Here is a 144,179-nt window from a genome sequence, read left to right as displayed (position 1 = left end):
GGCCCTGGCGCTGTTCTATCTAACATAATGTATGTGACCCAATCATGTCCCTTTCCTGCTTCTGTAGTTCCCCCTGTAACTGTGATGTTACTCTGCCACCAATCATGACTTTCTGACAGTTTACATTGGTCCATGCCTTATTATTTTTCCCAACAGTTTTATTGTCACGTGATTTACATATCATACAATGTAATAGCTCCATAATTCAATCATATCAAGGAGAATTGTACAATAATTACCACATCAATTTTAGAAAGACCCCCTTCTCCCCACTTCCCCCAAGGTCCATGCCTTATTTAGCTAGCTTCCGGACTTGGATCATCAGATGCCATTCTGACCTCATGCTAATGGCCTCCCTTATCTGGATAATAAATGGCTTTGACTCTTTTAAGACTTAATAAAAGTTCTCCTTAAATTATATTTCATATTGGGGTTTCTTTAGGTCCCTAAAACACCATCAATTGCTCTTCTGTAAGTTCGTGTTGCAGTTGAAGAAAAGTAAAACAAGTCCACAAAAGCCAAAATAAACCTTCAGTCTAACCCAGCAGAATTCTGAGAACATACCAAGAACAGACTTGACACACTGAACACTGACAGAAGACCTGATGAGCTGTGGGAGGACATCAAGAATATTGCATGTGAAGAAAGCAAAAGGTCATTAAAAACACAAGAAAGATACTCCCTCAATACAAGAATACTTTGTTCTATTAAACTGTCATTCCATAAAAAAAAACTGTCATTCCATGATGTTTACCTTCCCAACACGATCACTGAAGACAAAGCATAAACTTAAGCAAATGTGGTGAAGAAAGCTGATGGAGCCTGGCTATCAAAATATATAGCGTCTGAGGTCTTAAAAGCTTGAAGATAAACAAGCGGCCATCTAGCTCAGAAGCAACAAAGCCCACATGGAAAAAGCACACCAGCCTGTGTGATCACGAGGTGTTAAAGGGATTAGGTGTCAGAAAACAACAACAAAAAAATCCTATTATTGTGAATGAGGGAGAGTGGAGACCCAAAACCCACCTGTTGGCAACTGGACATCCACTTATGGAAGGGTTGTGAGGAAATGAGTTAGTCAGGGTGCAGTGTAGCAACAATGGAACATACAACTTTCCTCTAGTTCCTAAATGCTTCCTCCTCCTCCACTATCATGATCCCAATTCTACCGTAAAAATCTGGCTAGACCAGAGGATGTACACTGGTACAGATAGGACCTGAGAACACAGGGAATCCAGGATGGCTGATCCCTTCAGGACCAGTGGTGAGAGTGGCGATATGGGGAGGGTAGAGGGAGGGTACGGTAGAAAGGGGGAACTGATTACAGGGATCTTCATATAACCTCCCCCCTGGGGGACAGACAACAGAAAAGTGGGTGAAGGGAGATATTGGACAGTGTAAAATATGACAAAATAATAATTTATAAATTATCAGGTGTTCATGAGGGAGGGGGGAAGGAGGAGGAAAGGGAAAAATGAGGAGCTGATACCATGGGCTTAAGTGGAGAGCAAATGTTTTGAAAATGATGAGGGCAACAAATGTGCTTTATACAATTGATGTATGTATGGATTGTGATAAGGCTTGTATGAGCCTCTAATAAAATGATTTTTTAAAGAAATAGATTAATTTATAAAAGTTTGGGCAGAGTGTTAGGGTAATCTTGTACATGGTACCACTTGTATCCTTGTACCTGGTACCACTACTATCTCTAGACTGGGGAAAGGTGTTTAATAATAAATGCCCTCATGTGTCTGCACTGTGAAGTGAGAGTCCTGAGGAAAGGATTGGAGGGTAGAAACGATGGGTTTTTTTGGAAAAGGAGCTGACCTAGTGCACACCAGTTCTTTAGGGAAGGAGTTAAGGAAAACTCAGTTCCCCAAAACTCCTCCCTATTGTCCCCAACTTGCCGATTTTCCAGCAAGTGCACTCAATTCGCAGCATCTACCCAAGGCCATAGAGCAGTCACCCATTGTCGCAATGCATTTGGATATGATCCCAGGTATAAAACGTTTAAAGAGCAGACCTAGGGAGTGATCGGAAGGCATCCAGCATGATACGACATTTAAAAGGTTAAAATTGGAATAATCAGCGTGAGTATTATTTCTCATTACACAATATGGTGGAAATTATCTTGTATATGTACTAACAAAAATATATATTCTGGAACTTAGGTTATTGTATCAATCTTGGAAAAAATATATTCTATACTAGAGCATCTTGTTATAAAAGAAATGTGACACAGGTGGTAAAAGCTAATGCAGAAACACAAGCTCCTACTATGTAATCTAGTTATTTCCATTCTCGAGCGGTTTCCTCTTAATGATAAATCCAAACAAACAAAACCAAACCCCCTAAAGCTATAATAAAATAAACCCCAAACTCTGCAGTTTATGAAGTATACTTTTCATAAGTACTCAATAGGAATAATGTGTGAATAAATCTTTAATAACCTCGGAACAAACAAAGATTGCCAGGGGGGAAAAAAAGAAAATTTCAAAGGGCCGCTCTAGAAAAAGTAAACCATTATAATAAAATGTGCAAAGACCTGGAGTTAGAAAGCCAGAAGGAAACAGACACTCAGTGTATCTCAAGTTGAAAGAGCTGAGGGAAAACATTCAAGGCTAGAGTTGAAGTATTGAAGTATTTTATGGACAAAATAGCCAGCGATGCTGGAAGCTTCAAAACACAATGGAGGCCTATGTGAGCACCATATCACACCACCTACTGGTCCTTCCAGCAGTCTAGCCCCAGAACCTTCTGTTCAGGGCCCTGGGCTCTTTACTGTTGCCACAGGTTCCTTCACGGCAGTGCATTTTTTGCTCCCAGTCCTCTCTGAGGTGGAGAATCTCAACATGGAAAAATTCAACGGTGAAAATGAAGCAAAGCCCCCAAACCAACCCAGGAAAAGCCAGAAGCCACTGGCACTTCAGGAGATAAGGAAAAGTTAGGAAATGAGGGAAAGAGAGAAAAGAAGGAACAGGCAGATGAGGAAATGCCGAAGGATAAGGGAAAGGCTGGGGGTGAGGGAAAGCCCAACGAAGAAAAGTCAACAAGTGAAACCAGGGCTGCAGCCAAGCGCCCAGCTCAGGAAGACACACACAGCAAAGCAAAAAGGCAAACCCACAAAGGTCTGGTTGAGCCCCACAAGAAGTTTGAGGAGGCCATCCAGGAGACTCATTTGAGCAATGTGGATCTGATAAGTTTCCTGAGATGGCCAGGGTGGACGATGAGGCTAAAACAACTCAAACAGTAATGGGGGGGGCTTTCTGTGGATACAAAGAAGCTTGTAGAACCCCTTCTACCTCAGGGGTCCAAAGGAACTCAGGGGTGGCTGTAGGACCCAACAGAGAGGCTTTGAAGACATTCCTTATGTGTAGTACCTTTGAACTTCACTTACTGTTGTGTCTGCTTAGAACACAATCCACCATGCTCGCTTCTTCCTTGCATTTCCCTGACAGACATTTGCGAGGCTCAGTGCTTTAACCTTATGCTGACACTTGGCTTTAGGCATCCCTCTAGGTACCAATAGCCTTTTGACCCAACTACAGCACTCTGTGTTTCATTAGGGGATTTTCACCCATCGCCTGAATTTTTTTTTAAATGCATATCGTGCATCCTCAAATTAAAGTTTGCAGAAACACACAGACACAAACACAAATAAAAAAACCACAATGGAAAAAACAAAACAAAAAACAATGGAAGGAAGAGACAGGCATTGTACCCAAAAAGAACTGGTTGGTGCCGGGCCATTTCCAGAGTCAGTATGTGATCAAGCTTCAATGCTGTTGAAGCTAGAAGTCCAGGCTTCACTGAAGGCCTTCGCAATAATGGGCTGAGACATAATAATTGCGAAGGGGAGGCAGGATTGGGCAAGGTTTCATACTGGTGTCCACAGGGTTTCTATGAATTGGAACCAACTTGACTTGTCAGCACAAAACAGCAATGTTTACTAATTATTGTCCACAATGACAAGACTGATTGATGATTTTTAAACAATTGATTTTACTTGGAAACCAAAAAATATGCTGCCAAAAACGTATGTTTGTCCAAGTTATTAATTTGTATCAATTTAGCATTATTATCCTTGGGTTCAAAGAGGTATCGTACGATTTGAAAAGCAATTCTAGATTTATTAATTTAAAGAAAAACCTCAGACTTTTATAGCATTACAGTCAATTTACACCATGCTGTCTAGTATAGTTGTTATGGGATCAAAAAAATAATAGCCACTATACTGTCTTGAAACTTAGAAGAGTCGATGGCTCCAGAAGGACACGGAGTAGGGGGGGGGGGGAGGAAAGGGGATGTCAACAAACCCAGGGACAAGGGAACAATGAGTGATCTAAAAATCAATTGCGAGGATGGCATAGGATGCTTATTGGGGTTTAATCAATGGCAATGTAGCTAAGAGGAATTACTAAAACTTGAATGAAGGCCGAACATGATAGTGGACATGAGAAAAGTAAACAGAGGAAAGAACTAGGAGGCAAAGGACATTTATAGAGGTCTAAATACAGGCATGTGCATATGTAAATATATTTTATATAACGATAGAGAAATAGATCTATGTGCATATACTTATATGTTAAGTATATGCAGCAGAGAGACATTGGGCCTTTACTCAAGTACTCCCTCAACACAAGATCACTTTGTTCTAATAACCTGGCATTCCGTGACGCTCACCTTCCTGACATGATCGCTGAAGACAAAATGGGTGCATAAGCAAATGTGGTGAAGAAAGCTGATGGTGCCCAGCTTTCAAATGATATAGCATGTGGGATTTTAAAGGCTTGAACATAAACAAGCAGCCATCTAGCAGAGAAGCAACAAAGCCCACATGGAAGAAGCACACCAGCCTGTGTGATCATGAGGTGTCAATAGGATCAGTTATCAGGCATCAAAGAACCAGAACAAAGAATCCTATCATTGTGAATGAGGGGAAAGGCAGAGTGGAGACCCAAAGCCCACCTGTAGACCTGTAGACAATTGGACACGCCCTCACAGAAGGGTTATAAGGAAGAGACGAGCCAGTCATCAGGGTGCAGTATAGCACCAAAGTCGTCAGGGTGCAGTATAGCACCAATGAAGCGTAAACTTTCCTCTAGTTCATTAATGCTTCCTCTCCCCACCCCCTCTCAACTATCATGACCTCAATTCTACTTTACAAATCAGACTAAACCAGAACAGGTACACTGCTACAGATACGAACCACAAGGACTCCGGATAGACAAACCCCTAAGGACCAATAATGAGAATAGAGATACCAGGAGAATAAGGGGAAGGTGGGGTAGCAAAGGGGAATCAATCACAAGAATCAACCTATACCCTCCTCCCAGGGGGACAAACAACAGAAAAGTGGGTGAAGGGAGACAACGGACGATGTAAGATATGAAAATAATAATAATTTATCAAGGGTTCATGAGGGAAGAAGGGTGGGGCAGGGAGGGATGGAAGGGAAAAATGAGGAGCTCATACCAAGAGCTCAAGTAGAAAGAAAACATTTTGAAAATGATGATGGCAACACATGTACAAAAGTATTTGACACAATGTACATATGGATTGTGATAAGACCTATAAGAGACCAAATACAATGAATTTTTATAGGGTATAAGGCATCATGCAAAAAACAAGATATGAGTGTGTGTATGTATGTGTATATGTATGTATATGTATATATGTATATGTATATATGTATATATATACCACATTAAATGAAGGGGGAAGTGCAGAGTGGAGACCCAAGGCCCAAGTGTCGGCCAATGGAGATCCCCTCATAGAGGGGTTTAGGAGAGGAGATGGGTTAAGTAGGGTGTGAGGTAGTACCAATGAAGAACACAGCTTTCCCCCAGATCCTGGATGCTTCCTCCCCCCAACTACCATGATCCGAATTTTACCTTGCAGGGCTGGATAGGACAGAGGCTGTAACTGGTACATATGAGGGCAGGAGGTACAGGGAATCCAGGGTGGATGATACCTTCAGGACCAAGGGTGTGAGGGGCGATGCTGGGAGAGTGTAGGGTGAGTGGGTTGGAAAGGGGGAACTGATTACAGGGATCCACATGTGACCTCTTCCCTGGGAGAGGGACAGCAGAGAAGGGGGGAAGGGAGACTCCGGATAGGGCAAGATATGACAAAATAACGATGTATAAATTACCAAGGGCATATGAGGGAGGGGGGAGAGGGGAGGGAGGGGGAAAAAAAGAGGACCTGATGCAAGGGGCTTAAGTGGAGAGAAAATGCCTTGAGAATGATTGGGGCAGGGAATGTATGGATGTGCTTTATACAATTGATGTATGTATATGTATGGATTGTGATAAGAGTTGTATGAGTCCCTAATAAAATGTAAAAAAAAAAAGAAGAAATCTAGAAGAGTCTTTTATTCGGTTATAACCAGACTGCTAGAATCTAAAAGTGATTCTTCTGATTGCAGTTCCGAGTGGAAATTGCAGTGAGTTTATAAAGGCAAAAACTGATCATTTATCAGGGACTTTCCTATAGAGCAAGCACATAGGACAAAAGTAGGCAGCATACCGTTAGCATTCTTGAGAGTTGGTGTTACAGAGTACAGGATTGATCAGAACATCCTGGTTACAACATTAAAAGGAATAGTATTTAGGACACCAAGATTAATTACCACGTTCTTATTTCGGGTACACATGGGTACATTTTGAAATTAATCCCCGATGGGGCTTTCCAAGATGGGAGGGGGAAGGAGGCAGGTCATTCAGCAGTCAACAAAATGGCGTCACTTTGGTCAGTTTGCCTCAGTAGTTAAAAGCTTCTGCATATTGATTCATGTTAGAAAAATGTAGAAAATATATTTTACTGACTTACATTAAGAAAAATCTCCATCCCAACAAGAATGCCATTAATATTTTTTTGAAAATCAGAAAACAATGAATGCTGGTAAGTTTGTAGGGAGACTGGAAAGCTTTTCTTTTTTTGCTTTTCTTTTTAAAAATAATTTTATTGGAGGACTCTTATAAATCTTTTTTTACAACAATGAGGTACCACCTGACACCCTCAAAGGTAGCCCAATTCAAAAAATCAGAAAGCAACAAGTGTTGGAGGGGCTGTGGGGAGACAGGAACTCTCATCCACTGCTGGTGGGACTGTAAGTACGTACAGCCACTATGGAAATCAATCTGGCGATACCTAAAACAGATGGAAATAGAGTTACCATATGACCCAGCAATCCCCCTACTGGGCATATACCCAGAAGAGGCAAGAAACAAACCAAGACCAGACATCTGTGCTCCAATGTTCATTGCGGCACAGTTCACAATTGCAAGGAGTTGGAAGCAACCCAAATTTCCATCAACTGATGATTGGATTAAAAAAACTGTGGTATATACATACAATGGAATACTACACATCACTAAAAAGCAGTGATGAACGTATGAGGCACATAGCGGCATGGGAAGAACTGGAGGAAATCATGCTAAGCGAAGTAAGTCAGGCACAAAAGGACAAGTACAACATGAGTCCGCTGAGGTAAGAATTTAAAAAAAATTTTTTTAAAAAAAAGCAAAAGTGGCATAGGGAAAAAAGCTACTGTATACAAACATTTTAGGGGTGAAGACGGTGTAGTATGGAAGAGACCAGACCAAAACCAGGGATGTACATGGTAGACAATGGTGGAGGATGTGGGGAAAGGAAAACAAAAGGATGAATACAAGGAAGAAAAGGGTAGTGGGGTCATGGGGCATTAATCCACCCAAGGGGAGGGTATTGTTTATATCTCCACAGGGAAAGTGGGACCAGACTTCAACCCAGTGTCGCAAGGTGTGAATGCAATATCCCGGCGTGGAGGAGGGAACCGGTGGAGAGGTCTGGGAGGCTGGCCCCAGCACCATAAATTAAGTGGATTCCTGCACCTCCCCCGAAAAGAATTTGTTCCAAAGGACGACATTGACTCTGCAGCTCTGGGAGATGGACATATTTAATCAGAGCACATGGGAGCAGATGAAGGGGCAGGAGGAGAGAGTGGAGCACAGCCTGGCCCACCAGGCCGTGATGATGATGTTCCTGAGTAGAGCAGCCAGTCCACAGAGAGAACAACATGGCTGGCCCCACTATGAGACATGATGCCCCTCAGTGACTAAGGGCGATACAGGGGACAGCACCGGAGACACAGTGTGGGAATTGCACCTGACCTGATCCCACCACACCGAGGCAAATCACTGGGGGAGTGCAGCGGAACAGCAAGGGAATGGAGTGGCAAGGTCCCCAGGGAATGCTGAAAGTGGACTTTGGGGCCAGGGCGTGGTGCCCCAACAGACTGGACTGGAAAACGCTCCTAAGGGCCAGCAAACGATCCCTGAACTAACTACAAGCTTTTCTCTTGTGAACTGTTTTGTTCTGTTCTTTGTCAGTGGTTTGTTTTTGTTGTTTTGTTGTCTGGTTGTATACTGTTGCTTTGTTTTCCTCTGTCTAGTTTTCGTGCATGTTAGTGACTCCACAGGTCTGTCTGAATAGGACAGGCTGGATGAACTATCTGGAGGAAAAACAATGGGACCGACAGTTCTGGGGGGACTTGGGGTGGGGGGGTAGGGGGGGTAAGGAAGTGGTGTTAACAAACCCAGGGACAAGGGAAAAACATGGGACTCCAAATGGTAGAGAAGGGGCAGTGGCTGACCTGGTGGGAAATGATCAAGGGTAAGGGTGCTTAGAGAAGAGGTATACTGTAGCCCAGGTGGCGATGAAGCATGGTAGTAGGGCAGGAGGAAAGTCAAGGGAGATGGAGGAAAGAGCTAGGAGTCAAAGGGCATTCATGGAGGTGTAGACAAAGACATGTACATGCACATATATATAGGAGGATGGGGAAATAGATCTATGTGTCTATATTTATAGGTCAAGTATTAAGGTGGCGGAAGGACCTTGGGCCTCTACTCAAACACTCCCTCAATGCATGAATACCTTCTTTTATTAAATTGGAACTCTATGATGCTCACTCTCCCGACACAACGGCTGGAGTCAAAGTGGGTGAACAAGTAAATGTGGTGAAGAAAGCTGATGGTGCCCGGCTATCAAAAGAGATAGTGACTGGGGTCTTAAAGGCTTGAAGATAAACAAGCGGCCATCTAGCTCAGAAGCAACAAAGTCCACATGGAAGAACACACCAGCCTGTGTGATCGAGTGGTCCCAAAGGGATCAGTTACCAGGCATCAAAGAACAAAAAATCATATAATTAACTGCATACCTCCATGATAGGATCGCTGACGACAAATGGGTGCATAAGCAAATGTGGTGAAGAAAGTTGATGGTGCCCGGCTATCAAAAGAGATAGCGTCTGGGGTCTTAAAGGTTTGAAGGTGAACAAGCGGCCATCTAGCTCAGAAGCAAATAAGCCCACATGGAAGAAGCACACCGGCCATAGCGATCACGAGGTGCCCAAGGGACCAGGTATAAGGCATCATGCAAAAAAAAAAAAAGATATAAGTGTGTGTATGTATGTGTATATATGTGTATATGTATATATATCATATTAAATGAAGGGGGAAGTGCAGAGTGGAGACCCAAGGCCCAAGTGTCGACCAATGGAGATCCCCTCATAGAGGGGGTTAGGAGAGGAGATGGGTTAATTAGGGTGTGAGGTAGTATCGATGAAGAACACAGCTTTCCCCCAGATCCTGGATGCTTCCTCCCCCCCAACTACCATGATCCGAATTCTACCTTGCAGGGCTGGATAGGACAGAGGCTGTACACTGGTGCATACGAGGGTTGGAGGTACAGTGAATCCAGGGTGGATGATACCTTCAGGACCAAGGGTGTGAGGGGCGATGCTGGGAGAGTGGAGGGTGAGTGGGTTGGAAAGGGGGAACTGATTACAAGGATCCACATGTGACCTCTTCCTTGGGAGAGGGACAGCAGAGAAGGGGGGAAGGGAGACTCCGGATAGGGCAAGATATGACAAAATAACGATGTATAAATTACCAAGGGCATATGAGGGAGGGGGGAAAGGGGAGGGGGGGGGAAGAGGACCTGATGCAAGGGGCTTAAGTGGAGAGCAAATGCCTTCAGAATGATTGGGGCAGGGAAGGTATGGATGTGCTTTATACAATTGATGTATGTATATGTATGGATTGTGGTAAGATTTGTATGAGTCCCTAATAAAATATAAAAGAAGAAAAAAAATCTTTTTTTAAAAATCATTTTATTGGGGTAGACTGCAACTCTTATCTGCTGGCAGGTCAGTAAAATGGTACAGCCACTATGGAGAATGTTATAGTGTTTCTTCAAAGCACTGCAAATAATAAGGGGGCTTCAAAGAGTTTGTGGAAAACAGGAATTAAAAGAGAATGTTGTTTTTGCGTGGACATTTTGAAGCTCCCTAGTAGAAAGACCATGTGCTCCAGCCATCGGAGTGTTAGACATCAATCCTGAAGAACTATGAACAGTGATGACTAGATGTGAAAGAGTTCCATAGAACTAGGAGCTTGGCAGGAGAGGTTGCAGCCAAAGAAACATGCCACACAGCCCTCTGCTCTCGCTCTTCCCCCACCACCCCCAACCTCCTGTTTATTGCCTAATATGAGCTGACCTGCAGGTCCCCTTTCTTGTTTAATATCCTCCCAGGAAGAGCACTCACTCAGGCTAGCCCTGGAAATAGCCATAGATTAAGGTGCTAAATGACTCCAATGTTCTGATTAGCAAAATGATGTTTCAGGCATCTCCCTATTTATTGCCTTGTGTCTGTTCAAGCATGTTTTTGGTGATGTCAACTAATCAGAATTTTTTCTTCTTCTAAGTTCCCAGATGTTCTGTACTTAAGCTTTGTGGAAATGTCCTTCCTTTAACTTAATGAAAGCTCTAATTTGCTCTTTGACAAGACGCCTGCACACCCATATTCACTGAAGTATTATTCACAATAGGAAAAAGAGAGAAACCACCTAAAGGCCCAGCAATGGATGAATAGCTAAACAAATCGATTTAAAAATACTTATCACACCAGAGCACATAGGGTGCACAATTAGGGAAACTTCTTAGACATATCAAAACACTTCTTGGGACCGAGTTACTGAGCTGGAAGGCTAAGGACCTTAGCTTGGGAGAATACTGAGATCAAATGACAAAGTAATTCACTTAAAAAACATGTTGTAGCATATCCCATGGACAAGCAGATGGTTTCTGGGCTCCTACTTAACTCTAGCCCCAATTCAAGAACAGTTAGCTCAGATGACATGGCCCTGCTTGATTCTTACCTTAATGAAATGATCACTGAAGATAAGGGTGCTACAGCAAAGGGTAGTGAAGAAAGCAGATGGTGTCCGGCTATCAATCAAAATAGTGTCTGGGGTCTTAAAGGCCTATATTCAAACAAGCAGCCATCTCAGTGAGGAGTCAACTAAGTCTACATGGAAGAAGCACACCAGCTTATACGATACAATGATGACAATGACAGAATTCAAATATGATGAAGAAACAGTATCAGAGCTAAAATTATGAATATCTAATTGGTAGAAGGCAATGGAGGACTTTGGGAGCCCCAAACCTATCTACAGAGTAACTAGTTAGATTAAGGCACTGGCAGACCCCCACTAGCCACAGGCAAGAGTCAAACAGCCTTACTATCAGACAGAGATCATTGTAATCTTAATGATGCCAGATCAAACTTGATATTTGGTCAGCTGACCTCCCTATTGACCCAACCTGAATTTGTTCTATGTGCAAGGATTTCTTGCGTGCTCCATGACAAAAATTTCTTTCCTGGCTTTTTCAATCTTGAGGGTGGGCTTTTATTTTTTACTTATTATTTGTATCTTTATCTTACTGTTATTTTATCCTTACTACTTTATATTGATTTTGTTTATTGTTTCTATAGGGTTTTCCAGTTTGTGAAGCACAGAAGCAGTGGATGCTCAGAGATAATAACTGATGCAAGGGTTTATAGGGGATGTAGGGGTAAGGAGGGGAAACAGGGAGGGTGAGGAGATTTGGGGAGTAAATAATGAAGGTGGAGGGAGAGTCAGCTATAGAACTGATTGTGATTACACAACTCATTTTAAAGGTGATTTAAACATGGGGCAGGGTGGGGGATGTTCTAAAACTGATTGTGGTAATGATTGTGCAATTATTGATATGATTGAAGGACTGAGCTACTGGATTGTATGATATGTGGATTAGGTGCCAATAAAAATGTAAAAAAGTTCTAGTGGGGGAGGGGCATTGGGGAGCAATCAATGAATGTGGGAGGGGGAAGAGCATAAGAACTGATTGTGGCAGCAGAGGCTGTACACTGGTGCATATGGGAGCTGGAGGCACAGGGAATCCAGGGTGGACGATCCCTTCAGGACCAGGGGTGTGAGGGGCGATGCTGGGACAGTGGAGGGTGAGTGGGTTGGAAAGGGGGAACTGATTACGAGGATCCACATGTGACCTCCTCCCTGGAGATGGACGGCAGAGAAGGGGGGAAGGGAGACTCCGGATAGGGCAAGATATGACAAAATAACAATCTGTGGATTATCGAGGGCTCATGAGGGAGGGGGGAGGGGAAAAAAAGAGCACCCGATGCAAAGGGCTTAAGTAGAGAGCAAATGCTTTGAAAATGATTAGGGCAAAGAATGTATGGATGTGCTTTATACAATTGATGTATGTACATGTATGGATTGTGATGAGTCGTATGAGCCCCTAATAAAATGTAAAAAAAAACTGATTGTGATGATGTATATATCTCTATTTATTTAATATAACTCTTTTTAAAAAGCGATTTAACAGCATTTGTACAATTATACTTGTATTAATATCTGTAAGAGTTCAAATACCAAGAGGCTTAGGGGAAGGCAGTGGAGAAAGGAGGAACAGATCACAATGATCCACATATGACCCCTTCCTAAAGGAATGGACAACAGAAAAACGGGTGAAGGGAGACTTCGGTCAGTGTAAGACATGGGGGAAATTTTAAAAAATAAATTATCAAGGGTTCATGTGGTAGGGAGAGGGGAAATGAGCAGCTGATATCAAGGGCTCAAGTAGAAAGAAATTTTTTTTTGAAAATGATGATGGCAACATATATACAAATATGATTGATAAAATGGATGTACGTATGGATTGTGATAAGAGCTGTGAGAGGCCCCAATAAAATGATTTTTAAAGGCATTCCTAATAAAATGTTAAAAATAAATAAACAGAAGCTATTTTAACTATGAAGAAGAAAGTTCTACATTTCAACTTGGTGAGGAGTATTTGGGGTCTTTTAAAACATTGTAAAAGAAAAAGAAGACTCAAGGAAGAAAATCTAAAAGACTAATGAATGGCCTGCATGAGCCACATTCCCCTCTAGCCCAGTGGTTCTCAACCTTCCTAATGCCTTGACCCCTTTAATACAGTCCTTCATGTTATGGTGACCCCCAACCATAAAATTATTTCATTGCTACTTCATAACTGTAATTTTGCTATTTTTATGAATTGTCATGTAAATATCTGATATGCAGGATGAATTTTCATTGTTGCAAATTGAACATAATTAACTATAATTAAAGCATAGTGATAAATCACAAAACAATATGTACTTATATATTGTGAAATATTTATGTGTTTTCCAATGGTCTTAGTCGACCCCTGTGAAAGGGTCATTCGACCCCCCAAAGGACTCGAGATCCACAGGTTGAGAACCGCTGCTCTAGCCCGAGACCAAAAGAATTAGATGGTGCTCAGCCAATCCTGCAAACTGCTGTACTCATGGACAAAACAGAAGTTCCTGGTAAGAATGAGAGAAAAGTGTAGAACAAAACTTGAATCCCTAAAAAATGACCAGACTTACTGATACATACAATAAAGACTAAAGGAACCCCTCAACTATGACCCTAAGATATCCTTTGAACCTGGAATGGAAGCTACTCCTGAAGGACATTCTTCAAATAGACTGGCTTATAAAATAAACATCACCAGGGAGGAATGTGCTCCTTAGAACAAACTACCAACCCAGACCAAGTAGGCCACATTTGCCTGAAAGGAAAGAATTCAAGTAATCTAGAGATAGACAGGGACCTGACCACTGTTGTCAGGTTGATTCCAACTCTTAGTGACCTATAGGACAGAGTAAACTGGCCCAACAGAGTTCCGAAGCTCTCGATCTGTGGACTCAGACTACCAAAGCTTTCTTCTGAAATGAATAGCTGATGCATTTGAACCTCTAACCTTTTGGTTAGCAGCCCAATGCTTAATCCACTGGGGCACCAGGGCTCCTTTAAAGACAGGATGGTAGGATGCAGAAGGGGAGAGTAGACTGACTGACACCTGGAGGGGGAGGGGACAGCAACCAACACCAAGGAATAATTTGCATATGAATTGAATGGGAAACCACCTGGCTGTGTACATTTCCCCCCACAGCACAATGAAGTGATTAGAACAAACAAAAAAACCAGAAAAAGAAAACAGACCAGTTTGCATTTCAACAAATTCCTGGACCTGTCTAGCAAAGTCACAAATAAGCTCCTTTCCTTAGAGCTTCGCGGGACCCCCAGGAGAAAACGCACAAACACAATGCCATTGCTTCTCTTTGCTTACTGATTTTGGGCAAGCATTCCCTTTATTTCAAGAAAATCTGGAAGTGGAGTCAACAGCACAGGAAATCTTTGTAAAACGGTTAGGGGCTCAACCAAAGCGTGCTGGCAAAGAACAGGGCAGCATTCAATGCATGGGGGCTTCCCTTTCTTTCAGCGCTTCCATGAGCTGATGCGTCACAGCACTGGCCTGGATGTGCTGACCATTTTACCACGCGTGTCCACGACTCTTTCCATTGCGCCTGTTTCCCAGGATGGAGCAGAGATGTTTGCAGGACGCACCCCACGGTAACATGGCTCAGCTACAGAAGCATCAGTCGCATATTTTTAAAAGTCCCCTTACATCTTCAGCATTGTTGATCCTGAGAGAAAGAAATAAATTTTTTCACATCTCGCTGAATTTCTTTCCGCAGATGTAAGCAATTAAAAAAATCTCTCTGCCACAAGTGGCTGATGTTTGGAATGGACACTCCATCGTACATTTGGAGACAAAGGATGCCCATAGCAGTAACTATGCTGACCCATCATAGGAATCATCTGAAAGTATTGGCCAATTTTGAATAAACCCATCTTTGGTATGCTTAGAAAGATGTTGCAATTGGTTTGCGATTGAACTGGAGATCGGCCAACATTTATAAAATACCTTTTATGATTGCCCCCCCCCTTTCGAACACTTGAACAGAATTTCCATGACTGGTATAATCATTTTGTCTTACCATCAACAATCTAAAAATGGTGCAGGATCCCAAGTCACGAGAAAGCTGACCAAAGTAACAAGCTCTGAACTTGTCAACCTTTTTCAGCCCACTTTCATGGTGCGTTCCAGTTTGAATTCAGGTAGCCAACTTGGTTGGTTCTTTTGGGATGATTCAATCTCTATTTGATGACTATGTCTCTTAATATTGCCCGTGCTATTATCTTTGAACAATTTGGACACAGCAAACACTATTTGTTTGATGTCATGGCATATAGATGAACTTAACCTTCTTCCAGTCTGTTACCACCCCCGCCCCCCCGTGTCTTATGTGTTCCTGCATTTCCACTCAATTCTGTATCTTTAGCATGCCATTGATAGTTATCATTCTGTCCGCATCTATTTATAACAAGAAAATGAATCGACTTTTTAAAGGATAATTGTTTCAATTAAATGGCCAGTTACACTTCACATACAAACTTCAGTAAAGATGTGCTGCTGCTAAGGCCCCCTTCATACATGTATGAGTTTATTGCAAACAAAGGTTTCAACATGGCTCTGCGATGAGTGATGACTACAGCTCTCCCAGTTATCCACGTAGCATGCCTTCAGGGAAAACATCCCATCTAAACAGTGGCTTCCAAGGGGATCTGCTGGGCCAGTTACATTCAAGGCAGTGAGGTTAGCTCAGAATGCCATAGTGATTGATTTGGGGGGTCATTTTGATGGGATTTTCACGAAGGAGGGACAATCTCTAGGGCTTATTAGGAAGACGTTTTAAGAAAACGGAAAACTGCATGAGTAAGAAAAAGTTGCGCCATGGGAGATTGCTCAAGGATTTTTTTTCCCCATCACAGCAATACACCTACCTGTTCATTCTCCAAGGATAAAAAAAGGCTGTTCCTGTGAGAATTTTAATGGGAAAACGTGCCCTGTCCACTCTGCAGCCCTAATCGTGTTCCTTTAGACTTCTTTCAGTTCCCCAAACCCATAGGAGACTAAAAAAGAACACGATTTGAATGCCTGGGAGATACCAAAAGTGCCGGGTTGACAGGGTGTGAATTGAAGAGTGAAGAATTCTTTTGGGAAGGGTTAGAGAGCTGCAAACAATGCCTTCAGAAGGGTCTAGGTCGCGATCAGCGTTTCCAAAAGTGGGCGCTGGCGCCCCCTGGAGGTTGTGGAATGATAGGGGGTGCTTTGCAAAAGTAAATACCTACACCTTTTCTTGGATTATGGACTAACGTTTTTCATTTCTAGGAGGGCATTGAGTAATTCTTTTTCCTCTGAAAAGGTCAAATAAGTTTCAGAACCTATGGCCAAGATGGAGGATGTGTTGAAAGCAAGAGCTTCGTATTTTGATATTTGTTTTCATCTTAAGCATTTTATTAAATTTGAATGAAAATGAAATGTTTTATTAAATATATAAGGGGTTCTTTAAAGTATACATAACTTTAAAATCTCATAACTTACACGGACAACCATAAAAATTTTAATAAGTAACACCTGGTTACTAATATCTACGTTTGGGGGCCCATTGAAGTACATAAAGAGTAGAATAATACATCAATTATAGAATTTATCCATTATTTTACTTATTATACAAATATTTATTTGATTTAACCCATTCCACTGCCATTGAGCCTAATATGAATCCAAGATTTAAGGATACCTTTAATACCGTAGAGGCAGTAAACTGGTACTTAAAATATTGATGTTTGTTTAATAAAGACTTCTCTGCTTTTATAGCAATATTTGTTAACTTTCTCTCCCACATCACTATAAATTGTTCTGTATGTCTAAGATATTCAAATACACATATTTCTTTTTTTAATTAATTAAAAAACATTTTATTGGGGTTTCATACAACTCTTATGACAATCCATACATACATCCATTGTGTCAAGCACATTTGTACATTTGTTGCCCTCATCAATAAACACATTTGAAGGTAGTTCCTGTTGCTGAGCCCATTGGTGAGGATAGTGCTCGACTTTATCAAGCCAGATGTCCTTCTCCAGGGACTGGTCTCTTCTGACAATAAGTGCAAAATCTGTAAGGCAACGGCTCATCATCCTTGCCTCTAGGGAACACTCTGGCCGTACTTCTTTCAAGACAGATTTGTTGGTCTTTTCAGCAGTCTATGGTACTTTCAATATTCTTCAGCCCCACAATTCAAATGCATTAATTCTTCTTCAGTCTTCTTCTTTTTTCTTCTTGGTATTCTTTATTCAATTTCTATCTTTCCCATGCATATGAAGCCATTGAAAATACCATGGACCAGCAACACTGTAGTCCTCAAAGTGACATCCTTGCTTTTCAATATAGAGATCTTGTGCAGTAGATATGAGTGAAGTTCGATAACATTTAAAATTTGGTTCCATTAAAAAAAAAATTTTGGTTCCTCAGTTGTACTAGCCTGTTAGGGGCCAGTAACCACATGTGATTACTCTACCAGGTAGTGCAATTCTAGGGAAATGTAGCTTCAGGGCCCAGAACCTGTAAACATACAAGTTTACATGTTAACTCAGAAAGGAGGGATAAGGTTGTAAGAAATGTGTGTGTGGGTCCAGCAGAAATTATGTCTACTTAGTAAAAATAATAATATGCATGGTTACATTTTATTGATTTTATTTTTTTGCAAGTTAAAATAAATGATTTATTTTATTTGAAAAATTATCAGTTTGGACTTAATACATATATCATTCCAAATTTCATTCATGTCAAGTAGAATGTACAATTGCTAACACAATCAGTTTCCAAATATTCTTTTTCCACATGGACTCCTTGACATCGCCTCCCTTTTACCCCACCGCTACTACTGAACCCTGATTTTTTTAATTTATTGTTGGTTTTGTCTTCATTTTTCCTCATTTGCAACATTATTGAGGTTGCTTGAAAAATATTGTTAGTTTAACAATACACAATAGTCATTGTGTGAACTCTGACTCGTGACGACTCACATGTGTTAGAGAAGAATTGTGCTCCAGAAGGTATTCTTTCTTCTCTTGAATCATTCTATTGGGGGCCCGTGCAGTTCTTATCACAATCCATACATCCATCCATTGTGTCCAGCACATTTGCACATATGTTACCATTATCAATTTCAAAACATTTTCCTTCTACTTGAGCCCTTGGTATCAGCTTCTCATTTTTCCCTCCCTCCCTCACGAACCCTCAATTATTTATAAATCATTATTATTCTTCCATGTGTTACACTGACTGATGTTTCCCTTCACCCACTTTTCTGTTGTTCATCCCCCTGAGAGGGGGGGTCATATGGTAGATCATTGTGATTGATTCCACCTTTCTTCCCCTACCTTTTTACCTTTCTGGTATCGTTACTCACATTATTGGTCCTCAGGGGTTTATCTCTCCTGGGTTCCCGGTGTACATGCTCTCATCTATCCAGATTTGTAAGGTAGAATTGGGGTCATGATGGTGTTGGGGAGGAAGCATTAAGGAACTAGTGGAAAGTTGCATGTTTCATTGGTGCTATACTGTACTCTGGCTTGTCTCTTCCTTGTGACCCTTCTGTAAGGGGATATCCATATCCAATTATCTACAGATGGGCTTTGGGTCTCCACTCTCCACTCCCTCTCATTCACATTGATATGATTCTTTGTTCTGGTTCTTTGATGTCTGATACCTGATCCCCTCCACACCTCCTGATGACAGAGGTTGGTGTGCTTCTTCCATGTGGGCTTTGTTGCTTCTCTGCTAGATGGCCGCTTGTTTATCTTCAAACCTTTAAGACCCCAGATGCTGTATCATTTGAAAGCTGGGCACCAACAGCTTTCTTCACCACATTTGCTTATGCACCCATTTTGTCTTCAGCGATCCTGTTGGGAAGGTGAGCATCACAGAATGCCAAGCTATTTGAACAAAGTGTTCTTGTGTTGAGGGAGTACTTGAGTAAAGGCCCAATATCTGTCTGCTATCTTAATACTTTAACATATAAATATATGTACATAGATCTATTTCTCTATCGCTATATATAAATGTATTTACACATGTACATGCCTGTATTTAGACCACTATAAATGTCATTTCCTCCTAGTTCTTTCCTCTTTTACTTTCCTCTTGTTGCACTATCATGTTCGGCCTTCATTCAGGTTTCAGTAATTCCTCTCGGTTACATTGCCCTTGATTAAGCCCCACCAGGCATCCAACACCCTCCTAGCCATTGATTTTAGATAACTGTTCCCTTGTCCCTGAGTCACTTGTCACCCCCCCTCCTTTACCTCGCCTCCTTCTCTCCCCTGTCCACCCGGAACCATCTGTCCTGTTGTTTTCCCCTCTGGATTCTTTATCCTGCCTATCTTATCTAGATAGACATGCAGAGACAGTAATAAGCACAAAAACAAGACAGATAAACAAAGCAACAGAAGAAAATAAAACAACAATAAGATCAACTACAAAAAAAGAAAAGTCTACATATAGTTCCAGGTGTGTTTGTTGACCCTTAGAAGTGTTTTCTGGTCGAGTCTGATAGGGTGCCATGCCCTAGCCCCAAAGTCTATTTTTGGTAGTCCCCAGGGACTTCATTGTTTTGTTCCTCTTGCTGCTCTGTTGCACGCATGTAGCATTTTGCCCTGGTGTGGTGATGTCAGATAGGGCACAATTCTTGCACTGTGTCTCCAGTCTTGTCCCTCCTAGTGATATGGGTCAGTGAGGGTTGTCGTTTCTCATAGTGGGGCCATAAATTATCAAGGGTTCATGAGGGAGGGGGGAGCAGGGAGGGAGGGGGAAAATGAGGAGCTGATAGCAAGGGCTCAAGTAGAAAGCAAATGTTTTGAGAATGATGAGGGCAACGAAAGTACAAATGTGCTTGACACAATGGATATATGTATGGATTGTGATCTCTTATGGATATCATAATAATCCATCATTCAATTAGATCAAGAAAAATGGTACAATTGCCAGCACCAGGCTCAAAACATTTGCTTTCTTCTTTAACTCTTTGATATCAGCTCCCTATTCAACAATTTATACACATAGTATTTCAATTCATGCATTGCAATCCCTTCAATGGATCATCACCTATCCCACTTCCTCCCTGTGTTTCTGGTTTCCATTCTTCCTCCTTTTCTAACCCTCTGAACTTTGTCCTTGGGTAAATGTTGCCCTCTGATCATGATTATTCTAACACAGAGGTGAAATCAGTTCCAGATCTGAAGGGCAACTAAGGATATAGTCTTGGGTGTCCCACTAATCGTTTTGTGACCAGTATATCTGGTTTCTTTCAGGATTTTGAGTTTGTTACACATTTTCCTCCTATTCTATCCAAGACCTTCTAATGGACTCCTTCTCAGAGCAGTTGGTAGCAGTAGCTGGGCACCATCTAGTTCTTCTGATCTCATGGTTGCATTCGTATCTCACATTGCATCATACCACCATTCTTTTGTTTACTATAGTTTTGTCCTTCGATTTCATATTGTAGAATACTGGTTGACAGAAAGATATTTGCAAAATAGTGCTAAGTGACCACAAGAGGGAATACATCAATTGGACATATTCTCATACTATTTTAAGTGTGTATGCTCTAGAAAAATCGAAGGATATAAACAATGATGTCTCCCATGACCCAAGATTTTTGTTACATATGATTTTAAAACAATTTTCCTTTTTTGAGTATCCCTATTTTTAAAATGATGGTGTGCTAGGAAACATCTCATAGTAATATAATATAATAATAAAACATCTCATAGTATATAACTCAGGTACCTCCTCCTTCAGGAGGCCTTTTCCACCTCTGCAGATGAGATCTATTTCCCTCTTCTAATACGCTGCACTCACTGGGTTTGTACCTGCCCCCCACCCACAGTTTTCACAAGTCATTGTTTATGTTTCTCTTTTTCTTTTTTGCCTGTGAGTCCTTGAAAGCAGGGGCGGTGTTTTATTAACCACTGTGGCTCAAGGTCTAGGATAAGAGGAGAGTTGGCATGCAATGAGTTTGTGAAGAATGAGTAAAAGCTGGGGAATCCTCATGCCTTTAATGATCCATGTGTGTGCACATTCATCTTAGGCACTGGGGATATAGTCCAAACACACTGCCATCAATATAGCCGAGGACAGTTATATGTTTGGAATATGAGAGGGTCAAGATTTAATAGCTTGGATATGACCAAATAATATATTTCAAAGCAGAAATGAAAAGATATGGAGTCATGATAGCAATATAGGCCCAATTGGTTTGATCTAACTAGGAAACAATTGCATTACTGTTAAAGTGAAAAGCAGTAGTCTTGATAGACATCTTTCTCAGCAGGCCCCAATCTTAACTCCACATGAAATGCTTAAAACAAAAGAACTGCTCTTTCCTGCCTCCCAATCTTGTGACTCAGGATGAGAACCACAAATTGGCAAACGTACACAGAGTGTGTAGCTAGTGTTCTATGTTAAACACAGGCTCTGTTGAGCCACAAATAGAATCAAGTGTTTTCATCACAGCTGGATTTCCACCTTCTGTGCCAGCTGTGGAGCCCACCCGCCGAGTACTCCATCAGTAGGTGCTCTTTCTCTTTCTTTTCCTGTGGCATTAAAGCAGCATTTCCACAGAGGGAGAAAGAAAATGTCCCTTTGAAGAAAATCCCCAGGATCATGGGGCTTAAGGTGGTCTTAAGTTATTATAGGCAGGCTTACGAAGAAAATAAAATGAGATTACTTGCTCATTATAGGCGAGAGCTCTGATAGACAAGACCTTCACCAAATGATCCAACTTCCATCACCAATAACAGGACCCACAAACATCGTATGCCTCCTGATGGGATGTAGCTATGTCTGGGTCATCTGTAGCTTGGTCACCTAACCAACAACCTCAGATTTTAGTGGTTTAACATGTAATTTAGAGGCGGGGATGGGGGTGGGAGGTGAATGACCTTAAAATGGAATGCAAACAAAAATAAATGAACCAAAGTGTCTTCCAAATAAATCAAATAACCACACCGGGGTAACTTTTCTATGAGTATTTAGACGACAGGGCTATTCAGTAGTGCAAGTGGTTAATGCACAAAAGATTAAAGATTTGAGTCTGCGCGTACTACTTCTGAAAAACCAACCATAGAGCCAGGTTCTCCTTTGACATGCATGGGGTCACGATGAGTTCAAGTGGATTTGATGGTGAGTGATTTGGTGTTTATTATTTACGTTGGGTTAGAACAGGCGGTATTAGTGGGAAGTCGTGGATTTTAAGATGTAGTGATAGAGGTAGAGAGAAAATGGATAAAGATATGTTTGTATCTATGTATTCAATATACATATGTGTGTATAAGGTATGTGTGTACTTATGTGTACATTTAAGCACACATCTATTTCCTAGCTCTTTTGACTGAGAGCACCTAGAAGAAAGGACACCCTACTAATGAACACATTAAGGCACCCTGCATTTAGTATTAAGTCTACCAACAACTGATTCATTGTTTGGACTGATAGATTCTTGACCAGTCCCTCAGGAGAATAGTTTCTAGCTTAGATCATTATCCCATGACAAGGTCATTCTAGCATTTTTTTATTCTACAGTACTTTTCCAAATGACCTTTGTTACACTACAGCAAGGATGGGAAATGTCCAGTGGACTATGAAATCATCAATACCAGCTAACATCGCACATTTCATCAAAGAGAAGGAATTCAATCCATTATAAATCATGGAATTTGGGTACTACCAGGCCTTAGTCCCTGTAGGTCAGCTCTATTCCACGAGAATATACAAGGGAATCAGGTTTTCTTTGCTATGTTAATGAGGTGGTAGTAGTGTACTGTGGGTCTTCAATGTTTTCTTTTAAGCAGTTTTACTAGTACTTCCTTGACATTAGACAATTCAATAATTCAACCATATCAAGAAGAGTTGTACAATTATCACCATATTCAATTCTAGAATATATTCTTCCTCGTTCTCATTGGTATTCGTGCAATTATTATTTTTTGTGGCAAAGATGTACACAACAAAACGTTCCCCAATGCCACAACTTCTCCTTGTGTAAGTCCGTGCCATTGATCATACTCTTTGTGCTGAGCAACCATTATTGATATCCTTTTCTAAACTTTTCCACCACCATGAACAAAAACTCAACACCCACTCCCCTAAGCAACAACTCTTTCTCCTTTACCCTTGGTAACCAGTGGTCAAGTTTGGTTTCTTTAGGTTACTAGTAGTTTTCCTGATGGTTAAATCACTTTTAAAAAGAGTCATATATACATAATCATAATCTGTTCTAATGCTCCCCAACTCTTAATATTTTCTTTAGGTTAACAACTGTGGGACACATATTTGTCATTACTTTCCACCTTCCTTTATTCTTGCTTCATTGTGGCTCCGTAACACATAGTTGGATTTTGCTTACTGTTCATCTCACAATCTTTGTTTATTTTTTCCATTGGAAAATTTCATCCATGTGATGAATGACGCTTTTGTTTCTATTTATATCTACCACCTATCGTAGAATTTCTTTTTTGGCCTATATTGCATTCCTTTTTTCTTTCTTTCATTGCCTTCTATTTGTTTCGTGGTTGTTATGGAAATAAATTGTGTGTCCCCCCCAAAAAAATATGTGTTGTACTTCCACTAATATGTGTGGTTATAAACCCATTAGAATCTGTTTCTTTGATATGTTAATGAGGCAGTAGTAATGTACCTATCTCCCACTCCCTACCCTCACATCCCTTATGAACCTTTGCATCAGTTATTATTTCTATGCATCCACTTCTTCTGTGCTTTACAACCTGGGAAACCCAATAGAAACAACAAAAAACAATAAAAAATAAAGTGACAAGGATATAATAATAATATAAAGATAAAAATACCAATAACGAGTAAGAAATAAAAGACCACCCTGAAGATTTAAAACATCCAGGGAAGAAATTTTTGTCATGGAACTCACAAGAGATCCTTGCGCCTAGAACAAATTCAGGTTGGGTTAATAGGGAGGTCATCTGACCAAGTATCAAGTGCAATCCAGCATCATTAAGATTACAATGATCTCTGCTAGTAAGGTTGTTTGAGACCCTTGCCTGTGGTTAAAGGTGGTGTGCCAGGAGCTTAATCTAGTTCCTCTGTAGATGGGTTTTGGGCTCTCACTGTCCCCCATAGCTTTATACCAATAGGGTAGTCATAATTTTAGCTCTGATACGTTTTTGCCATATTTGAATTTTCTTATTGTCATCATTGTATCACACGAGTTGGTGTGCATCATTGACTCGTCGCTTAGACGGCTGCTTGTTTGAATAAAAGCCTTTAAGACCCCAGACACTATTCCAATTGATAGCCGGGCACCATCTGCTGCCTTTACTACCTGTTCTATAGCACATTTCTCTTCAGTGATCATTTCATGAAGGTGAGTATCAAGCAGGGCCATGTTATCACAGAACGAACTGCTCTTGGATTGGGGCTTGAGTTAAGTAGGAGCCCAGAATCCATCTGCCAGTTTGTGGAATATGCAACATTCAAGGGTTACTTTGGTGGCCATATCATCACAAAAATCAACCCCCCATTAGACCAACAACTGCAATAACAGCAACAAACCAATCAGCAAATGAAGAAACAGAAAAAAAAGACAACAAAAAAATCCACAGAAACAAAAAAGAAAAATAGTCATTCATACCCCTGGGGAAAAGGCAACTGCATTGATTGATAACATATTGATTTTCCCAATGAACAGCCCTCTGTGCACTGTCACTGTGAGGAGTCTATGCGAGTATATTTCCACCTTGAGCAGTAACTTAATCATTTAATGGGGGCTCATACAGCTCTTTGCAAAATACATCCATCCATTGCGTCAAGCACATTAGTACATTTGTTTCCATCATCATTTTCAAAACATTTGCTTTGTACTTGAGCCCTTGGTATCAGCTTCTAACTTTTCCGCTCTCTCCCTAACTCTCCTTCCCTCATAAACCCTTGATAATTTATAAATTATTATTTTTTATGTATTACACTGACCGATGTCTCCTTTCACCCACTTTTCTGTCATCCGTCCCCCAGGGAGGGGTTATATGTAGATCATTGTAATCAGTTCCCTCTTCCCCCACCCACCTTAACCTTCCCCTCCTTGTATTGCTACTCTCATTATTGGTCCTGAGGGGTTTATCTGCCCTGGATTCCTTGTGTTACCAGCTCTGATCGGTACCCATGTACATGCTCTGGTCTAGCCAGATTTATAAGGCAGAATTGGGATCATTATAGTTGGGGAGGGGGAAACATTAAAGAACTAGAGGAAAGTAATATGTTTCATTGGTGCTATACTTCACCCTGACTGGCTCATCCGCCCTACACACTTTGATCTCCCATTCGATTGTTCTTAGATTACTCTATGTATGGGGATTGGTACCACAGGGTACTTTCCTGGATCAATTCTTCAAAGTGCAGATCCCCGCTCCCTGCTCAGCAGATCAACACCTGTCAGGTCACTGCAAGGTGTCCAATTGTTTTTTTCCTACCAGTTTTAGCCCATGCTTTCTGTCTTTTACTAGTCATAATTATCTTTGATTGTAGCTGGATATTACACATAACAGTTCTTTAGAGAAATTATTTGAGGTGTAGGTGATGTTATCTTCTGCCATAGAGGATTTCCACTTGCTTGGCAGGTCCTACTAGCCCAGTAGACATACTGGTCCCAAAGTAGACATACTGCCCTCTGGTGGGCACTGGAACAATCCAGAGGGCCTGCAAAAGCAGATACCTATACTTTAATTGCCAGGGAAGCACTGAGTAATTTTTCTCCCCCTGAAATGGGGAGGTAGATCAAAGAAGTTGGGAAACCTAGTCCAAGGCTCTATAAAAATTCAAAACCAAAACCACTGCCATGGAGTTGATGTCAACTCCATGCTACCCTATAGGATAAGGTAGAACTGAACTGCCCCATGATTTTCCAAGACTGTAACTATTTATGTTAGTTAAATACCATGTCTGTCTCCTGAAGAGTAGCTGATGGTTTCGAACTGCGGACCTTGGGTATTGCAGCCCAACACATAACCATTGCTCCACCAGGACTTTGTTCAGGCTCTATGAAGTTGTCAAAAAGACAAGTTACTCTCTCAATTGTCTCTTCAGATCACCTAATGGTAGGAAAATTAAAGTGGCCCAAAGTGCCAAGCTCACCCTGATGGATTCTTAATTCTTTTTTGGATTGCATTCCCAATAACATAACATTATTTTCTTAGCTTTTTGGTGATTTTCAGAAGATGTGTAAGATATTATATTTGGTAGGAAGGTTGATCTGAAATGCCTAGTGTGCCATTGATAAAATCAGAAGTATTACCTTTTTCTATTTTATATATCTCTCTCCTTGAACTATGTTTCTCAAAATGAAAAATGATGATTCTCAAAGCCTGTGTATCAAAATCCCATGTTTTACTTATTAAACACTGAGATTCCAGAGCTGTCCCCTCTCACTTCCAAAATTATGGCCTAAAATGAGCTAAAATTATTTGGGAACACCATGTTGTCTTCAACATTATCTTGAAATGTGACTGACTGGTTCTCAGGCTATACTAATGAAGACATAAAAGCATGAGAAACTGTGCCTCCAAACATCGCCAAATATTTAGTAATAAGGATATAAGGAATACTATTTGATGTATTCTTGTGTAAAGGTTAGATAGGGCAGAAGAAAGCTGAATAAACATCCCAGTTGGAATCTGGCCAATCTTTAAATATCCTCGCTTCTCATGATTCAAAACCATTCACCTTAAGACAAGATGATCCCTAAGAAAAACTCTGAAGAACAAAGCCTGTGTCTGGAGCCAAATCTAGTTCCATCCCAATCATCTGTATAAGAAGTTCCATTCATTTGGGACAGCCATGGAATGTACTGCAATGTACATGTTAGTCATTAGAGAAAGGTTGGAGAAAGAAGTTTCTTAAAGGTATCTTTACCTGAAATTCATTGATGAATACACTCAGTGGTAGGATTCAAATAATTAAACAACCTGTTTGATGCCTGATGACTATTTTAAGTATAGAAAAGAAATGCTGAAAGGTAGTTTATTATTTAATTATATTTAAGTAAGAAAATCATACCACTGTGTTCTCACCTTCCCGATACGATTGCTGAAAACAAATGGGTGCAAAATCAAAGGTGAAGAAAGCTGATGGTGCCCAGCTATCAAAAGATATAGCGTCTGACCTGCCCCTCCCCGCAGAAGAATTTATTTCAAAGGACGGTACTGAATCTGCAGCTCCAGGAGAGGGACATATCTGAGCAGAGCACACGGGTGCAGATTTAGGAAGAGGAGGAGAGAGTGGAGCACAACCTGGCCCATCCACCAGGCCTTGAGGAGGATGTTTCCGATTAGAGCAGTCAATCGACAGAGAGGACCACATGGCCGGTTCCACTATGAGACATGACGTCCCTCACTGACCCATAGCCCTACAGGGGATAACACTGGAGACACAATGTGGGATTTGCACCAGATATGATCTCGCCACACCAAGGCAAAACACTAAGGGGGTGCAACAGAACAGCAAGGGAATGGAGTGGCGAGGTCCCCAGGGAATGCCGAAGGTGGACTTTGGGGCAAGGGCGTGGTGCCTTAACAGACTGGACTGGAAAACACTCCTAAAGGCCAATAAACAGTCCTTGAACTACAAGCTTTTCTTTCTTGTGTTTTTTTTTTTGTTGTCATTGGTTTCTTGTTGTTTTGTTGTATGTTGTGGCTTGGTTTTGCTTTGTCTTGTTTTTGTGCATGTTATCATCTCTGCAGGTCTGTCTAAATAACATAGACTGGATGAACAATCTGGAGGAGAAAACAATGGGACCAACAGTTCTGGGGGGACATGGGGGAGAGGGAGGTGGGGGGAAATGTAGTGGTGGTAACAAACCTAGGGACAAGGGAACAACGTGATCCAAATCAGTGGGGAGGAGGGTGTAGGAGACCTGGTAGAGCGTGATCATGGGTAATGGAGCCAAGAGGAATTACTGAAATCCAAATGAAGACTGAGCATGATAGTGGGATGAGATAAAAGTCAAAGGAAATAGAGGAAAGAACTAGGAGGCAAAGGGCATTAGGAGAGGTCTAAATAAAGGCATGTGCATATGTAAACATATTTATATATGATGATGGGGAAATATATCTATGTGCATATATTTATAGGTTTAGTATTAAGGTAGCAGAAGGACATTGGGCCTCCACTCAAGTACTCCCTCAATGCAAGAATACTTTCTTCTATTAAATTGGGATTCCATGATGCTCACCTTCCTGAAACAACCGCTGAAGACAAAGCGGGTGAATAAGCAAATGTGGTGAAGAAAGCTAATGGTGCCCGGCTATCAAAAGATACAGCATCTGGGGTCTTAAAAGCTTGAAGATAAACAAATGGCCATCTAGCTCAGAAGCAACAAAGCCCACGTGGAAGAAGCACACCAGCCTGTGCGATCACGTGGTATCAAGGGGATCAGGTATCAGGCATTAAAGAACAAAAAATTGTATCATTGTTTGCTCACCTCCCTGATACAATTGCTGAAGACAAATGGGTCCAAAAGCAAATATGGCAAAGAAAGATGATGGTGCCTGGCTATCAAAAGATATAGTGTCTGGAGTCTTAAAGGCTTGAAGGTAAACAAGCGGCCATCTGGCTCAGAAGCAACAAAATCCACATGGAAGAAGCACAAAAGCCTGTGTGATCACAAGGTGTCGAAGGGATCAGGTACCAGGCATCAAAGAACAAAAAATCAAATCATTGTGAATGAGGGGAGTGCAGATTGGAGACCCAAGACCCATTTGTAGGCAACTAGACATCCCGTTACAGAAGGGTCTCAGGGAGGAGACAAGCCAATCAGGGTGCAGTATAGCAACAAAGAAACATACAACTTTCCTGTAGTTCCTAAATACTTCCCTTCTTCACAACTATCATGATCCCTTACAAATCTGGCTAGACCAGAGGATGTACACTGGTACAGACAGGAACTGGAAACACGGGGAATCCCAGACAGATGATCCCTTCAGGATCAGTGGTGAGAGTGGCCATACCAGGAGGGTAGAGGGAGGGTGGGGTAGAAAGGGGGAACCAATTACAAAGATCTACAAAAAAACCTCCTCCCTGGGGGATGGACAACAGAAAAGTGGGTGAAGGGAGACATCAGATAGCGTAAGATATGACAAAATAATAATAATTCATAAATTATCAAGGGTTCATGAAGGGAGCTGGGAAGGAGAGGGGAAAATGAGCTGATATCAAGGGCTCAAGTAGGAAGCAAATGTTTTGAGAATGATGCTGGCAACAAATGTACAAATGTGCTTGACACGATGGATGTGTGTATGGATTGCGATAAGAAGTGTATGAGCCCCCAATAAAATGATGAAAAACGTCACCAATGAATGCATTCAAAGTCAAATTCACAGCCATGGAGTTGCAGTTGACTCAAAAGGAACTTATAGAACAGAGTAGCAGTGGCCCTGTGGGTTTCCAAGAATGTAAATCTTTACAGGAGTCAAAAGCCTCTTCTTTCTCCCATAGAGAAAGACTAGTGGTTTCGAACTGCTGACCCACTAGGCCACTAGGGCTCCTCGCCTCAAAAATACAGTCTGTGACTTCATGTCTTTTATGAAATAATGGCAACTGAAAATAAAATGTCCTCCATATAATTATTTAGCAAACTAGGACATTTCGAACACCACGTTTGGTCTTCAATGTTCTCCTAATGTGCTACTGGTTCGAGAAATCCACAGCTCTAGGCATCACCGACTCCGGGGCCGGAAGGCCCTCCAGATTCCAGCATTGACGAGAGTGCTGGGCGGGCGTGCTCACGTCTCTGCAGTTCCCAGGCGGACCTGCATTCCACTCTGTCAGGAACATGATGAATGATCTCTTTGGATTCGCCCACAGAGTCTAGGCTCCCACGTTTCGGTGACAGGGCTCCTGGGTCCTTCAGTTTTTCAGCTTTTGTGATGCTTTTGAGTAACAGTGCTTTCTCAAGTGTTTATCTTTGCTTTCTGGCAGGAAAAACACAACCAAACAAACCCAAGCCACTGGCGAACAACATCTGAGACTTTTTCCTTTCACCATTGATGTCTGGTGTTTTAAGTGGTATTTCACATGTAAAAGGAAAGCTTTTGTGTGGGCTCTTGTGTTTTTCACAGCTGAATACTCTTAATATGGAGTCGTGCTCATGTTACCCACCTTCAATGCCAATAGAAAGTCAGAGACAATGTGAGCTTTTACTTCAGATGATCTTGTTTTCTACTCAGAAAATGCAATTCCACGTGGTGGTGGAGGGGGAGCAGACAAGCTCCTCAGAGCTAGCTTTGTTCTATTATAATCTTGGTTTTCTTTGATTTCTCTCTAACCAAGAAGACACTTTTCAAAAGCCATCTGAATAGGGAGGATGCTATTACAAATGGGCTGCTAGGAGAATTTTTGTTCTCTCACAAAATCAGATGCTTTTAAAACTGCCATCGTCCCTTTTTACGAAGATGGCGCCGAAGGCAAAGAAGGAAGCTCCTGCCCCTCCCAAAACGGAAGCCAAAGCAAAGGCTTTAAAAGCCAAGAAGGCTGTGCTGAAAGGCGTCCACAGCCACAAAAAAAAGAAGATCGGCACGTCACCCACCTTCCGGCGGCCCAAGACCTTGAGACTAAGAAGGCAGTCCAAATACCCTCGGAAGAGCGCCCCCAGGAGAAATAAGCTGGACCATTATGCCATCATCAAGTTCCCCTTGACCACAGAGTCTGCAATGAAGAAGATCGAAGATAATAACACACTTGTGTTCATTGTGGATGTCAAAGCCAACAAACACCAGATCAAACAGGCTGTGAAGAAGCTCTATGACATTGACGTAGCCAAGGTCAACACCTTGATCAGGCCTGACGGGGAGAAGAAGGCATATGTTCGACTGGCTCCTGACTATGACGCTTTAGATGTTGCCAACAAAATTGGAATCATCTAAAGTGAGCCCAGCTGGCTAATGCTAAATATAAACATTTTCAATATAAAAAAAAAAACTGCCATCGGTGGGAGAATGGTTTGTATGGGAACCGTGCTAAAGTCCTTAATGCTCAGCCAACTTGGAATATGCTTCATTGATGAAATAACGTTTATTACTTCAGCAAGCTACTCTGCTCACACACACCGCGGGAGGGCGTAGGCTAATGTCTTGTGATACGTTCTTATGGTGTCCCTTCACCAGATCCATCAGCTTAGTGAACGGAGCCCTTCAGGCTGAGTTCAGGCGATCTAGAGTTTGAGTCTCAGCGAAATGCGATGAGTAATGCAATCTTTCTGAAATCTGTAGGATTGGGAGCCACATGTCCATCTTAGGTGTAAGGTGATACCCACTCACTGGAGCCTACAAGGCAGAAACCTAGACTTGTTTTAAATACTCATCTTTTATTTCTCTGGGTTCTTTCTAAATCAGCGGCTCTCAGCCTATGGGTTGTGACCCCTTTGGGGGTCGAAAGACCCTTTCACAGTGGTTGCCCGATTCATAACAGTAGCAAAATGACAGTGATGAATTAGCAAAACAAATAATTTTATGGTTGGGGGGGGGGTTCACCACAACAGGAAGAACTGTATTAAAGGGTCACGGCATTAGGAAGGATGACTTAACCCATTCATGGTTATGTAGATAATTCCACTGACTCTCAGTAGACTGGGTGTGTGTCTGTTAAGGTAGGTGGGACGCAAGTATCATTTAACTGTCATTAAGCAAAAATACCCTATCCTGGACACAATGCCAGAGGATGGCTCCCTTGCCTTTCAAAGGCCCTGGAAAGTTACTTTGAAGGATTCTATCAATGGGTCACCTGAGAATTAGTCAATTATCTAGGACAGCGGTTCTCAATCTGGGGGCCGCGGCCCTTTGGAGGGTGGAATGAGCCTTTCACAGGGGTCCCCCGAGTCATAACAGTAGCCAAACGACAGTTATGAAGTAGCAAGGAAAATAATTTTATGGTTGGGGGTCACCACCACATGAGGAACTGTATTAAAGGGCTGTGGCATTAGGAAGGCTGAGAACCACTGCTCTAGGAAAAACACCCTTTCCCTCTTCATTACTATATGCTTTAGAGCTTAAATTCTAAAGTACTTGCATTATGGAAGGCTACAGTCTGCAGCAGGAGCCTAAACTCCATTTTGAGTCTTCATTCAAGTTCATGTGCCTTTTGAGTTATTTCCTCAATGCTTAAAAAAGAAAAGAAAAAGGTATAGAAATGTCCCTGTGGATTTCTGAGACTATAACTCTTTATGGGAGTAGAAAGCCTCATCTTTCTCCCATGGAGCTGCTGGTGGTTTCAAACTGCTGACCTTGTGAGTACCAGCCCAATGTGTAACCACTCCACCAGCAGGGCTCCTAGAGGCCACAAAGGGGAGGCTTAGAGCCCTGATGGTGTAGTAGTCCTGTTTAAGGCTCAATAAAAGAGTCTCTGGAGAACATGTTTGGTTAGGGGGTGTTTTTCTTCTAGCACTTATTATAAGGAAAACAAAAATCCTCACAACTGAACCAATAGGTAATTATCATGATGAAAGGAGATTGAAGTTGTCATCAAGGATTTCATCTTGCTTGAATCCACAAGCAATACCATAGAAGTAGCAGTGAAGAGATCCAATGATGCACTGCATTGGACAAAAGTACTGCACAAGAGCTCTTTGAAGTATTGAGAAAAGCAAGTACATTACCTTGAGGACAAAGGTGAGCCTGACCCAAGCCATGGTATTTTCAATTGCCTCACACGCATGTAAAAATTGGGCACTGAAGAATCAATCCATTTGCATTGTGGTGCTGGCGAAAAATACTGAAAGTCCCATGGAGTGCTAGAACAATCTGTCTTGGAAGAAGTAAGGCCAGATTGCTCCTGAGAAGCAAGGTTGGTGAGAGTTCGTCACACATACTTTGGACGTGTTATCAGGAGAGACCAGTCCCTGGAGAAGGACATCATGCTGGGTAGAGGAGCAGAGAAAGAGAGGAAGGTCCTTGATTAGCTGTATTGACACAGTGGCCACAAAACTAAGCTTAAACATAAGAACACATGCGAGAATGGCATGGGACCGGGAAGTGTTTCCTTCTGCTGTGCACAGGGTCCTCTATGAATCACTATGTTGCTGCTGGACAGCAAATAACAACAGTTTTGTCCAATAAAGATGCAAATGAATTCTGTACAGCAGATGGGATTAACCCAAAGGTGATAGTGTTATTGTTTTGTTTCTAACCTTTTAAAAAACATTTTATTAGGGGCTCATACAACTCTTATCACAATCCATACATATACATACATCAATTGTATAAAGCACATCTGTACATTCTTTGCCCTAATAATTTTCAAAGCATTAGCTCTCCACTTAAGCCCTTTGCATCAAGTCCTCTTTTGTCCCCTCCCTCCCCGCTCTCTCCTCCCTCATGAGCCCTTGATAATTTATAGATTATTATTTTGTCATATCTTGCCCTATCTGGCATCTCCCTTCACCCCCTTTTCTGTTGTCCATCCCCCAGGGAGGAGGTTACATGTAGATCCTTGTAATCGGTTCCCCTGGTTGTTTCTACCTTGACACACTTATTTCAACATTCTTTTCCAATTAGGACATATAAAGTTCTGTCTGTATCAAATTTACCATCCTGCTGGCCCCCCCACGAATGCATAAAACCTGTGACATAGGTTCATTTTATGTTGTCAGCGGGGTCATGGTTTTGAAAGCATTTTCTCTCTTCAAAGAAAGAGAGGGATCTTAAAAGACACCAAGGTAATGAATTATCTCAGTACTTGAGTTCACCTACTCTCACATCTCTGGGGAACTCTTTTTACAAATGTAAAGGCCGAGCATTTTGACTTCCTTCTTTAAATCCAATTTCCTGGTGGCCTTCTGGAAGAATCATTAAGCTTATTATTCCAAGAAAGAAAAGAGAGATAGGTGCTGCCTAGAATAGATAGGCCACTGAACAGCTTTGAATTCCAAAGCAGATTTTCTCACCTTTTTAGTATAACAAGGAACCCTTGTGATGCAGTGGAGTGAGCACTGGACTGCTAATCAGAAGATCAGCAGTTCAAACCTACCAACCACTCGATGGGAGAAAGAGGAGGCTACTTGCTCCCATAACGCTTTACAGTCTTAGAAACTCCAGGGAGCAGGTCTACTCTATCTTAATGGGTCAGTAAAAGTCAGAATCCACTGTATGTGGCAGTAGGGAGGTTTAATAAGGCAATATATTTAAAACTCAGGCTTTTTGAAGACAAAGATTTCTATGTAACAAAGCTTCTCTTTAAACATACAGGCCTCTGTGGGGCTGGGGGTACTCCCAGCCCAAAAAGAGACAGAGGAAAGTCTAGCTTTTCTAGAAAAAAAAAAAAGGTGTATGTGTGTGTGGGGGGGGGGGGGGACGGCTCGGCTTCCTTCAGAGAAGTGGCTGGTGGGTTTAAATTGCTGACCTTAGGGTTAGCAGTTCAATGCTTCCCAGACAAAGCTCCTGAGAGTCAAGGAAGCAGGTCAGAAATTGGTTGGGATCTCTTCCCTCTGAGGTAAAGTTACCAGGGCAGGAGTGTGCCCTCTAGATTACTGGGAAAGGGCAGGGAAGAAGGAGTGCTGAATCCCTCTTGACTTTGGGAGGATTAGCATCTGTCCTTTGCATGACAAGGTCACAGGGTCCACATCCTTCCTCACATCCACGCTTACCATCTTGGAAGGATGGAACACTTCCCAGTGACAGTACTTCACCAAGTCATACAAGTGCAGTCCCTTCACTTACAAAGTGTTAGTTTGCAAAACTGAAATTATGGGACGGAATTGAGATTTATAAATTGAATCACCCCCACCCTACCCACCCACCCCTCTGCTACCTACATTCTGAAAGCTTAGAGGGAAAATCAGGGCAGATAATAGAGAGCCACCGAAGCTACGCTTGCTTTGCTCAGCTGAGGAGATTGCAAGTAAATCTGAAATTCTGTATGATTTATCGATTGCATGTCTTTTATCTTCTTTTTGCCACTCGCAATCACTGGGGTTCTGACTGCCAGCTTCCACAAAGATCATGTCCTGCTTTTGCTTTTGGCTTCTGGTCTCCATCTGGCCCATGCGTGTGCTCTCTGTAGTGCTTGTCTGTAACAAGACCAAGCCTGACAAAGCCCTTAGTAGCAGGTATCAGGAGGATGGCGACTATGATTACAGATCTGTCTTCTCTAGTTCAGTAGTTCCTCTACTTTGAGATTGTGTCAATTAGACGCTGTTTACCAAATCTAGCCTGTTCCATCCACTTCCAGGTCCTTTTCGGGTTGGATAAGACCGCACGGTGCCATTGGGTAATGGGTGTCATTTCATAGAGTATTTTTTTTACTGGATGACAACTCTCCAGAGTTGCTTTTCCTTCTGCCATGGCAACAGGCAAAGTTTGAGGTGGCAGTTATTCCAGCAGCTTGGGTTTCTGAGTCACAATGGTGAATCAAGCCCCCAAATGACCTGGGATGGAAGGATAATATGCCTGGGAAATAAGCCTTTGCTATTAAAGCTTGCTTGTTACTAAAGCATCTTCTATCCTACCTACCCTACCCTACCCTACCCTACCCTACTGTGTTAATCTGTATACTTTAGAGAAACAAATCCACAGAAACTCATGTATAAGAGAGAGTTTTATATAAAGGGTAAGTGCACATCAAGAAAACATCCCAACTCAGTGCTGCCCAAGCCCACAAGTCCAACATTAAGCCATATGTCTGACACCAATCCACAAAGTCCTCCTCCATCTCACAAAACACAAACCATGGTGCTGACTGCAGGAGGAAAGCCAAGTCAGTGAATGTGTAAGCATCTCAGCGCTGGCAGGGATCTCCACACGGCTGCTCCAGCACCCAGGGCTCCATCGGGGTAGGTCCATGTGGCTTCTCCTCAGGGATGTCTTGCAGGAAGTGAGCCTTGCCAGCTAAAGCAGGCAAGTGGCTAAGGCAGTTGCAGCCTGGTCTGACCATCAGAAAGCAAGAGACCCAAGAACTAGAAAGGCAAGGCTCACTGAGCCACTTATCCCTCCACCCTTCAATTAACCCCACACGTGTTTATCAGCCAGGTTGGCACAATAAACTTTAACTATCTCACCTACCCTATTCTGTCCTAGCCAAGACAAGTATTTTAAAGAAGGGAAGTAGCTGTTATGGATTGAATTATGCCCCCACCCTCAAAGATATGTTGAAGTCCGAACCCATGGTGACTTTAGAAATAAAGGTATCCATCCATGAACATGAAGTCATACAGGAGTAAACTCCCTGCCGTCGAATCAACGCTGACTCGTAGCAACTCCCAGTGGGTTTCTGAGACTGTAACTCTTTATGGGAATAGAAAGCCCAGTCTTTCTCCCTTGGAGCTTTGGGTGGCTTCAAAATGCCAACCAGGCATATAGCAGCCCAACACTAAATCAGTACACCACCAGGGCTCTCTACTGTGGAGTAAAGTGAGTCCCAATTCCACTTGAGTAACTTCTAAGTCAAGAAACAGAGAGACAAAAGGAAGAGGCCCTGGTGACCATGAACTTATGCTGCAACTGCAGGCTAACAAGTACCTGGGGCTACCTGAAATTGGACAAGCCCAGAAAGGATCTATCTTTCGAGTCTTCAGAGAGGACAGGGGGTGACTGACACCCCACATTGGAACTACTAGCCTTTGAAATTAGACATTTCCGCCACTGCTATGTTCTTGCAGCTGCTCTAGGAAACTAAGACTGATTTTTCTCAGATCTTTCTTCTAAGGAGGACCCTGGGTAGTACATCTCTTTCTGTGTGCATGAGTTCTGACAGCGAAAGAAGATATAGGACAGACAAGAAGATATAGGAAAGAAAAAAAGTAAAATTGAAAATCGATACTCTTGTTCTGAAAGGATGAACATTTTAACATATTTCTTTTCATTATATTGCACACATAACTCATGTTTACCACATTAATAATAATAACGGGGGGAAAAAGTCGTATAATACCACCATGGAACTCTAATGGCACAGCAGGTTACACGTTGATCTCCGAATTGTAAAGGTTGGTGGTTCAAAACCACCAGCTGCTCCATGGGAGGAAGATGAAATTTTCTGCTCCTGTAAAAAGACCTATAGCCTTGGAAACCCATAGGGGCAGTTCTACTCTGCTCTATAGCATTGCTATGAGTTGAAATTGACTCGATGGCAAGTAGTGAGTTTGGTTTTTGGAGATAAAAAGATAATTATCTTTAGAATGAATATGTTTATGTAGAGGGGCAGTGAAAAAGAGTAAGGCCCTCCATAGAGGAAAAGTTACTAAATGCATACATTCCCAGGGTGAGGACCAGGCACTCTGGCAGGGGTCAGACCCAACCCAGGAGACATATAGCAGCCAACTAAAAAGAAAGGGAAAAGGAAAAAGGAAAAAAAAAGGACATGGGTAGCCAGAGAACAGGGGGCTTACCCCACCCAAGGGGAGGGTATTTTTACATCTCCGCAGGAGAGGGAGAGACGGGGCCAGACCTCAACCTGGTGCACCAAGAGTTGAAGGCAACATACAGGTATGAAGCAGTGAACCAACAGAAAGGTCTGTGGGGCCAGTCCCGATCCTAGCTACGTGGACTCCCTCCCCAGAAGAATACAGTACAGAGGATAGCACTGAAGCTACAGCTGGGGAAGAAGGGCAAGTGTGCTCACAACACACTAGTGTAAACCAAGAGGGAAGGAGAGAGCTAGAGAGAACAGAACACATCCTGGACCACCAAGCCCAGAGGACAATATCCCTGGTTGGAGCAGCCAATGCACAGAGAGGAGGACCATAGGGCTGGTTCCATCACAAGACATGGCATCCCCTCACTAACCCAGAGGACGTTGGGAAACAACACCACAGACATAGTGCAGGAATTGTGCCCAATCTAACACATACACACCAAGGCGAAACACAAAGGAACTTCAACAGAGCAGCAAGGGTAGCAAAGCAATGAAGTCCTCAAGGAATTCCCAAAATAGACTCTGGGGGCAGGGTGTGCCACATCATCAGACTCCATCAGAAAATATTTATAAAGGTCAATAGACAGACCTGGAACTATTTATAGGCTTTTCTTTTTTCATGTCTACTTATAGGCAGGATAAACAATCCTGAGGCAAAAAATAATGGGACTGATGGTTCCAGGGGGACACGGGAGAGGGGGAGGTGGATAAGGAAGCAGGGAGACAACAAATCCAGGGCAAAGGAACAACAAGTAATCTATAATCTATGGCGAGGAGAACATAGGATGCCTGGTGGGGCTTCATCAAGTGCCATGTAGCTGAGAATAATTAATGAAAGTCGAATGAAGGTCGACCATGATAATGGGACAAGAGGAAATAGAGGAAAGAACTAGGAGGCAATGGACATTTATAGGCATGCACATATGTAAATATATTTATATATAACTATAGGAACATAGATCTATGTACATATATTATATGTTAAATATTAAGGTAGCAGATAGACACTGGGCCTCTACTAAAAGTACTCCCTCAATTCAAGAACAATTTGTTCTAATAGTCTGACATTCTGTGATGCTCACTTTCTTGACACGATTGCTGAAGACAAAATTGATGTACAAGCAAATGTGGTGAAGAAAGCTGATGGTGCCTGGCTATTAAAAGATATAGCATCTGGGGTCTTAAAGGCTTGAAGATAAACAAGCAACCATCTAGCTGGGCAGCAACAAAGCCCACATGGAAGAAGCACACCAGCCTGTGTGACCATGAGGTGTCGATGGGATCATGTGTCAGACATCAGAAAACCTAGAACAATCATCTAGATGCGAACGAGGTGGGGGACGGGGTGTAGTGGAGACCCAAAGCTCATCTGTAGACAATTGGACATCCCCTTATAGAAGGGTCACAAGGGTGAGATGAGCCAGACAGGGTGTAGTGTAGCACCAAAGAAACATACAACTTTCCTCTAGATTCTTATTGCTTCTTCCCCCCAACACTATCATGACCCCAATTCTACCTTACAAATCTAGCTAGACCAGAGCATGTTACACTGGTACAAATAAGAGCTCTTGATACTCAGACTCTAGGACAGATAAACCCCTGAAGACCAATAATGAGAATAGCCATAATATGAGGGAAGGGAGAAGGTGGGGGAAGAAGGGAGGAACCAATCAAAATGATTGACATTTAACCGCCCCCTCCAAAGGGGGACGAACAACAGAAATGTGGGTGAAGGGAGATAGCAGACAGTATAAGATATGAAAATAATAATAACTTATAAATTATCAAGGGTTCATAATTTATACATTATCAAGGGTCCATAATTATAATCCTCATAATTTATAATTATCAAGGGTTCATAATTTATAAATTATCAAGGGTTCATGAGAGATAAATGAGGAGCTGATACCAAGGACTCAAGGAGAAAGAAAATATTTGAAAGGATGATGGCAACATATGTACAAATGTGCTTGATACAATGGATGTATGGGTCATTATAAGAGCTGTAAGAGCCCCCAATAAAATGGCTTTTTATAAAAAGAGAGAGGAAAAGCTCCTCAATGAGATGATTGACACTGTGGATGGAACCATGGGTTCAAATATAGGAATACCTGTGAGGATGGCACAGGACTGGGCAGTGCTTTGTTCTTTTGTGCACAGGGTCACTACGGGGCAGAAGTGACTTGCTGGTACTTAGCAACAATACATACACACTCTTACCTCTTCCTAATCTTTTCCTGTATTTTTAATATATACTACGGCATTAATGTATATAAGTGCATTATTTTTCATGAAATGTAATAAAACATGTTACATATCAAAAAGCATATTTCTGCATAATTTTATTAGCTGTTAATTTTTCTACAGTATAAAAATCTCACTGTCATAAAATTGAGAGTTAGATCATAATTGATTTAACATTGTTAGGGTTGTTGAGCTCCCCATCTTTTCTACCTGTCATTTTTTTCTACCTGGCATATTCAATAGGATTAAATAGTCCTGCTGGCTTAATTAATGGTTATATGTTGGGCTTCTAACTACAAGATAAGCTGCTGCATGGGAGGAAAAATGAGGCTTTCTACTCCCATAAAGAGCTATAGTCTCTAGGAGGCAAAGGGCATTTATAGAGGTCTAAATACAGGCATGTACATATGTAAATATATTTTTATATGAGATCTATGTGCATATATTTATAGGTTTAGTATTAAGGTAGCAGAAGGACCTTGGGCCTCCACTCAAATACTCCCTCGATGCAAGAATACTTTCTTCTATTAAACTGGCATTCCATGATGCTCACCTTCCTGAAACAACCGCTGAAGACAAAGCGGGTGAATAAGCAAAAGTGGTGAAGGAAGCTGATGGTGCCCGGCTATCAACAGATATAGTGTCTGGGGTCTTAAAGATTTGAAGGTAAACAAGTGGCCATCTAGCTCAGACACAACGAAGTCCACATGCAAGAAGAACATCAGCCTGTGTGTTCACGAGCTGTCGATGGGATCAGTTATCAGATATCAAAGAACAAAAAATCAAATCATAGTGAATGAGGGGGAATACACATTGGGGATACAAAACCCATCTGTAGGCGACTAGACAGCCCCTTACAGAAGGGTCGCAGGTAGAAGACAAGCCAGTTAGGGTACAGGGTAGCAAAGATGAAACATAAAACTTTCCTCTAGTTCCTAAATGCTTCCTTACCGCCCCCCCTCCCAATATAATGATTCCAATTCTACATTAAAAATCTGGCTAGACCACAGGATGTACACTAGTACAAACAGGAACTAGAAACACAGGGAATCCCGGACAGATGATCCCTTCAGGACCAGTAGTGAGAGTGGCCATATCAGGAGGGTGGGGTGGAAACGAGGAACCGATTACAAGGATCTACATATAACTTCCTCCCTGGGGGATGGACAACAGAAAAGTGGGTGAAGGGAGATGTTGACCAGTGTAAGATATGACAAAATAATAATAATTTATGAATTATCAAGGGTTCATAAGGGAGGGCAGAGTGGGGAAGGAGGGGGGGGGAATGAGGAGCTGATTCCAGGGGCTCAAGCTGAAAGCAAATGTTTTGAGAATGATGATGGCAACAAATGTACAGTGTGTTTGTCACAATGGATGGATGTATGGCTTGTGGTAAGAGTTGTACGAGTCCCCAATGATTAAAAAAAAAAAAGAGTTACTGTCTCTGGAACCCACATGGGCAGTTCTACGCTGTTCCATAGTGTCACTGGGAGTTGGAATTGACCCCCTGGCAGTGAAATCAACTTGAGGAGCCCTGTTGGCATGGTAGTTTGCGTCTTGGGCTGCTAGCCACAAGTCCAGCAGTATGAAACCACCAGTAGCTCTGAGGAAGAAAGATAAGGTTTCTCAGCGTTCCATTCCTGGTAAGATTGAGTCTCAGAGAGCCACAGGTCCAGTTTTATTCTGTCCTGTGGGGTTGCTATGATCCTGAAAGCAGCAGCCCTGGTAGTGCTATTGCATAGCGTAGAAGTGCTCATTTCAAGGGAAAAAATATCAGGGTGATGTGCTCCAGTTGAGGACCTTTAGGAGTCGGTATCAATGGCAATGGGTTTGGTTGGGGTTGGCATGCACGTTCAAAGCAGCAACTCTCAGCCCCAGAGAGTGGACCCAGCAGGGAGTGGACAGTCACACATACACATGTTAAACATAATCAAAACTCAACAAAATGTGAACATAGGGTTTCTTCTGAGCAGTTATTCTGTATGCAGATAGGGAGGACATTGTGATTCCAGAAGAATCAAATGCCTCGAAGAGTCCTGGTACAATGAGGAGTATAAAGCAACAAGAAAGGAACAATATAGATCAACTACTGGTAATCTTAAAGTGATAGACTGAAACCTTTCCTCCCTTCTTTCTGAGATCCACTGAGGGCAGGTGGTTTCTGGACAAGTCAATAATAAACTGGCCCTGCAGCCACCAGCAGGCAGGTGTTTTGAGATTTAAATCAGGAGGTAATGGTTTGACAACTACCCTTTTTAGGAGGGTAAGTCAAATTTACATTTCTATAGAGCAGTCTTCTGTGCTGAAGCTGGGCTACCCCAAACTCCAGAATTCCTCCCCCCCCACCCCCCCCACCCCTCAAAGCTATGTATTTAAATCAATGAAGAACAACAATGTATCAGGATTGGAGGAAATAGAGTCTGAGGAAAAGTCTTGATGGAGAAAGGGCAGCTGCATCCTGCACCCTGCTGTGCCAATCAGCAAACTGTGGAAGGAGGATGCCAAGGACAGTGGAATAATCAAGGAGGCCCCTTGCCAAGAAGGCCGCTGGCCAGGATGCCTGAACCTATGGCAGGAACCAGAAGGTTGTCTGTCATCCCTTAACTATAAAGTAATTGCTCAGGATTCTTTCCAGCAACAAAACTGATTCTGAGCTTAAAAAAAAAACCACGGATTGAAGGAAGGCTTATTAACAACCTGCAATGATGCATATGACACAGCCTTGCTTGGAGAAAGGGAAGAGAACAGGATTGCAGCCTTGCATTTGGGTTACAACTCTGTAAAGGAGGGCCAGACATCTCACAACTGGATCAGTAGGTAACATCCCGAGAAATGGAGAAAAGATTGATGTTGCCAAGCATTTCGTCTTGCTTGGAGCCACACTCCATGCTCACGAAAGCAGCCGTCAAGAGATCCAATGATGCACTGCATTGGTTAAATCTGCTGCACAAGACCTCTTTAAAGTGTTGAAGAGCAAGGAGGTCACTTCAGGTGTGCCTAAGGCAAGCCATTGTATTTTCAATCACCTCATATGCATGTGAAAGCTAGACAAAAATAAGGAAGGGTAAAGAAGAGCCAATGCTTGTGAATTACAATGCTGACAATGTACCGTATACACGAGTATAAACTGACCTGAATAGCAGCCGAGGCACCTAATTTTACCACAAAACTGCACAAACAATGTGCTGAAAAACTCAGGGTGTACATGAGTATATATGGTACACTGAAAGTACCAAGGGTGGGGAGGGGGAAGCACTCAACTGATTTGATTATACAACTCGATTTAACCATGACAAAAAAGTTCTGGACTCTCACTCAAACTCACTCACTCACTGTCTCACTCACTCTCTTACTTACTCACTCTCTCACTCACACTCTCTTATTCACTCACTCTCTCACTAACTCACTCACTGACTCACTCACACAAAAAAAGTTCTGAAATGGATTGGTAATGATTGTCTAATTCTTCTTGATACTACTGAATTGCATGATAGTGGATTATATGCCAATAAAACTGTAAAAAAAAAAAAAGAAAGAAAGCACTAGAGACTGCAAAAAGAACAAACAAACCGGAGGTGTTAGAAATACAACCAGAATGCTCTGTAAAAGTGAGGATGAGGCAGTCCCTGGAAAAGGACATCATGCTTAGTAAAGTAGAAGGGTAGCAAAAATGAGCAAGAATTTGACCAGATGAATTGACACCGTGGCTGCAACAATGGCCTCAAGCATAAGAACAATTTTCACGATGTGCAGGACCAGGCAGTGTCCCATTCTGCTGCACATTGGGTCGCCATGAGTTGGGATCAACTTGACAGCACCTAGCAACATAGGGCAGTTTGTAGCTTGCTTTCGCAGTTTAGGTCAGATAGTTTGTGGTTGACATTTTGTCTTACGGTTTTTCTATTCGACACAGGCACACATAATACATATATAAGTGGGCTTGAAAACGTTCATGGATAAAAGGACAATGGAAACTAAAAATCCATTTGCAGAGGCCCCATGTGGACTAAGCCTCTGTTTCCTTCCTTCCAAGGATTTACAGAGCTTGCCTTCAGGCGAATGCACCCCTCTCCAGCAAGCCTAGAGAGGGACAGTCTCATGTAGGAGCTTGTCTGAGTGTATCCTTGATGGAGATGACACCTTACCGGGGGCAGTACTGGGAGTTGCGTAGTCATGAGTCATGCCCTATCAGCCATGTTCTGACTCCCTTGGTTGGCAGGTTCTGGACCAATCTTGTAAACTCTTCTATCTAATATAATGTATATGCCCCAAGTCATGGTTCTGTTCCAGGTTCTCTAGTCCTTCCTTCACCCGTGATGTATTCATCTGCCACTCATCATGAATGTGCGAAGTTCCCCTGTTCCATGCTTTATTTAACAAGCTTCCTGTCGGAGTCATCCGATGCCATTATGACCTCCTGCTATTGGCCTCCTGATTGGGCTAAATTGAGGCAGGCCGGCCTGCTTCCCTGCATGTCCTCGGAGGTCAGCAGCTGCCTCCCCAAAATGACGAGACCGGAAAACGATGCCTGGAATGCCTGACTCCTTGAGAACCAGTCAGCCTGCCTGCCAGAGCTGACACACTGCGTCCTGGGCCATCAACCTTGCTGCTGACATCAAGGGCCATAAACCTTCTCCTGCAGCACAGACCTCCATCTCCCCGATTTCCTTGAAAACCCTGGGCCCCCAAACAAAGCCCGTGATCCCCCTGGACTACTTGCTAGAGGGTCCTCAAACTTTTTAAACAGGGGCCAGTTCACTGTCCCTCAGACCTGTTGGAAGGCCGGACTATAGTTTAAAAAAAACTATGAACAAATTCCTATGCACACTGCACGTCTCTTATTTTGAAGTAAAAACAAAATAAAACAAAAAAACACAAATGGGGCAAAAACACCCGGCAGGCCAGATAAATGTCCTCGGTGGGCCGTATGAGGCCTGCGGGGTTGTAGTTTAAGGACGCCTGTGGGGCTTCGCCCGGGAGCTGCCACCTAATAAAGCCCAACTTCTCCTTCCCCAGTCACGGTTATGGGAACAGACAGCACACTCACAAAACCCCTAATAACTTCTCCTTTGTTCTTAGCCATAGGGGGCTCCCTCCTTCCCACTCCGGTTTAGTAATGCCTTCATGCCCTGTGCCTCTACTAGGTAGAGATTTACTTTCTGAGCTAGGAGTCAGCTATCAGTAGAATCGCCTGTTACCCACCTCTCCTTCCCCAACTTCCTTTTTATTAATATTTTCCATCACCACTCCCCTGCGCACACCAACTTCGACTCTGCTGTCGCACTGGGTAAACCTGGAAGTATAGAACACTTCCCGGCCCATCTTCCCTAGCATCACGAACCTGTACTTATCCACCTTAAAGACCCCTCTACCTTCCCATCCCTTTCCCAGTTCCCAATTTTACCCACCCATCAAAAAGGTCTAAAACCAAGAGCTGGGAGGCCAAGGGCATTTATAGAGGTCCAGATAAAGACATATATATGCAAACATATTTATGTATGAGGGTGGGGAAAAAGATATATGTGCATATATTTATAGGTTTAGTATTAAGGTTGCAGTGTGGGGAGAGGTCAGAGGCTCACAGACATCCTCCCCGAGGGCAGCTAGTCACCAGACTACAGGGTAGGCCTCTAGGATATGGTAGGCCTCACTCCCTGCTACTGGGGACAATAAACTATTCCTCCTTGAGGCCTGCAACCAAGCGACCAAGCCAAGCGTTCTCATCCTACCAATAATGATCTCTATAAGATGAGTCAGGGAAAGGCCAATCTGACTCTGTGACATCCAAAGTTAAATTATCTGCCCATCTTATCACATGTATACCCCCAATCCCTCCTCTTACTGTAGCATGTATGTCCCTAGACCGCCCCCTCTCATTGCTGTATTGCCTATGGCACAACCCCTCCCTGTGATGTAGGTACTCACCTGTAACTAGGGGGCTGGCACATCCCCAGAGAATATAAAAAGCCTGTGCTAACATTAAAGAGGACTCTCTCCCTCCACGTGGACCATCAAGTGGGGCTGAGGTGAGCATGCTACTATGAATTGTGTTTGACTCCATTTATTTCAATACTCCACTTTTATTTCTCATGCTCTCTATAACTTTACTATGATCTTTACTTATTATCGCTGTACAATTGCACCTACCGGACCCGTAATGATGTGTTAGGGGCTGGCTTCCCCTGATATAGCAGAAGGACATTGGGCCTCCACTCAAGTACTCCCTCAATGCAAGAATACTTTCTTCTATTAAACTGGCATTCTATGATGCTCACCTTCTCGACACAATCACTGAAGACAAAGCAGGTAAATAAGCAAATGTGGCAAAGAAAGCTGACGGTGTCCGGCTATCAAAAGATATAGCGTCTGGGGTCTTAAAGGTTTGAAGGTAAACAAATGGCCATCTAGCTCAGAAGCAACAAAGCCCACATGGAAGAAGCACACCAGCCTGTGCGATCACGAGATGTTGAAGGGATCAGTTATCAGGCATCATCAGAACAAAAAATCTTACCATAGTGAATGAGGGGAGGAATGCGGAGTGAAGACCCAAAGCCCATTTGTAGGCCACTGGAGATTTCCCTGCAGAGGGGTTTCAGGAGGAGACGAGCCAGTCAGGATATGATGTAGCAACAATGAAAAATACAACTTGCCTGTACTTCCTAAATGTCCCCCCCTGCCCCCCCTATCATGATCCCATTTCTACCTTGCAAGTCTGGCTAGGCCAGAGGATGTACACTGGTACATATAGGAACTGGAAACACAGGGAATCCAGGGTGGATGATCCCTTCAGGACCCGTGGTGTGAGTAGCGAGTAGCGATACTGGGAGCGTAGAGGTAGGGTGGGTGGTTGGAAAGGGGGAACCGATTAAAAGGATCTACATGTGACCTCCTCCCTGGGAGATGGACAACAGAAAAGTGAGTGAAGGGAGACGTCAGACAGAGCAAGATATGACAAAATAATAATTTATAAATTATCAAGGGTTCATGAGGGAGGGGGGAGCAGGGAGAGAGGGGGAAAATGAGGACCTGATGCTAGGGACTTAAGTGGAGAGCAAATGTTTTGAGGATGAGGGCAATGAATGTACAAATGTGCTTTACACAATTGATGTATGTATGGATTGTGATAAGAGTTGTATGATCCCCTAATAAAATGATTTTTTTAAAAAAGCAAATGTTTTGAGAATGATGACGGCAATAAATGTACAAATGTGCTTGACACAATGGATGTATGCATGGATTGTGATGAGAGCTGTACAAGGCCCCAATAAAATGATTTTTAAAAAACATTTTATTAGGGGCTCATACAACTCTTATCACACTCCATACATATACATACATCAATTGTATAAAGTGCATCTGTACATTCTTTGCCCTAATCATTTTCAAAGCATTTGCTCTCCACTTAAGCCCTTTGCATCAGGTCCTCTTTTTTTTCCCTCCCTCCCCACTCCCCCCTCCCTCATGAGCCCTTGATAATCCACAGATTGTTATTTTGTCATATCTTGCCCTGTCCGGAGTCTCCCTTCCCCCCCTTCTCTGCCGTCCATCTCCCTGGGAGGAGGTTATAGGTGGATCCTTGTAATCAGTTCCCCCTTTCCAACCCACTCACCCTCCACTCTCCCAGCATCACCCCTCACACCCCAGGTCCTGAAGGTATCATCCACCCTGGATTCCCTGTGCCTCCAGCTCCCATATGCATCAGTGTACAACCTCTATGCCTCCTTGCTAATCAGCTTCTTATACTTGTCTATTCTCCCTGCAACACCCCTACCTTGCCTGTTAAGAAAGCAGATATCTCCGATGGCTTAATGCAAGATGTATATCTTATCAACTAAGCCGAAGCCGTAGTCCCCATTCACCCCATAGTCCCTAACCCTTTCACCCTTCTGTCCTGTATTCCCCCTAATCCTACCCACTCTTCCATACTCAGTCTGAAAACTCTTGACAATTCCACCAACTTCAACTAAGCAAATACTTTGCTTCCTTAGCTATGTAAGATTTTCAGATATGAAATCCCCAGTTTCTCCCTTATAACTAAGCCATTAAACTCCCCAAAGTGGTCACAGCAGCCTTTATGCAATGCAGCCAAGGCAGCTCCAGCCGACCTTTAACCCTTTGCTGACACTTAGTTCATACACTTTTCATATTTAGTGACTGTTTCGGTTTAGATTGAGACAGTAAGTTTCAGAACGTGAAGGTTTTTATTGTAAGAGAAGGATGACAGTGTGGGAAATAGGAAGGCCATCAAGCTGATGGCTCCCTGGTAACACAAAGTGGCAAGAGAGCAGCTTGTTACTGCCCAATGTCCAGCCATAGCTAGTCTGTGACTTCACAAATCAGAATGTAGCTGGTTTTTCTCTGCATGAAGTTTGCAGATATAACTGTTAACACTCAGATTTTCTGTCACCCCCAAACAATTCCTTTAATGCAATGAAACTGTGTAAATTTTGGTGCAATGGAACTTTAACGAAATGTGTAAATGTTTCCACTGCAAAATGTCCTAATCCATGTTGGTCTCTCTAGCCTCCCTGCAGCGATAGCCCAAGAGTACTGTTATAATGTTAATAGCGCGACACCATCCCTGTCTCCCAGTTGCCAGACTACCGCAACTCACCAGGTATAGACAGAGTTCTAGTGTCTGTAAAATTTAAAAACTAATTCTGTTCCCTGCAACCTCAGGACTGTATTCCTACCTGTCCTGGTGAGCCTTAGTTTTGCCTCCTCCCTGACAGCGGCAGGGACTTCCAGCAAGGCATTGGGACACAGCACGCTCCAAACACAGAACTTCAACAAACAACTCCAGCTGGTCATGGACTCCACGTCAGTGTCTCTCACCTCCTTGAAGCGACAGCTTACATCCCTGGCACAAGTAACTCTTCAGAACCACTGTGCATTGGCTCTGTTAACAGCTGACAAGGAAGGCACGTGCATGTTACTAAAAAAAAAAAAAAGAGTGTTGCTATTATATTAATGAGTCAGGAGTTGAGAAAAAATGTCAAGGTATTAAAAACGACGGCCAAAGACATCAGAAGTTGCCACTGGAGGAATGCAGCAACCACCTCATTATGTTCCAAAACTCATAATGTTCCAAAACTCATAATGTTCCATTATGTCCTAAGTCATGCCCCTAATAAGACCCATAGTAAGGATTTGCTTGCTGTTACTTTTAACCCCATCTTTTTAAAGTTCCTTTAAGAACAAATGAGAGACATATTCCATCTGTTAACCAACTCTTGTTATATCCTCACAGCCCCCTGCCTGTGGATGCTGGTCTGAACCATTTCAGCCCATAGCCCTCCCCACTTTGCCCTGTACAAGCAGGAAATAGTCAGATCATATCTCGACACCCCTTTTTAATCACTAAAAGGTAGGAATGATTGGGCTAAGCTGAGACAGGCTGGGGCCCTATTACCCTGCCCGTTCCCGCTGGGGTCCTGTTTCCCTGCCCGTTCCCGGAGGTCAGCAGCTGCCTCCCAAAATGACGAGACTGGAAAATGATGCCTGGAATGCCTGACTCCTTGAGAACCAGTCAGCCTGCCTGCCAGAGCTGATAAACTGCGTTCTGGGCCATCAACCTTCCCCTGCAGCACAGACTCCCTCCCCCCACTTCCCTTTAAAACCCTGGCCCCAGAACAAAGCCCCTGGACTACTTGCTAGACCATGGGGCTTCAGCTTGGAACTGCCCCCTAATAAAGCTATTTCTGTTTCGGCTCTCCCTTTGTCCTGTCAACTATCTTTGTCTTTCTTCCAGTGCTTCAGTTTACCTCTCACTCGTCCTGTGCCTCAGTTCATCTTTACATCTCCCTCATCCAGATGATATGTCTCTGTCCCTTTTGAGAATTACTAAATGTTCTTGTCAAATTATATTTGAGATTGGTGTCTTTTTTGTACCCTAAAACAGTCAGAATCAGCTTGATGGCAGCGCGTTTGGTTTTTAGTATATATTCCTTGTTACTGGACTTTGGAATAGGTATATTTTTTCCCTCAGACATTGTTTTATCAAATTTCTTTTTTTACAGTTTTATCGGCACCCAAACCGCATATCATTTTCCCACATATCATAATCCAAATTTTTGTGCACATCTGCTTTCTAAGAACAATATACTACAATAGCTGAGATACTGTCAGCAAGTTGCAAGAACAACACTTTTGGGGCTTTACTGAAATATTCCCTTTGTCTCTGAGTTATATGGATTTTCTAATACACTTATGGACAATGCCCTTCCAGTACATGAGGAAAAACAAGTAAATATTTAGTGTACAATATTTCTCTCTTGAGTTGTATATAAAATCTCATTGGATCAGTTAAGATGCTTTCAGTCATGAAAAATAATATTCCACTAAAAGTGCCAAAGAACACAGGAAATAGTATTGTCTTCTCTAAGGAGAAGTTCAGAGGCTGATGGTCATAGGTCGAAAAGTGATCCACTTTTTAAATTCTTTTTCACATATCATACAATTCAATACTTCACTCGCATCAAGAAAAGCTATACTATTGTCATCACAATCAGTTCTAGAACGTTTTCTTCATCCATGAACTTATCGTTATTAGTTCCCTAGTCCCTACCCCTCACAACTTTGCCATATTCCTATGGGATCATTAATCCAGTTACTGGCTCTGTAACCTATCTCGGATTTCATATACAGAAAAACAATACAAAACAAAACAAGAAAAAACAGTGCCAAAGTAAAACAGATAAAAACCTCAATCATAAAGAAAGCAGAACATATTAAACACTGGAACAGATTTAAATGGATCAGAAGGGAGATCAAATGACAGGGTGTGAAATTTTATCCTAACCATTCTTGCCACCCTTACATGTCACTGTCCTCCTCATGTTCACTTCTGTTCTGCCAAATGGCCACAATCTGGCCTCTCAAAAGAAATAACAGGAAGGAGATAAGAAAGCAAGCTCTCCTCTTGCTTCTATCAGGAAGAAAAATCACTTCAGAAGCCTCTTAGAAGGCTGATATGGGTCCCATGGCAGCCAAGAGGCTGGGAGAGAGAATCTGGCATTGGGAGTCTCCATAAGGAAGGGAGGCACGCTCAGAAGAGAAAAGACACAGCAAATGGCTTTGGGGCAGGTAACTGGAAGTGTGTATACCAACTCATATTTTGGGAGCATATTCCTTAACCTAAATACTGTATATTAAAAAGTCCCACATTCTCAGTAGCTACTCTTCTCTAGATTTCCTGCTTTGAGTTGAAAATAGGAAATGAACTTTAAGAATCATGATTCAGTATGATAGTTTACACGGAGAAACCTGTGAGAAGCCAGGGTTTGATGGGACCGCCTTGAGTTTCCGGGCCTCACAAGTCTTCTGAATTCAACAGGACACAACTTTACCACTGCTCCCTCTTAGTGAAAAATATTTGCTTTTCTTCTGTGACAGGTTTCCGCCTTACATAGGTTTTGGCTTTCTTAGACTTGACCGTACTGCCACACATCCCTCAACCACAAGGAAGTGCAGATTGTCAATTCCTAAGGAAGATCCTCTGATACCATGAGTGTTGCCTTATCTCCACAGAGCTCAAACGTTCAACCAGGACACGTCACCAGCATTGCTCAACTCATTTCATAGGCGATTCCCCCATGGGAGGGGGTGGGGGTAGGGAGATGGCTCTAAGAGGAATGTGGTGCCAATTGTACAATTCCCCTGGATATGACTGAACAATCGGACTGTTCAACTGTATGATAGGTAAGTGATGTGCAAATCAAACTGTTGAGGGGGAAAAAAAAGACAAGTCGGCCTTGTTCGCACAGATGTACAAAAGAGGATCACTTCCCATGCTGAACGCAACTGTACTTTTCCAGGGAGTGATGTTCTTTCCTTTGGAACCCATGTAAAACCACCAGGCGTCAAAATGTGCTGGCCAAACAGGGGGCTCTCCACGCTGCTCTGCACGCTGCCTCAGCGACCCCAAAGACCCAGGCCAGAGAAAGTACAGGCTTAAAAGGCCAGGAAAGCTCTGTTGGCACATGGCCAATCCAGGGGGTTAAAATGTAAGTGCCCTGCTTTGAATGAGCATGAGAGTTGAGTTTTATTTTATTGTATTTGTTTCTAAATATCTTCTAAGTAACATTTTATTTATAACCTTTTGTCATTAGAGAAAATATCAGCAAATATTAAAGAACATTTAAAAATGAAAATTGCAATGCATTTTGATTCAATAATTTTAAGTGTTTTTCAATAAAATAACCAGTGAACTTCTTGGTGGTAGCAAAGATTTTAATTCTCTGTCCCATGACAAATTAATGTAAATATTTGGTAATATTTTTTTAAAGTTTTTAAAAAGATCGTTTTATTTGGGGGCTCGTACCACTCAGAACTGGTAGTGCTATGAAATACTCCAAAGAAAGAACTGGGGGTCAGATCGTCCCCCGCCTCGTGTGATTCGATCGTCTCTGAGACTAAAGATGAGCCCACTTGACCCCTGAAAAGATAAGCTATTTCTACAGGAATCTTCTGAACAAGCACAAGGTTAAAAGCTGTTTCTTGGACCTTTACCCTTTGAATGATGTCAAGCTCTTGCCAGTCAGGCAGTTTTGAGTTCAGATGGGCAGTTCATATCTGCCGGCTCTTACCCGCCATCCTGTGTGCGTGCGAACCTCCGGGTCTAGGACTTGTCCAAAGAGATCTACGACCTTATTGGTGGGTATTGGTGGGACGATCGGCGGGGCGTCTCTCAGAGATTCCTGGAGCTCTGTCCACGTTGGTCACACCGGAAGGACGCTCCAGCACGTCGTGTGGAAACACCGCTGAGCTCCCCACAGGGCTTTTGGAGACGTTGCCTGTGAAGTGGGAAAGCATGACGCTCTCGTGACCTGAACACGGACAGGTCGCTGGCCCTGTGGCCCTTCCATGGTTAGCTGCTAACGGTTAGCACGCTGTCCGATAGGAAACGAGCATCCCTCTTGACCCGGAAAAAACAAACAAAGGATGCAAAGAAGAAACGAAAAGAGGAGCTCCAGAGAAAGAAGAAGAAGCGGAGGAAAAGAGAAATGAGACCGCCCCCGCCCAAGACAAGATGGCGACAGAGAACGGAGAGACCCCAGAGCGATGGAGGAGAGCCACGGAATCAAGGCCCAGGCTAACGTATCCGGGTCCCAACCCAACACACCTCTTGGGATGAGGTGGTCGAGACCCGGAAGGCGGCAGAGCCATCGCCCCACCCACACCCACCCCCTGCGCATGCGCCAGCGCATGCGTGAACGGGCACAAGACCGTGGAGAAAGCCGGGAGTTGGAGAATAGGTCCAGAAAGAATTAAATGAGGCCGGGGGCGTGCGGGGGAAGGGGCGGGCGAGATCCAAGACAGACTCCCAGAAAGCCCGCAAGCTTTCTCTTGAAATAGACCTGTGCTGGTTAAAAAGCATAGCTCTTCTTCCTAGAAAAGGTGGCTGGCACATTTCTGACACACTTCCTAAATGTTTGGCTCCGGGAGTGGGCAGGCAGCATGTGGTCACGTCCTTTCTATTTCCTGGGGCAGCTCCTGCACTGGGCATCTTCTCACTGAGCCCTGAAGTCAAGTTTGCCCCTGAAGATCCACTGCTTCACACAGAGGTGGAGGCAAAGAGAAAAAGAAAACCTACCAATAAGCAACCCCCTTGCTGTAGGGTCACTTCCAACTCACAGTGGCCCTATTCTTAGAACAGGCTCCAGCCTGTGCAAATAATAAAATCCAAATCCAATGGTATTAGATCGTAAATTATGGACACCCAGTTTGCAGCAGCTCATGGATGCCAGTGGAAGGCCAATATCCAAATGCAGGGCCCTCACATAGATTAGGTCTCTGGTGAATCCCTTCCGACTATAGTCCAGGGATGGGACTAGCTTTGCTATCAGAGCGAAAGTATTGTAAAATAGATTATGGCAGATGTAGTTCAGTTAAAATGTAACCCCTTTATCTTATGATCTCTCTTTTAACCCATTTTAAAGTTGTTTGAGTTTTTAGTATTTTCTGCTCTCCGACCCCCCTCCCTAACTTTCTTTTCCATTGAGGTTTTTCCTGGTTTGTTTTGTCACTGTTGTTTGTTTCTTGGTTTATATAATTTTATGAAGTTCCCTTGCATTTTAATTTCAGAGTAACAGATGACTTTAAAATAAAATCATGACATTTAGTATTTTCATTATTTTATAAATTATAAAACAGCAACTTACCAGCATGAAGCAGGGAACCAACAGAGAGGTCTGTGGGGCCGGCCCCAATCTTAACTACGTGGATGCCCCTACCCCTACCTCAGAAGAATGCACTTCAGGGGACAGCAGTGAAGCTGTAGCTCAAGGAGAGGGGTGCTTTTAATCAGAGCACACAGGAGCAAACAAAGAGGGAAGGAGAGATTGTGGTACACACCCTGGCCTACCAAGCCCCAAGGAATAAATTCCTGCTCAGAGCAGCCAATGCACAGAGAGGACCATAGGGCTGGCCCCACCAAGAGACATGACGTCGCTCACTGACCCATAGCTCTACAGGGGACAACAATGGAGACACAGTGCAGTAATTGTTCTTGATCTGATCCCACCACACTGGGGCAAAACACTAAATATAAGTAATAGAGCAGCAAGGGGAGCAAAACAATGAAGTCCCCGAGGAATACAAAAAATAGACTTTGGGGCCAGGGCATGGCACCTCATTATACTCGACCAGGGCACACTCAAAAAGGTCAACAAACAGACCTAGAACTATTTGTAGGCTTCCCTTTTTCTGTCATCGTTGTTTTGTTTTTTCTTTTGTTGTTTTGTTTGCCTTTGTCTTGTTTTCATTCTTATTATTGTCTCTGAATGTCAATCTAGATAAGATGGGCGGGATAAAAAATCTGGAGTAGAAAACAACTGTTTGGGGGGACATGCGAGAGAGGGAGGCCACGGAAATGAAGAGGGATGTCAACAAACCCAGGGACAAGGGAACAATAAGTGATTTAAAATTGATGGTGAGGAGGATGTAGGATGCCTGGTAGGGCTTGATCAAGCACAATGTAGCTGAGAGAAATTACTGAAATCCAAATGAAAGCTGAGCATGATAGTGGAACAAGAGGAAAGTAAAAGGAAATAGAGGAAAGAACTAGGAGGCAAAGGGCATTTATAGAGGTTTAAATACAGGCATGTACATATGTAAGTATATTTTTATTTAAAGATAGGGAAATAGATCTATGTACATATATTTAAATGTTAAGTATTAAGAGAGCAGATGGACATTGGGCCTCTACTCAAGTACTCTCTCAAAGCAAGAACACTTTGTTCTAATAACCCAGCATTCTGTGATGCTCACCTTCCCTGACACTATTGCTGTAAACAAAATAGGTGCATAAGCAAATGTGAAGAAAGCTGATGGTACCTGGCTTTCAAAAGATAGAATGTCTGGGGCCTTAAAGGCTTGAAGGTAAACAAGCGGCCATCTAGCTCAGAAGTAACAGCCCACATGGAAGAAACACACCAGCCTGTGTGATCTTGAGGTGTTGAAGGGATCAGGTATCAAAGATAGAAAACAAAAAATCATATCAATGTGAATGAGGGGGAGTGCAGAGTAGAGACCCAAAGCCCATCTGTAGACAATTGGACATCCCTTTACAGAAGGGTCACAAGGAAGAGACCAGCCAGTCAGGGTGTAGTATACCACCAAAGAAACATACAACTTTCCTTTAGTTCTTTAATGCTTCTTCCCCCCACTGTCATGATCCCAGTTCTATCTTACAAATCTGCCTAGACCAGAGTATGTACACTGGTACAGATAAGAACTTGCAACACAAGGGATCCAGAACAGATAAACCCTTCAGGAACAGTAATGAAAGTATCAATACCATGAGTGTAGGGGGAAGGTAGTGGGTGAAAGGGGGAACCCATCATAATGATTGACATGTAACCCAATCCCTGGGGTATGGACAACAGAAGTGGGTGAAGGGAGACAGCAGTCAGTGAAGACGTGAAAAAAAATGTATAAGTTATCAAGAGTTCATGAGAGAGGGAGGGTGGGGGAGGGAAAAGGAGCTGATACCAAGGGCTCAAGTAGAAAGCAAATGTTTTGAGAATGATGAGGGCAGCAAATGTACAAATGTGCTCCACACAATGGATAGATGTATGGATCGTGATAAGCTGCAAGAGCCCTCAATAAAATGATTTTTTAAATTATAAGATGCACAGTCCTCAAAATAAAGGTTGTTTGGCAGGCAGAATGTTTTTTAAAATATTTGAACTGGTATGTGTGAAGGGCAAGCCTTACCTAAACTAGTTTCTCTGTCTACCAGAGTCCCACAGTTGTTACCCGCAGGTCATGTGAGACTGACATCCTGATTTATAGGTTTGGTATTAAGGTAGCAGGTGGACTTTGGGCCTCCACTCAAGTACTCCCTCAGTGCAAGAACACTTTGTTTTATTAAACTGGCATTCCATGATGTTCACCATCCCGACACGATCACTGAAGACAAAGCGGGTACATAAGCAAATGTGGTGAAGAGAGCTGATGGTGCCCGGCTATCAAAAGATATAGCGTCTGGGGTCTTAAAGGCTTGAAGGTAAACATGTGGCTATCTATCTCAGAACAAAGCCCACATAGAAGAAACACACCAGCCTGTGTGATCACGTGGTGCCAAAGGGATTAGTTATCAGGCATCAAAGAACATAAAATCATATCATTGTGTGCTCACCTCCCCGATATGATTGCTGAAGACAAATGATGCATAAGCAAATGTGGTAAAGTAAGCTGATGGTGCCCAGCTATCAAAAGAAATAGTGTCTCTGGTCTTAAAGGCTTGAAGGCAAATAAGAAGCCATCTAGCACACAAGCAACAAAGCCCACATGGAAGAACACCAGCCTGTGTGATCACAAGGTGTCAAAGGAATCAGGCATCAAAGAACAAAAAATCAAATCATTGTGAATGAGGGAGAGTGCAGATTGGGGACCCAAGATCCATCTGTAGGCAACTGAACATCCCCTTACAGAAGGATTGTAGGGTGGAGGTGAGCCAGTCAGGGTGCAGTGTAGCAACAATGAAACATACAACTTTCCTCTAGTTCCTAAATGCTTCCTCCCCCCCCCCCCCAACTATCATGATCCTAATTCTACTTTACAAATCTGGCTAGAGCAGAGGATGTACACTGGTACAGATAGAAACTAGGAACGCAGGGAAGCCAGGACGGATGATCCCTTCAGGACCAGTGGTGTGAGTGGCGATACCTGGAAGGTGGAGAGAGGGTGGGTTGGAAAGGGGGAACCGATTACAGGGACCTACATATAACCTCCTCCCTGGGGGATGGACAACAGAAAAGTGGGTGAAGGGAAATGTCGGAGAGTGTAAGATAAGACAAAATAATAATTTATAAATTATCAAGGGTTCATGAGGGAGGGGGAGCAGGGAGGGAGGGGGGGAAATGAGGAGTTTAAGAGCAAATGTTTTTAGAGTGTTGAGGGCAGCGAATGTACAAATTTGCTTTACACAATTGATGTATGTATGGATTGTGATAAAAGTTGTATGAGCCCCCAATAAAATGATAAAAAATATTATACATGCACATCACATTTAGTTACAAAATATAGTTGCACTTATGGGAAATGAAAATCAAATAACATACACTGGACGATAAATCTTACCAGTTATATTTCCAATTTGGGGGGAAAACAGATCAAACGCAAAGGGACTCATTTGCACAGACAATACTTCCTTACATAACAAAGGGTCAGACATGCTGGTGGCCAGAATCACTTGCAGGGAGGTGTTTTGAAGGGTTCCTTGGGAAAAGAGTGTCATGCACAGAAACACCTTTGCCCAGCCCAGAAACTGGTTAAAGGTGAGTTCCACTCATCCTTGTGGATGTTAGGTGTCCGTCAAGTCGATTTTGGCCATGACCTCGCGGAGCTGTCCTGCAGGATGTTGCAGGCTGTGGTCATGACAGAGGCAGATGGCCGGGCCTTTCTCTCACAGAGTCTCTGGGTGGTTCTAGAGCACTTAACCATTGTGTCCTCAGAGCGTCTTGAGCTTGTATACCATAGGTTCACAAAGTTATTTTTCAGAAAAAAATATTTACTAAGCAACCCCCTGTCCCCGCCTAGCAGCGAAAACCTGTTTCTACTATGGCCAATAAACCGGGGGAAAGTACAGGTATCTGCTTTTGGAGGCGAAGCGGAAGAGGGAACCGATTGCCATGATCTGCGCCTAACACTCCCCACCCCAAGGCGATGAACATCAGAAACCGTGGGTGAAGGGAGACAGTGGCCAGTGTAAGATATGAAAATAATAATAATTTATCAAGGAATCTCGAGGGTGGGAGAGGGCGAAGGGAGGGAAAAAGGGGGAGCTGATACCAAGGGCTCAAATAGAATGTAAATGTCTAGAAAATGGTGGCAACATATGTACAAATATGTTTGATACAATTGATGTATGGATTATTATAAGAGCTGTACGTGCTTAAATGTAATGATCTTAAAAGAGCTGTAAGGAGATTAAACAAAAAGTTAGACATGTTTGTATGTATGGGTACTGACTTCTTGGAGAGAAACTGGAGCTCAATCAACTCATTCACCCCTACAAGGACTGCACACTGACTCTATTATGTAATTGCTGATTCCCAAACAGCGGCTTTCAATGGGACATAGACATTCTCAAATAGGTGTTATCAGGAAGATGAATTTAATAACTCCAACAAAAGTTGTCTTCTCATCCTAGAGAATGAAGCAAAAAAGATGAGAGCTTGTAAGTTAAGTTGGAAAGGAAAAATCTGAAATAAATGGGACTGATCTTTAACCCTTGTTAATACTGCTGCCCCCCAAGTTTTACAAGGGGGAGAATGAGGGAGGCCACAAAAACTGCTTCGTACTGGAAAAGGCTACAAGAAGAGCAAACCAGGTAAGCAGTGATAGGAAAACCTGCAGAGAAGATAAAAATGTGTAGGCATGGAAGCTCGCCCTGTGGTCCCGTGGATCTGTGTCTTGCTTCAACAGTGTGTGAACGAACAGAACAGATCCGGGAACTCACTTCCTCCCACCTTCCGCCACGCCCCAGTTTCCTTTCCGGACTTAACCTTCGGGACCATCTTCTTGGCCATACCCTCTTATTGAGATCAGCTAACATTTTTATTTTGTGTGTGGTGATCTCCACATCGACCAATCATGAGTTCTCAGCTCAGTCTGGTCAAACTGCATCTGCGGGCCTCTTTAAACCCCCCCCCCACCCCATCTCGGTGACTTTTGGAGAACCACTTCCTGGACGAGGAGGTGCAAATCCTCAAGAAGATGGGCGAGCCCCTGACCCACCTCCGCAGGCTGGCCAGCCCCCAGGCCGAGCGGGCCAAGGGCCTTCCTAGGAACCTGTGGCACTGAGCCACCTGCGAGGGGCCCTCTGCCGTCCGCTGCCGGCCTTAGCCCTTCTGCCCGAACCTGCCCCACCAGTTGGGGCGCCACCGCCCTGCAGCCCCTCCCCCAAGCCGGGGACCCAACGAAAACAATAAAGCTTCCTTTTGCAGCTAAAAAAAAAAAAAGAAAAAAGTGTAGGTATGGAGATAATAAAGGGATTCTGGTAGGAATTCCAGGCCGAAGTTTAAGAGACGGCAGAGAATCAATAATAAATAGAAAGACAGAAAAATCTGTTGGGTATTGTTTTTAAGTTACACTTGAATCAGCTAATCGCTAACTCCTTTTAGAGGTAGAATTTGAAGAATATCTATTTGCCTTTGAATTTGTATCAGTTCTTTAAATGCAATGCCTGATTGCCAACTGAAGAAATCTGTAGAAATTCTTAATTATTAAAAATAGCTGCACTTTGATGAGGTTAAGTCCCACGGCATCCATAAACACTGTAATCATTCTGATTCATCATCATTAAATATATCACCACCCTCACATTATTGCAATGACAAAAAATGAGGACATCAATTCACTTCTTCATGAAAAATTACACTGAAATGGTTACTAAAAGCTTTTAGTGATTTGGGTGGTGGAGGTAAAAACAAATTAAAATGTATGCCAACACAGAGGAGAACGCCCAAAGTCTTATCAATGCAACTACGCATGAGAACAGTACAGTGTCTGTGAGGTTCTCCACAATGGAATTTACAGTTTAAAAAAATATCACTAAGAGACAATGGTACATGCTGACACATTTCAGAAAAAAATCCATTAGTACCTTTGCCATATAACAAATTTAAGGTAGTTGTGTCCTTCACTGATGCTTAGAGCAATCCAGCACTTGGTATGAATACTCGAATGGGCACATTGTAAGAAAATATAATTGTGCAACATTTTGTAAACTAGCTGCAATTCTCAGTAGCTGTGCTCAACTGTGCAACAGAATTGTAATGTTCTCCTAAGCCATATGTATGTCTCATATCTACATTAATTTGAAAAATAGTCTTCACCAACTACAATCAGTGGAGAATCTGCCTGTATTACTATTAGTGTTTGTAAAATGTGAGTCAGAGCTTAGCTCCAGTTGACTTCCCCATGCAGCTGTGTTTCCAACAGCACCACAGGACTTTCCAAAGTATCCCAGAATAAAAATATCTCCTGTCTCAGGGCTTGTTAAAAATGGCAGAACGGCTTCCACGTGGCTTTGCATATACAGAATTCAGCCGTTTGCCTTAAGGCAGCCATATCTTGTTACGGTGCCAACTTGTCCCTTCAGCCGATCTTCAATGGCTCTCTGCATGCAGTGGCCATCCGATGGAATGTTTACTTTCCAACTGCCTGGCTGTCAACCTGTGAGAAAGTGTTTGCATTTCTACGTGTCCGGCTCCAGATAAGTTCTCAATTTTCAGCCGCAACTATCCTTTCTTCCTGCTCTTTTTCCAGTGCAGCTTTCTTTTCCTGTCACTTTTGTGCTTCTGGTATCTGAGGCTGCTGATCCTCAACAGGTCAACTTCAATTGCTCTAGGCCCTCCCTAGGTCTCGGTCTTCGGCTTCCAATTTAGCAACATCGTCAACGAGTTGCTTCCTCCTCTTTTGGTCATCCTGGGGCACAGCGTTCTTCATACCCTGAATTTTAGCTTGCAACTCCTTTTCTTTGCGAGGCCATCTCTCCAGCTGCTCTTCATCTGGCTCCTCCATCAAGACCACCTCCATGACAACCCCAGTTTCATATATATGAACCCAGGAGAGGTAAATCTACAGACAGTAACTGGATTACTAATTATCTAGGGGTATGTTCCCAGAAGCAGCAGTCAAGAGATTAAACAATGCATGGCATTGGGTAAATCTGCTGCACAACACATCTTTAAAGTGATAGAAAGCAAGGAGGTTACTTTGAGGACTAATGTGCGCCTGACCCAACCATGGCATTTCCTGCTGCCTCATATGCATGCGAAAGTTGGACACTGAAGAAGGAAGACCAGAGAAAATTTGACGCATTTGAACTATGGTACTGGTGAAGAATAATGATGTCCCATGGACTGCCAAAAGAACACACAAACCTGTCTTGGGAGAAGTACAACCAGAATGCTCCATAGGAACAAGGGTGGCAAGACTTTGGGGATGCTGTCAAGAGAGACCAGTCACTGGAAGATCTCATGCTTGCTAAAGTAGAAGGGCCATGAAAAAGTGGAAGGCCTTTGTGTTTATCTGGGAAGACGAGAGAAATTTATAGACACTCATATGTGTATGAGCTTTATATATAAAAGTAATTGAATATTGAGAAAACAACCCAGTCCAGATCAAATCCATAAGTTCGATAGTAGCCCATATGTCCGATACCAACCCATAAGTTCCTCTTCAGACTCACAAAACACATGCAATGATGCTGAATGCAGGACAATCACAGGCCAGTGGGTGGAAAGTCTTGTGGATCCAGTGGCGGCAGAGACATCTTAGCACTGGCAGGGGTCTCCACGTGGCTCCTTCAGCTCCAGGGGTCTAGTGTAGTTCCATGTGTTGTCACCTGCAATATCTCCCAGGGAGTTAGTGTGTGCCCTGCCTCCAATGAGCTATTTATCTCCTTAGCACCTCCAAATGAGGGCAAGCTGCGACTTGATTGACAGGCTAAACTCCACCCCATCACTCGGCTCAAATCGACAACAGATTATGCAACTACCACAGCCCTCAAGGAGCTGGATTGACACAGTGGCTGCCACCATGGGCTCAATCATAGGAACAATTGAGGATGACGCAGATGCAGGCAGTCTTGTACATAGGGTTGCTATGAGTCAGAACTGACTCTACAGTACCCAACACCATCATGGCAGGGGAGTTTGGGGAAAGTGGAATGGGGAACTAACAACGTATACCAGAAAGAAGAAAAAGTTCTAAAATTGTGATTGTATAACTCTTAATATGATCAAGCGATTAAATCATATATGTGAATTATTTGCCAATAAAACTGTTTTTTGTGTAAAGACAGTAGAAATGACCCTCTGGGTTTCTAAAGCTGTAAGTGTATGGAAGTAGAGTGCCATACCTTTCTTCAGTGGCGCATCTTCAAACTATCCAGCGTTCCAGTTAGTGAGGGCTTAAGCCACTGCGTCACCAGGGTTCTCCTGTGAGCTGGGAGGGGACCCACAAATACTCTTTCTCAAAGTCACTCCTGGGTGACAAGGCTAAAACCTAGACCTCCAATAATTCTACCTCAATGTCTCTTTTTATCCTTTAGTTTGTAGGAATTATATAAAACTGGATACCAAGACAAGCCAAACACATTTCTGGTGCGCTCATTTGACACCAAGGATTGACAGTCCTCCAAAAAGTTTATCATTAGTATAATGTGACAAGTCCCTTTATTTTTCCTTAGGGAAAACAAATACATGACCAAACTCTTTCACCTCATCAAAGTATTACTAATAGACAAGATCTTTTCCTCGCATCCCCAAGTATTTGTTTCTTCAGCGGGCAGGGATGTGGATACATTCCTAGTATCCACGTGTCTGCCCTACTCCCAACCTCAGGAATAGTCGTTTTTGTCTGGCTCCCACTGCAATAGGGAGAAATATTATGCCTATCTATCTCTATTGTTCCAATAGTGAAGGGAAGGGGTGAAATTGGAACGTACAAGACTAAGAGTGGGGGGGGATAATGTTTTACTTGAGAGGTGCGTGTATCCATCCAGTCAAGGGAGTATTCTTATAAACTGCTAGCAGGGTGGTGATACCAAGAATTTATAACCAAAGAAAGGACAACGGAAGTATCAGGTGGCCCGCAGGTGTCCTGAGCATAAATGTTCCAAAACCTCAAGGAGAAATATCAAATTGTGGTACAGCATAAAAAAAGAGCTCATCCTGTTATTGCTATACATTGATGCAGAGATTGCAGCCGTTATTTTAATGTCATTAAATGTTCTCACAGAGAAACATGATATGCTAACTCATAAAGTTATAGGGAAAATTAAGAGAATGTATGTAAAGCCATTTAGTTCAATGTATGGTACGGTACAAAAGAAGTTACCATGGGGCGATAAAAAAAAAGGTTTCAAACGGACAGATTTCAACTGCTACTGGAGGAGAATAGCATTTATTGAATGCCTATTGTGTGCCAGAAGTTCTTGATAATAAAAATGGCTCACATATGTGGCTGCTAACCAAGAGATGCCGCAGAAGAAAGACGTGGTGATCGACATTTGAATACTTAGCCTGGGAAACCCTATGGACCACAGTTCTACTCTGACACACATGGGGCTGCCGGGAGCATGACAACTTTGTTCTGAGTCCATTGGGCAATGGCAGGAGTAGCTGGGGAAAGAGCCACAGAATGTACCTTCCCAGCCAATTGATTTTCAAAAACCTCCACTATAGCGGTAACCCTTTGGTGAGCATTCACAAGACACACGTCTTCATTTTTCGGTCCTTTCAGAGAGCTCTATCCACATATTTTTTTTCCCAACATGTCCTTGTCACCAATATTCCAATTATTCTCCCCCCAAGTCCCTGACCACCCAGCCAAACCATTAGTCACAGCCCACGAATCAGTAATGTAGTTGTGCATCCAGCCACTTCTCCTTCCAAGGAAAATGACCAACCTGCTTGAAGTTCTGTCCTTTGGGAGGTATCCCCATCACCACTGTCTTCCAGGGAGTCCCAGAAAGGGGGTGTAGTTGCTGTGTGTTTCTGAGTGGTACCTGCATGTCATGCAGAATCACCAGTAAACCACGCATGAGCTTTCTCTTCCTCAGGCAACTGATAAGGAGCTCCCCATGAGGTCATAGACTGGGAGAAGGAAAGGACGACAGGAGTGGAGACCAAAGGCATTTGTGCTACATCTTCATGCAGCTAGTTGGTACCTTCAGGTCCTGCTTGAGCCTGATCTTGCATGTGCCACCTCCATTTAATGATAAAGTGCTGTGTGCACGTCCAACTTTATGAGTATAGGTCTGAAAACACCCAGTCCATGATGGGCAACTCAGGTCTACATGGTAACTTGGTGGCCCATGGCAACTGATTTTCCTGGTTCTACCATATCTCTAGCAAAAAATGAAGGAATTATCTTCATTTTGTAGATGAAGGTATTAAAACATAGATATAATTACCCAAACACAAAGTGCAGCTTTGTCAAATTCTTCATCCATTTCACTCATAGGAAGTTATGAAACAAAAAAATCTAAAAACTGTGATCGAAAATAGAATAAAAAATAAAAAGAATAAATTCAGAAGCTGTTTTTAAAAAAACTTTATTTTGAAAGAATTTCCATCCAAACACTTGCAAACATCTGGCCACATTTGTTTTATTAGCTCTCTGAACCATGCGAATGTACATTTCAGACATCATGCTCTTTAATACTATATATTAGTTTATGTTTCCTAAGAACTCACATAAATACAGAACATTCTCAAAATGAGGAAATGCAATGTCATTATCACAGAGCTAAGCCCCTGTCCTTGTGTTTGAAGTACTTTAAGCTGGCAGGTCTTAATTAGACGCCTGGTTGGCTAAGCTTCCTGCAGTTAAGCGAGTCCATCTTACTCAGCTAAGATTTCTACACATCTACTCTGCTAAGAACAGTTAGGCATTTGATGACTGCTGGAAACCCAAGTGAGGCTCCCTATCAAATCTACCTGTACCCATCTTTCTTCTTTTCCCTCCTTCCACAATGGGCATCCCTCTAATCACAGACTACACTTCTAAATTGAGTTTCTCCTATTCTGACGTTTCCTTGACCTATTAATGGCATAGCCATCTACTTAACTGTCCACGACAGAAACCCAGAGTCTTCCTGACTCCTTCCTGAACTTAATTGTCTACATGTGGCCACCAAATACCATGGATGCTACTTTTGAGTTGGTCTTCTCTTTTGATCTCTACTGCTACTACCCTAGTCTATGTCATCATATCTCTTGCTCAGAATTACTGAAATATGGCTCCTAATCAATTTCTTTGCAGCCAGACTCAAGCCCAAACTTTTGTTGTTTTTTTTTTATAAGCTGTTGTTGTTTTTTAAGCCCAAACTTTACATAGCACATTTCTTAAATTTTACCTCTGCTAACCGCCTATGAAGTCCTGGTGCTGCGGCTGGCTAAATGTTAGACTGTCAACCATGAGGTCAGCTGTTCAAGGTCATCAGTCACTTGGTGAGAGAAGGATGAGGCCATTTGCTCATGCAAAGATTTATAGCCTCAGAAGCCTTATATAGGGTCTTTAAGAGTCAGAATCCACTCAATGATTGTGAGAACCTCCTGAGCTTAATTTCTTACCAACTTATGCCCGGGTCATTTAGTAGTGATATATATTACAAAATACAAAAGAGAATGTATATATTACAAAATACAAAAGAGAAAAACAGTCTTATTTACTCTATCTCCAGAATCTAGAACAGTGACTGACACACGCTAGGCGTGCAATAAAGACTTGGTAAATGAATGAAAGAATGTATATAGGAGTTCTTGTGAGTAAGGAGAAGGGGGTGAGCAAGCAAAATGGAGGAAATTTTTAATCCACTAAGGATCTCTTATTTATAATTGTCATATTCTAGAATTAACGCCAGTTTAAAAACCCACTACAGTGATCTCAGAAGAAAAGCATTTTTAATGGGAAAAGCACACTTAACCAACTTCTTTTAAACTCCTCACCTATTAAGAATAGAGGATGTACACTGGTACAGATAGGAACTGGGAACACAGGGAATCCAGGACGGATGATCCCTTCAGGACCCGTGCTGAGAGTGGCGATACCGGGAGTGGGGAGGGAAAGTGGGGTAGAAAGGGGAACCGATTACAAGGTTCAACATATAACCTCCTCATGGGGGATGGACAACAGAAAAGTGGGTGAAGGGAGAGGTCTGACAGTGTAAGGTATGACAAAATAATAATAATGTCTAAATTATCAAGGGTTCATGAGGGAAGGGGGAGCAGGGAGGGAGGGGGAAAATGAGGAGCTGAAACTTTGGGCTCAAGTAGAAAGCAAATATTTTGAGAATGATGATGGCAACAAATGTACAAATGTGCTTGACACAATGGATGTATGCTTTAATTGTGATAAGAGTTGTACAAGCCCCCAATAAAAATTATTTTTTTAAAAGATGACAATAATTACTTCATAAAAAAATGATCAAGGACTTGAAGATTAAAAGCGGCCATCTAGCTGGGAAGCAACAAATCCAACATGGAAGAAATACACCAACCTGCCTGTGTGATCATGAGGTGTTGACAAGATCGGGTATCAGAAGACCCAAAACACAATCATATTGATAAAAACGAGGGGGCCAGAGTGGAGACCCAAAGCCCATCTGTAGGCAATTGGACATGCCCTCATGGAAGGGTCACAAGGAAGGGACAGCCAGCCAGGGGTGCAGTATATCACCCACAAAAGACATCATTCCTATAGTTCCTGAATGCTTCCTCTCTCAGCATCATGAGCCCAGTTCTACCTTACAAATCCGGCTAGACTGGAGCATGTACACTGGTACAGATGAGAGCTCTCAACACCTAGGAGCTTAAGGGGAAGGTGCGGGGAGAAAGGGGGAATCGATCACAATGATCTACATATTACCTCTTTCCTGGGGGACAGACATCACAAAAGTGGGTGAAGGGATACATCGATCAGTGCAAGACATGAACAAATAATAACAATTTATAAATTATCAAGGGTTTATGAGGGAGGGAGGGTTCACATTTTCCAGTAGCGAATTTTCTTCCAGCATTTTCTTGAGTTTCTAGGATTGCACATATACATACATACAATCATGAATGTACAAAGAGATGTATTCAGCTATGAAGATATTCCACATCATCAACTCTGCATTCATACCTACCATATATATTCGAATATAAGTCAACCCGAGTATAAGCCGAGGTACCTAATTATTATCCTGAGAAACAAGAAAAACTGATTGACTGGAGTATAAGTTTAGGGTGGGAAATGCAGGATGTGAATTAACACAGAGACCAGAGGGGAGAGATGGCACAGACACATCCTTACCAGTTCAGCTGCCCGTGTAAGTGATTCACTACGGGTGCTTCTGCGAATTGGAGTCGTCCACGTCATAGGACAGCTCTGATTGGTTAGATGTGAGTAAACACTCAAAACCCTGCAGTGTCAGTTGGGCTTTGAATGAACAGCAGAGGAATGGCAATCACCCTTGAGATGTTACACCTCGCTGGGGTACCACGGATCCGTGTATAAGCTGAACTCGTTTTTCAGCATATTTTTGTGCAGAAAAACTCAGCTTATACGTGAGTGTATACAGTACCTCGGTAGATCATATTGTGAACCAGAAATAAGAGATTAAATTATGGTACACCTAACAGTGCAATATTGTACAGTCACTAAAACAGCACTAGAAGAATTTTGCATGCTTGCAATATGCTGTCAAGTTTAAAAAGCAGCCTGTGAGTATGTGACCCACCATTTCCCCACAAAGCACAATGGAATGCCATTGAACGTGTTTTCTATAATGAAGGTGCATTTCTTTCCCGGTAAGGACTAAAACATTTCTTCTACAGAAGAGAAACCTTCTATACTATCTATCTCTTTGTACCAATTCTATACTCCCCAAGCACTCTTTTGACTACAAACCTCTTTTCTTAGGTACTTTGGTAGTGGAAAAGACTGTGCCCTGAACTGGCCAAGTGGCTAGTCTGTGAGTCGCAAAGCGCTATTTCTCAGTGTAGAACTCATGAAGCCTAGACAGGAAATTGTGGAGGCCTGATGGCGTAGTGTACATACATTGGGCTGCAATACCCATGTCCGGCAGTTCGAAACCACCAGCATGCTCTGCGGGAGAAAGCCTGGGCTTTCAATTCCTGTAAACAGTTAGGGTCTCCGAAACCCCATGGGAGGTCGTTACTAATCAGCACTGATTCCATGGCAGGGAGTTGAGACAATGGAAACTGGAAGCCATTAAAGAATGGAAACAAAGTGCTGGGAAGGACAGAGAAGAATGTTGGAAATACAGAAGGAAAGGTAGCAAGGGACGCAGGAAAGCACTTTACAAAAGAGCAAACACACACAAAAAAGAAAAGACAGCTTTGGCCTCTTTTCTAACTAAAGAAAGGCAAATGAAAAGGTGTAAAAGTCGTTTATTTTGAAATATAATAATCCAGATGGTGCACAGTATCAAGTTTTCTACTGGGGATTTGGTTAAATGGAGATAGAAAAGTCCAAGAATCATTTAGTTGATAAAAAGGGACAATTATTGCATACCCACCCATTTTTAGATAACTAAAACTTGAATGTAAGAAAGATTTGTTCTCTCTTTAGTGGGAAAATAAATCACACAATATAAGGCATAGAATTAGATTTACAACTTCCTTTAACCATTTTTCTCTCTCCACCCTGATGATAATCTATTGTAACAAAAGTAAAGTCTGGACCACAGGCTTTCCTCTCATTGAATTCATTTGACATGGTTTGATAAAGTATACAATGGACTGTCCAAATTAGCATGGCCTACAAAATAGCAGCTTCGAAAATAAATCACTGTATAGCACTCATTACAGAGGCGTCTTGTCTCAAAGAACGTATATCCATGTGCTTTACCTTAGAAATGAATGCTATTGAACTATTCCAGTACAGAAAACCCACTCCAGAATGAAGGTAGTTATGAAATGGGAAACATATATTAATTTTTATTGTTTTTTAAATCAAATTTCCTTAAAAGGTTTGGCTATGTTAATGTTTGATTAGACATTACAAGAAACTTCATAATGAGTTATATGGTTTAAACAGGTGAGCTGTATTAAATAGAGATTACCTATATATACAGCTCAACAAAGATCTTTAAAATATGGTTCAGGGAGTCTATATATTATATAGGAACTAGAGAGTCATGGGATCAAAGAGGGGTGGCGTGGAATTCCACAGCAGCCAATCAGAAAGTAGACTAAATCCCCAGTCTCTCTCTTAGTAACTGAGAGGAGGTGGGAGGAGATGAGTGTAGGCACATGTACAGGGGTGGGGAGCTTTGGACAAGGGCGGAAGTGTTGGGGCAGAAGGCCAAAAAGAACCAAATGTCATATATCTACAGCTATTTCAACAATTCCAAAACCATAGGAAATAGCTTACAGAAGACTTCTGTCAAACGCCAATGAAAGGAAACATAATCGTCCTCTTCCTTCATCCATAAACAGGCCACTTCCAACAGAGGTGCCAGAATATGAGAACTTCACTTTGAAAAGGCTTCTCTCCTTGGACTCGATGGAAAAGTAAGCCTGCTTTTGGAATCAATCATTTCAAAAACAACTGCGATCTCACTCTATGCAAAGGGTACAATTTTGATAGAAAAAGATAACACATAGATGATGAGAAAACATAATATGCGGGTACATTTATTCTTTTATTGCTAAACATCAAATGTTAGCAATTATGGCATTACCAATCTACAGCTTAAGAATGAATTACAACACAGTCAAAATGTTTGTTTGGTTTTTTTTGGGGGGGGATACTTATGCACCTTTAGTATGTGGACATTCAATAAATACCACAGGACAAAATGACCGAGGGCCACATAGTCATGAATACATTTACAATTTACTGTCAGAACAGACAATGACCTATAAGCACATTAAAGGTCAAGTTTACCTGCATGTCTTTTCAACTGGACCCGATGAAAAATAGGTCTGTATTTGTTACAGATTGTAGGTGATTGCAAAAATAAAACCCACCAACCCTTGAAGATGTAAACAATGCAGAGTAGAAACACTGAGAATAAACCACATCACAACTCAGAAAGAATACTTTCTTCAAATCCTCAAAAGAAGGAAATTTTTCTAAGCACTTTCCAGAAACAAAGACGGATCATGTCCATAAAGACGTTAACACACCACGAGGGACACAATCTTTCAAGTTACTTTTTTTGTGCCAACAAATATTTACAGTAAACATTTAATACTACAGTTAACAGCATATTGAAATAGAAACATGCTTTTCTACTCCATAAATAACACTCATCACCATCACCCAACCGCATTTATTACGCACTCATGCATGTCACGCATTCAAAGACGAACGCGGCAGGGTCCACCCTCAAGAAATGCCTACAAGCAAGCTGAAGAGACAAACATGCAACATTGCCTTTATCTAAGACAGGCCACTTCTATACAAAATCATACTAATTTGCTCCGTTTCTCCAACTCTGAGTCTATATTCAAGACCAAGGTATTTAACAGCTGAAAGATAGTAAAGGTTCTACTTGAATCACAGATAGTTATAATATCTGTAAGAGCTCCCAACAAAATGATTTTTAAAAAGAAGAGGACAGAAAAGAAGAGTCTGGTTTTGTTTGTAACCCAGAAAAAGAAGTTAACGGATAGGATTTCTTTATGGGGAAAAAAATCGTTACAAACAACAAAACAAGGGGATTTAAAATCGATGGGGGAAAGTTCATTATCTTCTCATTCCATTTTTCCACAAAGTGTTGGAAGCCCCCCTGTATATTTCATGGCATTTCTCATGCTCTCAAGCCTGCGCATCATGACACTTACACACGTTCCTGAGGAGAGAACAAATGCCATCACGTCCTCCTGGGACCATTTTTCTGGTTTTATCACTGGTATTCATGGACGATCCGCAGTCATTTAATAAAATGTTCACATTATATTCCGCATCTAACTTGTTTTAGAAGCGAGGAAAATTTGTAATAAAGTTTTATAATGACCTTATGCTCTAGGATCATACTAGTCCCCTCATCGACGAGTTCACTTACGGACAGTGGATAAATGGTTGTCAACTGTGTAACTGCCGTTCACTGCTTTTTGAGCGTATGAGGCAAGCATGAATTTTTCACCAAGCAAACAGCATTCTCACCCCCTTCTAACACTGGTATCTTCACACTGGCCTCTTAACTCCCTAGTTTCCCAGGGCTAGACTCGGATCTCCAGCCCAAAAGACCTTGAACCAGACATCACTCTTTTGGGTTCAAGAGTCAGTTCCCATACACGGGCATATGCATGTTTCTACTCCCGTGTGGCTATGCTCACTGTTCCACAGTCTTACATGGAACCACTGAAGCAGCTTAGGCAAAATGTAAAGCAAGGACTAGGTGTTTGATCACTTGAGATGGGAAACCTGGGAGCAGCTGGTGTAGACAATGCGTGGCTCAAGGCTTAATTAAGGTGGTTGCTCCCAGAAGACAGGCACCCCAAAGCTAGGCCACAGCAGCACAAGGGAAAGGATCTTTAGCATACCTTGGAAGAGTTCCAAGCTGCAAAGGCCTCCAGGGGCTGGTAAACAGGATTGTAGGAGAGTCCGTCACCTGTTGAAGTTCTGCTGTGCAGCCCTGATGGCCTCAACTCACATGCTGCAGATGTGGGACACCTGATCACAGCTCATGTTGAATGTCAAGGCCAGTGCTGCTTTATGAGGGTAGAGCCACACAAGGAGGCAACTCTCCTGGGGCAAAGCATGTCCCCAGAGATCATAGGTCCTCCTACTTCCTGCTTTGCTTATTTATTTATTTGGCATCAGTTGACAAAGATGTTCCCTTTTGCATCAGCAGACTCGTTGATAGAACTTTATTAACTTAAGGGCTGTCGGGGCTCAGTTTTCAAAGTACAAAATAATACAGCATTAAATTTAAAAACACTTTGCTAACAAGACGAAGAACAAGAGATAGAGGCCAAGAAAATGCTTACTCTTCTAGTTGGTCAAAAAGTCTGGTCTCCTTCCAAATGCTTATTGATAATGCTTTTCCAAGAAACCTGAAAGCATCTAACTTCATTCTGCTTGGCTGGATTTCAGCACGGTATATAGTCTCATGAAATGGCACTATCTGAATTTTCAGGTGTTTAGAAATTGTTCGAAAGCATCTGAAGTGTGTATGCTCAGACTTAAAAACTAAGAGGATTTCAAAGTTGTTGGCTGTCACTTTATATTCACACCAAGTTACAAGTCAGCCTTCGAATGGCAAGGGACATAACCACCGAGCTGGATGCTGTAACTCAGATATTCCGAAGAAAGCATGACTATTACCGTGCTGTGACCATCCAGAGGCCCAGGGTTACGTTGGCAGCCAAAAGCATACTGCCCCCAAGTAATATGAAAAATCCTATCAGATCCTTAACATCATTGTCTCCAATCACTGATGTCAGGGTGGCATCCAGAAAAGAGTTTAAAATCCACTGTCCGTCCAAAGCAAAGCAGGGCACCGCATTAACAATAGCCAGCGCTCCTGAGAGCGAAATCAGGTACCTGGTTGAAGCCTGTTAAGGAGCAGACTGTGAAAGCTGAGCGGAAGCCACGCCGGAGGTAGAGTCCAAAGAAGGCAATTCAATACGGATGCACTGAAGGTGACAGTTGACGACTGCTTCCTTTAAATCTGTCTACCCATACAAGTAATTCCTTCTTAGAGTTCGATTTAAAAGAAATGAAGTTTTTTTTTTTCATTTTGAAGTTCAGAAACCATGACTAAAAATAAAGGTCAATTATTATAAATTACGCCATACTATAATGAGTTGCCAAGAAGACTAAGTCCATCTAATCCTTTAATGATGTGCCAAGGACAAGGACTATGGCAGGAAGAAGACATCAGAGGAAATTACTTTTTGGTCATTTATACATTTTTGGCTGACTAATCCTTTGCTTCCCGTTTCATTGTTTTGTAAGTCATTGAGGAAAATTTTTAATAAAGCTTTAAAAGCAACGAAATAACGAATCCTCTGCCTTTCAGTTTATTCACATTCTCCATAATAATCCATCGTCAAGTCTAAAGACCACATTAAACTTTGTCCTTTGAATTTCCAAATATAATGGGAACTAATTTAATCTTCTCTACTCATTCCACCCTGGGTTTGGTGGGATAGAATTCTTTAATTCTTGGTTATTGGGAGAAGAGTTGTCTCCTATTTAGTCAGTTTCCAGGCCCAGAGGTGGCAAAATCCATGCCATCATTAGGAACTGGGGCTGTCACCCTTTATAAATTTACTAAAAAGGTTTATACCTGACCTGTAAAGTCAATGCTAATTATGTACTTTTTCCTCCCCGGTCAATCATTCTCCTCTGCTGTCATCCCTCCTAGATAACATCTGCTCTCTCTTAAATTAACTCCGCTTTTGTAGTTGTTAGCAATTAATTGACACAAAAGATCTTTGCAAGCACTGTTCAAGGTAAGACTGCTCAAGGTCAAAGTGATATACTTCCAAATGGTTTTCACATGAGAAAGGATACTTGACAAATGTCTCCACGATCACAGGGAGGTCGATGCTTAGAAAGTTGAAACGTGGGATGAAACTGGTGATGCTCACTACAAAGAGGAAAACGGGTAATAGTTAACATTACTTATACCAGTAAGTAACAGCATTATGGATTTATACAAGTGTTGAGCAAGACTTGGTAACACATGGTCATGAATTTTGAGTCTCTTAAATTTCTAACAAAGCCCTTCCCAAACATATGAAACGCCTATAAAAATCAAGTATTCTAGAACATCCAATGTAAAATACTATAAGGTGGACATTCAAAACCCAGCATATATTCTTAATTTGGGACAAAAATAAAATGTTGCCTTTGTACTAAATACGACTACCAAATACAGAAACTGATTTGAAAAATTATTAGAATTTACACAACAACCCTTTTCTTTTCACAGCCACATGGCTTTAAAAACACATTACCTTCACATATCATGCCACTTAATCTCCTTTTGGACTCAGGTTTTTCGTCAGTGCTAAAACAAGGATTATTCTCGGAGAGTTTTTAGTCTCTTCCATTCTACAATCCTGTTCTTGTTTACAATGTTAACACAGGGTCTTAGAAGGATTGAGAGAGCACACTTCTTAGTTACTCTAATTTTTTATGTGTCAGCATTTGTTGAAGATGTATTTAATGTCTGCCATCTGGATCACTTAAGTATCAAACTAATTAGTACAGAGAATGACTTGGGTTATATCTGGAGAAACAATTATAAAGTATTTGAGAGTGCTTTTGAGAGAGTACCATTAAACCCAAATGGACTGATGAATAAAAGATGGCATTATCTAAACAATGGAGTATGATTTTTAAAAAGTACTAGCACATACTAGACCATGGATGAATCGTGACAACAGTATTCTAAGTGAAAGAAGCTGGTCACAAAAGACTAGATATTGACCGTATGATTCCACTGACATGAAATGCCCAGATTACAGTCTACATCCAGACGCTTGAATAAGGGCTAAGGGATGTCTTGGAAGAAGTGCCGCCAGAATGTTCCTTAGAGGCAAGGATGGCGAGACTTCCTCTCACATACTTTGGACATGCTCTCAGGAGAGATGAGTCCCTGGAGAAGGCCACCATGCTTGGGGCAGTCCGAAAAGGCCCTGGAGGAGACGGACTGACACCGCGGCTGCTACAATGGGCCCCGCATAGGAACACTGGTGACGATGGTGCAGGGCTGGGCGGGGGGTTATTCTGTTGAGCATCGGGTCACTATGAGTCGGAATCCACTCGATGGCACCTAACAACAACAACAACAACAACAACAACGGAGGGGTGGGGTGGGGTGAGGTGGGGGAGTATGGATACGGACCATTAAGGGTACAAAATTTCTTTGTGGGGTGATGAAAATGTTCTAAAATTGATGGTGGTGATGGGCACACAACTGTGAATATACAGAAGCCAATGAATTGTACATGTTAAATGGGCAAACTGTATGGTATGTGATTTATACCTCAGTAAAGCTGCTCTACCAAAGGAAACATACAAAATCGTGTACAACAAATGGGTTAGATGCGACTGTGAGCCACACGAAGAAGCTAAATACCTGATCCAGTCATGTTGCCCCAGTTAGAAACAAATGCCATTCATATGAAATCCATGTGTCATAATTTGAGGGTCACTTCTGCCATGCATCCTGGCTTTCTCTCAGGTTTGCTGCTCCCTACGGTTTTGGGGAGCTCAACTAAATTCAGTCCATTCTCAGAGAACATCTAGGCGATTACCAATTTGCCTTGGAAGTGAAGGTGGCGGAGGAGGAATGTGTTGTTACTTTGCCCAGGCACACAGGAGAACCAGCTGCATCCTGCTTTAAAAACTAAGGTTTTCTTCGACTGCCAACTTATTTCAAGCTTAAGAACACATCAACAAAACTTTGAGAAGTAAGCAAAGGAATTGCCTATGTCTCCATCACTGAGAACGTATGTGGAGCTTCATGATTTCTTGCGGGTCTGAGGAACACCCACCTGTGTAGTGGAGGTGCAGTGGATGGCCTACGTACAACATGTCAATTTGAGGTGGGTGCTTCACTTTAATCAAGCGAGTGTGAGTTTCTAACGAAGGTATTATGCAGAAACTTGAACTTGAGCCTTTTTTACAATCTTTATTGGTCCTACAAACTTGAGTGGCTTCAACGGCTTTCCGGGCAGGTAGACATGTATGCTATAAACAAAATATTAATTGGTCAATATTAAAATGATTTATTTAAAAATAAAAATGCCAGTTATATTGTTAAGTATCTTTCATGCCATCTAACATATTAGGAATGAAATCCATGTAAAAGAAATGGCATTTATGTGTACCTACTACAAATTAATTACATGCAAAAGTTGGAAACAAAGAGGAGGAACCAGTAGTTGGAAAATATGGCCGTGGTGAGAGAAACTATGCCAGTGTGCATGAGAGAATTTTGCAAGACCAGTGACGTCATCATTGGAAGTATCTTTCTTTCAACAACATAAACAGTGACTATACAGGAGGACCTCTCCAGATGGAACACACAGGAATCACATCAACTCTATCTGTGGAAAGAGAAGATGGAGAAGCTCAATATCATCAGTCAAAACAAGGAGAGGTGCGCACCGGGATTGTCAGCTTTCACCATACTTATTCAATCTGCACGCTGAACTGAGCAAGTAAGCCAAGAACCCGGACTACGAGAAGAAGACCGTGACATTAAGACTGGAAGAAGCTTCATCAGCAACCTCTGATGGCTATGACATAACCTTGCTTGCTGAAAGTGAAGAAGACTTGAAGCACTAACTGATGTAAAGAAACCAAAATCTCTTCACACCTGGCCTAATAAACAACATGATGATAAACAGACAGCATATTGAAGTTGTCAAGAATTTATTTTTACTTGACTCCACAAGCAATGCCCTCAGAAACAGCCGTCAGAAAATCACACAATATAATACATTGGGCAAATCTGCTGTAACGGATCTCTTTAAAGGGTAAAATGCAAAGATGTCACGTCAAGGATTCAGGTGTGCCTGACCCAAGCCATGGTGTTTAACTGCCTCAGATACCTAATAAAGCTAGACAATGAATAAGGAAGACCAAAGAAAAATTGATGCATTTGGATTCTTTTAGTGAAGAAGAACGAATGCCATGGACTACAAGAAGAAAGCATGAATCTGTCTTAGAGGAGCCATAACCATTCGGGCACACTTAGAAGCAAGTGTGGCAAGACTGATTCACATACTTTGGACATGTTAGGAGAGACCAGTCCTTGGAGAACGCCATGCGTGGTAAAGTCTCTACCAAGACTGAGCAGGGGTGGTGGTTGGCGGTGGTAAGTGCCTCGGTGAAATGGGCTGACATAGTGGCTACATTACTGGGCTCACACCCAACAACTGTGAGGCTGGCCCAAGGCCAGGTACTGCTTCCTTCTGTTGTCCATAGGGTCGCTATGAGCCAGAACCGACTCGACGACACCTAACAAAGTCTACTTAGATTCAAGGGATCAATTTTGGTCAAATAAAATATTCTCAATATTATTTTTTACAGATTCGCATATAAAAGGTGACATCTGAAATATGGAGATTTTAATAAAATGATAGATGGAGCAAAGGGGAAGTTGTAATGGATTTCACTTTAATGCTCTACACCTATTTCATAATGATTCTATCAGAGACGCAATACTGCTTTAGGGACAACTTACCAATCGCTTATTAAAATGATTTCTGTAGGAAAAGCAAACATCCGTGAGGCTGTGATTGCTACAACATTCCATGGAACCATCTAGTCGTTTGTACGCTAAAGAGAAATACAGTTCATTAGAATTCCTTACATGGAACTACATTCCAAACAACATTTTGTTTTCAAGGAAAAAAAATGAGTAAGTAACACAGCACGAGAATTTGGAAACAACAGTATAATTCAGAATTCAGTATGATGGCAACATATTGCACTTTGACTCTACATTAAGCAATCAAACAAAAAAAAATACCCAACTGAGAAAATATCTTAAAATTGATTGTGATGAGTGCACAACTGTCTTTAATATGATGGAATTACTGAATTGCACAATATATAAATTATATGCTTACAGAACTGTTTAACTAACCCAGGGCTCTGTCTAATCTGAAATCAAGAAGCAACAGGTTAGTCGCACCCACTCAAAGAGCTCCAGCTCCAGGGCCTCAATGCGTTTCACAATAAGAACTCTAGTTGGTCAAGCACAAATATTTAAGGGATGCCTAAGAGATGGGTCCCAGTTGGGTAGGGGGTTACAGGTTGGGCTGCAACCTAAAGGTCGGATGTATGAATCCGCCAGCTTCTCATTGGGAGATAGGTCAGGTTTTCTAGTGTTGTAAACAGGTGCAGTGTCTTGGTAACGCATAGCGGTAGTTCTAGCCTGTACGGTAGGGTTGCTATGACTTGGCATGGACTTGAGAGCAGGGAGTTTGTTTTGAGTGAAGAGATGGGCAAGGAGCCTGGGTGGTGCCGTGGGATAAGCTGGGCTTCTAACCACAAGGTTGGAGGTTCAAATTCCTCAGGAGACATGGATGAGGCTGTCTGCTCCTATAAAGACTTGCAGTCTTGAAAACCTCAGAGGGGCCACTATGAGTCAGAATCGACGCCACGGCAGCGGGTTTGGTTTGAGAAGACATGGGTCTCACTCCGGACATCGATTGTGTTCAAATACTTCTCTTCTTCACAGGCTTATCTTGAAGCTTTAGCCAAAGAACCAGGGCAGCCCCTTTGGAAGACACAGGTAAACATACAGTTGTCGGTACAATCCGGTTTGTTTGGAAGTCAGTAGGAACAGGGGAACTATTTTTGTTTTCTAAAGTTCCCTGGTGAACAGCTTCACTTGTATTGGGGGTAGAATAAAGAAGTGAAATCATAGACGCAGGTGGGACCGAAAATGATGCCTCCTTTTTTGTTTGGGAAGGTTTCCTGGACCACTATCCCATAGCACACAACTAAGAAATTCACATGTGACAAGGGGCAGTTGGACTTACCCTTCTGTACGCATAGGAGCATGACCAAGACCATGTTCAGATGTGCCGAAGAAGACAGAGTCAAGAGCAAAAGCCCAGCTGTGCCCCTAGCAATACAGAAAGCTCTTCTCATCCAAGGGTGTCTTTAGCACGTGTGAGAAAATGCTTTTTCACAGACAACGTCATTTTGCACGGATCTTGTATTTCAGACAAAGACTTCTGTTTGCTTATTGGTATGTAAATTTGGTTTTTTTTTGTGTGTGTGCATGTGTGTTTAAGTTGATTATTTGAGGAAGACATTTTGTATGGGTTCCACTGGGCCTCGCTTAGTCACATACCATTGTGAGTTTTCCTCAGCCAACGCAAACTGGCAGCTGGAATGGACAGAGGCAAAGCAAAGTAAGCGATGCACCCATCTTTCCTCTGAATTGGCGGGTGTGCGGGGAGTTTTGTATTCATAATTTAATTGAATGGCCATTTAACTTAATGTGGAGGGGGGAGGACAAATAATATTTCTGGTATTAAAATGATCTGTGAATGTTTGAGGGTACAGACAAATGTGCCTGGAATCAATTTGTCCGCTTTGTTATCAAATGAATTCTGCTCCACTCTCCCCCCGCAAATGTGTTAAAATACCTCTACCAGTAAATATACCCTATGTGGACATAGGAAACTTTTTTTGCTATGTTAATGGGGCCATGCCAGTGTAGAATAGATCCTAAACCTAATTACTGCTGAGTTATAAAAAGAGTAGAATATAGACAAACAGGCAAAAGTCAAGACACTTTCTGACAACAGAGGCAGACGTATCTACAAGCCCAGGAATGTAGGAGTTGGCCTACTAATCACAAGGTTAACAGTTCAAACCCACTAGCACTCTGCAGCAGAAAGAGGAGGCTTTCTAGTCCCTTGAAGTCTTAATGTCTAAGAAATCCCCGGGGCAGTTCTACTCCGTCCTATAGGGTCACTAAGTCGGAATATGTTCAATGGCAGGGAGTTTGGTTTTGAGTGACGAGAAGCTGAAGAAGACAAGGAAGGTCCTTATCTCAGACGCATTTAGCCTCCGGAACTATGAGAAAATCAATTTCTGTTCTTTAAAGTCATTCGCTTGTGGCATTTCTGTGATGGCAGCGCTAAGGAACTGAGCCGCGCTCCAATAACGAGGTACAGGGTAAACAATTTACTTAGGATTTCAAACATCATTCCAAGCTAAAACTCTGTTCTACCTAATCACAAAGTCTCATCAATTTTTACCGCCTCCTTTTCTCTTCTCTGTTCCCATCTGAGTTCAGATTTTAATTCTTTCTCCCTTGATCCAACGGAACAGACTCCTAACAAGTTTGCTTGCCCCCCACCTTGCTATTACATGCCAAGCTGTCCACCTGGCGACTGCGTCTGATTCATCTTCCAAAAGCGCAGCTCCGAGCGTGGAACTTCTCTACCCTTAACCGGTCACGCATTCTGCTCTATCCCCAATGAAGTCTAAACGCCACAGCTAGAAACGTGAGGAGCGCCACATTCTCATCCCCTTACCATCAGCTCATATTAAATGTCCTCTTGCTACACTGAATTACTAGCAGGTCCCTGATGGCGTCTACTCTCTGGAGCGGATGCTCATTTTTAGCTGGGCCTCCTGGGATTAAGTTCACGGTTGAGGTCCAGCTTGAGCTCGGCTGCTATGAAATTTGCTCTCAGCTTCAGTCAAGGTCTGCTGTCCTCGCCTACAATTCCCAACATGGCCTGTCATTGTTTCAAGGGAATGCTGTACTGTAATAGTTAAGGAACCCTGGGGGTACAGTGGTTCAGCACTTGGCTGCTACTTAGAAAGTCGGTCAGTCATTTAAACCTATCAGCTGCGAAGTCTGTTTCTAGAAAGATTACCATTCAGACTCAAAGTGATCCTTACGGGGCTGAGAAGAACTGCCCCAGAGCGTTTCCAAGGCTGTAGATCTTGATGGAAATGAGACTGCCTCACCACTCTACTGAAGAGCAGCGGGGGGTTGGCAGCACACGGCTTAATGTCCTGAGCCAGCAGGGTTTCTTCCATAAGTAAGTCTGCCTTGGAAACCCTAAGGGGCAGTTCGACTCTGTCCACTGGGCCCCTACAAGTCGGAGCTGACTCGATGGTGACCAGTGTGGGCCCTGAAATACTTTGGGGACTTCTTGTTTTTTCAACTAAATCCATGAGGTTTCTCAGCTATTTCTGTAATTCCTCAGAGCTTTATGGAAGGTGGATAAGACAATATGGATTCAATACATAAATGATGTTCTATACCACTTGCCTTGATATCAAAGATTATTTTAAGAATTCATGTCTGATGACTAAATTATCCTACCGGATTGTGTAACATACAGAATTAGAGGTTGAGAATGAGGAGAGAGATGAGGCGGTCTACTCCTATGAAGATTTAAAGTCTAGGAAACCGAAAGGGACAGTTCTCCTCTACTCTATAGGGCCATGAATGAGCATAAATTCAACGGCAGTGAGTGAGTATTCAAAGTAATGCTCTCAAAACAAAAACAACGCCAACTCCGAATTTATACTCTGCAATGGGTGTGTTACTCACATCAGGGTCCAATGCACTTTTAAGGAAAATAGTTCCCCAAAGGAACCATAAGGTTCTTGGCTCTAACTTTTAGTTGGAGTGAAATCACTGAGATGCAGATGGACCACAAATGAGGATAAAAGTGAAGGTTTGAATGTCAATGGTGGAGAAGTGTTGGGCTTTCAATCCTGACCCAGGGATCTAGTCCAGGGGCAAAGGGCTTCAAGTCCCACCAGTCTCCTTCCAGGGTCTCCGTTCACTGCTGAGCCACTCAGTCTCCAGGGAGAGCTGGGACAAGCTCCGTAGGCAGAGGTGGAATTGACCCAGCCTAAACTATGCTGGTGCTGTTCCTCATGGAGCAGGTTGTTTGTTTTTTTGAGAGAGAGAGAAAGGATTAACCAAAGGAAAAAACCAGGTTCCAATAATTTTCTAAAATATAGTTATTTAACATGTACAGTTATTTAATAAAATATACAGTGACTGAAGCAAAATTTTTTCATTTGCCAGAAATCTACTTGTTTGACATTCTTAGGGAAAACATCTAGTCTGTTGAATTAATACCTTACTCAATTACAATCGGATAAAAATGGTTAAAATATAGTATTACCCTAGGAGAGTTCAGGTATAAAGAGGCTATAGGCATAATTGACTGACACAGTTTATGAGCTCTTCCTAAGTCAGATTTTCCCACGGACACATCATTGCTTTCAAGTAGTGTAAATTCCGAGACGTTTAGTTATGTGTACTGAATTCCACTCTAAATTGAGCACAAATAACTTTTGGATTACTAACCACTTTGTATGACCATATTTGGTCATCTCTTTTATCTCTAGTCACAATGAAGGAGAACCATATATGCATATATTTACATTTTCTCTTTTATAAATATATAAATCAATTAATAGAATTATACAGATACAAATAAAACATTATTTAAAGCAGGTACTTAATTACTGGAACTTACCATATATACTCGAGCATAAGCCGAGTTTTTCAGTACATTTTAAATGCAGTTTTTGTGGTAAAATTAGGTGCCTCGGCAGATAATCGGGTCGGCTTATACTCAAGTACATACAGTAGTTACTTGGTTATCATTGGACTTGAATATTAACTGAACACAGCAGTTTTTTGGAAAGCAGAAAGAAGAATTAGACTAGATTCTTTAATGCCCACTATAAAATGAAAATTAGTGAGAAGTTACACGGTAAATAAAAAGAGAAAGATCCTTATCGGTACCTATTTACCAAGAAGAATGCCTACTCATTGGGGCCGATCCCTTTACTGATAAGCCTTGAACAGATGAGAACAAAACAAAATTCAAGGAGGGGTGCATGGCAAGTGCCGGTGCTCAAAGCACTGTACTGCATGGAGAAAATATACTCACATCTAACCGGGAAGCTTAACTGCTGTAAAGTGGATGCACTTATACAGTAACCAATCTGTGGCTCATAGGCAATGGTATCGAGGCATTCGTTCCAATCTTGCACATTAGTAACAGGACAATCCTGTAGATGAGTGACAAGGTCTCCCACAAAAAGACCTCTGGGGCCAATGGCAGGTGAGTCCTTGGAAAGAGGGCAAAAGAAAGTTAGTTCATGCAACGGAGCGATGATGAATCCGAGCAAACACTGGTTAAGGACACTGCGTGAACTAAGTATAATATTTTGAATGATATAGAAAACAATCCAGCTACAATAGCTTTAAATCCAAGAATACAGACTTAGAAATTCAACAAAATAAAACTCAACATTTACTTTCTTTCTTTGTTTTTAAAAATCGTTTTATTGGGGCTCATACACATTTACTTTCTACAGGATTTTGAATGTTTTTAGGTAACTGACCACGAATATTAAAATAACAATGTTTTCCCCAAATTGCTAATGAATTGATTTGTGTATCTGTGTCTGTGGAAAAAGTCATTCGAACGCCTGCTTTCCTAGTGTGGTGAGTAGTGTTTGAGCAGCCATCTAAGATAAAAATATTGGTCTCTTTCTATCTGGAGCAAAGGCGAGTGAAAGAAATAGAAGAATCAAGGAAGAAATTAGTCCAGTGGAATAATGGTCCATGCCAACCACAGCCTCTTCTACCCTGAGACCAGAACGACATGCTCCCCAGCTACTAGGTCCAAGGATTGTGAACAAGGACACAATAGAGGGTCTTGGACAAAGTGGGGTAAATGTAAAACAAAAGTCATATTCCTAAAAAGACCATACTTACAAGACTGATTGGAGGAATCGGAGACTATTGCCCTAAAACAACCTTTTTAACCTGAAACGGAGGCCACTTGTGGAGGTCCGCTTGCAGCCACATAATACAATGACCTATTTAAAGCAAACAAACTTGGGAGGACTGTGATCCTTAGAACAATCAAGTACAGGAAACCCAACCAGCCGCATTTGTTTGTTGAGACAGCAAGAAGGGCCAGGGAAACTGGAGGGGTGGGAATGGAGAAAGTGCTGACACGTTATGGGGAGCGAAACCAATGTCACAGAACAAATTCTGCATCAATTTCGCATGGGAGACTCCTGTGCTGCAAACACTTTTACGCAGCACACACGAAAAATGCTAATACAAAAAAGAAACCAAAAAATGCTAATACAATACAAAATTATAGAGCCAGTCCTTATATAAACACTGTCCTAATATGCAGACAATACTGTCAGCACAATAAATCACATAAGCTCACACAATGGCTCAGTAATTTTCCACTCTCTCAGGCGAGAACATCAGCTCCGAAGCCACCATCGTAATTACTGTCTAAGGGAGTGAAACCCAGAGGGGAAACATCAACATCAACTCTCACTAGCTGTTCTGGCTGGCGAGCTCAGCATTCACCTCTCTTGCTCATTAGGTGGATGCAAATACAACTGATGGAGAAGCAGAGATACAAACATTAACAGGAAAGGCAAATCGACACACGTCCCCGCCCAAAAAAAATTCAAGGAGAAAATTATCATGAGCATTTTTGCAATTCAGGACAAAAATAGTTCTCATGGGTATTTTATAAAAGCAAATGTGTTTCACTTTGGTGGAGTAGTGGGTGGGGCTGTTAAGCACAAGGTTAGTGGTTCTCAAACCCACTAGAGCAGTGGTTCTCAACCTTCCTAATGTTGCAATCCTTGAATACCGTTCCTCATGTGGTGGTGAGCCCCCAACCATAAAATGTTTTTCGTCATTACTTCATCACTGTCACTTTGCTATTGTTAGGAACCGGGGGACCCCTGGGAAAGGGTTATTCGGCCCCCAAAGCGGTCTCGACCCACAGGTTGAGAACCACTGCACTAGAGATGGGTCTTTCTACTCCTCAAATGATTTATAGAAAAATCAGAAATCCACAGGGGCAATTCCACTCTGTCCTATAGGGTCGCTGTGCAAAAGAATCAACTCGGTGGCAGTGAGTTTATTTGTTTTTAAATGTGTTTCGCACCATTATTTGTTAGATTTCAAAGGACTCTCGTAACATCTTCATAAGAAACCAAGCATGCTGCATAGTAGGAAAATGAGATGTAAAGCTCGTGACATCACATCATAAATCTGGTAAAAGAACGTGCCCGGGAATCCTTACTTACCTCAGCCACTTCAGTGATAAGAACACCGACTCCGGTGTAGTAAAATGGCAAGAGGATCACTGGGAGGAGAACAAGGGCTAAAATGCCCACAAGTGCAAGGACAAAATTATGCCAGATACCTGAAGAGACAGAAAAAAAGGACAAGCTCAGCCTGAGGGACGAACAATATGGGGCATTCTGGTACATTAGCAAAGTGACCGGAAGCAACTATGGGGCAGATAAGTACTTATTAGTGCAACGGAAGCTTACTTAGAACCCCCTTCCCCTCATTTCAGTACCGAAATCTAAAAACAAGCATAGTAATACCACATTACAAAGACCACAAAAATTCTCAACAAAAGCCTAGCCAGTAGTACCCAGCAACGTATTAAAAATAGTAATAATCCCCTTAACTCAGTCGAAGCCCCAATGTAAGGAAAGGAAGTTTCCTCAGGGGTGTGGTCTACTTCCTTTATAAGTGAAAACTGTAGGAAAGCTTTCTTGCTGGCTGCTGGGTCTGGGTCCTGCATCTCCCTCAATAGCCTGCCATAAGACCTGTTGATCCCGGGAGCCATCAGCATCCTACCATCTAACTTGGTGATCTTGGATTCATTCTTCTTTCCAGTCACACGTATGACCTGCTGACCCTGGATTCATACACCACTGCAGCCTGATATCAGCCTGTGGTATTCCTGCCCACCTTGAGCTCATCACCCTCCAAAGCTACATGAAGCTTCCAGCTTTAACATCTGACCCACAGAACTCAGACTGGGCGGGTCTGTTTCTACAACTCTGGAACCCAGCCTAACACAAAGGGGGAAGGATGGAGGACCAAGGAGAGGACGGTGGCACAAAGAGCTCTTCAGAAGCGAGTGATGCGACTACCGAAGGACATGACAAACTTCCAGGAAATCTGATGAAGCCGTGGCTCCTTCCTCAACAGTATACTCTTTTTAGTTTTGCAAAGTATGCAAGTCAAACATGGTGTGATGTCTTAAGACATTATCAAACACATTTTTGGTGAAAAGGAAAAATTAATAATAACACAACACGACCAAGCGGGATTCATACTAGACATGTATGGATGATTCAACATTAGAAAAACAATCAACATACCATATGTAGTCGTGTATAAGCCAAGTTTTGGGGCTCATTTTTAATGCAGTTTTGTGGTAAAATTAGGTCCCTCGGTTGAATATTTGGGCCAGCTTATACGGAAAATGCATATACCATATAAGTATATACAGTAACATTCCACACGAAGGGAAAGGACCCCATGACCTTATCAATTGACTTAGAAAAGGCATTTGATAAAATCCAGTAACCATTCCTGATAAAATCATTCAACCATATTGGAATAGAATATAATGCAGGGCATGTATACAAAACCAAAGGAGCCAGGGTAGCATAGTGGTTATGTATTTGACTGCGATTCACAAGGTCAGCAGTTCAAAACCAGAAGCCAGCTCCCAGAGTTCCAGTCTCAGAAACTTGCAGGGGGCAGTTCTAACCTGTCCTATAGGGTCGCTGTATGAGTTGGCATCGACTCACTGGCAGTAAGTTCATACAAAACCAACAGCTAAGAATAGTTTCAACAGAGAGCGACTGGAAGCATACTCCTTGAGAATGTGAACCAGCCAAGGATGCCCTTATCACCATTTATTCAATACTGTGCTGGAAGTCTTAGCTAAGGCTAGACGGAAAGAAATGGAAATAAAGGGCATCCAAACTGGAAAGAGGTAAGATTATCTTTATTTGCACATGATAGAACAGCTGGATTCTTTATCGCTAACAAAGAGAACCCTGAAAGGGAACTAAGGAAATATAGTACCATTTACGATAGCCAGCAAAAAGATGAAACACTTTGGAATAAATCTAAGCACAAAAACAGACCTATACAAGGAATACTACGGAACATTACAGGAAACCAAGAGACCTATATAAATGGAAGAATATACCATGTGCAGAGATAAAAAGATTTAACATCATGACAATGTCTCTGTTTCCCACAGCAATCTATATATATGAAACAAATCCGATCCAGATTCCAAAATCATTCTCTGAAAAGATGTAAATACTAACCACATAAGCAAAGCAGGGGACCTCACACCTCCTGATCTCAAAAGTCAAAAGAGTCCGGTAGTGGTCCAATGACAGACACATAGACCAATGGGACAGAATTGAGAGCCCAGAAGTAAATCCATCTACCTAGGGACAGCGGATGTTTGTCAGAGGACCGAAACTCTTAACTAGGGAAGAGCCTATTTCCTAAATAGGAAAACAGCCTCTTTAACAAATGGTGCTCGAAGCTAGGTAGCAGCCATTTTCAGAAAAAAGAAACGAACCAGATGAGGTGGCTTCAAAAAGTTTGTGGGGAAATTCCATTTTCTTTTCATTCTGCTTTTTAATGAATTTTTTGAAGCCCTTTAGAGCTCAGCCTAGGTACACTATCAAACACAATTGAAAATTCACAAACAGCAAAGAACAAAATAGATGACTGGGATTCCTAAAGATCAGACACTTATGAGTTTGGTTTTTGTGCATCAAAAGAATTCAGTGAAAGAGTAAACTGACATCAAAAACTAGAAACAACTTTGGCAAAGGAACTAATCTCTAAAAGTAGAGATCTCTAATCTCTAATTAAAATTTAAATCTCGAATCTCTAAAACCCATAGTGACATTTATAAAAAATGTCAACATCTCAACAACAAAAAGACAGACACTCCAATTAAAAATGGGCAGACGACATACACAGACACTTCACCAGAGGAGATATTCAGGTGGTGGGTCGGGCTTGGTTGTTTAGAGAAACAAAACCAGCGACACTCATATATGAATAAAAACGAACTTTGTGTCAAGAAGGTATTCCAGCCCAGCCCAACTCCAGCCCATGGTTCCTATGCGAGCTGGAGTTCTCTTTAGACTCATATCACCCAAGGCCAATGACACAGAAAGGTGAAGCAGGATACAGGGAGATCACAAGCCAGTGGGTACACGGTCACATGGACCTAAGGTTGGCGGGAGCATGTCAGGGGGCCAATAGCTTTCCTCCCCAGTGGCCTACATGGGGCCACCCCTGGAGGGAGTCACACAGTCCCCGGAAGTGGGAAGGCCAAGGACCCGAGAGAGGAAAATAATTCCTCACTCTCGCTCTTACAAAAAAGGCCACAACTCCAAGGTGGCATCATCCAGCTGTGACTCTACCCTTACACATCTACACTGGGTCAAGTTGACATAAAATCCAACTGCCACCGGTGGTAAACAAGCCCATGAAGAAATGCTCATGGTTATTATCCATTGCCAACCAACCCACTGCCTTCCAGTCAATGCTGACTCATTTCAACAGCCCTCACCCTTCCCGCCCCTAGCCCATGGGTTTCTGAGTCTCTAACTGCTTAAGGGAGAAAACCCAGTCTTTCTTCCCCCAGATCTGCTGGTGGTTTAGAGACTGCTAAGCATGCGGCTCACAGCCCAACTCGTAGTCATTACACTACCAGGACTCCTTTAGACAGGTGCTCATGCAAACAGTGTGATATCATTTCACTCCAGCATTCATAGCAGAACTTAAAAAAGCTGGCAAGGGTGCGGAGAGACTGGAGTACTGGTGCACAATTGTACAATAGCGTAACCACTATGGAGCAGGGTATTCGGTGTTCACATGGAGTTGGAAAGAGAAATACCACAGGACGCAATAATCCCCTATTTGGAATATATCCTAGAGAAATAAGCTCTGTGACACGCACAGATGCATGTACACTCGTGTTCACCGCGGCACTCTTCACAGCAGCAATAATACGTAAACAGCTGAAATGGCCATCCAGGGAAAAATGGAGCAAGTATGGCACACACAGTGTCATCACGATGAAGCTGCGAAACACCTCACAGCATGGATGGACCTAGATGACAGAATGCTGTGTGAAATGAGTCAATCACAAAAGGACAAATACTGCATGAGGTACCCCGTGCAGGAGGGGCAGGGAAGGGAAGTCTCTAAGAGCAGAGGGCAGACATAGGAACGCAGGTGTAAAGGAAAGGCCGTATGTAAGAGGGAAGTGAGCACATAAGGGAAGACACAGAGAGGAGTCATATGAGTTCAAAGCAACAGAGGTAAATATACTGTATTCACAATCCCGCAATAACAATCATCTGAGTGGAAGCATATACTTAACAATTGAAGCTGTGTAGGACGGAAAATGAGACTATATTCATGAATATACATATATGTACATGTAAGTCTGACAAAATTATATTTCCACATATCTTGTTCTTTGCTGCAAATATATCCATGAATACAATAGAGCATACAGGGAGTAAAATTATGAAAATGCCTTAGCCAAAACCAAACACTTTGAGGACATGAATCCATAGGCCGGGGGGCTCAGGACATAGCATCAGGGAAGACCAACGTCAACTAATATATTTTACACCCTACTTTGGCGAGCTGTGATTGGGATCTTAAAAGCTTTTGAACAGGCATTTAAGGGGCAACTCAGTGTCTTCCTGTGTGGAGTACAGATAATTGAAGACGTATGGAAAAAAATTAAGTCCAGTGGACTAAGAGACCATTTGAAGCCCAGCCTCTACAATTCTGGGATCAGAAAATCTAAAATTTTACTACTACCAATTTATCTGCAAAGGATCTTATTAGAATAATATGATCTAATTCTAATAGGATCCTGGATAGAGTGGGGGGAGAAAAGTGGAATAAATTCAAAATCATAAAAAGACCAGGCTTACTGGTTAGACACAGATGGGTGGAATCCCTGGGATTATGGCCCCTAGTCACCCTTCAGGCCTGGAACTGCACAAAACCCTAAGACTCAGTTTTTCGGCAAATAATACTGATGTCTATGAAGTGAACCAAAACACTAGTGAAGTACGCACTCTGCAGAATAATTAAGCAGCATAAATTAGCATTTTTCCAAGTACAAAGTTCAGAAGGAAGGGTTAGGAAAGAAGGTGAAATGGAAATAGGAAATAGAGGGAGGAAGTGGGATAAGTGATGTTATATGGTGAGTGTTGCAATCAATGATATGTAACAAAATGTGCATGAATTGTTGGATTAAAAACTGATTTCCTGTATAAACCTTCACTCAATTCACTATAAAACACTAAAAAAAGTTAAGATGGAGTGAAAAAAAATTCTTAAAAAACATTCTTGCTGAATTGGGAAGCAGAAACCCAAGTAGCACTTTAAAAAAAAAGTTTTGATTTTGATGAATTAAATTACAGGGCGAGCAGCACTGGTGAATGATTATGTAGAATAAGTGCCCTACATTATGACTCTAAAGCTAAAGCAACAAACAATAAACACACACACACACACACACACAAAGCATCATGAAAGGGAAATGCATTTATAAAGAAAAATACTAAAAAGAAATGAGAAAAGAAAATTAAAAACCACTACCTTTGCTGAATTAGTTCACTGAAAAGCACAATGAAAATTTGGTATATAAGGGGATATCCCAAAACCGGAATTTCCCCCCAAAACTATGTATTTATATGTTTTTTCACAAAACAACCTTATCACCTTCAAAGTACTCTCCATTACACATATGTCAAATCTGCGATTCCATTCTTGGAAACATTTTTCAAATTCGTCTGTTTGCATGGCTGAGAGTACCTCCCTCGTTTTTTTCCTTCACTTCTTCTGTTCTCAAATCGTTGTTCTTTCATGTCCCTCTGCATTCTCCAAAACAAAAAGAAGTCAGACGGAGCGAGGTCGGGTGAAGCATGTGTGTGGGGCAAGAGAGGCATGCTGTTTTTTGGGTTTGTTTTTTTTGCCAAAAATTGGAGCCCTGAGATGGTTGCAAGAGCAGGTGCATTGTCGTAGGGGTAAAACCAGTCCCTTTCCCCCCACAAATAAGGCCTTTTTTGGTTGCACACTGTTAAGCAATCTTTTCAGAACCTTAAATAGAAAGCTTTGATTAACAGTCTGACCTGGTGAAACGAGTGATATTTTTGTCCAGTTGGGAAGTTGACAGACGTCCAGCATGAGGTTTGCCATCAATAGACATTTCACCTTTTTTGAAATGAGAAAACCACTCATACATTTTAAGTTTTTCCCATAGCGCTGTCCTTGTAAGCTGTGTTCAACATCACAGCAGTTTCTGCGGCATTTTTCCCAAGCACAAAACAAAATTTCACGGCCGCAAGCTGTTCTCTTCAATCGGCCATCAAAAAAAACAAAACAAAACAAACTGAGGTTCGAGCAAAGCTGCTTTTACAAAAAAACTCACTGTGACCAGAGAGAACCTTCCTAGGCGATGCCACTAGGTGCGTTGACTCAGAATGAGTTGTGGCAAGCTCACCTAGTGGGAAAAATGCGAACTACGAAAGCTCGGCTCAGTGGGAAAAAAACCCGCGTACTTCAAAAGCTCCGCCCAGTGGAGTCTTTGTCCGCTTTTTAAAAATACCCGCTCATCTAGCTAAATCATTTTTTTATTTGATTCTCCGTACTCACGGAACTTTGTCTTGGTCGGGGAGGCGGGGCTGGGCTGGGCAGGACTAGTGCCCACCTGCGGGGGCTTTCCTGGACATCAGGTGGTCCTCCGCTTGGGTTTGGAACACCCTCATTGAGGAACTCCTCCGGAAAGGCAGCCTGCGGGAGGGCAGTGTGCCCTGCGGGGGCCCTTGGCAAGCAAGGCATGGATGGCCGCCTCCACGGGGATGGCGAGGAAGCAGCGGCTGTCCCTGCGCCCGCGCGCACCATCTCAGCTTTGACGTTCCAAGTGATGTTGTTGCGGCACACAGGCCACCACGTGATAGATAAGCTTGGGTTCCGTCAGGAGGGTGGTGGCGTCCCCGCTGGGCGCCCGCAAGGCCTCCTGGAGGAAAGGTGAAGAGCGGACGTGCATTGGTGCCATTCACCTCACCCTTCTCACACACTGAGAAGTGGGGCTCGAACTCGCCGCCAGGTTGGACGTGCTTGAGGGAATTCAGAATCTCTTCGCTTGGGACATTCTCCTGATGCCCAAACTGGTTGCACGGGCAACCGAGCAGGGCTGGGCACCACTGCAGATTGTTCAGCTGGGTGTGACGCCACATTCTCCATGAGCAGTGGCGGCACCTGCAGCGAGGCCAGGTTCGCAGGCTCCCAGGGGGCGGCAGGGGCGCGCACAGAAGAAACGCCGAGAAGGCGGGCAAGAAGGCGCGCACTTGGAAGCCGGTAGTTGCTGTAAGCCGAGCACTGCACACGGTGCAGGGCTCCGAGTGGCGCCAAGTGAGGCAGACAGAACCTGGGAAGCAGAACGCCTTAGCTATAACATTTTAAACAAAACATCTGTATGTCATGTCTCTCCCTCTTTGGGTTTTACACTGTTAAATAGCGTCGGTGGCATGCCTTCTCTTGCTTGCATTCTTTAAATAAAAGAGCAGTTAGGAAGAAACCGTACTCTTTAAACACTGCAAGGCATGGACAAATATACAGAACACTCTGCTTTGCAAACTTAGTCAATCTTACCTAAGATTAATATTGCATGACACCATTATTGTAAGGAAAGAAAAAGAAACGTGGTTTAGACACCAAAGGACAAGTCTTTGATCACTAGGAGGCCAGGGACAGGGCGGGTACCGGGAGCGCAGGATGGGGGTGGAAAGAGCCAATCACACATATGGAGGGATTAACAGGATACTGTTGATTTCATTTGTGGAGATGGAGTGTGTAAGTATAGACGGCATGCTTCCTTAAGCACCCGCTTGCAAAAAAGGGAGGAAAAGACTGAAATGGAGTTGGAGTCTTTAGTGACAAGTTCTTTTCAAACATGAGACAAACAACAAGAAATAGCACTGGTTTACATGAATGAAACCGAGGACAGGTTTTTACTGTGGTTTACATCGTAAGCAGTGCTCCTGGGATGAGAGTAAACCATCGGACACTTTAGAACCCAGGGTTGAAGAATGCTATCATGGGTTTGGGGGACATGAAGATCCAGGGCTGTAATGAAGGCAGCAAGGGAGCTCTGTTCATTGTCAAGGGCTGCTAATAAACCACCAGAAACTGGGTAGCTTAAGACGACAGAAATGTATCCCCTCACAGTTCTCGCGGGTAGGAGTCTGAAATCAAGGCTGGTCTTTTCTGGGGTCTCTGAGGAAGAAAACATCCCATGCCTCTCTCATAGCTTCTGTTGGTGGCATGGCCAGTTTATGTGTCATGGTCCAGTGCCTTTGTTTTCCAGTGTGATATATAGCCGCAGAAACCCAAAGGGGGCAATTCGACCCTGTTCTAGAGGATCACTATGAATCAGAATGGACTCGACAGTGGGGATAATGTCTTCACATACTTATTCATCTCCTTCTCTATTATAGTTCTTGGCAGGGTGGGGTGGGAGGGGGTGAGGGCACAGTACTAGCACTTTGACCAGTGTGAGGCCCACCCATTGCAGCATTCCGGGCTCCCACCAACTGTGTCATGAGTGCTCGCAGTCATAGAAAGAGCTACCCCGCACCAAATTCCATTCCAACCATTCCCAGGAGGGTGACACCACTACTTGAGAACCAATGCATTTTAACCTAGCTATGTCCCTAGACACTTCATGACTGCATTTCAGACAAGGTATGAGAAGTTTGGGCAAAAGACGGGCTTTCTACTCACATAAAGTTACTCTCGGAAACTTACAAGGGCAGTTGTACCCCGTACTCTAGTGCTGCTCTGAGCCGGCATGGCCTCAGTGGCAGTGGATTTGGAAGTGATGGGGACGCCCCTTCTCTGCTGGTTGGAATGTAGCTATGATGGAGGAAGCTGGAGTTGCAAGTTGGGGCTTGCAGAGCTCATCAGACAGAAAAGGCCTGAGCTCCCAGAACCACTTAATTATTACATTAGCCCTGAACTTTGCATTCAGAATGGTTTTTTTCCTTACTTTTATTGGCGGCTCGTGCATCTCTTATCACAATCCATACATTCATCCAGTGTGTCAAGCACATTTGCAAATATGCCGCCATCATTTTCAAAGCATTCTCTTCCAACTTGAGCCCCTGATATCAGCTCCCCATTTCTTCCCTCTTCCCAATGTTTGATGAATTTGAGTTTAAGTCACTCTTACTGTTATTACAGCAAATATCTAGCAAATAGATGTTTTATGTACCATATTACCACTGTAAAATGTTCCTCTGTTGTTTGTCCCTTTAAAGTGTGCTAGGTTCTTAAATTCCAGAAATATCTAGACCTAGAGTTGGCTCTTTGGGTAAATACATGTGGAGCTGAAGTAAAATGGAAACATTTTAAAGATCATTATTCAGCTAACGGTGATTACATTTATTTATAAAAATGTATTTATGGCTCTTAAATAATTTTAAATTGTTATGAAGGGCAGGATTGGATCTTCCGCCTCAAAAGTTTGCTGACCGCTGATCTAGACCAAATCTGGTCCAGGACACACTAGATACATGATTTTTCCCAATATGTCCACTTGATCATCTTTTAAAAACACTAATGGTATAAAGTGTTTACTAGATACTGTGTTTTGTTTTTTTGCTGATAGATTTTAAAACACATTTTTCCATAATTTTGGGAGAAAGATGAGGCTTTCTATTCCAGTAAACAGTTATAGTCTTCTAAACCCACAGAGGCAGTTCTGTCCTGTCCTATAGGGTCGTCATGAGCAGGAATTGACTTGGTGGCATTAGTTTTTTTGAGTTTCCATAATTATCAGTTCATCGCTATCCCTTTTCTTAGATCTGCTATGGAGTAATCCATTTTACAAATTTATATATTTGTTGTTTCCAACAAATGCTAACTTATCACTTTTTACCTTTGCCTTAACAATGCGGCCATTACTAACGCTGGTCACGCTGTTCTCGCTCGAAATAAAACCTGCCTGTTTAAGGTGTGGAAAACTGCCCAGAAATGGAAAGGCTGTCTCAAAAGACAAGTGCATTAAAACGGAGTGAGTTTGTATTAATTCATGTGCTTATAAGCAGCATGCAGATATGTATCCCGGTCTCCACCCTCCGCCCAGCACTGGATGGATTGCCAGGGGGATGCAAAGTAAAAACATAATGCTTTGTTTACATTTAATTATGTGCTTGTTTATTTCCCCTGTTCGTTTAAAGACTACACTATGTCTTTCTGTTGTCAGACAATTTAACTGCCTATTTCTACCCATGGTCTGCTTACATTTTTACTTTTCAAAATGTGTGTGTGTATGGGTGGGGAGTTGATTTGCCTTTCACTTGCCAATTTTAAGTGCGCAAAATCAAGGTTTCTAAAAGGTCATGACAATTTCTATTATCCCCCCGCCCCCCACCATTGAATCTCATTTTCCCACAAATTTTCTGAAATCCCCTGGTACATTGAGAAAATTATTCTTTTGTGACAGGTGATGATAATTACTTCCTCTGATTTGTTGTTTGGCTTCATAGACATTTAAAATTTTTGTATGATCTAATGGTTCCTTTCTACTAAGCTTCTTCCCACGTGAAGATTATAAAAGAAAACTTTTCTGGTGTTTTGATGCTTCACTGACCAAAAAAAGAAAGAAAAAAGAAAAATCGAAATAAAAATGGAATCCAATTTAGGAGGTTAGCCAAAATATTCCCCAAGGTGCTAAGTTCAAAGACAATTTTGCAAACTCCATCCCAACTGACTACAGTTGTCGCCTTTATCACATGCTACATTCAACTTTCCCTCAAGCAGTTTGCCAGGATTTTACTCATCTAAACAGCAGCCACAGAAGTAAGGCATGAACAAATGCGGGGGCATAGGGCAGCATTAACTCTGACTCATGGTCAAGGACGCAGCTGGTGTAAGATCACTCCTCTGGACTCGCGATCTGCCCATCATGACTCAGTGGCCACAAGGGTGGTCGAACAGTTTCTGCTAAAAAAACACCTTATGCATTGATTTTTTTTTTTTTACAACAGGCTTTCTCAAAAGCAGCATGATAGTATTTTTGGCCAGATAATGATTATATGCATTGTAAGATAGTTAGCAGTACCTCTGGCTTCTACACATTAGATGCCAGTAGCATCCTCCCCACCGCACCCCCACTTTTCTATGTAGTAGTCAGCTATAGTATTTAAATAGGCAAGTTAATTTACTCTTTAATCAGACCTTTTATTGTTGCTTTTTCTGTTACAGTTAAACATATCAAGTGTTGAAAAGTCAATGTCAATGCAATATATCCTACAACTGACCATCATTTTCTAGAGCCAAACAAGCAAAAAATAACACCGAAGAAACTTCTTTCCATTTGGGGAAAATAAACAGCTGCAAACTTAACCTTCCTACAAAGTCCTATCTAATAATCAACACTATACAATTCAACTTTCTTACAAAGTCATATCTAATAGTTAATACTATATAAAATTCAACCTTCCTACAAAGTCTTATCTAGTAGCTACCACTATATAATTCAACCTTCCTACAGTCTTATGTAATAGTTAACACTATATAATTCAACCTTCCTATAAATGCATATTTAATAGTCAATACTATATAATTCAATATAGCTAAAATGATAGGTACACAAAATATTTTAACCTCAAGGGTTACAACAACAATTAAGACAGCAAACAAAATCTGTCACTTCTTTTATACAGGAAAACTATTTCAGAAAGCAACTTGCTATAAGCCCCAAACTGTCCCACTCTTTTAAAGAAATCAGCTGCATGCAGTTATCAAACTGCAGAAAACAACCAGAACTATCCCCTTAAAGTAGCAAGTACCAACATGTAGAAAATATAAAATATTTCAAAACCGTTAACAATATGAACTATATATATATATACACACACACACAAACAAAAGTTACACAACAAACCATTTTGCAGCACGGTTATATGCTTTGAAGTGAAGAATTATTTCCTGTTGGGGCTGAACTTTACAAAAACACTGTACTTTACAGTGACATCACAGAACAAAATAAAAATTACTAATGCTATCTTATACTATATAAGATTACAACACATCGATATAAAACTTAAAAAAAATAAAAGAAAATTTACTGTATCCAAACATGGCCATTTATTTAGATGGAAATAATTCGTTTTTAAAAACTCTTTTACTAGAATTAAGAAACCAAGGGCGGCAGCCCCTCCCCATGACAATTCTGGAAGATGGCTGCCCGGCTTGTGCAGGGTGTCCCCTTCACTTGGCCTTCTTGGCATGGGTTAGGACATGCGACTTGAGATTAGTTGACTGCGTGAACGTCTTAGAACAACCTGCAAAGGGGCACACGAAGGGCCGGTCGCCAGTATGGATTCGCACATGAGTGCGCAGATTGAAATCAAGGGAGAAGCACTTGCCACAGCCTTCAAACACACAATGATAAGGCTTCTCGCCGGTGTGAACCAATTGATGTCGCTTGAGCTTGGAGCTCTCGAGGAAATGTTTGCCACACTCGGGGCACACGTGCACTCTAGGGCCATGGACATGCAAATGCTTTCTCAAAGCCGAATTATCGTGGAACTTCTTGTCGCAGCCAGCATGAAGGCACGGTATGGTTCGGGTAGAGTCGTCTTTCGGTTTTTTCCGCTTCATTTTGGTAAATTCTGCCAGTTGTTTACGATCTGTGAGGTCCACGCCTGGTATTCCACCTGGAGGGAATTTCTTCCCAGTCAGGTACTCCGAAAAATCAGGAGGGGAGACTCTCCCACTTCGTTCTTCAGTTGTTGCAGCCTCCATGGGCTCAGGCGCCTCCGCTTCCGCTACCGCCGCCTCCGCCTTGCCCTCGGCCGCCGCAGCCATCTCCGCCGCCTCCGCCTCCCGTTCGGCCGCCTCGGCCATCTCTGCCTCCACAATCCCCTCGGCCGGCTCCGTCATCTCCGCCGCCTCCACCTTCCCTTCGGCCGCCTCGGCCTCGGCTTCCGCCTTCCCCTCGGCCGTCTCCGTGGCCCCGGCCTCTGCTGCCAATGCCGCTGCCGCCACAGTCCCAGTCTCGGCTGGACCCCCCACTTCGTGGCCTCTATTTGCACTGGAGGTCCACATGGTGACAGAGAACTCACCCTCCAGGGTCTTAATCTGGACCAGCCTTGGCACCCATTTTTTGGTACCTGGTTCCGTGCCGGAGTGGCTGAGGCCGGCCGCGGCGCCGCTGGCGCGGCTGGGTCCCGGCCCGGCCTCGCTGCACGATGGATACGCGTCGCTGGGGTAGAACGGCTTACTGGGGCTGCCGCTCAGCGACGCAGAGGCGGAAAAGGCGGCCAGCAACTGCTGGAAGCATTCGTCCTGACTGGCACCGGCCGGGCCGAGAAGGTCCTCCAAGTCGCGGCTGGTGTCGGAGTCGCCCACCACCTCTTCCCGCGGCTGCACCGCGACGAAGTCCTCAGCTTCACCTTCCTGCATCAGGGTGTCGGGGAAGACGGGCTGCAGCACGATCGGAGGAGACTGGTCGTGGCCTCCGTGGACCCAGCTGCCACCGAGATCTCCGTACTGAAAGGTTTCCACAGGAACAGTCGCCATAGCGATCGTCTCTACCTCACCCTGTTGAGGTTCTAAGACGTCTGCCGGCAGGTCACAGGGGTCGTTGGTAGGGAAAAACAGAAGATCCTCTGAATCCATAGTTGCGTGAGCTGCCATGGCTTCCTCTACGCCGTAAAATTGGGGGGTGGAAGTGGAGAAAAGGCGGCAAAAAGCACGAAGTCGACTGAACCGATCCGCGGTTCGAGATGCACGACTACAACTTCCGGGTCCTCACGCAAGCGCTTCTGGAAAACTGCGCAGGCGCAAAAGTCTACCGTAAGCCACGCCCATATACACAAGCTCACACATGAATACTAAGGCTCCTTTGTACCCAGCCCCCAGCTTGCACTGCAGCGACGCTAAAGCTAAACTTTGTTATGAGACGGTACCACTCCAAACCCGGATTTTTTTACGAAACAACCTTATCACCTTCAAAGTACTCTCTGTTACACTTAATACATTTGTAAAATCTAAAATTCCATTCTTGGAAACAATTTTCACACTCATTTGTTTGGATATCTCCCTCGTTTCTTAATTCATCTCTTCTACATCATCAAATCTCTGTCCTTTCATGTCCTCTTCATTCACAAAAACAAAAGAAGTTGCACGGAGCGAGGTCAGGTAAGGTGTGTTGGGCAAGAGAGGCATTCTGGTTTTTGACAAAAACTGGTGCACTGAGATGGCTGTGTGAGCAGCTGCATTGTTGTGGTGGCAAAACCAGTCCCCGCGTAAGCCACAAATTAGGACCTTTTTGGTTGTACACTGCTATGTAATCTTTTCAGAACCTCTATATAGAAAGCTTGATAACAGTCTGATGTGGTTAAATGAACTCCAAATGCCTCTCCCCCGCCTCACATTAAAAACAAAAAACAAATGAGCATCGTCTCAACCTTTGATTTCACTTGATGTTTTTTTTGGGGGGGCGCGGTAAGGTGACGATGGCGTCTTCCACTGGCTTGATTGATGTTTGTTTTTAGGGTCGTAAGAATAGCACCATAAAACAAGTGATCCAAAATCAGTGGCGAGGAGAGTGTAAGAGGCCTGGTAGGGCTTGATCAAGGCAATGCACCCGAGAGGAATTACTGAAACCCAAATGATGGTTGAGCATGATAGAGGAACAAGAGGAAAGTAAAAGGAAATAGAGGAAAGGACTAGGAGGCAAAGGGCATTTATAGAGGTCTAAATACAGGCAGGTACATATATAAAATATACTGATATATGATGAAGGGGAAATAGATCTATTTGCATATATTTATAGGTTTAGTATTAAGGTAGCAGATGGACATTGGGCCTCCACTCAAGTACTCCATCAATGCAAGAATACTTTGTTCTATTCAACTGGCATTCCATGATGCTCATCTTCCCAACACAATCACTGAAGACAAAGCAGGTACATAAGCAGATGTGGGGAAGAAATCTGATGGTACCCGGCTATCAAATGATATAGCATCTGGGGTCTTAAAGGCTTGAAGCAAACAGCCATCTAGCTGAGAAGCAACAAAGCCCACGTAGAAGAAGCACATCAGCCTGTGTGATGACAATGTGTCGTTGAGATCAGGTATCAGGCAACAAAGAATAAAAATCATATCATTGTAAGTGAGGGGATTTCAGAGTGGAGGCCCAAAGCCTATCTGTAGGCAACTGGACATCCCATCCCCTTTCAAAAGGGTCTCGAGGGGGAGACGAACCAGTCTGGGGGCAGTGTAGCAATGATGAAACATACAACTTTCCTCTAGTTCTTTATTGCTTCCCCACCCCCACCCCCACAACTATCATGATCCCAATTCTCCCTTACAACTCTGGCTACACCAGAGCATGTACACTGGTTCAGATAGGAACTGGAAACACAAGGTATCCGGGACAGATGAAGCCCCAAGGTCCAGTGGTGAGAGTGGTGATATTGGGTGGGTGGAGGGAAGGTCTGGTAGAAAGTAGGAACCGATCACAATGAGATACATATAACCCCCTCTCTGGGGGATGCACACATAAAAGTGGGTGATGGCGGGAGACATCAGACAGTGTAAGACATGACAAAATAATAATCTGGATGAGAGAACGTGAGTCTGCGCTTCTGCCTGTCCGTATGTCTGGCCCTAGCCCATGCAGCTTTTAGTGATGGCCTCCGGCAACGCACACATCGGAAAGCCCGCCCTCAACTTCCAGGCCACGGCCGTGGTGGACGGCGCCTTCGAGGAGGTGAAGCTTTCCAACTACAGAGGGAAGTGCGTGGTGCTCTTTTTCTACCTTCTGGACTTGACCTTTGTGTGCCCCACAGAGAACATTGCTTTCAGCCAGCACGCCGATGACTTCTGAAAGCTCAGCTGTGAGGTGCTGGGGGTCTCCGTGGACTCTCAGGGTTCACCCACCTGGCTTGGATCAACACTCCCTGGAAGGAGTCCCCTGTACCTCCCCCTGCTGCCTGATGTGACCAGAAGCTTATCCCATGACTATGGTGTGCTAAAGGAAGATGAAGGCGTCGCTTACAGGGGTCTCTATCATCGATGGCAAGGGTGTCCATCAGATCACGGTCAATGACTTGCCTGTGGGGTGCTCCGTGGAGCAGGCTCTGAGGCTGGTCCAGGATTTCCAGTACATGGATGAGCACAGGGAAGTGTGTCCCGCTGGCTGGAAGCCAGGCAGCGACACAATCAAGCCCAATGTGGACAGCAACAAGGAATACTTCTCCAAGCACAACTAGATCTGCCAACGGGAGAAGTGTGGGTCTTCTCTTCCCACCTGTGCTGACCCAGGAAAGGCCAGACAGCTCCCTTGAAACTCCTCATTTGGGACCTTGGAGGACTGGGCTAAGGTCTTCCCATGCCCCTAGTAGCTAATGGATGGTGACCCCCCCTTTCCAGATGTTCACCCACCGGGGTATGGGCCTAAGGTGACCAATAAAGTATTAGGAACAGGTGAAAAAATAATAATTTATAAATTATCAAGGGTCCATGGGGCATGGGTGGGGAAGGAGGGGAAAAATAAGGTGCTGATACTAAGGGCTCAAATAAAAAGCAAATGTTTTGAGAATGATGATGGCAACAAATGTCCAAATGTGCTCGACACACAATGGATGTATGCATGGATTATGATAAGAGTTGTATGAGTCCCTAATAAAATGATTTTTTTTAAAAAGAAAAGAGATGTTTGGTCTTAATTTTCTTACTTTATTTTATTTTCTGATATAGTCTGTTTTCTTTGGTTTAAGTATTTCATGCTTAAAAAAGCCTGGGAAAAAAAGCTTAAAAAGCCCGTCAGGTGTTTCTAGATATTGTATTGTTTACATTTGTAAATTTAAATGGTACAATAAAACATCTATTTTAGGATTTATCAATTTCTAGTACAATTTGTTTCTACACTCTAAAGTTAAGAAAATTAGTACATAGACTTCCTAACTTTTTACTTTTCCTCCCTCTAATTTGATGTTGTTGTTAGGGGCTGTCAGGTTGGTTCTGATTCACAGTGGCCCTACATACAACAAAATGAAACATTGCCCACTTCTGTGCCATCCTCACACCAATTGTCACACTTGTCCTATTGCTGCAGCCACTGTGTCAATCCACCTCATTTAGGGCATTCTTTTTCACTGACGGTTGACTTTACCAAGCATGATGACCTGCAGGGCCATCCTCCCAATACACGTGTCCAAAGCACCTGAGCTGACGTCTCACCATCCTTGCTTCTCAGGATCATTCTGACTGTGTGCACTTCTTCCAAGACAGATTGCTTTATTTTTCTGGCAGGCTATGACATACTCATTATTCTTTACCGACACCATAGTCAAAGGCATCGAGTCTTCTTTCCTCTTCCTTATGTATCATCCAGCTTCTGCTTGCATATGAAGTGATGGGAAATAGGATGGTTTGGGTCAGGTACACCTCAGTCCTCAAAATGACATCTTTGCTCTTTTAACACTTTAAAGAGAGTTTTGCTTTTGCAGTAGATTTGCCCAATGCAAATGCTATTTGCTTGTTTGACTGCTGTTCCCATGAGCGCTGATTGTGGATCCAAGTAGAATGAAAGCTTTGTAAATTTTGTTTAGTAGTTCTTGTCATGGCCTGGGTAAGAATTTAAATTTGCTTAAAGGTTCCATTGAAATAGATGCATATCTGTGGTGGAGTAGTTTTATGTCAACTTCATTCAGATGAAACTGTGTTTTCCCAGTTATACGAGTTTGCTCCAGTTGTTTCACTCATCAGACTCTTTGTCAGAGCTTACCACCCAACCTTACAAAACCTGTCTCCTCTATTCCTGAATTATTTCAGTCATCTCTTGATTGTCTCCGCATGTTCTTCCTTCATTTGAGGCAGACTCGCTATGTATCAGCTGAGCTGATAGTCATAGTTTACGCTTCAGCTTGTAAATATTTCCTAGGTGCAGTAGAAACGAAGTGCTTTTTCTCCCTCTCTTTTATATGTATTTAAAATTTTATAATGTATTTAAATATCTGTATTATATAATTTTGTCTTAGAAAAGAAAATGGTATATACATTTATCTTGCTCTACTTCTTTTGACTAGGAGGAGTCTTCTACACAGATAAGCTGTTGCCCCGTGTGATTTGAGTACTTTCTATAAAACCATTAACAATATATACTCACGGCCATCCAGTCGATGCTGACTCATAGTGGTCCCCTGTGGGTTTCGGAGCCTATAACTGTTTACAGGAACAGAACGCTCAGTCTTTCTTCCCTAGAGCTGCTGGTGGTTTTTACCTCCCAACCATGTGGATCACCACTACTCCAGGGTCCTCATGAACAATATACAGATAAATACGTTTAAAAAACAATTAAGTCTGTTACCTGCGCAAAATATCCTTAGCTGCTGCACCGGTGATATAAGTTGCAAATGAGTGGTGAACAGATCAACAAATGCTCCAGGATAAATAATGAAGAGAAAAATCCCAAAGCCATTAAATCGAACTTGTTCCCTAAGAAATCACACAAGAAAAATGAATGAACTTACTAATGATATCACATTTGTGAAATGAATCATAGATGTAATTTTAAGACTCTTAACTGTAATTCAATTTTATGTAAACAAGTCTTTCTGGATAGCCCCCTCTCTGGATAGCCTTTACATAACTGTAATGCTCTTTAAGTATGCAGATTACTTATCTGTGAAATTGAATTCGGTATAACCAGACATTTTGAATAGACCTACAACTTCAAATTTTTTATACATCAATATGCTGAGCAAATCAACTTGAAAGTACTCACATAGAAAGGTGGTAAATATTTGTGAGAAACTAAATGAAAAACATGTTGATGATTTATTTTCAAAGGACACTTTAGAATATATAATTTAAGAAAACTACCTACATGATTGGGTTTGCCTTACCTGTTATAAATAATGGTGGGTATTTATCCAAGTATATGTGCTTGCTGCACTAACATTAAAGTAAGTGCATTTTAAAAAATGCATAATGCTTATATTGCCCTTAAAAGAATCAGGAAAATATTCTCCTTCATTAATAATTTTGTGTCAGTTCATTCTCCAAATGATGTTACTTTTAGCAGTGTCAGAAGGCTAGATAGCCGCTCACAAAAAGCATCACCCACATGTATTATGCTGTCCACAATACAAATGTAAAATTAACTTTTGGGGAGGTCAGGTGGGATTGTATAAAAACGTACCCACATTATTTCATAAACACATTGTGATTGGTGATCATGCTGAAGTACAGGTGAAAGGGATCTTAAAAGGGAGCTGTCTACTGAGCCACTGCCGCACCCACCTCTGGAGCCGTATGTGCTAGGCAGATGAGGAATTATTTATTGCCAGTCAATATTCTCATTCAGACGCAAACGAGGAGTAGTAAGATGTGATTACACAGTCTCCTTCACATCAGCTCTTCTTAATCTTTTCCACGGGCCACAGTCCAAAGGTAGAACACATCCCCGTCAGTGCATTTGTTCACCATGGCAGTAATTCCCACTAGAGACTGCGGGGCTGGACTCATCCCTATGACTAGTATAGGCAGCCTTCAGGAGGGTTTCAAATGCTTACGCGTAATTCCAATGACACAAGTGGGGTAGTTGAGACCCAGAACAGAGCAGGTGACTTGAAGCAAGTCCCAGTGCGTGTCCTCTCATGCTCCACCTGAGCTTCTATTTGGCCCATGGTATCTGTAACAATGCAGTGCTCTCCCTTATCTTGCTACAGCCAGGAGAGGAAGTGAGCCAAAGCAGCTAACCCAAAGAAGTCTTCAGAAACACAGAAAATACAGGGGCTATAGCAAAGGGTGGTAAAGAAATTAAATGGTGCCCGGTATCAGATAAACTAGCCTCTGGGGTCTTAAAAGGTTTGTTTCCAATCAAGCAGCCATCTAAAAGAGATGTCAATTAAATGCACATGGAAGAAGCACACCAACATCTGTGACCCAAAGGTTATAAATGATATACTCCAAACTGAAGGAAAGAAAAGTATCAGAGCTTAAATCGTGAGGTTCTGGTGTGCAGAAGGCTATGGATGACGGCAGAAGCTCAAAATACATTGGCAGGATCCACACAGGGAGTAAGCCTCCGGTGATTTCCCTCTAACCGTAATTGAGCAAAGGGAATAACTCGGTGATGAGACAGAGAGTACTGAAGAGACGACTATAGATTACAATGATAAATCCGACTCAATCGGTTAAAATCTTGTCACTTAACACACTTTGTGCTTGATGTGGTTTTTAATATTTTCTGGGGTTTTTTATATGGAGGTGGGTAGCCTTATTGAATCTCTGTTACATGTTTTTCGGTAAATGAAACCCAGGATAGTTGAACCCATAGAGACATCGACTAGAATAAGGGTTCCTGGGACAGTGGGAGGGGGGAGAGGGACTGCTATCAAGGAGCTTAAGGAGGAGGAAACTGTTTTGAAACTGATTTGGGTAGCAAGTGTACAATTCTGCTTGAACCGATTGGACTATGGGATGGTATAATGTCTGGATTAGCTCCTAATAAAATGGTCTGAAAGAAAACGAAACAAAAAGAAAAATCTTCAGAAGGCAAGTGGGTGGGCTTTGAAAGCAGTGGCTATTTTTCTGGCCTGATGATAAACAAACAAAAATATCAGGTATCAGGATTAGATAAAAAAAAATATCAGGCTGTGCCATGTGGTTATGCCCAGGCAACAGAAGATAGAAGGATGCAGGTCACAGATCTGTCCGTGGTTACTGCGTATATTCATCAACATATTAATCTTCTCTATAAAAGGTAAGTTATTAGGGGCTTAAGTGGAGAGCAAATGCTTTGAGAATGATTGGGGCAGGGAATGTATGGATGTGCTTTATACAATTGATGTATGTATATGTATGGATGGCGATAAGAGTTGTATGAGTCCCTAATAAAATGTAAAAAAAGAAAAGAGGAGAAAAAAATGATTAGGGCAAAGACTGTACAGATGTGCTTTATACAATTGATGTGTGTATATGTATGAACTGTGATAAGAATTGTATGAGCCCCAATAAATTGTTAAAAAAAAGAAAAAAACTAAAAAAAAAAAAAAGGTAAGTTATTTCAAAGTAATAGTGGTGGGTATGCACTGGGCACTCCTCACAGAGCTAAGTCCGAAACCTGCCTAAAGGAAACACTGTCTTGCACAGAGAGACTAAGGTAAGCATAAATACCTAATAGCTGCAATCCCATGTCCAAGTTCATGCACAACACCACTAATGAGGACTGCAGCGAAGAAATAGGTCAGCTGGTTGACAGGCAAATTTACACCGGGAACCTGTTTAGAAACACAATAAGATAGACACATTTGAGCGCAAGGGGTCACAATGTTCACTCCACGCGGAACCCTCTGAGGTTGAGTGCTCTCCATTTCTAACGCTAGAAAAAACAATCACGTGCGTCAGGGGTTTGTTGGTTTGTGTGTTTAAACAAGGTAGTAGCTCTGTAACAAGCACAACTTTAGTTAAAGTTGAATCTGGCTCTCCGATAATGCTTATGGCTATAAACCCATTTGAATGGGTTTCTTTGATATACTGAGACAGTAGTACTCTACTGTATGGCGTCAATATTTTGAGATATAAAAGAGCAGATTAAGCAAACCGTAAACAAGATGTTAAAGAGATGTGCAATGTCACGTGAGATCTCCAAGGAATCAAGAAACACAGGTTGAAATGCGACAAGGACCTTCCCCCAATGCCAACAGGGAGCGAATGCCTTTCCCTGGAGCGAGTGCCCAATGAGAAACTAAACTTCTGTTTGAGAATCACTGTGGTATTTCTGTTATGGCAGCACTAGATCACTGAAACAGTGCGTATCCTACTATTACAGAACGTACCCTTCACTACTGTTAAACATGTATTTATTGACATCTCCCCTTTCCTCTTAATGATTTAAAAAAATTACAACACCTAATCTCATCTTACTGCATTCCGAACTTTTATACTGTTATGTGTTTTCATATCTATGTGTCTATATGAGGGAGTACTCCCCCCAAAAAGAATTTTGTTTTCAAAGCTATGTATTAATTTTTTTTTTTTTACAAAACCACCTTATCATCTTCAAAGTACTCTCCATTACACTTAATATATTTGTCAAATCTGTGATTCCATTCTTGGAAACAGTTTTCAAACTCACCTGAATGGATGGCTGACAGCACCTCCCTCGTTTTATTATTCACCTCTTTTACAGCCTCAAATCGCTATCCTTTCATGTCCCTTTGCATTCACAGAAACAAAAAGAAGTCGCATGGAGCTAGGTGTGTGGAGCAAAAGAGGCATGATGTGTTTTTTGTTTTTTGCCAAAAATTGGCATATTGAGATGGCTGCATGAGCAGGTGCACTGTTGTGATGGCAAAACAGTCCCCAGTCTGCCACAAACCAGGCCCTTTTTGTCACACACTGTTATGCTAACCTCTCAGAACCTCTAAATAGAAAGCTTGATTAACAATCTGACCCGGTGGAATGAACTCCAAATTGCACTATGCGTGGATACTTTCATCCACTGGGGAAGTCGAGGGACATCCTGAACGAGGTTTGTCATCAATCGACATTTTACCTTTTTTAAAATGAGAAATCCACTCATACACTTGAGTTTTTCCCATAGCGCTGTCTTTGTAAGCTGTGTTCAACATCACAACAGTTTCTGTGTCATTTTTCTTTTTCTTTAAATCATTTTATTGGGGCTCATACAATTCTTAACACAATCCATACATACATCCATGTGTCAAGAACATATGTACATTTGTTGCCATCACCATTCTCAAAACATTTGCCTTCTACTTGAGCCCTTAATATCTGCTGCTCATTTCCCCCTTCCCACTCCAGCCCCCCACCTCATGAACCCTTCATCATTCATGTATTATTATTATTATTATTTTGTCATATATTACACTGTCTGACGTCCCCCCCCACTGTCTTTCCCTCCCCCAGTGAGGAGGCTATACGTAGATTCCTGTAATCAGTTCCTCTTTTCTACCCTACATTCTCTCCACCCTCCAGGCATCGCCACTCTCATCACTGGTCCTGGAGGAGTCATCTGTCCTGGATTCCCTGTGTTTCCAGTTGCTATCTGTACCAATGCACATTCTCTGGTCTAGCCAGATTTGCAAGGTAGAATTGGGATCATGATAGTGGGGGGGGAGGAAGTCATTTTTCCCGAGCAGGAAACAAATTTCACATCTGCACACTGTTCTCTTAAATTGGCCACCACAAAAACAAGTTTCTAGTGAAACTGTTTTTAGGAAAAGAATTCAGTGACCAGAGAGAACCTTCCCAGATTATGCCACTGGGTACACTAACTCAGAGTGAATTGCTGGAATCTCGCCTAGCATGAAAAATGCATACTCTGATAGCTCTGCCCATTGGCCCTTTTTCTGCTTTTCCTCACCCTTTTTTTTGGGGGGGGGTAACCCCTTAGTATAGTGCTGATGGGACTGTCAAATGGTGTAACCACTGTAAAAAACAGTATTGTGTTTCCTTAAAGGGTTGGAAATAGAAATGCCACATGACCCAGCAATCCTGTTACACGGTACACATCCTAAGCACATGAGGTACAACATGAATAGATATGTGCACACCCATGTTCTCTGCAGCACTATTCACAATAGCAAAAAGATGGAAACCACCTAACTGTCCAGCAATGGAAGAATGGATAAACAACACATACACCCAATGGAATACTACATCATTTTAAAGCATAATCATGAATCTGTGAAGCATACGATGGACCTGGAGGACATTATATTGAGTGAAACGAGTCAATCACAAGAGAGCAAATATTTTCTGACACTATTGTAAAAAGTCAAGAACAGGCTTTCACACTAAATGAAGCATTCTATGACAGTTACCAGGGTGTAACAGGCAGGGCGGGTAAATTACTGGCTAGGTGGTAGATATGTGGTAACGTGAATGAAAGGGGAAGCAGTGTACAGTGAGGGAAGTCAGCCTAAAATGATGGTGGTAGCGGAAGACAGTGAGAGGGAGTCTAAGAGTTAAAGGCAATAGAGGTAAATGATATTACACATAAAATCCTGCATAAACAAACAGTGAACTGCAAATAGATGCATGGCCAGATAGGCGGGCAGAATGGATGTGGGAGGGAGAGGGGAGTACACCCACAGATACACAGTCAAATATGTATATTTGACACGATATTCATACATGGGTATTTATTGTTGTTGCAAATATATCCATGAATGGGGTAGAGCATACTGGGGCCAAAATCATGAAAACTTCTTAACCTTAATCGAACGTCTTGAGGGAAAGTCACTGGAGGTCTCAGGAACATTGTCTTGGGGACACCAAGGTCAAGTGGTATAACATAGGCCATAAAGACTGGGATCTTAAAAGCTCACAAGTGGCCATCTAAGGTGCAACTATTGGTCCTCTGTGTCCAGAGGAAAGAAGAGTGAAGGAAACAATGACACGTGGAAACAAACCGTCCATTGGACTAATGGACCACACAAACATCAGTCTCTCCAACCTTGCAACCTGACGAAGTAGACGGTGCCTGCTGCTACTATCAGAACCAACTGTTCTGAAAGGGATCACATGAAAAGGTCCTGGATTGAGTGGAAGAAGTATGGGAACGAACCTCAAAATCCTAGAGACCAGGCTTAGTGGTCAGATAGAGCCTGGTGGAACCCCCGAGACCATGGCCCTCAGCTAGCCTTCACAGATCTGGAAATGAACTCACCCCTATGGCTAAATTTGCAACCACAAATAGACAAGGCCCACAAGAAGAATACTCCCAGGGAGGTATGCACAACGCAGACTAATAATCCATTTGAAACCAAAGGAGCAGCACTTATCCAACGAGAAAGTTCAGAAATGTTAGGAAAGAAGAATAGAAACAGGAAACAGTAAGTCATGCTGCCTGAATTCACAGTACAAAGTTTATAATATGAAAAGTTCATGTATGTAATATTGCATACCCAAGGGAAGTATGCTGTTGATGGGGGTGTGCTATTATTTTTTTTTTGGAGGGGAGGGAGGTAGCCAAGAATCTTTCTGTAAGATAATCACATTTGAGTTAAGCCATCTATAAAAGTAAGTCTAAAAACAAGGCTAAGTGTGCTATGCACGGCATCATTAATCCAGTTTACACACTGAGCATCCATTTCTCACAGGCCAGGATTTGGGACCCAAAAGGTATGCTTCTGGAGGAAATTCCTTCCTTCCTTTTACTAATCATGACTACTTTAAATTAATTATAAAATATATTTCATGCTGGAAAATTAAAAAAAAAACCTGTTCTCTATCATTCTCTTTCCAAAGCACACGCAAAAAACACTGTCAATGTTTTCATGTCTGTCCTTCTAGTCTTTTCGTACACACGTATCTTTACATACTATACTCTTACTGTAACTAAGGTTTCGACTCCTGCCCTTTTCACTTAACAGGTTCATGCACATTTTCCCACGAATCTTTTCTGGCTCAATGTGAGTTTTTAATAGCTACCCTGTATTCCATTATTTTATATTTTTACATTTCTGCTCTCATGTGATCAACATATTTATACATATATACCCAAAGATTCGGGGCCTAAATTCTTGATAAAGCATAGACAGGTAAAGGCTGTGGTTCTGGAGCTTGAGGTCCTAGCTCCATCACAAACCAAGCAACCACAGGGCAGAAAAGATTATTGTTCTAATACTTTAGTTTCATCACTGAAGGATGGGAATGAGAATAACTGCATCAACATAAAAGGCGAATTTTGAGCATTATAGGAGATAGTCTTTGTTGCTTAAACATCTCTCACAGAGAGCAGATAGTTAACATTATTACAAAAAATTTACAGGACATGGAGATGCATATTTAAAAAACCACCAACAACGAAACTCAATGAAGTTGACTTGATGCTGACTCATAGTGACCCTATCGGGCAGGGTAGAACTGCCCTTGTGGGTTTCTGAGACTGTAAATATTTGTGGGAATAGAAAGCCTTGTCTTTCTACCAAGGAGCAGCTAGTGGTTTTGAACTGCTGACCTTGCGGTTCACATATGGGTGTAACCCACTACTCCACCAAGGTTCCTTGGAGATGTATTAAGGGGCTTCAAAAAGTTCTGAGTAAACGGAATTGAAAGCAATGAAAATTTCCCATGCTCTCTTTGAAACCCCGATTATCACCCAACAGGTCTCCAATGGGCAGACCCTTCCTTCATCATAAGCAATCGCATTTACTCAAACCTGAAATGTGAGAGGCACTAGAGCATTTTAGAACTGACATTTCTCTGAACATTAGTGAAGCTGAACCTTCCCCTTACTTTTTAAGAGTATCAAGCAGATGGAATTTTCGCAGCAAGAACACAACAATGCGGAAGCGAGGGGAAGCTATCGGCTATGGACGCCAGTGTCGCGATTTGTCGGCAGTTCACCAAGGCATTCTGAATTTCCAGAGGGGCGGGCTTGAAACCGATGGTGTATCCACGCGGCGTGCTTGTGAAGCTGGCGGGCGGGTCTTGTCAGTGGTGGTGCTAAACAGCTGGGCTGGGCGGGAGGGCTGGGATCGCTCGTTGAGTTTTTTTTGTGGTATAATTTGCTTCTTGGCAATGAGCCCTGGTGGCGTGGTGATTGCGCTAACAACAAGGTCAGCAGTTCGACACCAGCCTCTCCATAGGAGAAAGCGGCAGCTTTCTACTCCAGTGAAGAGTTACAGTCTCAGACGCTGACAGGCAGTTCTTCCCTGACTATACGGTCCCTATGAGTAGTAGGAACTGACTCAATGTCAGTGGATTTGGTTTGGGTTTGTTTCTTGGTAAAAAGAACCCTGGTGGCACAACGGGTTAAGGGTTGGGCTGCTAACGGCAATCCCTACAGTTCAAAACCACCAGCTGCTCCATAGGAGACAGATGAAACTGTCTGCCCCCTTAAAGATTCACAGAAACCCACAGGGGATGGTCTAACACGTCCTTTAGGGTCACTCCGAGGCTGACTTGATAGCAGGGAGTTTATTATTTTTTTGGGGGGTGGGGGGAGGCTTGTGTTGCCTAATTATCAGTTGGAATGGAAAAATTGACAGTGGGTTTCGGCCTTTTCACCTTTTCTTCCTGATTCTGCAGGGAGGCGCCTTGGAAGAAAGGCCTCGAAGAATATCTGCTCCGGTGTTGTAGCTTGTCCCCGCAGCAGCAGATGTGGGGCTATCTGGCTGTGACACCAGCAGAAGGGCGAGGGGGTTGGGCACGGGCCTCCCCCTAGTTTTTGACCATCTGCACGTAACCTACTCATGACTTGCTACTTTTTTTCTTACCCATCTCTAAGATCGCTTCAAAGATCAAGAAAGAATAGCTGCCCTCTGAAGTACACGTGTCACAACCCTGTCACCTAGTTTGCTTGCTTTTATTTACTTATTTCGGCATATACATTTTAAAAGTTGCTAAATTGATCAGTCTTTGTGGTTTTTGCCATTAGTTTTACAGGACGGGGTTTCAACACAATTGAGGGAAAATGGAAATAAAAGAACTTTGTGTAGCCCCCCTCAAACTTATGCTTCCATATTCAGTGCTCAAGTCTATAGTAAATAGGTGTGTTCTTGTTGCTGTTTTACTTTTGTGTGGAACAGGAGAAATGTCCCTTGTTAAGCTTCTTTTCATAACTGTTAACTTAAATAGTGCAGTTTAGTTCACTTTCTAAATTCTATTAATTTCAAGCACCTTTCCCCATGATACAAAACTAGTTTTCAGAATCATCATTTCCATGTATACATAATCTATTAACTACCAATTCTGTTATGTATTTAACCATTCTTCATTTACTATTCTATTTTGTGGTGGTTTCTAAATCTTTGTTAAGACAAAGAGTTTGATGAATGCTATTTTCTCCTGCATGTGGATGTGTTTACTTCAGCTAGAGTCTCAGCTGGGGGAGCCAAGGTCCAAGGAAATAGACTTCTTTATGAGGTATGCTCATTATCTTCAACATTCAACACTCTTTGGCTCTAGACCCCACCAGGCTCCTCTTCTCAGGTCAGCAATGTCCCATTTTCTATATCCCCGTCCCACCTCCATCTGACCAGGGGCCTGCCTGCTGCATCTAGCCCATTTCCTTTTCTCGAATTGCTCTCTAACGTTGTGTACTTTGTACAAGTGCGCTTGCTTTCGTGTCACAGGGGTGCCTGGGAAACTTTCCTGGATATTATCACAAGACAAGGTAAGGGCCTGAGGGAGGGACAGCACCAGCAGATGGTAGGCCCTACTGATTTGCTGTCCTTGCCACAATCACACAGGGTATTAGATGTACCAGAATCCTGAGCTCTCAATAACACAAGAGGGCCAGGTTTGGGGAATTAATACCGAACGAGACGGCAGGGAATTACACAGTAAACAGAAAGTACATACTGTCAGCTTCAAAAGCTCATAATCAAAGCCAAGAAACAACACACACCATTAATCAAAGCACACACGGAAAAGGATACATGAAAATACAGGGCGGGCAGGACACGGCATGGAAAGCAGCTGACTCCTTCTTTTGAATTTTATTGTGGTAAAATACAAAACCTACTTCAATCAAGTCAATTCCACTCAAAACAACCCTCTAGGACAGTGGTTCTCAACCTGCCTCCGGCCACAACCCTGGAATACAGTTCCTCCTGAGTTGGTGACCCCCCCAACCATAACATTATTTTTGTTGCTACTTCATCACTGTCATTTTGCTATTTATGAATCAGGTGGCCCCTGTGAAAGGGCCGTTCGACCCACCCAAAGGGGTCGCAACCCCCAGGTTGAGAACCGCTGCTGTACATAGGCAATAACAATGAATCCACAAGAAAATTACCCGAACTAATAAACAAATTCTGTGACATGGCAGTGTACATTCGCAACAAAATCCTAGCCAGTATCATAACCAGGTGAGATTCCTTCCAGGTATGTAAACATGGTTCGACATTAGAAAATCAATCAACATAATCCACCAAACATTAGAGACACAACCAACATCATACAACCAAGGACCTAGTAATTGACACAAACTGCAACCCCCATTCTTGCTAAAATGCATCCCGCAAAATGGCAAGAGAAGGCGAGTTCCTCAACACACTTAAGGGCCTATACACAAAACGATGGGGAGACTGAAAACATGCCCCTTGTGAATGGACACCAGACAAGAATGCACATCATTCTGTGGTCACCGTTTCTTTTGGAAGAATTGATACCAAACTAGTTTCAAAGAGCAGGAGATTGAAAAAATCCCAAAGTCCAGCTCTAGCAAGATGATCGACTACTCTATCCACTCCCCGCCACCCTCCCCCCCCCCACCTTCTCCCTTGAGCATAGTCCCTCGGGTCTCGGAGTTTCGCAAATCGCAGCAGTGGCTCACAGAACTCGGGAGAGTTCAAGGAAATTCTCACGTGGTGGTGGGTGCACTTCAGCCAGGGTAAGCTAGAAGTTGGAGCCAGAGGAGGCACTCCACTTCTGGCTCTTGCCAGTAAAGAAGTCACACCCCTGCTTCTCAGTGGGCTCGTTTCATCTGCAGCAGGATGGCCTTACGGGGAATCCAGGTCACAATTACTCACAGGTGAATCCCATCAGTCTCTTCCCCAGACCCATTCAACGAAAGGTCGTTTGGTAGGAGTTACATGGCGCAATCAAGAGTTCACGCAAATGTAATAATCGACTCTCCACTTCTCCTGAACTCTATCTTATTTATGCACATGTAACCTGGGGCCTCTGGCAAAATGTTTCCAGAAGAAAATGACCAGAACTTTTCAGCTAGGTTCTCCCCCTCCTACACCCCCAGGCACCCAAAATAACATACCCTCTACTAAGGTCAGATCTGAATTTCATTTGGTCTTGTTTGTTAACAGCTAATGCCCTTGAAGACGGGACTATAGTCGCAGGCACATGAAATCTAGAATTATAACCTATCACGTAACGGATTATGGCTGGACGGGCCATATTAATTGAGAATAACTCACACTCCTAGTCAATATTGTATTAGAAACCTTATCAAAGGATTAAGGCAAGAAAGGGAAATAAAAGGCTTACAAATTTGGAAGAAGGAAGATCTAAAAATATCCTGTTTGCACATGACATACTCCTATGTGTAGGAAATCCCAGAGAGCCTGCAAGAAAGCTACTGGAACCAGTAGAAGGTTTCAGCAAAGGGGCGGGATACAAGAGCCACGTACAAAAATTACTCCAATTCCTCTACGCCATAGGTGGCCGAACTTATTTGCCCTACTGCCCCTTTTCAGAAAAAAAAATTACTCAGTCCCTCCCTGGGAATTAAAATTGTTTGTACTATATCCCACAATCCAAGATAAAGTATAGGTATACCTGGGGTATGCGGTCTCTCTGGATCATTCCAGAACTCTTACCAAGGCAGTGTCACCCACTTTGGAAAACACTGCTGTACACTAGAAAGAGCACTCTTGGGGGTGGGGAACTAATTACGTTTCTAATACCCACCCCAAAGATGCAATACTTAGGAATAAATCTAACCAGGAATGTAAAATCCTAATAAAAAGAAAACTGCAAAACACTACTAGAAGGAGCCAAAAGATACCCACAGAAACAGAAGAACATATACTAATCAATAGGAGCACTCAAATTTGTGAAAATGCCAATACTACCTAAAGTTATAATGAACATGGAAGGGAAAACAGGGGCAAATTTAGGGGCCTTAACTTGGGTCACATATAGTCTATCACATATAATGAAACATTCATAAACTCTTGCTGCCATCAAATCAATTTTGACTCACAGAGATTCCACAGGGCATGGTAGAACTGCCCTGGGGGCTCCAATACTATAAATCTTTATGTGAGCAGAAAGCCTCATCTTTCACTCATGGAGTTGCTGGTGGTTTCAAACTGCGGACTTTGAGGTTAGCAGCCCAATAACTAACCGCTACACAACTAGGGCTCCTAAATTCACCAACAGGAGAAGCTAAACTAGACTGAGACTTGGCAAAAATTAAACTTAGGCACATTAAAAGACATCTCTGAAAGAGTTAAATGAGAACCTACAGATTAAAAAAATATATATCAATGACATCTGACAATAAGCTCTGAAATTTATATAAAACTTCGATATCTCGACAAGAAAAAGACTATTTTAAAACTGGCAATAAAAGTCTTGGGACAAACAGTTTCACTTTTCTCAGCAAAAAAAAAAAAATAATAGTCTTGGGAGACGCCCAGGTTGACTAGATCATATATAGTCCATAAAGATGATGTTTTACATCCTACTTTGATGCATAGAGACTGAGGTCTTAAGAAGTTATGAGTATCCTCTAATGTGCAACTATTGGGCTTCCTTTATCTGACAAAGAGTGAGAAAAATCCGAATTCTACCTTACAAGTCTGGATAGAACAGAGGATGTACACTGGTGCATATAGGAGCTGGAGGCGCAGGAAATCCAGGGTGGATGACACCTTCAGGACCAGGGGTGTAAGTGGCGATACTGGGAGGGTAGAGGGAGAGTGGGTTGGAAAGAGGGAACCGATTACAAGGATCTACATGTGACCTCCTCCCTGGGGGATGGACAACAGAAAAGGGAGTGAGGGGAGACGTCGGACAGGGCAAGATATGACAAAATAATAATAATTTATGAATTATCAAGAGTTCATGAGAGAGGGGGAGCGGGGAGGGAGGGGAAAAAAAAAGGACCTGATGCCAAGGGGTTAAGTGGAGAGCAAATGCTTTGCAAAATGATGAGGGCAATGAATGTACAGATGTGCTTTACACAATGGATGTATGTATGGATTGTGACAAGAGTTGTATGAGCCCCTAATAAAACATTAAAAAAAAAGATTGAGGAAAATTGAAGACACACAGAGGTAATTCATCTAAAGGAGTAATCCATTATCACACAAATCACAGCCTCCACAAGCCCGAGACCAGAAGAAAGAGCTAGTGCCCAGCTACCACTACTGAGCACTCTGAGCATGAGCACAGTAGAAGAGCCTGGACAGAGGGGAAGACAGATGTAGTGCAAATTCCAAAATTATGTATATAAGAAAACAAAACAGACTTACTGATAGAGACTGGTGGAACCCCAGAGGCCCAGGCCCTTAGACGCCTTTCACGGCTGGAATGGTACCCATTCCTGGAGAGAATCTTGCAACTGAATAATAGACTAATCTATTAAGCGAACAACAACACCTGCAAGGGGCACGCTCCTGCGAACAATCAACCATATTAAGCAAAAATCAAAGTTCAACAGGCAGGAAGGGGCATAAGGAAGAAGGAAAGCCAGGAAGGAAGTGGGAAGAGCGCGGTTATGTCCAAGGGGCTGCAACTAATGTCACGGAACAAAATGGGCACCAATACACAGAAAGCAGTTCTGCTTCTAGACGTCCCCAACAAGCAGTCTGAAAAGAGAATCACTCCTTTATACAAAGGATCTAAAAGAATAAGATACTGAAGAATAGATTGAACAAAGGAAGTGACAGACTTCTTAGATTGAACACCATAAAATATTGCTAAAGAAATTTAAGGGGACGCAAATGAATACAGAGAGTTTCTGGGTTACAAATGTCCGACTTATGGAGAATTCCTAATTGCCCCTTATTATGTAAACATGATTTGAAATAATTGAACCACTTTGAAATGACTATGCCAACCTCTACTTCCAACAAAGTCTTCCCCACAATCCTTCACTTGCTGCATGTGCAGCTTTTACACCACGACAAGGCACTGGGCCTAGTGTGAAGAGGAGACAGACACTTATTCTAACTTATCTACAAATCCTACTTCATGGCACAGTTAGTAATGGATCCTATGAGTTGCCCAGGCGATGGCCTGTGAATGGAAAGATATCCTATGTTGATGAATTGGAAGATATTATGATAATGATTCTACACAAAATGATTTACCAATACGACACCATCCTTATTAAAATCCCAACAGTTTTTATTTGTGTAAATGAAAAAAGGCAACTTCATAAGAGTTATATGAGCCCCAATAAAAAGATTTATTAAATTAAAAAAAGGCAACTCTCAAATTCATAGAAGACTACAGTAATCAAAACTGTGGTACTGGTAGACAAGGGTTAACTTGGGTAATGGGAAGATATTACTAGATAGAGATGGGTGTGAAAAAGAAGGGTGGGGGGGGGCAGGGTAAGTCACTGGGAGGCTTGAGGAGTTGCTGAAGTTGTTAAATGCAAAAATGATGATCTGATATATAAACGCCCACCTTAAATACAACAACAGTGTGGTAGTGGCATAAGAATAGACCCAAGCAGCTGATGGTGCCCAGCTATCAAAAGATATAGTGTCTGGGGTCTTTAAGGTTTGAAGATAAACAAGCGGTCATCTAGCTAAGAAATAACAAAGCCCACATGGAAGAAGCACACCAGCCTGTGTGATCACAGAGTCTTGAAGGGATCAGGTATCAGGCAACAAAGAAAAAAAATTAAAATCATTTTGAATGAGGGGGAATGCAGAGTGGGGATCCAAAGCCCATCTGTAGGCAACTGGACATCCACTTACAGAATGGTCGTGGAGAGGAGACAAGCCAGTCAAGGTGCAGTGTAGTAACGATGAAACATACAACTTTCCTCCAGTTCCTAAATGCTTCCTCCCACCCCCCACTATCATGATCCCAATTCTACCTTACAAATCTGACTAGACCAGGGGATGTACACTGGTACAGATAGGAACTGGAAACACAGGGAATCTAGGACAGATGAAGCCCTCAGGACCAGTGCTGAGAGTGGCTATACCCAGGAGGTAGAGGGAGGGTGGGGTGGAAAGGGGGATCTGATTACAAGGATCTACATATAACCTCCTCCTTGGGGGGGGATGGACAACAGAAAAGTGGGTGAAGGGAGATGTTGGACAGTGTAAGATATGACAAAATAATAATAACTTATAAATTATCAAGGTTTCATAAAGGAGGGGGAACAGGGAGGGAGGGGAATAAATGAGGAGCTGATACCAAGGTCTCAAGTAGAAAGCAAATGTTTTGAGGATGCTGACAGCAACAAATATACAAATGTGCTTGACACAATGGATGTATGTATGGATTGTGATAATAATTGTATGAGCTCCCGATAAAATGATTTAAAAAAAGAATAGACCCAATTCAATGAAACAGAATTAAAACTCCAAAAATAAACCCACGCATTTATGGCCAATTGATTTTTTATAAGCGTATCAAATTCATTGAGTGGAGTAAAGAATAGTGGTCTCTTTAACAACTGCTACTGGCACAACTGGATTTCTACATGAAAAAAGATTACTATGGGCCCATACTTTACACTGTAAATAAAAAGTAATTCAAAAGGGACCAACAACTCAAACATAGGAGCTAAAACCATAAAACTCTTATAAGACAGTATAGGAGTCGAGCCAGTCAGGGTGCAGCATAGCACCGATGAAACATACAACTTTCCTCGAGTTCTTTAATGCTTTCTCCCCCACACTATCATGATCTTAATTGTACCCTAGAAATCCGGCTAGACCAGAGGATGTACTGTGGTATAGATCAGAGCAAGAAACACAGGACAGATAAAACTTCAGGGCCCATAATGAGAATAGAGATACCAGGAGGGGAAGGGGAAGGTGGTGGGAGAGAGGGGGAACTGATCACAGGGGAACTGATCACAATGATCTACATATAACCCCTCCCTGAGGGACGGACAACAGAAAAGTGAGTGAAGGTAGACAATGGAGAGTGTAAGAGATGGAAAAAATAATAATTTATAAATTATCAAGGGTTTATAAAGGAGGGGGAGCAGGGAGGGAGGGGAAAAATGAGGAGCTGATATCAAGGGCTCAAGTGGAAAGCAACTGTTTTGAGAATGCTGAGGGCAACAAACGTACAAATGTGCTTGACATAATGGATGGATGGATGGATTGTGGTAAGAGTTGTACGAGCCCCCAATAAAATGATTTATAAAAAAAGAGAGAGAGAGAGAGTATAGTTTAGAGTAAATGTTTAAGATCTTCGTTTAGGGAATGGATTTTTAGCTATGGCACCAAAGGCATGACAAATAAAAAAACAAACTATCTAATTTGGACTTCATCAAAATTTAAAAGTTTCATGTATCAAATTACATGATCAACAAAATAAAGAGACAACCTACGGAGTAGGAGAACCATTTTGGAAACCATATATTGGGTAAGAATTCACTCTCCATAATACAGAACTTCTATAGCTTACTAACAAAAAGACATTGGTCATAGATTGAATTGTATCCTCCACCAATTCATGTAAACTAAGCTAGGCCGTGGTTCCCACTATTTTATGGTGTCTTCCATTTTATGATCCAAGACATTTAGGCGTTGTAAATTCTAGCCTCAATGCCTAGAGTTATGATCTCTTTGGGGAGCGAGTTGTCCTTTGTGTTACGACTGCATGATAAATGATATTAATGAGGATTAGGGTGGGATGTGCGATCCTTGCTCAGTCACATCTTTTACCTTACAAGAGTCAGAGGGGGAAGTGAGCAGAGAAGAGGTATTTCAGTAACATTAACAAAGAAGAGCCAGGAAGAGACACAAACTTTAGATTTAGGGTCCCTGAGCTGAGAAGCTCCCAGACCCAGGGGAAGATTTATGCCAGGGCACACGGATTTCTCCGAAGGGTGCCAGTCCCACAGATCCTGGAAGGAGAAAAGGACCTTCCCCTAGATCCAACAGAAAGAGAAGGCCATTCCCTAAACTGTAAGAGAATAAATTGCTATTTGTTAAAGCCATCTACTTATGGCAGTTATGTTACAGCAGCACTAGATGACTAAGACAATGACTCAAGGACAACAATGGGCAAAAGACTTGAAATAGCATTTCACTGGTGACATATAAATGGCCAACTAGCATGTGAAAAGATGCTCAATATCATGAGTCATTATGAAAACGATAAAATAAAAAACAGACAGATAATAACAGATGTCAGCGAGGAAGGGGAGAAAATTGGATTCTCTCGTTCATTGGTGGGAGATTATACATGCCATAGTCATTGTGGAAAACATTTATTCTTGAAAACATTAAGATGCCATTACCATAAACAAAAAACTCACTGCCATTGAGTCAATTTCCACTCATTGCAACCCTATAGGGCAGGGTTGAATTGCCTCTGTGAGTCTCTGAGACGGTAATTCTTTATGAGAGTAGAAAGTTGTGCCTTTCTCTCATGGAGCTCCTTGTGGTTCCGAACTGCTCACCCTGCAGTTAGCAGACCAACTAATAACCAGTACGCCACCATGGCTCTTCTTGGCACTCCACTTAGCAATTCTTCTTAGCAATTCCACTCATAGGTGTATACCCAATAGAATTGAAAGCGGACACACAAACAGGCATTTTATACCGATGTTCATTGCAGTACTTTTCACTTTGGCCAAATAGTGGAAACAACTCAAGTATTTAACAACAAATGGATGAATAAACAAGATGTGGTAAACATACAAACAGTTTGAGCTTGACGGTTCAAATCCACCAACAACACCAGGAAAGAAAGGCCTGGCAATTTGTTTCGGTAAATATTATGGTTGAGAAAGTGCTATGGGTCGAAGTTCTGCCCTGTAATGCCTGCCATCAGTGAGTTAGGATGGACTCAATTACAATAAGGGTGTGCTTTTTTTCCCCTCTTTTAAAAAAAGACAACAGGACAGGACCCCTGGTGGCATCGTAGTGATGAATTGAGCTGCTAACCATTAAGGCCAGTAGTTTGAAACCACTGGCTACTCCATGGGAGAAATATGAGACTTTCTACTTCCTAAAAGACAACAGAGCTTCAAAAACCTCAGGAAAAATTCCATTATCTTTTAAGTGCATTTTAATGCCCCTTGTATGTGGTATACACACAAACAGAATATTACTCAGCCATGCAAACAAATAAATTACTGGTACACATGTACCAGTCCTGAAGACTGTATGCTGAAGGAATTAAGCCAAACACAAAGGGAAAATGATATGATCCTGTTTATTGGAATGATCTAAAAGAGGCAAATTTATTGAGACCAAAGTTCCTTAGTGGTTACCAGTGGGGGCCAGGGGAAAGGGGAAAAGCGGCATTGCTAGGGGGCACTGAGTTTCTGTTAAGGGTGATGGGGAAAAAAACTAAAAATAGATAGCGATGATGGAATAACACGAACAAAATTACTGCTACAGAACTGTACATGTAAAAAAGTTGAAATGGCAAACATGTTGTCATATATATATAAATATATATATATATATATATATATATATATGCCACTGGAAAGAGAAAAAATAGTGGTAATGCCCTTTGTCAAACTCTGGAGACATAAATATTGCTTCCCACTGAGAACCAACATAAAGAGCCTGTAATGCAAAGAATACAATTTATCACATTATAGTTTGCATCAAAACACTTAAGAGGTCACTCGGAAAAGTCCTGTACTTTGAATTAAAGAGATATTAGATAGGTTGTGAGGGACAGGAAGCGGAAAGAGCCCTTTGCTAGGATTTAAGAGCAGGTTAAACTATAAGGTTATGCGAAGCTGGTTTGTTTCATAGGAGCTCAGGGAGTGTATTGGGTTCTGTGCAACAGCAGCAACAACAACAAACACACACATATATATTTTTTCTTTTAAGCAAAAGGGAAGAAATGTATTGGAGCCCATACGAGAAACCTAAAGGGGTCCAGCATCCCCTACTGTGTAGGCATGGCCAGGCAAAGGATCACACCATTCACTGTACCCCATGTCTCAGAGGGACTCCCCTTCAGCCGAGCCCCAAAGCCATAGGACTGGCTGGGGGTATGTTCAAAATATATTATAAAAACCTGATACAAAGGGCTTAAGTTGAGAGCAAATGCTCTGAAAATGATGAGGGCACAGAATGTACAGACGTGCTTTATATAATTGATGTATGTATATGTATGGATTGTGATAAGAGTTGTATGAGGCCCTAATAAAATGTTTAAAAAATTGGTCATTTCCGGGCGGTGTGGAACGGAGTAGCAAACGGTCGGTCGAGCAACATGCCTAAGTTTTATTGTGACTACTGCGATACATACCTCACCCATGACTCACCATCTGTGAGAAAGACACACTGCAGTGGTAGGAAACACACAGAGAATGTGAGAGACTACTATCAGAAATGGATGGAAGAGCAGGCTCAGAGCCTGATTGACAAAACAAATGTTAGACAATTTTTGGCGTTAAAAGCAGCTGCATTTCAACAAGGAAAGATACCTCCTTCTCCATTCTCTGCTCCTCCTCCAGCAGGGGCCATGATCCCGCCTCCCCCCAGTCTCCCGGGTCCTCCCCGCCCTGGGATGATGCTGGCTCCCCACATAGGGGGGGGGCCCCATGATGCCAATGATGGGCCCTCCTCCTCCTGGGATGATGCCAGTGGGACCCACTCCTGGAATGAGGCCACCCATGGGGGGCCACATGCCAATGATGCCTGGGCCCCCAATGATGCGGCCCCCAGCCCGTCCTGTGATGGTGCCCACTCGGCCAGGAATGACGCGACCAGACAGATAAAGGCAACGCACAGCCTCCTTGTATCAATTTTCTTACTTGTACCCCTTCTCCCGGAGAGCTGGTGCTGCGACTCTGGATGTTTTCTAACAGCACAACATGGAAGACCTGCTCCCCGTTTCTCTCAAAAGGAGAATAGTTTTTGGAGTGGAGTAGTGGACAAAAAGCAAAACAAAACGATTTTTGTTTGTATTGTGACACGTGAAAATAAAATTAACTTTTAGTTAAGCAAAAAAAATGTTTAAAAAATTATAAAAAGTTGAAATCAGCATGTTTCTTACCTCCTTGAATAGCAACACTTTTAACACCTCAAGATGCACATTAAGTCACATATCCATAAAGGTTAAGAGGCTCGATAGTGACCCATTTGTTCTACTACTAAATACTGTACGAATTCCTTGCTATATGTTTATTTATGATTTTTGTTAAAGCATATCATTTGAAAGTCTGAGAGGCAGGGGCCATATTTTTTCACAAGTAACTAAAATTATGAGGTTTTCCTCAACTACACAACACCTCGCTGCTCCACGTGGTATTTACTTAAGTGCTCTCTGCGTTTTAATGTATTACTGACTTCAGCTGACACTACTTTCTGCCATCAGTCAATGTTGACTCACAGTGACCCCTTGTGGGTTTCTGTGACTATAACGGTTTTTTAAAAAATAAGGTTTATTGGCACATAATTTACATGTCAGACGATTCAATAGTTCAATCATATCAAGGAGAATTGTGCAATATTTACCATATCAATTTTAGAACACCCCTCATGGCTAAATCACTTTTAAAATGAGTTGTGCAGTTAGTTAGTTCAGATGCTGCCTCTACCCTCCAGACTATAACTAACTGGTTATGGGAGGAGAAAGCCTGGTCTTTCTCCCGCAGAGCAGAACTTCTGACCTCATAGTTAGCAAATCACTGCATACACGTGGGCTCCTACGAAATAAACAGACCTCACATAACCTAATGGTTTCACTTAAGCCTATTTGCTAATACACCACAACTATCAATCTTAAATTAATAAACACAGATGCACTTTTGACTATTTTCTGATGACTGGGAGGACTACCAAGCTCAACCCATGACTTCTAAACTAAGGCTTATGCTTTTGTTATACAATTATGATCAAATTTAAAATTTTCAGATCATTTTTACACAGAGATTTTAAAAAATGAAAAGAATGATAGGATTGCCTCAAAATATGAGAAATGAGAACAAGAGTCACTCTGGGAATGTCATGAGACATGCACAGGCTATGTGGAGGTGTGCCGCACCCACACACTTTCACTTCATGTCATTATTTAAACATGTTCAAATTTGCAGGCCTGTCCTTTGTGGAAAATAAGGTAATTTATTTTCACATCAATATTATGGATAGTAGTTATACTACACAGGGAAATACATCTATATTTCAACAAGGATATTTAGAAAAAAAACAGAAGGTACTTACCACAACTTGTAGCACCTGTTCGTTGTGCAGTGAGGAGGAGGAGGAGGAGGAGGAGGAGGAGGAAGAGGAGGAGGAGGAGGAGGAGGAAGAGGAAGAATAAGAGGGAGAGTCAGACATCATTTGTGCCAAAGTTTGTATCAATGTTTTTCCAAGGAGGAAAAAAGAGCTAAACATAGCAATTACGCCAAACACCATTCCAAAATTGAACCTGTCAAAAAGGAAAAAAAAATCTCATAAACGGGCAATTTCCCACATTTTATGAACGACCACATTTATCAAATAGCCACATTTAATAGTTTCAAAATAATGGCAACAAATCTCAAGTCTTTCCTACCGTAACTTCACATATTTCATGAAGCAGGTTCACTTGTCTATTAAAATCATTCTAATAATTTCTATTTCTCTAATTAAAGACTGAAGATTGTTTACAATAAAAGAAGTGTCTCCTCTTTTATCTTTCACTCACTCGTCTACAAAGTTTCCTTGTGACCTTGTTCCCATAGAGTTCCAAAAGCTTGTTCCACCTCACAGACAGCCACCTTTTTCAGCGACCAATGCTATTTCTTGCATTTTTATTTTAGTTTTACTTTGTGGTACATGAGTTTAAATATCAACAGAGAAAGATACAACAATAGTGTCTTCTACCCTTCGAAAACTAAAAAGTTGTCCCTCTGTAGTTGGGAAAAAGCTATTACTTCTGCTAACTTACAAAAACTTTTTAAAAAATCGTGGCAAAGTATGACATAACATTTACCATGTTATCTGCTAAATTTTAATAAGTTGTGGTTTTCAAGGAACTTAGCCATTTCATCTCAAATGTCAAATTTATGGAATTGTTCACAATCATCTTATTTTGCTTTAAATGCCTGTAGAATCTGTAGTAAAGACCGATTTTTCACTTTTGAGTTCTGGTTACTGTTGTTTACTTTCTTACGTGATCAGTTATAGCAAGGGTCTATCAATTTTATTCATCTTTCCGAAGAAATAACTTTTGGCTTCGCTGATTTTCTCTACTCTGTTTATTTTCTATTTCACTGATTTTTTTGATCTTTGGTATTTCTTTCTAGTTTGTTTCCTTTGATTTGTTGCTGTGCTGCCCTGTAACGTTTTGATGATTTGATTGTTGGTATTTACCTATTCCATTTGGAATTAAATTTCTAACAAAAAGGAATTTTGGAAAACTTCCCTCCCCCAATGCTAGAAACTCCAACCCAGAATTGGTCAGTGTTAGGGTATCCTAGAGAGTACTGTGAGCCCCCTCACTGTAATTATGATACCTAAAATTTTTTAAATGTTTGCAAAAGTACAATGACACAGTCCTATCATACAAAGCCGGCAAAGTCTTTTACTGTCAACTTTTCAAACTCAGTAGACCGAACAATGATTGCGGTAGATACCTCTGTTAAAAGAAACCAAAACAACAAAATCCATTGTCACTATCATGATTATTTAGAGCAAAAAGAGACGATAGGTACCATTGGTAAAGCATTCTTGCCTTTCTCCGTCCCCAACTGTAGAAGGCACGATTGAAAACCGCAGTTTGCCATCTGATGTGGAAAGGAGAGATACTCAACCCGTTGTTTTCCAGCCAGTCTTCATAAGAATGCTTAAAATAGACAGATGACTGAAAGAGAAAGAAAGGTTCCACATCACGCAATTTTAAAGAACAATATGTGTGAGAAAATCATGAAGTGGTATCTATTGAAATGTTTACAAGTGTAACATTTTATGTTCATTCTTCAGGATATTAATGAAAAGATCTCAAGACTAAAGGGTCTGCTGAGGATAGTGTCTCGCAAACCATGGCCCATGGGCCAAATCTAGCCTGTGGTCCGTTTCTGTCTAGTCCATGAGCTAAGAATGGCTTTATACTTTTAAAGGATGGTATAAACCAACCAACCATCCGTCTAAGAATATGCAACAGAAAACTTGCCTGATCCACAAAGCCTAAACTACTTACTATTTGGACCTTTACTTAGAAAGTTTGCTAATTCCAGCTTAAACACCATTGTCCAACATAAACAGAGGTCAAACCACATAAACCCAAACCAAGATCATTGCCATCAAGTAGATTCCAAGATCATTGCCATCAAGTAGATTCCAAGATCACTGCCATCAAGTAGATTCCAACTCATAGCAATCCTATATAGGGTTTCTTAGATCTTGATTGGGAGCAGACAGCCTCATCTCTCTCCTGTAGAGTGACCAGTGGGTTTGAACTTCTGGCCTGGTGGTTAGCTGCGTGTGTTAGACTGGGTTGACTAGAGCAACGAATCCAGAGAAAGTGTTATATCAAAGCACAATTGTACATTGAGAAAACATCCCAGTCCAGTCCAGATCAAGTCCATGAGTCTGATGTTAGCGCATATGTTCGATACTAGTCCATAAACTCCTCTTTAGACTCACGCAGCACATGCACTGATGCCGAATGCAGGAAGATCACAGCCAGTGTTGGCTCCAGTGGTGGTGGAAACGTCAGCCCTGATGTGGGTCTCCACATGGCAACTCCTTCAGGGATCTGGCTGCCATCAGCATGGCTCCATGTGGCTTGTCAACAGGAAATGACAAGCAGAGAGAGAGAAAAAGAGAGAGTGTGTCCCACCTCCAGAAGTTCCCAGAATTCTCATGAGAAGGCTATGCCCACAAGGCGTTATCACCAGGCTGTGACCTGATTGACAAACTGACGGGCTAGACTCCATCCCTTCATTCTTATTTACCAAGTTGTCATGAAATTGTGTAACTACTGCACTTTAAGCAAATGTGTCACCAGGAATCCTTGTGAGCCACAATGTAACTTTGAACTTCCTAGGAGCCATGGCTTTTAAAAAAGTGTGAAGTAGGTAAAATTAATTTCAATTCATTTCTTTAACCCCAATTTTTATCACTTTTAACATGTAATTAATATAAAGAGAATTGAGATACTTTACTTTTGGGGCACAAAGTCTTTGAAATTGGCATGAACTTCACATGTATAACATGTCTGCATTCAGACTGGTCCTGCTTTAAGTGCACAAGTTTTGAAGTCTTGCCACCACAGAAAAGGGGTCTGGTGTGATCATTTTAACAGACCCCAACCAATGCAGGGTAAGGTCAGGTTAGCTGAAACCAGGGCATTCTCTCGGCCTCAGAGCAACAACACTAAAAAGACAGGCTGCTTTTAATCATGTAAAGGTCCGACACTTATCTACAGCTGTTGGTCTTAGTGACTTCCGGTCTCTCCGGTTGGGAGGAAGGGTCGGTGAATACCAGCATCTTTGCAACTCTAACAAGCGTTTTCTCTTCCGTGAAGTTTGACTAATTCCCGGTTGCTATATACCTGATACCGACCCCCCGTTTTCCACAGTAAGAGGAAGCATAGTAAGTATTGTCTTGCTCATGCCCATCCACCTACGAAACTTCTCTCTCCCTAGGATACTTCAGCTCTATCCCAGTTATGAAAAATAACCTGAGTTTGAATATAGGTCTTCATTTGCCTCTGAAGCTGTACTGTAAGGTCTCTGTTTCGAGGTTTCTGGGGGAAGTGTTAAAATTCTCCTTGTTTTCTGGCAGTTCAAAAAAAAAAGAGTTGCACACCCCTTCAACAGATGTCTACAGAGGAAAGCCGACAGGAACAAAGATGAAAGTGTCGGCTCTGAAAATCCAGGCCTTTTCATTTTGAGTAGCAGGTGTTTTGCTCAAAGAATATTGTTCTCTTAGAGAGCAGGGGCTGTCAATGAAATTAAATGGACATCCTGATCATCTCACACATCTGACCAGAGATTACAGTGGTTTCTAAAATCTTTTTATTTTGGACTTTCCCCCATATGCAAGAAGACATCACGTAGCTTTTTAAAAACCAGGAGCAACAAAATCATTATTTAAAGCAGCACTGGCTTGGACTGCTTATGAGCTCTAAGCTCTATGCCAAGTACTTCACACCAGTGTATCTCAAACACCAACGCTCACCTGGGGAAATGGGTAGCTTCTGGTGCTATAGCTCAGGGGCAAGGCCAGAGATTCTGCATTTCTAATAAGCTTCCACTGCTGGTTCTCAAGCTGAACAGAGAGGTGGTATGTAGATAAAATGAATTAATGTAATCCTCTCTATAATCTGATCTTTACTATTATTACCCCCACTTTAAAGATAAGCAAACTGAGGCATGTCGAGTAATTGACCCAAAGAGCCTATTGGCTACCAAGAAGAAGAGCCAAGCCCTTGCTTTAAATACACTGTATCATCTTCTCTGCTTCCCAAGAAAGGAAGGCAAGAAAACTATACAAAGCCTCATTTGACTTGACTCTTAAATCCCAAACAATGCCAAATGATAGTAGTCCATTAAAAAGGTTTTCACAACATTAAGATTTTACTATTCACAACTGGAATGTTTCTTCAATATTTGAGAAGTCATGATTCGTTTAGTCCTCTTTACGCGCTGGGCTGCTAACCGCAAGGCCAGCCGTTCAAAACTACCATTCCGCTCTGCAGCAGAAAGACTAGCCGCCTTCCTACTTCCATAAAGAGTCTCAGAAACCCACAGGGGCAGTTCTCAGTCCTGTGGTGTCTCTAGGAGCTGACACTGACTCACTGGCAGTGAGTTTGGAGTTTACAGTGGTTCCTGGCCCCGCCTCCACTCCCATTCAATTCCAATAGGCTGCTAGATGTATGTGCTTGGATTTGCTGCCCTTCCAGTGGAGGGTGTGGCGGGTAGAAAAAGAGATGTTAAGGTGATACAGGGGGCAAAGATTAGAGTACAAGCATTTGGAAACTAGTTCTCTAATCCTTGGTAGCGGGCTATGCACTGAGCTACCAACCACAAAGTCGGCGGCTCCAACCCACTAGCTATCGACGGCTGAAAGAGGAGGCAGCTGGCTCCCCCAATGATTTACAGTATTGGAACCCCTCGCGAACAGTTCTACCTCGTCCGATAGGGCCACGAGGACTCGGAATCAACTTGAAGGCAATTGAGTTTGGTTTGGGGTTGGCCGTTCTTTTAAAGTATGGTCCTAGAGCTAGCAATGCGGGATTCGGGGCCCCGCCCCTGGCTGGCTGAATCAGAACACACATTTGAACCAGGTCAGACCATCAAGTTTGAAACTACCGCTCAAAATCACTTGATTCAGATTCATTCCAATACCGATCTTTACAGGGTAGTGACCTTAGAGACAAGGAAGAAAAAGAAGCCCTGTTCTAAGCAGATGCTGTATTTTCCTCCATACATCTGCCAGAGCCCCTAGTCCGCCATTGGCGACCCCAGGCAGAGCCCCGATTCAGGAGGGCGGCAGCCACAGCCGCGCTGGCCACCACACACCCCTCTCCCCGCGGACCTTGCTTTAGTGACTCCACCGGGCCGGGACACTGCACCGTAGGCCGCACGTGTGCAAGGCCACGTGGCTTCCAGGCCGAGACCCGGGGCAGCTGAAAAGAAGACCTGGGGGCACCAGGGGTTTGTTCGCCGAGCCTGAGCCGCGCGGGCTTGGGTCTGCAGCCCAAGGCCCTCACCTTCAGCACCAAGTCGGCCAGGTAGACGGCAGTCCAGCCGCCCACCACCACCAGCAGCAGCGACACCGGAATCATGGCGGCGTTGGAGGCCGCAGCTGTGCGAAGCCGAAAGCCGGCGTCTCCCTGCGATCCGAAAGTACCCCCACCGGGGTTGCACCTAGAAGCTCGGCATCCGCGCAGGAACCCAGCGGCCGCCGGGTGTTTGCTGGCGGCGGCCTGGTTTCCCTCCGCACTCTTCCGGCGGAGGTACTTGGCCAGCCCTCCGCCTACCGGAAGTCGGCGCGAGGACGCAGTGTAGTGACTCATGCCGTGCTTTCTGTGTAGGCGGGACTTCCCATCTCAGCTCTCCTATGATTGGTCCGCTTTCGATTTCTCAGGCTTTGGCCCGCCCTGCGGCCGGCGCTTCCTTCTCACGGCGCGGCTCTCGGAGTTGCTGTTCTGAAGCCCCTGATGGCGTGGGAGGGGTCAGCTGCAATCGCCGTCGGCGGTGCCTCCTCCACCCCGCCATAGTTTGCCAGATGTAGTTTAGTTACCTATATGTGTGCTTTGTTACTGGAATGTACTTCACACATTGTGAAATCACTCATACTGAACTCAATACCCCATCTCGATGAAGGTCAGCGTGTACCATCGCCCCAAGAAGTTCTTTCGTTCGGCTAACCATATTATGAGACATCCACATCCACGTCCATCATTAAAAATTAGATTATTTTCTCCATATCTTGCATTAAAAAATGTAAAATAGGCGTCACGGTATTTTTTGAGATCATTTTTGACGGTTCTTACAGCTCTTACAACAATCCATCAATTGTATCAAGCATATTTTGTACATATGTTGCCATCATCATTTTCTTTTATTCTTCAAGCACATTTGTACATTTATTGCCCTCATCATTCTCAAACTATTTGCTTTCTACTTGAGCCCTTAGTACCCTCATTTTCCCCCTCCCTCCCTGCCCTTCTCCCTCATGAACCCTTGATAATTTATAAATGATTATTATTGTGTCATATCGTACACCGTCCGACGTCTCCCTTCACCCACTTTTCTGTTGTCCGTCCCCCAGGGAGGAGGTTATAGGTGACCAGACGTCCCGCTTTTGGCCGGACAGTCCCGATTTTTAACATTTTTTTCCGCCTCCCACGGCATTTTTAAAAAGTCCTGAGTTTTTGGAAAGAATGCACGACAAGCTAAGGTATACAGTTTTCGGCTGCCATGTGGCTATTTCACCAGGATATGAGTTTTATCAATGGTGTCCCGCTTTACTAATGTTAAAATCTGGTCACCGATCCTTTGTATTAGGTTCCCCGTTCCACCCCACCCTCCCTCCACCCTCCAGTATCCCCACTCTCAGCACTGGTCCTGAAAGTATCAAAATCCTTTTGTTTCCATTTCCTATCTGTACCAGTGTACATCCTCTGGTCTAGCCGCATTTGCAAAGTAGAATTGAGATCATGATAGTGGGGAGGAGGAAGCATTTAGGAACTAGAGGAAAGTTGTATGTTTCATCGTTGCTACAATGCACCCTGAATGGCTCGTCTCAGCGCCATGGTATTAAGAAAGAAAGAAGCCCCAAACACCCAAATGTATTTTTGTTGAAATACACCTGGCTATATGTAGAAAATTTCACAAACTTTTTGAAGCCACCTTGTTAATTGCACTAGAGCTGTAGTTGCCACCCTTGTCTGCACATGTGGACACTAGAGAGCTTTTAAAATTCCCAATGCCCCATCTGAATCCAAGACCAATGAAATCAGAATCTCTGGATGAGACCTAAACATCAGTATTTTTAAAAGCTCCTTACACATTGGGCTGCTAATCACAGGGCCAGCAGTTCAAAAACCACCAGTGGCTCCTTGGAAGAAAAATGAGCTGTTTTACTCCCATGAAGATTTCCAGTCTCTGAAATACACAGGAGCCGTTCTTTCCTGTTGTATAGTGTCGCTATGAATCAGAAATGACTTGATGGCAGTGTATTTGGGGAGTTTTCAGGTTACTCCGCTGTGCAGCCTGAGAATGAGTGGACTAGATAATCTCTAATGGGAAGAAAAATAATGTATGGGGCATTTTTTTACATTCTCTAAATCTTTAAAAGTTATTGTTTTAATGTTTCTGGAAAAACTTCAGCATCATAATAAATACCATAATAGCATAATAACAAATACCAAAATAATTGTTAATTGCCTGTGGCGTTGGCTCCCATGTGCAACCGAACCAAATATCTTGCCGCAGCCGTCCTCTCATTCTTTGGTATGCTCCACTTTGGTGTTTCAGCTACTATTTTATTTGAATGTCTTCCAACCTGGAGGAGTTCTGGTGGCCTAGTGGTTATGGGTTGGGCTGCTAACTGCCAGATAGGCAGTTCAAAATCAACAGTTGCTCTGTGGTACATGGGCTGGGGAGCCAAGCGCTACAGTTATAAGAGGTAGAAGCAGGCTGAACTGAAGCGCTTCACCACTGGCAGAAGCCCAAGATGATATCATATTAAAATGAGCTTCCCACTCACTGGGTCCCTGAAGCATTTGGAAAACTAAAGCCTTTTGTGTTGTATGGGAGGAAAAAAAAGTTACAATCTTGCAAACCCATAAGGGCAAAATTCTACCCTGTCCTTAGAGTTGCTATTAATCAGAATCGACTTGATGGCAGGGAATTTGGGGTTGAGTCTTTTAAACCTACAGGGCTCGTTTTCCAGCATTATATTGAACAATACTCTGTTGAGATCCATAGGATTTTCCTCGGTTAATGTTTGGAAGTAGATTGCCAGGCTTTTCTTCCTAGTGTGTCTTACTCTGGAAGCTCAGTTAAAACCATTGGTGACCATGCTGGTATTTGAAATAATTATGACATAGCTTCATAGAAATACTCAAGCAACTAGAGTACAGCAAACTGCCAGGTTGATAGCAAAATATCAAGTCCATAATGCTATCTTAAGAATAAGTCCAAAATAAAATAAAATGTACCATTCAAACCTACTCAAAGTGAAGATATAGAACCTACATTATAGAAATTGCCTCTAATTTGCCTCACTTGCTCTTACTTTTCCTAAAGTTCCCCTTTCTCCCCTACCTTCCTCTTCCCCTCCTGGTATCTCTACTCTCATTATTTGTCCTGAGGAGTTTATCAGTCCTCAATTCCCTGTGTTTCCAGCTCTTATCTGTACCAGTGTACATCCTCTGGTCTAGCTGGATTTATAAGGTAGAATTGGGATCATGAAAGTGGGGGGAGGAAGCATTAAAGAACTAGAGGAAAGTTGTATGTTTCATCGGTGCTACACTGCACCCGGACTGGCACGTCTCCTCCTGGCGACCCTTCTGTAAGGGGATGTCCAGTTGCCTACAGATGGGTTTTAGGTCTCCACTCCGCTTCCCCCCTCATTCACTATGGTAAGATTTTTTGTTCTGATGATGCACAGGCTGGTGTGTTTCTTCCATGTGGGCTTTGTTGCTTCTGAGCTAGATGGCCACTTGTTTACCTTCAAGACTTTAAGACCCCAGACGCTATATCTTTTGATAGCCGGACACCATCAGCTTTCTTTCTTTCTTTCTTTCTTTCTTTCTTTCTTTCTTTCTTTCTTTCTTTCTTTCTTTCTTTCTTTCTTTCTTTCTTTTTCCCAAACCAGACACAGTTCATCTTATTTCGGGAGAATTAATCTTCATTTAGGTGGAATTCCTGCAAAGCCCAAGGCTATGATGGCTGCTTTCCTTCATCATCTTTCTCTTCAGACTCCAGAATGTCACCTGGAATTTGCCTCGGTTTGTAAGAGCTTTTTCCAAGTCTAGTCTTTCGCATTTGTTGATCCATCTGGAAAATCACAGCAGCTTTTCTCCATCAGCTTTCTTCACCACATTTGCTTATGTACCCGCTTTGTCTTCAACGATCCTGTCGGGAAGGTGAGCATCATGGAATGCCAGTTTAATTGAACAAAGTATTCTTGCATTGAGGGAGTACTTGAGTGGAGGCCCAATGTCCATCTGCTACCTTAATACTAAACCTATAAATATATGCACATAGATCTATTTCCCCATCATCATATATAAATATTTTACATATGTACATGCATGTATTTAGATCTGTATAAATTCCCTTTGCCTCCTAGCTCTTTCCTCTATTTCCTTTTAGTTTCCTTTTGTCCCACTATCATACTCAGCCTTCATTTGGGTTTCAGTAATTCCTCTCGGTAATATTGCCCTTGATCAAGCCCTACCAGGCCTCCTACACTATCCTCCCCATCGATTTTAGATCACTTGTTGTTCCCTTGTCCCTGGGGTTGTTAACACCCACTTCCTTTCCCCTACCTTTCTCCCTCTCCCATGTCCCCCTGGAACCACCGGTCCTGTTGTTTTCTCTTCTGGGTTGTTTATCCCGGTTATCTTATCTAGATAAACCTGCAGAGATAACAATATGCACACAAAATAAGAAAGTACAAAACAAAGCAACAAAATAACAACAAAATACTGGTCAAAGATCAATTTATAATGCACCTACTGAAAAAGAATAAGCAAACTCAAAATCTTATTCTCAAGGGAAGGAAACTGAAAGCACTTCCCTTGAAAATAAGAACCAGACAAAGGTGCCTTGCATCACCACTTCCATTCAAAATTGAATTGAAAATCCTAGCTAGAGTAGTAAGGCATGAAAATGAAATAAAAGTCATCAAAATTGGTAAGGAAGAAGTAAAAGAATCTATGTACAGATGAAATACTTACATATATAGAAAATCCCAGAGACTGAGCAAGAAAAATCCTGAAACTACTTGAATGATTCAGCAAAGTGGCAGGGCACACACTCAGCATTAAACATTCATTCAGATTCTTTTACCATAGGTTCCCAAACCTATCTACTATCCCCCACTACCAACTCAATGGCACCTGACAACAACAAGCCCTTTTTCAGGAAAAAAAAATCAATTCCCCCCTCTGCCCGACAATGAAAACCGTTAGTACTGCAGCCCATACTCCAGGATAAAGTTTAGGTATCTGCCTTTGCAGCCCCCCTGCGTCCTTCCACAGCTCTCCAGGGAGTTGTGTCACCTACTTTGGGGAATACTGCTTCACACCAACAAAGAGAACTCTGAAAAGGAAAGAAGAAACACACTGCCATTTATAATGACTACTAAAAAGATTTTCGAAAAAGACTTAAGAATAAATCTAACCAGATATGCAAAAGATTTATACAAAGAAAACAATGAAACACTACGACAAGAAACTAAAAGAGACCTACTTAAATGGAAGAACATACCGTGCTTATTAATAGGAAGACTTACCAGTGTGTATAATGCAATCCTGATCTAATACTATCAATATTCTTTAACGAGGTGGAAAAACCAATCACTGACCTTATCAAAGACCTAAAGGTAAAACCTAAAACTATAAAGATCAAAGGAAAAACACAAACAGCTAGTTTGTCGTATAAATAGACTATCAGACATAGAAAAAAACGTGCATAAATTGCCAAAAATGCATAAGCAGCATGCATAGAAAGCATTTAAACCTTTAATACTTATGTTCTTCAAAGGACTTTTTCCAAAAGGGTAAAAAGGAACTCACAGATGGGGGCTGGGGGCTTGAAAGGAGGGGGTGGCAATGACAAATCCAATAAGGAACTTATCAAAAAATGTACAGAAAATGTTAAATCCTGGACAACAAAAAGATAAAAACCCCAATTAAAAAAATGAGCAGAGAACATGAAAAAGAACTCCATTAAACAAGACCTTCAGTCGGCCAAGAAACACATGAAGAAAGCTCCTGATCATTACCCATCGGAGAGCAGTGAATCAAAATAGCAACGAGCTATCATCTCACTCCAGCAATAATAACAGCAAAGTTCAATAAGAGAGAAAACACCACATGCTGGTGAAGGGGTGGGAATTTTGCAACTGTCATGCGCTGCTGGTGGAATTGCAGTATGTTGTAGCCACTGTAGGAAAAGGGGAAGATGCTTTCTTAAGTTGTAAACAAATACAATTTGATCCCACAATCCCTCAGTAGGTCTGTGTCCTAAAGAAATAGGAGCTGAAGAAAAGAAATATAGAAGAGCTGAAACAAGAACATATATATGTCCATTGTACATACACACACCTATGTCCATTGTAGCATTATTCACATTAGCAAAGAGATGGTAACAAGTTGGTATGGTGCTTCCTTAAATTGGAAATAGAAATACAATTTGATGCCATAATCCCACTAGTAGCTACATTAGAGCTGGAAAAAAGAAGAGTGAAACAGGAATAAATATATGTACACCCATGTTCAAGGAGATGAAAACAATGTAAGTTGATCGATATACTTATTATGCAATTGAATAATTATGCAACATTAAAGAATAATGAAGGACTGTGGAAACACTTCATAAGGAGGATGGACCTGGGGGACATGATATGGAGTGAGATAAGTCAATGAGAGAAAGGACAACTATTGCATAACTATACCATAACAATGGAGCCCTGGTGGTGTAGTGGTCATGCATTGGGCTGTTATCCCCATGGTCAGCAGTTCAAAACTACCAGCAGCTCCGCAGGAGAAAGACTGGGCTTTCTATTCCCATAAACAGTTACAGTCTTGGAAACCCACAGGGGTCGCTGTGAGTCAGCATTGACTCCATGACAGCGAGTTTTGAGCTACCATGGTAAAAAGTCCAAAAAATGTTTCTTTCAAAAAAGTAATGGCTACCAGTGATTGTAGTAGAGAGCAGGGGAAAGTCACTAAACAGATAATAAATATTAATTCAGGTGAAGGAAAAGGTAATTTACAATAAGGGGGTGATCAGCACACTATCATTAAAGAAAAGGAAGATGGAATGGAGTACAAGCATTTCAAATAGCCAAGATAAATAATAGTACACAATCCTGCATTATCAGAAATAACAAATATTAATCTCCAAATAGATACATAAATAGGCAAGATGAACATCTATGTGTAGGCAAAAGGGTCTATATTTGTGACCATGTATATGAGGACTTGAAAAAGTTAATAGAAAAATGGTTTAAAGATAATGGTTTTTTAAATTAGATGTATTTTTAAGTTTTATTGACGTATAATTCACATATACAATTCAATAGTTCAATCATATTAAGAGTGTATAATCATCTCCACAATCAAATTTAGAATATTTTATTCTTTCTTGTACCTATTGTTAGTCGCTCCCCTTTATCCCCAACCTCCTCTGCCCTAACCCAAGAAACTATTAATCCAGTTACCGTCCTCGACTTCATAGTCATAAAAATACACCAACCCCCAACAACAATAACAAAGTAAAACAGAGAAACATCTCAATCGAAAAGAAAGCAGAAAATATTAAAAAGTAGAACAAATTTAAAATGGGTCCAAAGGGAGATTAAATGATAAGGTGTTAAATTTTAAACTCTGCAGTAATCCATTTTGATAATGGAATTTTTAAACGAACCTTCTGAAGCCTCTTCATACAGGTTTGGCAGATGGTATTTCTACAAATAAATTTGTATGTGCTGTAAATATATCGGTGTTTGTAATAGAACAAGGGGAGGCGTTAAAAGTATGCCTTTACAGAGATAATGTGCGACCCTCTGGTGTACAGTAACATTGGCAATGAGCGTTTCCTTGAACCTCTAGCTTTCCTACACTCACTACTACAAGAACTTATGCTCTCAAAGCCTTCTTGTCAAAGTTATCCATTGGAAGTTTAATAAGAGAGAATAAAATTTCGGATACCTCGTTTTACTCTAACACTTTTTAAAAATTCTTCTTGTCAATTATATTCTTTATTTAAATTGAAGACCATTTATCAAGGAACTTTGTGAACAGGATTTGGAGACTTTCCTGCATGTGAATTTTTAAGGGGGGCCAAGCTCACATTTTGCTGTTCATTTCCCCTGGCGAGATGTGAAGAGTTCCTAAGGAAGATTGTTTTTTTCTTCCAAGACTAATGGCCTAAGTGACTGCTGCCCCAGTTGCCACCATGACCGCTGCCTTGCGAGAAACCCTAAACTAGACGATACAGCTAAGCTGAGCCCAGACTCCTGACCCACAGAACCGGTGAGATGATGTACAGTGTTGTTTAAGCCACTTAGCTTTGGCTTAATGGGTATTTATAGCAGTAAATAAATGAAGCAGCAATTAAGAGAGGTAATAGTGCTACTCTACTCTGTCCATATGAAGGCTAGCTCGACTATACATTAAAAACATTAAAACGCTGTATTCATTATGCTAAGTATTTTCATGCCAGGGGAGAATTTTCTCCGTGCTCCTTTGCCAGCAGGAGGTTGAGCTGCTAACCACAAGGCTGGTGGCTTAAACCCAGCAGGCACTTCCTGGGAGAAAATGGAGTCTGTCTGCTGCTGTAAAGATTTCCAGTCTCCAATACCCTCTACAGGGCTGCTATGCGTTGCAATTGACCCAAAGGGAATTGGTTTATACCACATTGCTGAAAACGAAAGTCCCTATGGACCTGTTTCAAAGGGAAGAAGTCTTCATTAAGAGTTGAAAATGTATCTGCAGAACTGCGGATATCCTCATACCTCAGGCGGAGGAGGGGGGAAAAAGTTAAATATTATCAATTTCAATATTATAAATTGAGCATGGTGGAATGACACCAGGAAAGTGTTATTGATTCCCCTGTGCTCGGTGTCCCTGCCTAGAACTTTTCAATGTCGAGATGCACTGCCAATATTCATATTTTAGGCAATTGCAAATCGACTCTTCTGTCATTCTCCAGATGCCATGCTCCTTGCCTTCTTGACCTTTGTAATCTTCAACAAAAAACCATGCTGCTCAGAATACTGGGAACAGGTATAGGCTGATTAAAAAAAATAAACAAAACTGCCATCGCACCAATTCTGACTCTTAATGGCCCTACAAGACAAGGTAGAACTGCTTTGGTGGGTTTCTGAGACTGTAACTCTTTATGGGCGGAGAAAGCCTCATCTTTCGCCAGTGGAGTAGTTGGAAGTTTTGAATTAATGACCTTGGGATTAACAGCTCAACATGTAACCACTGTGTCACAAGAGATAGGCTAAAAAGAGCAAGAAAAACGAAAGTTTACTGCTGTTTCCCTGTAAGAGCAGGCGGATGTGTTATCAGAAGGGACCACTCCCTGGGAAAGATCATGATGCTTGGCGAAGCCGAGGCAGTGATAAAGAAGACACTCAACAAGATGGACTGACACAGTAGTTGCAACAATGGGCTCAAACCTAGCAATGCTTGTGAGTATAAACCCAAACCCCAATCCAAACCCAAACTCACTGCATCCAGTCGATGCTGACTCATAGCAATCCTAAGGTCAGACTTAGAACTGACCCTGTGTGTCTTTCTGAGACTGTGACTCTTTTCTGGAGTTGACAGGCCTGCCTTTCTCGGGAGTTTGTGAGGATCGTGAATTTATATCAGTACTTGTGGTCGTTAAAACGAAAGAACTACTCAATGGTATCTTTTCCATAGAAAGGCTAACTTCATAAGCTGGTGATATATGAGAGAATAAACTATACTGATGATGGAACATGCGCCATGTTTTGCCCCCTCACTGTCTGACAAAGAGAATTTTGAATGCTAAGGCTCTGTCTCTCCAACCTCAAAGGTGAGTCCTATCTGTGTTATCCCATTTGAAATCTTTCTTGATACAGATTTTGAAGAATAATAGAAATTTGGAGATAGACCTTGTAGGATTTGGCAAAAATCCCAATCAAGCATGGGATTAAGATGGGAAGGAGGAAGAGAAGAATGTAAAAATGATCTGCTGAATGGGGTGTGGTGAATGGAAAGTTCTAGAGCAGTTGAGGGAGAGGGGATTTGGAAGGAGAAAATTGCTGACTTTGGAACTGTTGCTAACAGAAAAGTGGGTGAAGGGAGGCATTGGGCAGTGTAAGACATGAAAAAATAATGATAATTTATAAATCATCAAGGGTTTGTGATAGAGGGAGGGTGGGGCAGGGAGGGAAAAAAGAGGAGCTGATACCAAGGGCTCAAGTAGAAAGCAAATATTTTGAAAATGATGATGGCAACAAATGCACAAATGAGCTTGGCACATTGAATGGATGTATGGATTGTGATAAGAGATGTACGAGCCCCCAATAAAATGAGTTTTTAAAAAAGAAAAAAATGTTGCTGTTACGCTTTCCTACTATGTTCTTTGTTTTCACTCTCTTTTTAACTGAGATCTCACTTATATAGCTAATTGCAAAAGTTGAAAAGGTTCGACTCAATGTATTTTCACCTATGTACACTCGAAGTCTTTTTTACCCAGACCAAGACACACAATACAGCAGCACCCTACGTCTCCCTCATCCCCTTCCCAGTCAACACCACCCAGGAATAACCACTCTTTGGTTCTCTATCACGATTATTAGTTTTTCTATTTTAGTCTCCTAAAAAAAGCATAGTATGTTCTCTTTTGTGTTTGACTCCTCCTGTTCAACCTTCCATGTGTAAGATTGGTCAATATTGTTGCATGTAGCAAAAGACTGTTTTTTACATAAATCATTTTATTGGGGCCCATACAACTGTTATCACAATCCATGCATACATCAATTGAGTAAAGCGCCCTTATACATTCGTTGCCCTCATCATTCTCAAAATTCGCCTTCCACTTGGGTTCCTGGAATCAACTCATTTTCAAAAGACTGTTTTTTTAACCCCACCTAGTCTTCTACAAATTACTGATCTATTCTATAGTTGATGAACTTGGGTGCTTCCAGCATATGGCTATTATGACTAGCCATGGTGTGAACATTCTTGTGTATAATCACTTATTTTTGCTGGGTGTAATATCCAAGTATAGAATTATTGGGTCATAGAGTGGGTAGCTCTGAGAACCAATACTAGAGAGAGAGAGAGAGCTCTAGTCTATGATATAGGATCCCTGGTAGCATAGTAGGTTATGCATTGGGCTACAAACCATAAGGCCAGCAGTTTGAAAACACCAGCTGCTCCGCAGGAGAACGATGAGCTTTCTACTTCCATAAAGAGTCAGGGTCTCAGAAACCTACAAGGGCAATTCTAAGCTATGAGTCAGAATCGCTTTGATGGCAGTAAAAGAGTGTATATACTTGGATCTTTAGCTGCCAAATAGTTTTCCAAAGTGGATGGTATTGTTAGGTGCCACGAGTTGGTTTCGACTCATCTTGACTGTGTGTAGCAGAACTGCTTGGTCCTGTGTCATCCTCACAATTGTTCTTATGCTTGAGCTGGTTGATGCTCAATTCCCACAGGCAAGGCCAAGGAATTCCAGTTGACCCATATGCTCACCTGCATTTGATATTTTCGATTCTTTAATTCTACTCACTTTTATTGTTATTTGGGAGTCCCTGGGTAGTCCAAATCAGTAAGTGCTTGGCTTCTCATTCAAACATTGGTGATTCAAATCTATCCAGGAGTGCTTAGGAAGAAAGGCCTGACACTCTGTTTCCAAAATGCCACAGCCTTGAAAACCCAATGAAGAGCCGTTCTACTGTCCAACATAGGGGATTGCCGAGTCCGAATTGATTGGACGGCAATGGGGATCTATTCTTTGAGGGGCAGCTCTTTTCAAAGTATTATGGTTATTAAACTCTGCTTCACTATAAAGGATTCTATGGATAGTATTTGAAGCTTTAGAAATTGTTAGGGCTTCAGGAAATCTGAGGTTTTGCCTTTCTGAACATTCAGCTCAATTGCTAAAGTGAGCAGATATTTGAGAAGAGTTGAAAAAACATCCCTGTCTTCTTGAAGGTGAATCTTTATTTTGTGAACATAGAAATATTTGTGGAAATAGAAAGCCTTTTTTTCGCCCTTAGAGCGGCTAGGGGTTTGAACTGGAGACCTTGCAGTTAGCAGCCCAACTCATAATAAAATATGCCTTCAGAGCTCCCAACCCTTACCAAGTATTTACGATTTTACACCAAACACAATTCTAGGTGCTGGAAGAACAGCGATGAACAATGCAGTTAAGGATTCTCTCTTCAGTGAGCTTACCTTCTAAACAGAATATGCAAAAAACGACAATGAACAATTACTTGATTGGGGTGGCTATTTGAAATCAGGTGGTGTAATAGTTTTCTAGGGCTGCCGCACCACAAACTGAGTAGCTTATTAGAACAGAAATGTATTGTCTCACAGTTCATGAGGCTAGAAGTCTAAGTGAATGTATTGGCTGAATTGTGCTTCCTCCTTCCCAAATCTCTAGAGGAAGAACCTCTCTTAGCTCTCCAAGCTTCTAGCTTGGCTTGCTTCCTCACTAGGCTGTCTTATCCCGGCCTGTGTTTATCATCTTCACCACCAGATGGCTTTAGGTCCCAGCCTATTCTACCCAGTATGATCTGTAAACAGACAACATCATCAAAGACTTCCTTCACAAACAAAGTCACCTTCCCAGTGACAGCGGTTAAGACTTGGGGAATTGTGTTCTGGGGAACAAAATCTAATGTAAGATGGCTATTGAAGGAGCCCGAGCCGCTGGAGCCCATCTCCTATGCGTTCACAGCCTGTCTGTGTGTGAAATAAAGCGGTAGCAGGCGGAAGCATGTGAAGAGAGAGAGAGAGAGAGAGAGAGAGAGAGAGAGAGAGAGAGAGAGAGAGAGAGAGAGAGAGAGAGAGAGAGAGAGACCAAAGAACACATGATGCCTTTGGATGAGAGTGTTGGTGAAGAGTATTGAAAGTCCTGTGGACTGCCCGGACACTCCTTAAAAGCCAGGATGGCAAGACTTCGTATCACATGCTTTCAACGTGTTTATCAATAGGGACTTGTCCCTGGAGGAGGAAGGACATCAGGTTTGCTAAAAGTAGAGGATCCGTGACAAAGAGGAAAGCCCTCAATGAGATGGATTGCCATAGTGGCTGTAACAATGGGTTCAAACAGCAAAGCTGGTGAGGATAGGACAGAGCCTGGCATTGCTTCAGTCTGTTGTACACAGGGTTGCTATGAGTCAGAAATGACTTGCTGACCAATAACAGCACCACCAAGAAAATGTACAATTGGTGAATATTTTACTTTCAATTTTCTTACTTTTACACAAATCATAGATTGCATCAACATTTATTCTGGTTTTGGAGTTTCAGGGTCATGGCTTCAGGGGATATCCCAGGTGATTGACCTCATCAGGTGTTTACTGCTTCTGTCCCACCTCTTAGTTGATTGCATAGTGCCTGCGATCTTAAACACCTGCAAGTGGCCCTCCAAGGCACAGCAGTTGCATGGAGCAACAGCATGGCAGAAATAGGAGGAGGAAATAGAATGTGTGATTAATTGCTTCCAAGAACAACTCCCTCCATTGCTATGAACCAGAAGAATTTCACGGTGCCTGGCTACCATTTCCAGACATTTTGAGAAAAAAATAATCTATAGAATCTTACTCAAAAGGGGGGAAACTACATAACAGAAGCTCAAATTCTCATGGATTCCAGGCTTTCTAGAACCATTGTAATTGGATGAACTCTGGAAACGATTGTCCTGATATAATCTTTAAACCTAAACCAAAAATCTCCCCTGAGCTGTTTAGCTTGACTAAATGATGTGATAAGCATCCCTGAACAGTACATGGAGGAACTGTGACATGTAAGTGCTGCTGTGTATATTTACAACCGTAACAAAATAAAATGAATCATTTATTCTGGTAGGTCACTCGAGAAATTTAGCTCCTGTCTTCTGTACAGATTCTGTGTAATCTTCACAATGGACATTTTACCCCTTTGGATTGAATGGGTTTTGATATCACAAACTAGATAGTAACTGCCTTTGGCACTTGAAGTTCTTCACTCTGCTGTGTAGTTATCCTATCAGGCATCCTATCCTATTAAAAGTTGCTGAATGATTGCCCATTCAGCTGCAAAACCGCCCAAGGTCAAATGCTATGATACTGGCTTTGAGCATATTGACAGGACCAAGCAAATGCTGCAGGAGTTTTAAAATATTCTCAGAGCTCAGCAAGCTTTTGGCCAAGGAAAATTTTCATGCAGGAAACATTATGCAAAAATCTATTTTCTTACCCTTTTAGAAAATGGAATTGTCTGCTATATAATAATACATAATTCCAACAAAAGATTCTGCATCAAATTAGCTATAAAAAGAGCTAACCATCAAAAGGCAATCATCTGTAGCAAAGGCACCATATCTTTGTAGATGCCAATAAAGGGCAGGAAAAATGAGGAAGGGTTCTTCTCCATGAAAAGTCTCCTTGCACAGTCGAATGACCAAGACTTGTTGTTTTTCTGTTCCAATGATTCTTCAAGTATAGATACATATCAGAATGGCTTGGGGGTGTATCCTCAAAATACCTCTGGTTCAAGTCCCTGGCTAGATGCTACATGGGGACTCTTTAGGGATGGAATGTGGATATGTGTATGCTTCAAGATTAATCAGTCTTCCATAGGAATTTTGTTTCTGGCCATGTGGCTCCCAGACCAAATTCACTGCCATAGGCCACTGGGTTAGTTCTGACTCATAGCAACCCTTTTAGTCAGGGTAGAACTGCCCCCTGTGGATTTCTGAGGCTGTTAATATTTATGGGAACAAACTACCTCATCCTTCACCCACAGAGCAGTTGGTGGTTTCTAACTGCTGACCTAGCATTTAGTAGCCAAACAGTAAGGATAGTTAATCAGAATCAGTGGTCTCCTCAGGCAGCAGGCAAGTCTGTCTGTCTCTCTCTGTCTCTGTCTGTCTCTCCCTCTCTCTCTCATATTCTCAGCCTCTCAGTCACATGCTCCCAAGGTCTTTG

At 42.3% G+C, this 144,179-nt stretch overlaps 2 protein-coding genes and 3 pseudogenes across 2 annotated transcripts; 2 read left to right on the top strand and 3 right to left on the bottom strand.

Annotated features, from left to right (window-relative positions):
- The first annotated feature begins 1,977 nt into the window (after positions 1-1,977).
- LOC142433184 (transcription elongation factor A protein-like 4) lies at positions 1,978-3,377 on the top strand (annotated as a pseudogene).
- Positions 3,378-60,035: 56,658 nt separating this feature from the next.
- Positions 60,036-60,846, bottom strand: LOC142433021 (deubiquitinase OTUD6B pseudogene; annotated as a pseudogene).
- Positions 60,847-69,448: 8,602 nt separating this feature from the next.
- Positions 69,449-129,792, bottom strand: MBTPS2 (membrane bound transcription factor peptidase, site 2). Its single transcript, XM_075539509.1, has 11 exons — positions 129,523-129,792; positions 125,519-125,667; positions 124,044-124,251; positions 105,379-105,482; positions 102,566-102,693; positions 84,388-84,506; positions 82,203-82,383; positions 76,988-77,082; positions 75,291-75,486; positions 73,300-73,375; positions 69,449-72,324 (listed from the first exon to the last, which is right to left on the bottom strand). The coding sequence occupies exons 1-11, from the start codon at positions 129,595-129,597 to the stop codon at positions 72,102-72,104; spliced, it is 1,554 nt and encodes a 517-aa protein (XP_075395624.1). The 5' UTR covers positions 129,598-129,792; the 3' UTR covers positions 69,449-72,101.
- Positions 95,458-97,853, bottom strand: YY2 (YY2 transcription factor). The gene has a single exon (XM_075539510.1). The coding sequence runs from the start codon at positions 97,766-97,768 to the stop codon at positions 96,455-96,457; it is 1,314 nt and encodes a 437-aa protein (XP_075395625.1). The 5' UTR covers positions 97,769-97,853; the 3' UTR covers positions 95,458-96,454.
- On the top strand, positions 122,050-122,723 carry LOC142434405 (U1 small nuclear ribonucleoprotein C-like; annotated as a pseudogene).
- Positions 129,793-144,179: the final 14,387 nt, after the last annotated feature.

Source organism: Tenrec ecaudatus, chromosome X (assembly GCF_050624435.1).
Source record: "Tenrec ecaudatus isolate mTenEca1 chromosome X, mTenEca1.hap1, whole genome shotgun sequence".
NCBI lineage: Eukaryota > Metazoa > Chordata > Mammalia > Afrosoricida > Tenrecidae > Tenrec > Tenrec ecaudatus.
The sequence above is the reverse complement of the archived record's forward strand: the minus strand, read 5'-3'. Positions and strand labels throughout refer to the sequence as shown.

Coding starts and splice junctions, on each gene's coding strand:
- MBTPS2 (XM_075539509.1), bottom strand. CDS start 129,597: ATGATTCCGGTGTCGCTGCTGCTGGTGGTGGTGGGCGGCTGGACTGCC. Junction 125,668..129,522: donor TGGCCGACTTGGTGCTGAAG/GTGAGGGCCTTG, acceptor TTTCTCTTTCAG/TCATCTGTCTATTTTAAGCA. Junction 105,483..124,043: donor AACAGGTGCTACAAGTTGTG/GTAAGTACCTTC, acceptor GTTTCTAAACAG/GTTCCCGGTGTAAATTTGCC.
- YY2 (XM_075539510.1), bottom strand. CDS start 97,768: ATGGCGACTGTTCCTGTGGAAACCTTTCAGTACGGAGATCTCGGTGGC.